The sequence below is a fragment of the Lycorma delicatula genome, chromosome 4 (assembly GCF_047948215.1).
Source record: "Lycorma delicatula isolate Av1 chromosome 4, ASM4794821v1, whole genome shotgun sequence".
Taxonomy (NCBI): Eukaryota; Metazoa; Arthropoda; class Insecta; order Hemiptera; family Fulgoridae; genus Lycorma; species Lycorma delicatula.
In genome coordinates this window covers 85,865,973-85,987,868 of record NC_134458.1, presented here as the reverse complement: position 1 = coordinate 85,987,868, position 121,896 = coordinate 85,865,973, and the positions used below count along the sequence as shown (strand labels likewise).

The 121,896-nt window shown below is 31.9% G+C and overlaps 1 protein-coding gene across 1 annotated transcript; it reads left to right on the top strand.

The window, feature by feature from the left end:
• The first annotated feature begins 16,046 nt into the window (after nt 1-16,046).
• Nucleotides 16,047-109,895, top strand: LOC142323618 (CTD small phosphatase-like protein 2). Its single transcript, XM_075363489.1, has 12 exons — nt 16,047-16,108; nt 51,827-51,932; nt 57,206-57,439; nt 66,113-66,262; nt 74,333-74,483; nt 79,347-79,492; nt 83,908-84,072; nt 86,683-86,912; nt 92,159-92,285; nt 92,847-92,942; nt 94,714-94,867; nt 103,048-109,895. The coding sequence occupies exons 3-11, from the start codon at nt 57,251-57,253 to the stop codon at nt 94,777-94,779; spliced, it is 1,320 nt and encodes a 439-aa protein (XP_075219604.1). The 5' UTR covers nt 16,047-16,108; nt 51,827-51,932; nt 57,206-57,250; the 3' UTR covers nt 94,780-94,867; nt 103,048-109,895.
• Nucleotides 109,896-121,896: the final 12,001 nt, after the last annotated feature.

Below are 121,896 nucleotides of genomic sequence, written 5' to 3'. Positions count from 1 at the left end.
TAGATGAGGTTTTTGGCTAAGTGCAAATAGGACACACCCAATAAAGATTTTAGGTTGAGGTTTTGGACTGAATCCAATTCTTTTAATCAAATGTAATATAAAGCAAGAAAAATAATTATTACACATTGAAGGTAATGTAATACAAACAGGCAGACACTGTGATTTATGATTACATGAACTAAATTTGATAATCAGAAAAACAGTTTTAATATTTATTTACTAGTTTTATTAAATCCTTTTTTGAAATGAATTAATATTATAACATTATAAGTATTTAATGTGTTGCACATTCTTTGTGAGTAAAATAATGTAAGTTAGTGATGGCATGTTATGACATTGTAGATCACCGCGGTCTCATCAGTAAACCCATCAATCGATTTCCTACACTGTGGACCCCCTTCTGATCAGTGCATAAACCCACACCTCACCTGTCTTGGAGGTCTATAATATCAGTTTCTTTCTCTCTAATGCATTCTTTCTTTTTTTTTCATGCACATATAGTGCATGACAAAGTACATGACATAGTGCATGACATAAGTCTAGACTTAGACTGGACATGATTGGATTTGACTGGACGTAATTTACAGTCTGGGTGAATCATGTAAACAGTCTTGATTTTACTTTCTTGCAGTCTGCGTCTTTTATCGAAGTTGTTGGACTGGACAGAGGCTGGATAGAGGCTTGGGAGAGGCTGGACTAATTAGATTTAGACTTCTTAGAGTTATTAGACTTACACTTCTTAAAGTTATTAGACTTCATCTTAGCCATCAAGAAGAGGAGGTCGGGACTCTTCTGTGATCCAGGGGGACTCTGATGGGAGGCCCAGTATGGGACTGAAGACAGGGTGGGCAGTCTACGCCGCGACAACGGGTCCAACTGAGGCAACGTCTTCTAGGTGGTTACCGGCCACCCCTTCTTATGATTAAAAACGTTTAAGCAAAGACTTTTTAGAATTAGATTTCTTACTTAGACTTATTAGACTTAGACTTCTTACTTAGAATTATATTTCTTAATGTAAGGGCCTTGACTAAGCTCCTTGTATTATATAGATCTCGGTCTTGTACCGTGTTTTCCTTTATGTTTAATTTTTTAATGTCTTTATCGACTTCTGAAAACCATGTGAGTTTAGTTTTTGCTACATTAAATCTATCAAACATTTGTTTTCTACGTCTTTGTGAATCCATTCTGTATAACAGGCCGCAAAATTGCAACCTTCTTTTTCTTATTGTGCTGTAGACTTTATTTATGTTTCTGTAAATTTCGTTTTCGCTTTTGAGTTTGTAGTTTCCGTTTTTGAAGTTTCTGCCATACATGTTTCATAGGATTCTTTTTATCACTTTGTAAATTTCTTTATCTGAAAATGTTTGGAGGCATTCGGCTGCATATAGGGCTTCGGGTAAAATGACTGTGCTTTAGTGTTTTAGTTTAGTGTTGTAAGATAGTGATTTTTTATTGTAGATTTTTCTTGATAACTTAAAGGCGAGATTCATTTTCTTGACTCTTTCTCTCCTAGCTTCTTCTTATAAAACTTTAGGGGTTATGATATCACCGAGGTATGAAAAATGTTGCAACTCCGGATTTTTTGATTTTCGTTTCTTTATCGTTTGTGAACCATTGCTTTTTTCGAAGGAGATTTGTAATCCTATTTTATTTGAGCATTAGTTTAATTTTTCTATTTTAGTTTGTACTTCTTGATTCTTTTTATCAAAGATGGCAATATCATCTGCAAATGCTAGCAGTAATGTGTTTATTTTAGGTTCTTTTGTTTCTAATAAATAGGGTATTTGCGACGTTTAGTTTCGCAAGTTCTTTGGTTCATTCTCCGATCACTTTTTCCAGCGCGCAATTGAACAAGATTGGGGATAGTCCATCACCCTGTCTCACTCCTGATTTGATTTCAAAAGGGTCGGAAGGTTCGCCCAAGAACTTAACTTTAGATTTTGTGTTTGTTGGATTATGCTTATTGTTTTCGCGTCTATTTTGATCTCTTCGAGCGTTTTAAAGAGTGATCGCGGTGTATGGAATCGTAGGTTTTTCAAAGTCGACGAAAATAATTATTGTTTTGGGGTTTCTTGTTTTGTGATATTGTGGAATTTGTTTAAGGTTAAAAATTTGCTCTGCGCAGCTTCGGCCTGGTCTGAAACCGCCTTGGTATTCCCCAAGTTCTTTCTCTATTGTGGATTGTATGCGGTCAAGTAGAGTTTTGGATAGTATTTTATAGGGTACTGAAAGCAGTGAGATTCCTCTCTAATTGTTTATATCGGTTTTGCGACTTTTTTATGAACTGGGAGGGTTAAGGAATTTTTCCATTCTTCGGGGATTTTCTTTGTTTCTCAAATTTCTTCGAAGTTTTCTCTAGTTTTTCGCTTAGTTTGTCTTTCGCGAATCTAACATCTCCGCAACTATCGAGTCTTATCCGCTTGCTTTGTTATTTTTGTGTGATTTAATCGCGTTTTGTATTTCTTCTTTGGTTGAAGGTTTAGATTTTGGGGTGTTTTGATTTTGGAGATTAAAGTTAAAGTTAAACGCTGCTTTAATTATTATTTATTCACTTTTTCACTTACGTAACGTTTATTTTTGATCCGATTTACTATCGGCAAATAAACTATCATAAAAATTTATACAAATAAAAATGTTAAATAAAGTATTAATTAAAATTATAACGTATAACTCCTTATCACACTATGGTAATGGAATTTTGTCCCGAATGAAAAATCCTACGCCTGACCGGGACTCGAACTCAGGATCCCCGGATGAAAGGCCAAGACGCTACCACTCCGCTACGGAGATCGACAATTTTTTTCGTAAACAGTAATTATAAAATGACCATAGACTTAAATTACAACAAATCTATATATATATATGTATTGCTATATTAAAGGAGAAGTATAATGTTCATGTCAAAAATGGGATATAAAGTTTTTTCAAATCTTTAAGTTTAAGGGTTCAACAAGTTCATTTAGACCTAAAAAATATATGTATGTATGTGCGTATTTATATATACGTGTGTGTGTGTGTGTGTGTGTGTGTGTGTGCCACACTGCTTTTGACCTTACAACAGCAGTGGCCAAACCAATTTTCTTCAAATTTGGCTCAAATATTTCTATACATGGGGCAGTGATCATGATAATGCTTTCTTTTTCAAAATTCGTAAAGAGGGTGGGGAATATTGCGAAAAAAAAACAATTTTGGTTTTCTTCAGAAGGATTTTAGAGAAAGCTTTATTAAAGCGAATTTTTTACCTACAATGGATACATAAATATTTTTTTTTTTAATTTTACCTCACCACTTAAAATTGAAATAGATTTTTTTTGTTCTTTTTCTCTATCTTCCTTCGGTTTAAATATCTTTCAAAAATTGTTGAAAGTTTCTATTTAATATATAGATATCAAGAAATGTCTATCATTTTTTTAGGTTATAGATCCCGGACCTAAATGCAGAAAAGTTTTATAAAAATTTTCTTTTACATATTTTAGCTTTTATTGAAGGGGTATTTAGATTTAAAGAAAACTTTACTAAGCAAATTTATTAAGCTTAATCTATTTGAATATTTTTATAAAATATTTTCGTAAAATTTATTCACCACTGTAAAAATTTATATATATTCTGTTGTTTTTGTTTTTTTTTGGCTCTAACTTTTAATTTGTATTATTAATAGCCGTGGAAGTCATGCAATACACTTTGTCAGCTTTTTTATATTTATATAAAAATATAAATTATAAATATAAATGTATATTTATAAGAAAAGTTATATATATATATATATATATATATATATACATGCATGTGTACTCATAAATTCATATACCAGAAGTAGTATTACTAGACTTACTAGACTGGTTTTGAAGGAGGAAAATTATATGAAAATTCGTTACATATATGTAATTCTGCCTACTAGAAAGAAACCTTATAGTAAAACTCTATAAAAATTAGAAAGCCGTCATAATTTGACCTTAGCCGTCATAAATATAGCTTCGTTCGATCAGTGCCACAAAAATTTGCTAAGGTCAGTCCATTTATTCAGAAAGTTATTTTAGTAAAAAATTATTTGCTATACAGTAGTGTAAGAAAATCAAGTTTGCCTACGATGGCTAAAGATGTTCTGACATTTATACAGATAGCAGCTACAAAAATATTTAATTTGGACTAAATTGGTTTTCTGTATGGAACCAAATTACTTTTTTTTAATTCTGTATAAATATTATTACGGAACATCTACTTGCCAATTTTAACATGTATTTTGAATTTCAACAAGGTTTTATAGTATTAGAGTTATACGGGGCTGCACAAAATATTACAATGTAATAAAATTCGCATCGCTCGACTTAATTTTTACTTCCATTCCCCATTACCGAACAAGACCTATTGATGAGCATCGTCGATAAATAATTAATCATAATCCAGCAGCACATTAAGGGAAAAAGTTTACCGAATCATTTTCTTGATAAAAGATAATAATAAAGAGAAATTATATATATTTGTTTTTTTTTTTAAATTATTAGTCACAAAATAAATCGAAATACCATAGAAACAAAGAAAACGTTTTCAAGAGAAAATAATAAATCACAAAACTGTTACGAATAATACATCTTATTAGGAACAAACAAAAATTTAAAGTTATAGACATTTTTTATTTTGTTTTACTTTTATATAGATTTATATTTTTCAAATAAAGTATTAGCAATTTTTTAATAACTATTACGAGTTTTCACTTCCTTTACTTTACATACGAACGCACACCTTTTTCCATTGTACAATAAGTTTTCAATATCAAATGGACAGTGGTTAACATGAAAAAGAAAGAACCGAGTATCTTTTAGCAAAAAAAAGAGAAAACGGTTTTTTTTAAGGCAAAATTCTTTTCGCGAGCAAAAAGAAACAAAAACAGAATGTTGTAATTTAAAGTCAAAGGGACGAAGATCATTTACTTAAAAAAATTTCATCTCATTCTAGGAAGTAAGAAACTAAATTCCATGATCCGATTTCTGCAGGTAAAGTGTTTTTGTAACTATTTGTATATAATATTTCATCTCAACTCCCTACCTATGTATTTTATGAAGATGCATTTCACGTTATATAGATTAAAATATACCCTTTTTTAACAAAAGTAAAAAATTGCAATAAAAACACAAATTTTATTACACAAAAAAATATAAATATTCATTCATGTAAAGAGCTTACATCCAGCTACATCAATCACTTCGAATAAGTCATTAAAAGTTTATATAACTGATACATTTGCCTATAAAATCAATAAATTAAATGTAACTTTTTTACTGAAAAAATTATTCAAATTTGTATCCCTTTTTTCATACAGTTCATGAAAATGAACTTACGATGGTAAAGCAATTATTTTCTTACATAGAAAAAACCCATAGTAGTTTTCAGAACATATCAAGTGTGAATTGTGTATAAAATAAAGCTTCTAGGACGTTTGGTTCACACTGTAAGGTCCATCTGAAGTCCAATATCCATTAATTATTTAGTCCATATTCCAGTTTCGTTCATCGCACTTATGTCAGTTCCAGGTAATGTCCAGGTAACTGTCCAGTAGAAGACCTTTAAATAAAGTTCATCGCATATTTGCCGAGATAAATAAAAAAGAGATATATAATTTTTTTATTTATTTATTGTGTATGTATTCCAGAAATAATTATGACATATACCTATAATTAGTTGTTACAGATTTCATTCATAGATCAATTCTGCAGAGTTCACCTTTAGTTTATACGCGACGGCCCTCAGGTTAGTTGTCATGCGTTGTTCGTCCTTATATTGTTGATATCGTTGCACAACTTCAAACCAACTTATCGTTTGGTTTGCTAAATATGTTTTGTTCACAGACGGTCTTATGTTAATGTGGCCTCTTAGCAGCTCGAGTGATATCTTGTTGATTTTGTTGCTGTTCATCTATCATTGTATCTATGAATCTCCATAGGGAGGGATGGTGAACAGTTATCAACTTCTGAAATTTATTATGCCATCCTCGACGGGATTGTGACAGGGAATCCTGCGTTTTTGGCTCTCCGTCGGCCTCGAACTCGTCTTCCTTTTACTTATACCCGCTCGACGTATTCTACCAGACCGTCTAGATCCTCTGACATTATTTCAACAATGTCATCAAGGACACCTTCCACGGGAACAAATGGTAATCCCAGCAGCAATGAAATTTGCTTCCGTACTTCACTCCCTGTGGTGTTATATTCTGCTGCAAATCCCATTGACTAAATTTGACGCCAGATCGATTGAGACCGATGGAATAAGCAACCCTTTATATTTGTATTTGGAAAAATTTGTCGAGCTGCGTTTATATTTGCCAACACGAAATTCATCATGATAGTTCCAGGATGTACATGAATATTTGCTTCTCGACCCACAACACGTTCGTCTAGCAGTCGATACGTGTCCTCCGTTTTCCGCGGAGTCAGAAGATATACAAATGGGAAGACACATGTCATCGGAAAATACCGTGTAATATAAATAACTGCACGAATTGATTTGGCGCCGTCTTAAAAGTACTGTCCACGAACATCATTAGGCTAGCAGAGAGCAGTCTCAGGTTTTCCACGGTGGCAAAAATAAGTATTCTGTTCTCATCTTCTGGTCCGGAATCGTACAAAAGAAACCTCTCTCCAGCACGAATAACACGGTATTCATCGGGAATGTCAGTGTCTTGCAATGAAGCGGGATTGGCCGGTCGGCCTCTATTTTGATTTCGATTAATTTGTCGTCGCAATGTATTCCTTTCAGGTAGCATAAAAGCAGTTCTTCCTCATGTACGTCTCGTAAAGTCAACCTCATGGTCTGTGCTGGGGGTTCATGTGGATTTCTTTCAGCGCGGCGCTTTAAGTTGTCCCTTACCTACCCTTGCACACCTGCTCCATGCTCATGATTTCTCGTACCATCCTTCTGCACTTGTATATCTTCAAGGTCACTCCCAGTAGTACATCTAGCATTGCAAAAGCTTCGTTGTTCACACCTCCAATACCGTTGTAAAGCATCTTTACTAAATGAATAGAAATGGTATGTGTAGTTGTTGAAATGTAGCATTGGTTAATTTTTTAGAATAAATAAACCACCTCTGCCATAATTTTCGATGAATTATGTTCTTCCATACTAAGAAATTAACTGGTCTAGCCATCTTAGATAACAATATTTTATCCCCACCCTTGTTGTAATAGATCGCCTACTCATACATGACTCATCTTTAGATAATTATGTCTATATTATTTGATTGCTATTTCCTGTGTATTGGAACCTTTACGATGCACATATATAAATATATATTTAGAAATCGAAGTATTAGAGAAATTAAATTCTAAGGTCTCATTCAATAAAAGATACGTAGATGACATTCTAAAAGAAAATGGACCAAAACTAATGGTGAACAAAAGTACAATGGACGTTAAATAAATGGACAAACAAAACAGTGGACATCGGACTTTTTGTGAACCTCAGCGTAAGTGAACCTTACCGTGTGGATCAAACGTCCGCTAATCAAAATATATACTAGCTATGAAAACGAATCAGTATTACTATAAACTATATAGCTAGTCAATTTTTATAAGCCTAATTATACAGGCATTAATCGTAAAATAACTCATCATAATATCTTCTAAATTAATGCTTCTAAAAAATTCAACTTAAATTTTAGCTAATAAAGAGGCTATTAAAAAATTTGCAAAAATATAAGTTATCTGACCTAGCTATATTGGATAAATCTTCTACCTTAACCTTCTACCAATAACCTTCTACCTTATAAAATTGATCAGATATTTAATTTTCTTATAATTTTTAATAAAAACAACAAACTCAGAACTTTTAATAATAAACTACAATGGTTAATTAAGAGATTCGACCCCTATACCTATTTAATTTAAACGCGAAATACACTCGGTTAACACAGTGGCTGCAGTACATTCCTCACTGTCTGTGTTTCCACTGGTGCATTACAGGTCACCAGTATTTTGTAAATATTTGCCTCTTCTAACCCTGGTAACACAATTATTGTTAATACTACTTCTGTTACTTAGAAATGTTATGAACTCTACAAATATCTATCGTAGTTTAAGAAGTGAAGAAAAATTATTATCTTTTTTTTTACAAACTACCTAGGACCTGTACCACCTTTAAAAAAATGAATCGTATAAGTTCGATTTCATGTATTCCCTATGAGAAAATAAATAAATAAAAATATGAGTTAATCTTATTTTTATAAAAAGTCGATTTGAAATAAAGAACGAATCATGAATATTGTTTACAAAAATATAATTAAAAAGTTAAAAATGTATGAATGAAAAAATACAAAAATCATTTGAAATACAAAAATTATTAATCTAAAAAATATATAAATTGTGCAAATATAATAAAAATTAAAACTAAAAATCACTGTAAAAATATTTAAAAACAACCCGGTCAGGACTTCGCCCCCTAGACCTCCGATGAGTTCGTTGTCCTCATGATTGTGAGAATAATACTGATAAATAACAATTAATACCTGAAAAATTCTCTTGTCCTCCAACATTTCCCTCGTTCTTAACGCAGAAGCTCTGATACAAAGCTGTATCGACAACGCTACAGCTCGAGTATGGGCGTAACGCTCTGTCAGGAGCTAACCGAAATCACGCACTTCAGCTGTTTCAGAGGACCAATATTCTCTCATTTTTTGGCAGGCTAAATAATAAAAACTTACTTCCCTTTCTTGAAGGCATACTATTTTAACTTCAAAAAAAAAAATTTTAAAAGAATTTTATAATTCGCTAATTGTGCCAATTTAAGCTACTACCAATAACAATAATAAACTAATAAAATATTAAATATTTTACAGATATTCTTTAAAGAAAAAAATTACTCGTTTTATATCATTATATCTTTGTTACCATGGTGACAGAAATTAATTAAGAGGATTAATCTTTTCTCTTCAATGAATATGTTTAATATCTTAATTCCCGTTAGGAATATGGTGATAATTCCAGCTGGAGACGGTGACCAAGCCTCTAAGGTATAAATCTGCTACGTCTTATTAAAATCTGTTTAGCAGTTTTTGCGTGATGCGCGCACAGGGACGAACCTAGTTATTTTCAATGGCGGCTCGTAGCTAAATTTTTTCTGGGCCTTTTCCAGCCCATGGTTAAGGTTTTCTGTAAAATAAAAGAACCGAAAAAATGAAACAAATAGAATAGCTGGAAGCAGGATAATAATCAATTCTACACTTTATCACATTCAAGAATATGGGGCACGGTTTTTAAACACACTGTGCTTAAAAACCACATTCGGTTTAAACGAATACATAATACAATATCAATACAGATAATATTTTTTTTAGTATTATTTGATAATAATTTAATAAAATGTCCGCTTAAAAACACTATGATCCAACGGTGCTTAATTTAAATTTCTATGTACACAGAAACAAATACATAATTAGTTTTTTTTTACTAATTTCCTTCTCTTTCGACCTCCCAGCGTGTTTTTGGACAGATTTGGCAATCAAAGAACACTTTCTTTCGGCCATCTTCTGATCACCACTGAAAAAACAACTAAACCGCTTTCATATTCCTTCCACCGAATAAACTAGAAAAGGGAACGAACAAGGAACGTTCCATACACACGCGGAGTAAAAAAAATACTACCTTCCACCAGCACGCCAGGGTCGACACTGCGGGAGCGACAGTGCTCTCTCTCCCTTAGCCTCTCGTGCATTTTCAAGTATAAAGAAATAGTTAAAGAAAAAAGGACTCATATTAAATATTTTTCAATACTGTAAGGAGTCCTTTTCAATATTGTAATAAAAACGTTTGTAGACTACTTTAACTAAAACGAAAGGAAATTAACTGATGTTAGACATCTCTGATATAATATTTTATCTTTTTTTCCCAAATATATTTGGAAAATATTTTATTAAAAATGATGGGACTATTTTTCATAATAAAAAGTAAAAGTTTCAAAAATATATAATCCTTGAATTATTATAAAATTTGTAACAAAATATTACAATAATATAGAAAATAAACCTGTGAATTGACAATACTTTCTGTACTACGAAATACCTAATGCTTTAAATACAGTCGACCCAATTGTTTTTGACATTTAATACAAAAATAATAATTTCAAAGATTTTAAATTTGCAAAACTCATGTAAATTTATTAATACAAAAATGTTTAAATTGTTAAAATATATTTTAATATTTCAAGATTTTTATAGCAAAATAAATTATTCATTAATTTGCGTTAAAATTTGGTTGTTCAACACAATTATTTGCAGTATGTATTAAATCCAGTATATAATATATATCCAAAACATACAATCAAAAAACTAAATAAATTTATTTCTGACGTGACCTATGTAATGTATAATAATGATATAGTCAGTTAAAGTATAAGTATTTTAACAAGACCGGTATAACGGACCTGAGTAACGGATTCCTGCCAATTAAAGAAGAAAGTAGCAGAAAATAACAAATGAAAGGAATCCAGAAGGGGACTAAAAGGAATCCTTCTTCTAAGGCTAACAGGTCCGTTTAACCATCGTTCTTTGTAATACTACCTGCTGACACACCTTTGCAGTATGAAAAGATGTTGTTCAATGAGAAAAATTACCAGACCAGAGTAGGAATTTATGGGAAAATAGAAAGTCTCTGACGATCATTTTCACGCTTCTACTTGGGTCTGGTTCTGCAGGTCAAGAGGACAGGAGTATAAATACTCCAAGAAAGACGAGTTAAGATCAGTTTTTAAGAAGCGAGTATTAGCATGTGAAGCGAGTATATGCATTATCGCGTGCTAATTAGCATTAGCACGCGATTGTAAGACAGCGTTATCTGTCAACTTGTAGTACTGAAGGGTGTATAGTGTGTTCGACATGACGCCACAGGCATTCCAGTTTGGACATTACATGAATACAGGAATCTGTTCCGTGAGTTACCGATAGGAAATTAGCGAAAGAGATAAAGTACTGAACTCATTCATAAACTATAAGGTAGTTTTATTAATGAACAGAAAAGGCATTTGCAGTAAAAGAACTTTAGTCTAATTTTACCTTCCTAGTAATATAATACGAGTTGTTAAAGGTGTAAATATTAGTGATCATGATAATGTCTTTTAGTGTAAATATTAGTGGTAATTGATAATGTCTTTTGACTAAATCCTGGTTTTTAATATTTAACTACCTGTAAATAAATTCTGACCTTACTTTAAATTCTGTTTTATATGTAATTATTGTTTATTATTATTATTATTGACACTTATTATTATTTTTGTGGTTGTGATTATTATAATTATTTGATTATTATTGGTCATTTATTATTATTACTGTTGTCATTATTATTGATTTGTTTTATTTTATTTATGTTTTTAAACTAATAAATTATAATTACATAAACAATTTCAATTGTCAATCTCTCAATATCCTGATCGAGCCACGAACAAGTAACAGTATTTATTTACACACCGAACATACAAACCCTGTACTGCACATTATGAATTTTATATTCAAATGGTGCAGTACCGGTCACCCAGAACAGATAAGAATTTAATCCTTCTAATGTCAGAACTTAAATTTTAGAATTACTCAGCATGACAAAAAAATAAATGAAGATGAAAAATACACCTGCCGAACAAAGAAAAATTGAGGGAAGAATAAGATGCCTCACCATAAATGCTTGTATAGGATATATGTTGCTGTAGACACAGTTGCTGTTAGTTGGCTAGATAAGTTGAGAATGCTGGTCATGACTTCTTCAATAATATGGATCAAATGGGTGATTCAAAATTGAAAATTATTGTTGTTTTGATAAATCATAATGTATGCATCCATATAAACCATTGATTCCCAAAGTGGTCCAGGTGGACCCCCAGGGGTCCACGCGAGACTTGACAGGGGTCTACGTTGGCGTGACAAAAAAATGGGGTTCACAATTCGTGAGCGAAATTGGAGGAAATATGGTAGAAATGTAGCTGCAGGGGATCCACCAGAACCAGCAAAATTTTGAAAGTGGTCTATGAGAAAAATAAGTTTGGGAACCTCTGATTTAAACAATAAAGAATTTTTTTTAATTCTTAGGAATCTAGGATAAAAGATTAATTTACTCACATTAAAAACTGTGATTAAAGGTACAGATCTACAGATTACCAACATCAATAACTTATTTAAAACCCGTCTTAATTTTTTGTTATTTTATATAAAAATATTAAAAACTGCTTGAACTTTCTTTTTTCTGAGATTTTTAAGGTAAGTTATTTATTCTATAGGAATGTACAAGATCACTGTGAAATTCTGCTTATCTTGTGTTAATTTCGATATTCCTGAGATAACCTATGTTAGTGCATGATATACCCTGGATATTTTGTATATTCTGAGATATGCATTACTCATGTGGGAGAAGTTTGGAATGTCCCAGAAACATCATGGGCTGTATGGGGAATTTTTTCAGTTGATGTTATTCACCAATCGTATCTTTTTTGTTCAGTAATTCACACATTCAAGCATCTCTAATAATTCATTGAAATAGTACATTGACTTCAATACTGATAAGAATGGAATCAGGACTGAAATAATGGTTTTCAATTAACAAATTTTTTCCATCAAAAATTTCTTTTCAATCTAAATACACTCTTAGTCTGGTCTATAAAACTCTAAATCTGATCTTAATTCTAAATCTTATCTCTAATTTCTTTATTCTAAGAATTAAGAAATTAAAATCACTGCAATAAAAAATCTAACATAATCTTTGTGTCTTAAGTCAAGTCCCTGTCAGTTCTAAATATATCTTTTGGATTAAAGGTTTTTCTGAAGTAATCATCATTAAATTGGGTGTCAGCAAATGAAGTGTCAAGGCTAAGATAGTATTCAAAGCTCAATCCAGCCCAGTTGCTGGTACAATAGCACTCAGGCATGGACATTATGAATGCATCACTTTTCATCCATAAACCTCATAGATTTTATGTGAGGATAAAAACCCTTACATTAGTATGCTTGGTCATTATCCATTTTATTTTCACTCTTATACACTCCTCCTCTATTAGAATTACACCTTCAGAGCTTACTTTATTTGAAATTGGTGGAGTATTCAAGTTGTCAGATTGACATAAAAGGCGAGAGCAATGCTTCTCTAATCCAGTTCTCTCCTTGTAGCCATCCAAGACTCTTGAACCATGTGTAAGAACTGGGTTACAAGAGTTATGAGTTACATAGTAAAAAATGAATATGTCAATTATATTTCATTGATACCTCCTTATCCTACACCAAATTTCTAAATTTTAATAAAATCCTCCAGCAATTTGAACTCTGCTATTAATTTCTAATTGATCTTTCTACCCTGAGTTTTTATATCTTCAACAGCTAAAACTTTTAACTATTTATAGTGCTTCTATTTGTATAGGTAGACTGTTACTTTCTTTTGATTACTCCATGTGACTAGAAAAATTTTGCTTTGCCCTATGTAAAAGATTTCTTCTACTTCAGCAGTAACATAATTTTGGAGTGCAATAAGATAATGACTCTTTTACTTAAATTGTATAACTGTATAATCATACTGTTATTGACCACTGATCGTTAGAAAACAAGTGCTCAAATATCTTTATAATTTAATATGAAGAATCTTATCAATTTCACTTTGGATAATTTTCCTCATGGGCAATTTCATATTTTTCAATATTAAATGAGTTTAACAGGTTACAGCTGAAGAAAAAAAGCTGTGGGAATGCAAAACCATTAAAATTTATTCAAAATTCATTTGAAATCAATTAGATGTGTCATTATTCTTGTCCCTCTAACAACAGAAATAATCTATGGTAACGAATTGTTGTGGTAGATAGTATAAAATGTTTTTATAAAATTGTTTGTAATACAGACAATATTTATTAGCACTGAACTGTATATAATATTACTCTTAACATAATACACTTAATACAATAACAAATGTGCACACTAGAGTCCTTTTAAAGTGGTTTTACTGTATTACAGTGTTCTCTGATTCAGTTAGATGATCAGCATTTTTAAATGGTGGTCATTTAACTTTCATTATTATTTTCTTTTAAAAAAATGTCTATAACCCAATAATAGTGTATGATAAAGTTGAATGAAATACAGTTGCATTTAGATGTCAAATACTGTAGCCTTGAGATGCAATAAACCTTTCTTCATTCAGTGACAAATCCAATTTATAGTTCTTAGAATTTAAGATTAATCACATGCAACCCAAATGGTTGTTTGCTACAACTTAAAAGTTTTATGAATTCTGAGACTAGAAACAAGTCAGACAAGTAAATGGCACATCCATTCCAAAGAATAACAAGCATCTGATCTCTGTCTTGCTAGAGTGGGAAAGGGCCAGAGTGAACTGTTCTCTTGCTTTCTTTACTGAACCAAATATGTAATTGCAAATCTGTTATTTAAGCCCACAGAAATGCAGATGAAATTCAGATCACCTTCTTCATGGACTGGCTGTTTAATAAATACCATTATTCTCAAAGAAAGCATCTTGACTAGTATCATTTGTACTTCATATTCTTTACATGTGTCACTCTAATGAAAGAATGATAGATAATGATTGAGATGGATAATGTAAAATTAAAAATTAATATACCCTTTCAGTGGGAAAGTGATACAAATGATCTATATAAAAAAATATTAAAAGGCCAAATATATCCAGTCCCAGTTCTGATATATCCTAGCCCCATGCATGAATGTTCTACTGTCATATCTTTTTATTCTAGCTGTACAATAAAAAAATAAATCCTCAAAAAATTAATAATTAAAAAATATGTTGTAATGAGAAATGAGGGCATTATAATTATAAACTATATAAAATGATACATTTCAAACTGAAGCACATTTAAAATGTCATTGTTGATAACTAACTACAAAAGTAGTTGAAAATACTTTGTTCAAAAAAGGCTGCTAACTGAATTCATTCCAATTTGTCATTAAATATGAATCATTATTAATATTCTTTATTCCCACGTATCATGGACAGCAAGAACATTGTTGAAATATTTATGATTTTATTACAACCGCACACACTCACACACACACATAAAAATTAATTTGTTTTATTTTTTAATTATTTATTTAATTTTTAATTCTGCTAATTTTTTAAAAATATTAAAAAAAAATATTTGTAATGAAATTATAACTAGTAGTGTTAGAAGAGCATATGTTTTTATTTGCTTAAAAAACTGAAAATATCAGTTATGTTACAGAGATTATTATGCATCTCCAGACCCTTTTTATAAAGCAATAACTTTTAATCGGCCTTGAGCAAGATCAGTGTACAAATTAACATTAGGATATCAGAATTAAAACGGTATGTATGGCTTTGAATTTATGTGTTTGAATTTGCATATTCCATAAACTTGTGGTTTTCTTCGTCATGTAACAAATTTATTAAGCTTTTTTTCTCTTTACATTCATTCCGCTTAATTTATTCAAAATTCTGTTTCAACATAAATTATCACATTTGTGTGTCAACTAACCAGGAATCCATCATTTACATAATTATAATGCTTTTATAATATGCAGAAAACGATGTATCATTGATCAGTTTAAAATGCGTCGTTTTGTAACTCTTACAGTATTTCTAGATAACCGGATTCCAACTTTTAAATGACTGCGTATATTTATAAGACTGCATACATAGTTATGTAATTAGTGAGTAGCTTTAGTGAATTCGTTACTTCAATATCAGTCTTAGCTGGAGTTTCAAATATTTCTTGTACGTAAATTATTTCGTTCACTTTAAACCACACCAGCCATTAATTACGAGTGTCAACTTGTCTTTAAGTACACGTTGGTTGATAGATTGATTCATATATACCGGTACATAATTTTACAAATATTTCGTATATCAATAAATCAGTGGTAAAAACTTTAACTCAGACATTTCAGTTATTAACTTTAAGCAGTACATTTAAATTATGTAATTTAATATAATTTAGTTACATATGTTAAGTTAATAAAGTATTTTTGGTAATAACCTACTCACTCCAATTACGTTTAATTTAGAAATTTATATTTTAATGGGTATACCATATTTTTCTGCGTTTTGGTGGCTGTACTGTTTGTTGTGGTAGCGTTTTGCTTTGGTGTGTTGTTGCTGCCGCTGATTTTGTAAGTTTTATTGTTTATTTACTTTATTTTAGAAGTAATTGTTTAAAGAAACACGTTCTATAAGTATTGGTCAATGTTATTTTTATTGGTTCATCGCATGTTTTTTGTTAATTTGTTAAATTCTTAAAAATAATTATTTGGCGGTTCAATGTTTTGGGTTCATCGGTAGCCATGTTGTTTTATTCGATCTGGTGATGATATTTCAATAACGCGTCTGAAATGATAGAACTTTAATTAACTGCTGCAGAAAGTTTGGTGTTACCAGTTTTTAAGCGTTTTTGTTAATTATTCATTTCTTTTGAATGTCAATGCGTAGAAATTCTGTGATGTTAAATAGTGTGTTACCCGCCTGTATTCAAATTGAAGGGTTTTTATTTGTAATAGGCGTACTTGCCTATGCTCTGTAGTTATGTTCCAATGAACTCCAAGTTAAATATAAAATGTAGTGTTTATGTTTTAAGAATTTCTTTGAAGTTCATTCAAAATATGTATTTAAAATCGATTATTTCTATTTATGAATTGTGATAATTTTTTAGAAGTTAAATTTTAGCAACTGATGAGTTTGATATCGTTGGTGGGTATGAGTGGGACGGGAAGTTTGGCGTAAAGTATTTTTCTGTTTAATCTTACTGGTATTTGTTTATTTCGTGTGTAGTAATGAACACTTTCATCTATAGTGAAAATATGTTGATTGTAACCCATGACAGCAATACTGTTTGATATTGTCAAATTAAAAAAAAACCGAAATTATTGGTATAGTGTTGAAGGATTTCATGTTGTTATATTTAGGAAAAAGTATAGAAATGAAAAACTAATAGTTTATTTATGATTGCTGTAGTCGGGAGATCAAGTTGCAGTTAGGATTTCAATTTCAGAACATAAATGTTTTAGTGAATAGCACTGTGTGTTTTATTTTAATTCATAGAAGTGTACATCTGCATATGTAGCTGCATATCTAAGCCATCTGTGACTAATAAAAAAGTAAAAACATTAAGGAAGTACAATGGGGGATAATTCTCTACTATTTGTGTATCAGCCTTAATCCTCTTACTATCAAAGTATGTTGTTTATTATAAGCTTAACATATAAAATATGCAAATGAAGTGTCAGGAAGAATATAATATGTAAGAAATCTAAATTAGAATTCTTCATCAGAATCTGTGTTATCATTGATATAGTGGTTGTTTTTCTATTTGTGGGTTACTGTCATATGCTTTTCTAGTTACCTTAAATAAGTAGTCAATTTTTTCTTTGCAGTTTTATTTTATTTTAGTATAAAATCCACCAGGTGTCCAATGAGGTGGTGCTTGGTGTTGCCATATCTTGATATGCTGCCTCTCATTTCTATCCAGTCTTTTTATGTGCTGAATGTGTGCACCTGAATCGGGATCAAAAAAATGTAGCTATGGTTCTGATATTGACAATAAGATCCTGGTATCCTTCAAACTGAAAGCAATTATGTGTTTTTCAGCAATCTAAAATAATAACAGATCCAGGGCATGTATATGAGCGATTGGTAGTAGTGTTTTGTGACCATAGGTGTAACTAGCACAAGAAAACATTTTTTTGTGCTGTTCATAACCGCAAAAGACCCGACTACTACCTTCATCAACTCGCTTACAATTATATTTTCTAATTCCAATTTTTGCTTTTTTGATTTCAATGATAGGCCCTGACTTTCAACTATCTAAGATTCTTATGTATTGCTACAGTAGATATCTGCAAATAACTACTCCCATCTACAACTGTTGTATTGGTTATATCAAGTTCATTGAGGACCAATTTGTCTCTAGGAGGTCTAAGCAGTGCCCAGTAATCAGCAAATCTATAAGTAGTTAGTTCTTTTTACACAAATTATGGTGTTCAAAGTATATTTAAACGGTGAAATGCACTTAAAGACACTGCACTGTTTTTCCTTATGTTTATCTACTGTTTGTACACGATTAAAACACAAAACCATGTTTTTGTTTATTTAATGTCATACGCATCACAGTTTGCACGCATTTTATTCACTGTAAAACTCCATGATCATACAAAAAGTTCAACAATATACTATTATCACCAGATAATTTTATAAAACTTATTATTGTATTTTTGCAAATATTACACATAAACATGATATGATGTAAATAGCAAGCCATTCTGCTAGGAAATGACTGATATCTAACAACGAGAAACCACTTCACAAAACTTTTACTTTGACTTTTAAAAGACCTAACAGTTGACTTAGAATATATTGTGGCTTTCAATTCTTTTAATTTGCTGCTTCTACGTTCTAAAGAGACATTATATTTCAGTAGTAAGAAGATTTAGGTTGATAGATAATAGTAGAGAATTACCCAATGGGTCTTGTGGATCTAATGGTTGTTGTACTTAAATGATTATTCCAGGCCTAAAATCTTTTAAGTTTTTCACTCAGATTCCATACTGAGTCAAGATTATGTGTGCTTATCACAGAAGGAGATACATTAATTTGTTGCTTTACATTATCTGTTTCACTTTTCTTAAGGCTGTGATGATATATGCATCTGAGATACAAAATACGTAAATTGGATGTATAATAGTGATGTTCATTACATGTACAGGCCTTGTGATGAACAGAGTTAAGTTATCACTTGTAGAACTAAATATTGCCTATATTTTGGTGGACATAGTGTGCCAGTAGGGGTTAACATTTGGTTTTATGAAAAAGGCAATTGAAAACTGAAATTTTGCTGCTGTTTTTATCTTTTAAGTCTGATATGGAATCCCTTGTAGTTCTTGAAACTACAAGGGAAACATACAATTAAACATACCATGTTTAATTGGTTTCTCTTGTCGATCCACAGTTACAGTACTTAACATACATATCTTTAGTAGTTATGAAAAAAATCTTGTTGTCTGCTAGAGTGTTGTGTTATATAGACAGATATTTATTAAAATAAAGAGAGTTTAAATTCAGAAATTTGTTATTTGAAATTAGTTGTGCAGTGTTGCTAGATTATTTTTTCTCCTATATTAATATGTGGGTTAGCCACAATTTAATTTTATAGTAGCATAAAATTTTACTGGTGACAGAAAGAATTGAATTTGCAAAATTTAAAGATTTTTTTATACTTGTGTAAGTGTGCTAAACGATGCAGTGTAAGTTGTTCTGTAACAGTTTTATTAGGAAAATAAGTTTTCCCAGTTGAAAATGCCCCATTCACCTTAAAGGTTTTAGTCTTACAGTTATACTAGAGTCTGACAGTGTTTGTATGTGCATTTTTATTGTTTCAAATAAGCTTTAGAACCACTAGATGAATTTATTTTAATGGATTTTGGAAGGGTTTGGGATAATTTTCTATTCTAGAAAACTAATGATTTTTTTTTTTTAATATAAACAATCTTTCTTAAACTGAAGAATTATAAGTTTGTTCATTTATGTGACATTAAACTGCTGTGGATCATTGTAGTTTTTGGCTAAATTAAATCAGTATCTGGTCTGAAAATTATGAAAACCATGAAGCACTTCTACTTCTGCATATGCCACATGGTTTTGTTTGTGTTGTGTAGCTTAGACAACTTAGTCCCCAGCTATTAACCCACTGGGTTGGTCTAGTGGTGAACGCATCTTCACGAATCAGCTGATATGGAAGTCAAGAGTTCCAGTGTTCAAGTCCTAGTAAAAAGGCAGTTACTTTTATACGGATTCGAATACTGGATCATGGGTACCGGTGTTCTTTGGTGCTTGGGTTTCAATTAACCACACATCTCAGGAATGGTCGAACTGAGACTGTACAAGACTACACTTCATTTACACTCATACATATTCTCATTCATCCTCTAAAGTAATACCTGAATGGTAATTCCCAGAGGCTAAACAGGAAAAAAAAAGAAAAGTCCCCAGCTATTGGTGTGGGTGACTTCAAAGCAGTAAGAAATTTTTCACACTTGTAGGCTGTAAATTTCAGTTTTACAGGATTTTGGTAAAACTATAAATGATGAGTAACTGAGAGTATTAGAAAAAAAATACTAGAATTGTTTCCTTTTACTGATCAACCAACTTCATCCTATTATAATAAAAGTAGACTTTTGGGTGACAGGGGATATTTAGAAAGCCCATCATGTTTTGCATATTTTTAGGAATCCTGTTGGCTTGATTCCCCAGTTATAACATGAGTGTCACTATTCATGTATGTAACTATTAGTTATATATTTAACAGTGTGTAGTGTAGACACATGCTTTTTATAATACAGTAAAGGTTCATAAATCCTCATATTGTCATTGGTCAAAATGTTGACACAACCAGGGCTTGTATTAATAAAATTCTTTCTAGTATGAAAACAATTTGCTTGGTGATTAGTGTAAAGTATGCTTTTTTTGTTAGTCAAGAATTTGAAATGACTGATTTAGATGAGATTCCAAAAGAATAAGGCTGACATTTTGCATATAATAGTGATTTAAATTAACTTTTAGTGATGAGATTAATTAATTAGCATTAAAGAGACCAGCTTAAATTTACCAAATCACTTCTTTCATATGAGTAAATAGTCAATCACCATTGTTGTAAGTAGTAATTTTGTAAAAGAAATTTTTGAGTAAATACATGTTACAATATTTTTCATGTTAAAATATTGACATTTTGTTTAGATGACCCTTACTCTATGTATTGTTGTATCCTTTTGTATTAACTTTATTTTTCGTTATTAATTATTATTTGAAAATGCAGTATTAAAACGAATGTTATTAAATTTATCACATAGTGAAGCATTTATTTGTATTTTTCTTAAAATCGAATAAACAATCGAGAAAAAACACTTCTCTTTACTTTTAATGTAAAAGTGAAGTAAAAATAACTTGTAATACAAAAATTAGAAAATTGTGATAAAATGATTTATTTCTCTCTTAGAAAGTGCGTTACTGCTTTATTAAAATTTTGATCAAGTAAAATGAAAAAACAAATTTTTTTACCTCAGTGTATTTCTTCAGTACCTGATAAGCTGCTGTCTGTTTAACTATTCTCATCAATTCCCAAATTTATCACAATATCCTCAATAATATTTTCACACAAACTGTCCCGTTTCCCATGGTTTTTCTTCCTTAATTACTCATTGAATACAGTTTTTCAAAGCATTTGTATCTACTCCATTAACACATACAAACACAATTTGTGTTGTGTTATGTGGAACTTTGAAGTTTCTGATTTTTGGGTAGAAGCATTAGGTTTTTTCAGTTTTCAGGCAATGGTATGTTGCATTACTGAGGAACAATTTCTACAGTTTTTTAAACCACTGCAAAAATTGTCACCACTCATTTCATCATGATACTCTTGGGAAGATCAGGATTCAAATATCCATAAACCACCATTCAAAAACTCAATTTCACTTCCCGCATGCATTACTATTAATTTTTTTACTTTTCCAGCCAGGGTTTTTTAGCCCGGTTGAAAAATATTCCATAAAAGTATTTTTTGCCGTCTTTATTTCTTTATCCAGCCATACCTTTTCCCATGCATGTTCCACATTGATCCAAATTTCATCTAGATAATAAATTGTTGTCTTACCCTCTTCATTAAATTGCCTAATTTCTCTTTAATATTCCTTATGCGGTGAAATAATATTGTTCAATCATTAAAGAATTATTTTTTCTGGACATGAAACAAAATCATTGGTTTTAAAATTTACTTCTAGAAAAATGCGGCAGTTTAGAATTTGTATTCACGGAATTTAATATTTTGTTTACGTTAGGAAGCTTGTTATTGAAATAAAACAAATTAACTTTTTTTCTGATAGCGGTTTTAGTAAAATCGTCCAACTTTTCAATCGTTTTCACATGCATTCAAGTCTTTTTAGGTCTAACATGTTTACTATCAATTTTGTGTTTATTATATTAAAAATTTTCTTTTGCTAATGCCTGTTGCACTACTTGCTTTTTGGGCAGTGTGTCTGATTGCAGTATCTGGGTAATCTTGTTTTAAGGTTATATATGTGTTGCTGAATACATTTTTCAGAGCTACTTAAGGGTTTTTCAGGTTTATGTTTCACGACAGAATCACTCATTGTTAAAACCGGATTGGTACAAAACACATAAAAACAGAGGGTAAAGTAAAATTAATGAAAATTAACACAGAATAAAACTGCAATAAAAATAAAAACTATAAAACTGTATTGTATGAAGTAACATAACACAGACTGAAATACTTGTTTCATTAAACTGAGTAATGGTGTGAAGCATTACAAGCAATGTTGTTATTGTTAAACATCAATAAGAAAGACTCAACAAAATTTTTAATTGCTTATTATAAGTTTGCCCAGACAAGTGATAGCTTACAGTACATTTTTATACGCATAAAACAATAGTTATACTTGCACATGGGAGTGACAGAGTGATTCATACTGTACTACTGAAATATAACTCGTATTTGCTGAATTCATATTTATATCTGTTGCACTGTTTTGTGATGCAATAATTAGCTATCAACATCCGATTTATTGAATTAAAAGAATTTTAAGAATTTTTGGTGCACATATTTTATTCTTAGTGTTACTTTGTGGTTATTTCCCAAATTTTATTAAGGTTACTTATTACAGAGAAAACTATATTTTTCTATCTTATTCAAAATACTTGAGTTTTTTTTTTGTTTAATATGAACAATGATAATTTGTTTCCCTATGTGTGATAGAAATATTTTACTATTATGTCTTTCAGGTTTGATTAAGGTATTCTTCATTATATGAATTGCAGAGTTCGTTATTATTATTATTATTAATAATAAGATAATTGTGCTGTCACTTGATATGAGATTAATAAGAGTCTTCAAAGCTGGTCTGTATCATTAATAGTTGAACTATTGTATGCGAATAGTAGTATTCACACATAAAAGAATTCACATAATCTATGTGTATTATACTTCTGTTTATAATGTGATCTCTGAGGAATAGATTATATTACTAATATCAGCATTGAAATAGTCAGTTAAGCCAGAAATCCTGGAAAATGGGAGAAAGAAAAGCATAAATAAAATTTTCATTAGATAAAATGAGAACACTTAGGTAGCTACAGTGATAGAATGAGCTTAAGAGTTTTTTTTGTTAATAAAGTAGTTTTACTGGTACAAATTATTCAGAAACTTGTGAATATTGGCCTAGATAAATCCATATTTTTTGATCTGAAACCACAAAAATCAAGTTTTGAGATAACTCTTTTAATCCTTGCAATACCATCTACTATTGTTTAGTTTACAATGAATATTTCAGTTCTGTAACGTTAACAATTGATCTGTGTAACATCAATAAAAAGATGAATATGTGCCATCGTAATCTACAGTAGTACCACTCATAATCATATCATCCACCCATTTTATTACCTTTTGAATTGAAATATTATGTTATCTATATTATGTTAGTTTATTTATATAAAAAAAAAGAAAGTGGCCCGATTGAAGCCACCCTAATTGTTATATTAACTCATAATCATAAACTTCAAGACAGCCTGTTGTGCTTTAAAACCTGGTTCATCTACCTATTCTATCTTTCAGATTGTCTTTAACTCATCCGTTCTTACAAATGCAGACACTCGGAACGAATGAGTCGGCAGAATGAATGAATGACCTTTTCAATTTCCTTAATAATCCACGTTGTCAGAATATAATTTTCTTTACGTATATCATCCAGATATACATTCTAGGCCTCAGTATCTATATTTTTCTTTCCTTTGCTTCTGTGTGTGTTTCCTCAGTGTTGCATTCTAATACACGGTCTACTTGTTTAGTGTTTGGTCTTTGGTTTGTCTTATTACGATTCCATCATAAAATTTATTCGGCGCAAACCGTAAGCAATACTATACTGACTATGATTTTAATACTTATTGAAAAGAAAAAATGCGATTAAAAATTAGCTGAAAATATTGCTAATATATTTGTAATTTTTTATTTTCTTTGGTTGCCTCTACATTCGAGTTTAGCCGGGGCGTGCAGATTTTGCTAAACCCTTTATTTCGGTTTGATGTATACTGTATAATGTATAATGAATATATAATGTTGATGTATAATGAAAATGTCTGCTAACGTAGTGGTTCAGCGTAGCTGGAATATTCATTGTCATATTTTAAATACTTTAAACTTTTTATTTCTTAGTAGTAAGCAGTTGTTAGTTTACATTTAAGTTTTCAAAAGAGTTCTCATACTGTTGCAGTACTGAGTAATTGTATCAAATCTAGCTTCTTTTTATTCTGTTTACTGTGATCGCCTATTTATTAATGGCTCGTCAAAATTAAAAAAAAAATTAATCTTAACAGATCTTGAATATACTTTTTATATGCTTGAAATGTAGTTGGGTATGATTCAAAATGATCAAGTGTTTTTTTTATGAAAAACTTTTTTTTAATCTTAAAAAACATATGTAACAGACACATTACGTAGACTTTTTTCATTGAATAATATTTTATCATTCGTCACTTTTTTTTGTCTCCGGGACCACTGTTAGGTATTGCTTCAGAGGATGGGGTGAATGATTTGTAGCGCGTGTGAAAATGCTATGCCTGACCGGGATTCGAACTCGGGACCTCAGGATGAAAAGCTGAGGGGCTACCACTCGCGCCACGGAGGCCGGCATCATTCGTCACTTAAAAAAATGTTATCTATGGAACTTTATTATAAAGCGATAATTCATAATTTTAAATTGAAATGAAATCTGTGTAGAGTTATTACTGTAGATTTATTAACTGGCATAAAGTATTATAAAATCATTAAACATTGCTAGACGGTTTGAATAAAATTTTTGCATTCCGATAACATTAGTTTAATATGCCGTTTTACAGAAAAACATTTCTTGTCTTTAGTTTGCCAGTCCTTATGATGTTTATTTATTCCTGTGAGTATATTTGTTTTACTTTTATTGATGATTTACTTCAAAACTTGCGTTAACAATTTTTTTTGCTCTGTTTATAAAAAGGGTAAAGTGATCGTACTCGAAGACTAATTTCACGGAGGGTAATTTCAGGCATTATTTGATTTGGCATGAAGTAGCTGCATTGTTTTTGAGATAATTGTTACAAAAAATAATATCGTTTTTGTTTAAGATTATTGTTAGATTAGTAGTCATTGTTTAGCTTACGTCTGTTTTTAACAGCTGTGTGCTATATTTGGGTTCCAATATACAGTGTCTTGCAGCATTGCATATGTAATGTTCTTGTGACTTCCGTTTACTGAGTAAAAAGAAGTTATAGAGTTAAAATTTCTTGTTCTTTTTTGTTTTTTAACTATCATAAATTTTCTTGTCTTTAATTCTTAAAATTTACTTAATTTTCGCTGGAACTTAATGTTATATTTTTGTGGTACCTTTTATATTTTGTATTAATTTAAAAATAAATTTTCTAAAGATATATTATTTAATTTTATTTTTATGTTTGAAATTTATACGATAGTAGTTAATAAATTTAAGGATTTATATGAAGAAACTCAGGGTTTTATTGCAATAAATGTCTAGTGCTCTTTTTATTCTGAGACTAGCAAAATATGATTTTATTTAAATAAGATTTATTATTTCACTTCCAAACGTGCACCTTACCGATTGCACTCGTATTGTTAATTCAGTTAATTTGATCTTTCTCATTTTATTTACGATTAAAATTATATAATTAATTCAGAATGTACGATTCAAGTGATTTACCTTTTTTCTGTTATAGCTTTTTTCTTTTTTGAGGGTTTTTAATTTTTAGTGCTTGAAAACATAATTGATCTAATGAATGTGCGGTTGTTATTAATCTCGGTATTTAAAATTATCTTTAACGTATTATTATTAATTCTGTTTTAATTTCAGTTCTCCCATAATTAATGAAGTTGAGCGCAGTCAGTTCCTTCTGGGCTGTTTTCATTCGAGTACCGAAATTTTTTTTTTTTTTGACAAATTTTGTATTTGTCAAAATTCACCCAGAAATTAGTAATAGATTACACGATTTAATTTATGTTTCTTAAAATCTTTTGCTAAAATGTAACTCATTTTTTTTGTGTTTTCCTAAAGGAAATTTTGCTCAAAATGTTTCTTATAAATGCTATTGCCGCTTTTAAGGTCGTATTTGTTTTTTAGGATAGCGTATGTTTCTCTAAATAATGTATATTTCCTGAGTAAATTAATAGAAAAGATCATTTTTTCTAAGAGGCTTATACGCTCGTAAATATTCGACATCCGCTTTATAAATAAGTCGACGACAGTGAAGATTTCAGTTTAGGTTATTACCACTCATAGTGGTAATTTTATTAAAATTGGTGTGGTCATTCCTGTGACCACACAGTGGTCAATCCTAAGACAGACAACACAAATCAAAATTATTCACCGTTTGACTTCGGTTTTATGTAAAACCTGAAGATTTAATTAGAAATGGATATTTTTTTGTAATCGGTGAAGTGACTGAACTTTATAATATTACAGATAGAACTTTAATATATGTTTATGGCATTATTCGGAATATAGATCTTGATTCGGAAGTAGCTACTCATGATTATTTTGATTTTAATGGGTCTCTTTATTACTTCTTTTACTTCCTTGCACTTTAATTCTTCCGTCTTCTGGTATTATTGGGTATAACCTCAATTTTTCTTTTTCATTTCTTCTATACGAATTAAATTGTTGCAATGAATTTCCCTGACTGGTTATTTTAAAACCGTTGTTAGAGATCGTAGGTTCTAAGGTAGTTTATTCTTTTATATAACTGTTTTAGAGTTTTTTGTTTTGGGGAACTGAGAAGTACTCTATGTATAAAATATTTGATTGAAGTGTTTTTGTAAATGTATTCGAGATAATTTTTATACATGAACGTATGAAGCGATTGAATTTTAATTGTTCCAATAAATTCTATTACCGGTTTGGATCCTAATAGTTTGTCTTTTTTATTTAAGTGTAGGGGTTTCTGCGATTATAAACTTGATTGGAGTTACGTCTAGAAGGTCAAATATTTGTGAACTTCGCATTTGTATTATATAATTATTTGCGCGTTTTCTGTTCTGTGATCACTGACCATGATTTTAGACATTTGTGATCTAATAATTTGAATTACTTACGTAAATGGAATATGAATGGTGATAATTATTTTGCGTTTTTTCTGTACGTTTAAATGTATTCGTTATTGCGTTCAACTTTGTTGAAGACGTAGTAAACCTTATTAATTTACATAATAATCTCATTACGTAGATATTTTAAGACGGCAGGTTTTGTCATTTTAGTTCTATGACTTATCTTAACATAAGATAACTAATAGTAAGGTGGTAATAAGAAGGCGTTATCGTGAATTTTATTACCGATTCGTTCACAAGGACATTTAATATCTGCGTGATGAAATAAAATCCTTTTACTATAGTAATTTTTTTATTAGACGTAATAACTAAAGGTATGAATTTAACCCGAGGCTGATTTATCGACGGTTATGTCTAAGGTGATACGATGATATACGTGATGATGGGACCTTTCTTGTTAAATAATATGTAAATTAAGTGCATTGATCTGTACTTCGTAGAAGTTCGGTTTTTTCTTTCTTCTTTTTTTACATTACATACTTTACTTAAAATATTTAAATAATTTTAACGTACGGGATATCAAGTAAATTGATTGTTTTCCTACTACTGTAAAGTGTATATTCGTAAAATTGAAGTAAAAATTCAATTTTCATATGCATTTAATCCTACTAATTTTTAAATAATTTAAACTTGTAATGATGGAAAAATGTTTGACGAATGTTACTTTATTTCACATCGCTTGATTTTCTGCCGTTTATTTGTTAATGTTTATCAAGGACAGAAAATTATTTCTTGCGTCCTTTACACAAGAAATAGAATGTGTTAGCTACATTGTTATATATATTCCCAGATATTTATAAACGTTTACAAATTTGCATGACGGTTAATGGTTTTATTTAACTGTAATAAAATCGTACTAATTTTTTGTTGTTGTATTAATTGAGGCTTCGTGTGAAAATAGTAGTTTATTTTAGCGGTGATAGAGTAGTAATTCGATCGATTTAAAAGAATAAATATCAGTGAAACTGTTACATTGCATTGTTCAGTAGTGGATATAGGTTTTTGTTTTGTTTTGCCGCGTGTCATTTTTTGTACGTATTGTGATATTTTTTGTTGTACAGCGCGCGTAGTGCAACGGACGTGAGTCGGGTCGAGATTGACCTTGGGATGTAGACTAGCGTTGTTGCCAACCTGACCGACCATCTTCTACCGTGTTGTATACGCTAAGGCGGCGTGATGTCTGGTTAACTTTCGCTATTTTCAACAACCCCCGTACACATTTCGTTAATAATAATAATCATCATAAACTGCACTTATTTATTATATTTTTTATTTTGGTCGTTTACACAGTGTTTATTGAATATGAGAGTTGATTTAAATATTTCGAAAATACTTTTTGTAAAATCTGTGTATTTAGAACAACATATTTCTTGCTCGCTTTAATTCCACATTATATTGTTCTGCGATTTGTTTTAATTATACGAATATATGCGCTAATCTACCCTACGAATTGAAAGCGTAAGCAAATATTAATTATACGAAGAAAAAGGAACATATATAAAATGTTCCTAGTGTGCCAGAATATGCATCAAGATTTGCAACTAGCTCCCGAAAAATGTACGCAAGCTGTATAGTAACTAATTGCGTTAACTATATCCATCTTATGCCGACCACAATGGAAATCGTTAAAGAAAAAGAAAATTTGTTTTCTATCTAGGCAAACCAGTTAAAACCGGGTCTTACTTGTATTACGATAACGTGTAGCGGTACGTAGGGGCCTTTTCACTTGTATCTGCATCACGTATCTGTATCTTCTCTTTTATAAAATAAAACCGACATATCTCACCTTAACAGTATTATGACGTTTTATTTGCGAGTGTATTTATGTTGTGGGAATTCAGCGGCTTTAGCTTCGGTATTACACTATTACCCATGTGAAGATAGAGGTGAAATAACTTCCGGACATGATCAGTAAATGAACATGGTTCATTACGCATGTGTACCTGTAATAGATTGGAATCTGTATTGACATCCGACCGTAAAAATTTGGCTTTGGCCCAATCAACTGGAAATGGCTGAAGACAAAAATTTAATAAATTTTATAAAAGTTTCCTTCCGCCCTTCCAGTCAGTCAAAATTAATGCCATCTGCGTTGACATTATAATCGGAAATCATTCAGTCATGTTAACTAGGAATAATAATTTTTATATAAAAAAAAAAAAATATTAAGACACCAAACGATATTGCGATCTCGATCAATTTTATTTCGTTCGAAGGCATACTCTTAGAAAACGTTTAGAAAATTTGAATATCTTTCCGTATGTTTTCAAATGTTGTTCATGTAAGGGATTTCATAAATGCTGAGATATTATTGCAATTAGGTTTTTCTATTTCACTTTATATAGGAGTATTTTAATTCTTTGTTGTGGCATTTGCTATTTCATTATTGTTTTAACGTTATGTTTAGCCTGATTCTGTTAGCCGGAGTTTCTACTTGTGATAGAATATTAATCGAAAAGCTGTTCATTAACCCGGCTCGGTCTCTTTAATTTCTAAATAGAACGTGTGTATTTTATTATTAGATTACTTCGGGAAAGCTTTTCTTGTGGTACTCAGCTCTTGACGTTTTTCCCCCACTTCTTTTTTCCTTTATATTGTGCTTAAATAACTTTATATGATGCCTCAAATACAAAGAAAAAGCCACGCTGAACGTATATTGAAATTAATTGGGAAATAAGGAAACGCTCTGAAACCGCTTAAAAACAGCTATTTATTTAAGATCTAACACCATATACCTATGTTACCATCGTTAAAGAATTATAATCAGTTGATATTAAAAAAAAAATTATATATATATTATTTTTTTTTATATATGTGTTATACAGTAATATTTAGCTTTTAAATTCAATTAATTTATTATATTTCTTTAATCGTAAAACCCGTTTCAGGTCTACCGCAGTTATGAGTTGCAGTACCTGGAAAGCTTCTTTTTCATTTAGTATTAGCAGTCATTTGTTTAAAGTTTTCTAGCATATTCGCAAGTAATAAATTAGTACACGAATAAAATTTTGTGTTGAAAATATTTTTATTTCGTTTATCCGTTCCATATCTTACTTAACCTCATGATATCGTTTCGTAACGGATCTTTGTCGTAAGTTTAACGATGGACGTATTTTAATGGTTTAATCGGTAGTAAATTGAGGTCGTTCGGGAAACCTTTGACTGAGACACCGAATACCACGGTTATCGATTTTAAGTTTCTAGAACTCGTTGGTAAAGTGTTCTTATGGCGATGAGTTATCGAAGAATGCACCCGAGTTAGTTTTTCGTTACTGATAACTACGCCTCTTCGAAGTCGACAATGAATGACCTTCAGTTTCTTACCTAAACCGCAAAGAGAATGTAAACGGGGAAAAATCAAGATTTATTTATTATTCATAGAGCCATTAGAAGGACAGCGCGCGGAAGTGCACTATAATACCGCATACGGTATTATAGTTAGTGAATTCTCAACAAAAAATCCACTAATGTTACTGCAATATTAAATTTTAGTTTAATATATTAATAAGTAAATATAACCCGGTAGCAGTGATTTTGAATTTCATTTGTGTACAATTAATATTTAACCCTTTTTCCTTTTTTTTCCTGTGGGGCGGCTTTGCAATCAAGTAATATTCGTTCCAGGGGAGGATCCTTGCGATTCTAATTGGACCTCCCCACCTACCGGCTGTATGTCCGGCATGGCATGTCGGTCCACCGGTTCCGGATCTTTTATATCACTTCGTGCCTGCTTCAAACCGTTGGGGCAGGGGGATCCAGGCCCAGCTATGCTAATCCACCGGCTTGGTCTAGTGGTGAACGCGTCTTCCCAAATCAGCTGATTTGAAAGTCGAAAGTTCCAGCGTTCAAGACCTAGTCAAGTCAGTTATTTTTTCACGGATTTGAATACTAGATCGTGGATACCGGTGTTCTTTGGTGGTTGGGTTTCAATTAACGACACATCTCAGGTATGGTCGAACTGAGACTGTAGAAGACTACACTACATTTACATTCATACATATCATCCTCTGAAGTATTTATCTGAAAGGTAATTACCGGAAGCTAAACAGAAAAAAGAAAGAAGGCCCAGCTATGCTATTCCCGGGCCCCCACTCCACGGCCGGGACTAGGTCTTTCCTTTTTTTCTGACTCGGGGAATTGAGAGTCCCCGTCCCTCTCACTGCCGCCCATCCATACAAGCACGGACGAACGGTTGCTCAGCAGGAAGCTGTCCCTCCTTCCCACGTCTTTTGAGTCGCATAGTGTCCCCCATTGTAGGAACTTCTTTTCTGTTTTTTTTTTAGGATTGTAATAGCTAGACTCTCAATCTTCTTCCAATTCTCTATGTTCGCCAACATGAACTTCACGGTGTTCTCTGGGGATAAGACATTAACATGCAATATCTCTTTCTCATCCTTTCATCGTGGGCAATCGTAGAAGATGTGTTGCGGGAAATCTATCTCTCCGCAGTAAACACAATTTGGGAATTCCCTTCTGCCAAAACGAAACGGGTATTCCCTGAATCCCCCATGATTGGAGAGAAGCTGGGAGACATAATAATTTACATCTCCATGACCCCTCCCCAGCCACAGCTCCAATCTCGGTATAAGTTTACGACTCCATGCCCCCTTCTGTGTTCTCTCTCAGGCCTCTTGCCATTCTTAGGTCAACATCTTCGCCGCATTTTCTCTTGGCATCCACTCGTAGATTATTTTCCTTTGAAGGACCTGGAAATAAATTTGGGGGACCCCCGCCAATACACCCGCTGCCTCGGTGGATATTATTCTGTACGTCGAGGTTATCCTCAATGCTGCTCGACGTTGTAGTGTTACCAATCTTTACATTCTTCTGTCTATTTAATGCTACAAACCATGCTGGAATGGCGTACAAAGTTATTGCTGTTGCCGCAGACATCAGAAGCTGTCGTTCAGCCGCATGCGATCCCCAACTCGCTTCCATTTATCTTTCCAGGAAGTTAATCTTTCATTCCGCTTTGTTAGACACTGCTAGCAAATGTTTATTGTATAGTCCTGATTGATCAAATCATACATTTGATCATGGGGTATCGTACGTATTTGTAATGGGGCATCGTACTAATCGGCGTGTCATCAACCATCACGTTTATTTACCGAATTTTGCGGCAACCAACTATTGCAACCACTCTAGTCCACAACCAAGTGCCCACTTTCTTTATTGTAGCATTTGCCGCCCTCTACACATTTTCCTCCGTTTGACCGGCTACTAACATTGCTAAATCGTCGACATAGACAATCAATGAGACATCTTCCCGGAAGCACAACCTCAACACCCCGTTAAAAGTTATATTCCAGAGAAGGGGGCTCAATGCAGACCCCGTGGGACGCCGCTCTGCATATAAAATCTACTTCTTCTTCCGTAGTAGCTAACAGTTCTCTTTCGTATAAGAAGTCACATATAGTAGCTTGCAAATAGGAGATAATGCCTCTTCTCCTTAATTCGTCCGTTACCACCGCCCATAGTATGCTTACAAATGCATTTCTTACATCCAGGAGGACCAGAAGGGAATCTTCCTGGTCCTGTAGTTGCCATCTCTACATGTGTCGATCCAGCCAGTTACTTTGCGTAGTGCATCAACAGTGGATTTCTCCTTTAAAGCCAAGTTGTGGCTGTTAGAGACCCCTCGTCGCATTTAGTTCTCATATCCTACCGGCTAATAATCTTTCATACAGCTTGCCTAACACAGGCAGTAAACAGATGGGCGGTAAGTTGGTTTCCGCCGATCTGGGGCCGGCTTGGGAATGAGTAAAATCCTTCCTTGCTTCTATGTTGCAGGGAATCTGCATTCTTCCAGAGCCTTATTTAGGGTTTACAAAATAATCCAGGGATGTGTCTCCCAGGCTTTTTAAGACCACATGCGGAACCCCATCTGGACCACGGCTCTTATTGCTGATCCTGACTAAAGCCCGACGTATTTCGTCGATACCAAATCTTTTTCTTTCATTACTAGTTATCTGCAGTCTTTCCGTCACCTCGGTCTGGAATAGGTTCTGTATCGCACGCAGCGTCTGTCCCTTAGATAATAGTGGGAGGGGCGTACCGAATTTCTTTATCAGCACGCGGTACGCCCTCTCCCATGGGTCGTAATTGAGTTCCATCACGTTCTTCTTCCATGCCTCTCTTTTCAAGATTTTAATTTTGATACACAGTTCTTTCCTGATGTTTTATGTAGTATCTTCCCTCTTTCCACGTCGTCCGGTCTGTTTCTTCGTTCCGGTTGTAGTCGTCTTCTGACTGCCTGGGTGGCGGCTCGCGGAGTCGCTGTCTCGTGTCCACCAGTACACCTGTTTTCTGTCACCGTTGAGTCGCGGTCTTAAACTATCACATTCTTAAAGTCTGTAGTAGGTCTTCAGGGCTCTCGTTGCTTAAGTCTTCCGCTTTAGCCCCCACCGCCGCCGTAAGAGAAGATTTGTGACGGCTTCCACCTGGGGTAGTTCTTCCGCCCAACCTGGTAACCCAACTGTATATCAAATATAATGGCGCTGTGGTCGCTTGAAAATTCTTCATCCAACACTGCTCACGAAGATACTCTATGTATAAGTCTATCCGGTATTGCTATGTCAATAACTGAGCCATCACCGCGCCCTACAAACGTTTGTACATTAGCCGTGTTTAATACTGTAAGGTCAAAGGCTCCTAGTAATGTCGCCAGCCGATAGTCCTTCTGGTCGATCTCATCCCACTCAGCTCCATGCTTTCCGCATTGAAGTTGCCCGTAACAATTACCGATAGCCTCGACGTCCGCATTACGTCTAAATCACGTATGAACTCCTCAAACTGTTCATCCCCACTATTGGGTGAGGTGAAACAGCTAGTAATAAATAAGTACGCATGTACTTATTATTATTATTGTCATTGCAACAAAACCTCTGCGTACTGTCACATCTAAGATTGCGAAACAGTTAGATATATTTCTCATGGCCGTGTCTTCCTCTTCATCTACCTTCCAGTTCTCCGAGGAGACCGTCCACTTGTTTGGTTTCGTGATTAGTAGAAAGTCAACGTCTTTCTGCACAGCCGCCCACCAAACTAAATCATGGGCTGCTTGTCGTCTGTTTACATTGAGTTGTAAACATTTCATATTCTGCGCTGTCTACATTCCCGGCCTCCGGTCCGGTGCTCATATTTGTCACAATCCAGGCATTTCATGTGGTCTTTACAGTCTCTGATCCAAGGCCTGCGCCGCCGCAGTTAAAACATAAATCAGTGCGGTTGGGCCCACCGCAGTTCGCCGCTACATGTTTAAAACTCCAACAATGATAGCACCATTACATCAACTACTCATTATTTCTATTCGACACGAATGCCAGCCTATCTTAACTCTATTCTTCTGCTAGTATCCTCGGTCCTCGAGGGGGTAGAAAGATCGTATCCTTCTGGGTCTCACCATATTCGGGTCTCATCGAAACCACGCAAACCGGAGTGTCGGCTCCCGTTAGAAGTTTAACCGCTGTTTCCACCTCGTCTGCTGTGGCATGTAAATCTAAATCCTTGACCGCGATAAGCCACCTTAGCGTCGTGTGCTCTTTCTTCTACCACCACGTTCTCCAACTGTGAACCTAACATTTTACTACATCCTCTCGTTTGTTGGTTGAATCTCTTATCCTTATCTCCATAGTATCTGCTCTGCCTTTTTTTGCTGAAAGTATGTCCTCCGGCAAATCTAATCGCACGAGTGCCCTTAACCTGCTTTAGTAGCTCGGCGAATGTTACTCCCGTCCTCTTAATCGTCACTGCTGAAGAGTGTGGACCTTGTATTACTTTCTTCTTAGCTTCTCTCTCCATCAGGTATAGTGGTACTTTCTCCTCTGACAGGTCTTCTCTTCTATACCAGTATTCTAACACCTTGCAGAATTTATCACCCGTTGAATCATTCGGCGCGCAAAACATCAACTTACCCGTTTCTGATTTTTTCAATCGGAACAACACATTCAACACCTGTCTCACAAAGTCTTCATTATTCTCTTCCATCACTACCGCGTTTATTTTGAACTTGTTCGCATCTTCATCTTCCGGGTAAAAAACTTCTGAACTTCTACAGTCTCTGAAGATCGTCCACTCGGAACCGCCTTTTCCACATCAAGGCTCTTCCCAATTCCAGGTGACAGATTTCTGATAATATAAGTATATACACTCTTTTTCCATTGCTCCTTAGGTACTAGGAACACTCTAGCTCTCTTCATTACTCGTAGGGCTCGCCTCGTAATCTCAACTTTCTGGAACAGCTCCCCATAATTTCTTCCAATTATTCTCTATCGCCTGCGCCGAGCACCTTCTCTATTTTCAGTCTGTTCATCTCCTTCGTTTGCGTTTTTTTTATCTTCACCATCCTTTTTTACTTCCGTCTGGGTTTCTTTATTTTGCATCATCTTTGGTAACGTCAGTTCATATATAGATCTCGTCACCGTTTCTACATCACGTGCCTTATCTAGAATTTGATATGCACATTCTTTGATTTAGTTTTTTGTGTTCGTATTTCTTTGATTAAGTATAATCATTCTGTGAATTTCTTCCATTAGATGGCCCATGTCAGACCCCTCCTTAAGATCTCCATCGCTACGGTCTTCTATTACGTCTATTTTCCGTTTGGTTACCCGGTCCGTAGATTCCTTCATTCTCTCCACTTGCTCCATATTTTCTCCCTCCAGCAACTGAGAGGGGCCAGCCTCCGGCAGACTCGTACGTCGGGTTTGTCTTCGTTCTTCTCTTCCCGCTGGCGACCGCGTCGAGGTCCTTGTTGCTGGAAATGGTGTTTCTTCCCGTTATTTCTCCTGTACGGTTAACTCAATTGAGCTAACAACACTTGATTCTTGTCTATTGAACTAAGCTACAGTAGTCCATCATCAGACGATAACAATAACAATAGAGATTATTGAAATTAATTTCCAACATACTTATATATATATATATATATTTATAATTATTATGTGCTTATCAGTGTAAGCTATGATAGTCTACTATCCACAATTGATAACAGTTGTTAACAATATTATCTACTAAAGATAAAAACAACTCCCCGAGCAGTAAACAAGTCAACCTACTACTAACACTCTACCACCCCCATTAACTTGCTACTGTAACCATCAGACGACTATATACCTTATTGTCAGAGGCAATAAGGTCGATCAACTAAAAAACTAAATAAAAAGGTCAGTTTTTACCAAAAAATCATAAAATTTAAAAGACGCTTCCAGTAAATTTCCACCGACAATTGATAATCCTCTTAAACAGAAACAAAGACCGTTGAATCGATAACACCAGAATACTAATAGAGCGCACTGAAATACGTCTGAACTCGACAGAATCTCTAACTCGACTAACCCTTCCTTTTTCCTTTAATAATGTTGGAAATAACGCTTACCCTTTCGACCTTCGTATTTTCTTACCTAATGAAAAAATAATGCTCTAGATTGATGTGTTAATGTGATAAAAGATATAAAGTTCGCCCGAGTTCAACGCCTTACTAATATATTTTTTGTCGTAAGATATAAGATATGAAAGAAAAAGGTTAAAAATAAAAGTTATTATTTTTGGCCGTTTAAACAAAAGATTGTTTATAAGAAAAATGTACAAATGTAACCTCTATATAAAGATTGACAGCGATATAAAATATAAACACTCTCTATGGTGTGGATCGTATAAGAAAAACTTTTCTTAGGTTATATATGCGTCCTGCTTGATTGAAAATATTTGGTTTTACTCCATATTAAGAATTTTCCTTTTCTCCCTTATTGTTGTGAGCTGGAATTATTTGAAGAAAACTTGTAGCGAATAAGGAAAATTACGCAAAAAGTACGTACACCATCTCATGTTTTTTTTTTAATTTCGGAATTTAATAATCCCCGTTCTTCTTTAAAAGGTAATATTTAAAAAAATAATATCTAAGTGTATTAAAATGTTTTTTCTTCTTTACCGTTTAATTTTTAAGACTTGTCTATGCTTGATTTCAGCTTGGCAGCGAATTTTAAAAATTCTCTTCTACTCTAAGTAGATAGAATATTTTTTAAAACTGTGTTTCAGAAAAACTATGTTTCAGATTTTCTTTTGGATAAGTACAACGTCTACTGTTATCTAATCTTTCCTAATAATTTTAAATTATTCTTTCCGTCACAGTTCTAGTTTTATTAATTTAGTTTAGTTTAACTCACGGTTCAGTAGAGAAAAAAAATCATATCTCCGCTCACTGAAGAAGACGTCTCTTCACCTCACTTTACCAGTATGCTGCTCGGCATCCTCTTTTCTTCTTGAGTACGGATGTAATTATTTTAAGAGCGGTTTGTGTTTCATGTCAGTTGTTGATTTCATTTAGTTTTGTAGCACCTAACAAAGAAATATCTTACCGTAGCGGTTAATTTTATGTTGGTAAATTATTTGAAATACGGCTTTGATGACTTGTTCGATATACCCTATCTAGATTCTGATAATCTGTATTCTGTTAGTTTCTCTGTGTACTTGTAAAACAATACAGTTTTTATAGTTTTTTTGCGTTGTTATTTGATGGGTCAGACTGCATTAATGCAATAACAAGGTTGCATAGCGTTTTAATAGTCTGATAGCGCCCTCGCTTCATGCATATGAATGAAAGTAGTATAAGCGTGGAAGCTTGTGTATTTAATTACACCCCGTCTGGCACTCCAATGAAGAATACCTCGGTTGTGCTGCTGGCCAATCCTTACCGCATAATCCATTTTTTTCGTGTTTATTCAGAAGATAACTAAATACCGTCATATAGTATACGTAAAGAATAATAGGTAGAATAAAGCTGTTTATTTGTACATTTATTTAAATGTAAACTTTACAGCGAAATTAACGTTTAAATTTAATAAGGTCAACTCGTTAAATTTTTCCAGCTTACTTGTCAGTTATGTATTATGTATTCGTATGTTGCTTGTTATTATCGTGTAATTATTCATCTAAGATTAATTTTTAGTACTGAAAATTATACGGAAATACTTAGTACCGCAAAAGATCTAGGTGAAAATAGTTTGGTGAATTCAGCACACTTCACTTGATTTTTGTTTTGCAATGGTATGTTTATGTTTCTGAAATAAATACTTTACTCAATTCATCTTAAAATTACTCTATTGAATTCGGAGCGGCTGACATATTTCAACCAGTGGATAGCATTAGGTAGAGTCCACTTCTCTACCAAGTGATGGGCTCACTATACTGCCTGTCCCAGTGGTGAGAAAGTGAAGGTGCTTACCAAGAGTTACACTGGTACTTCCCAGTAGTTCAGGACGGGAAACGCTTTTTCGTTGGGCGTGTCACCGATAAGGTAGGCTAAACCCAGACAACGAAACTGGTGTCCAAGTTGGGGGTTGATCATAGGGCTATCACCACTATATCGGAAAAACGAACTTGCTCAGAAACACACGCAAGCCTCAGAAGCGGTCAGTGAATTAATTTCCGTTGTCTAAAGATGGCTTTAGACAACGGAAATCAACGTTGTCTAAGCCATCTTTAGACAACGGAAATTAAAAAAAAGATATGAAATTTGGAAGCCTGAATATAAAAACACTATACCCCCCCGGCTGCGGCAGCGATCTTAGATGGTGAATCAGAAGCTTGTAACATGGATGTGGTGGCGTTGCAAGAAGTCGGCGGGCAGAGGAAGGAAGGCTAATAGGAAAGAACTATATACCATACTATACAGTGGACAAAAGAATGATAGACACCAGTATGGCACTGGAGTTGATGTAATGAAATATTATACGGATAAAATAATGAAATTTCTACCTATAAATGAAAGAATCTGTTATGTCCGACTGAAAGGAGAATTTAGATACATTTCTTTATACGTTACCATGTATCTACTGAAGGAGCAATTTGTAGCCTGTTAGTACATACTTATGATGAGATTCCAAAATGTGATATTAAACTGTTGATAGGAGATGCGAATGCGAAGGTTGACAAAGAAACCATATATGGAAACCTTTTATAGGAAATCATAGTCTACGTGAAAAATCGAACGAAAATGGGCAAGACTCTTTTGTCACCTAAAAGGAAAGCGAATTATGAGCACGTAAGTCCCTCATAAGAATATTCACAAGCAAACGGTTGTCCTGAAGGAGGAACAAGATATCAAATCCACCATATATTAGCGGGTCACAGACACAAAACAGAAGTCATAGATGTCAGATCTCTGAGAAAAGTTGCAGTGGAATCTGACCACTACCTTATTCTAGTCAAACTAAGGCAAAAAATGGCAAAGTACAATACTGAAAAAAAAACTAATCAAAGTGCAATAGATATAAATCTTTTGAAAAGTGGCCTAAAAAGACAGCAGTACCAAATAGAACTGCAAAATCGGTTCAATGTCTTAGACATGGGAGAGGAAAACGAGGAGAATGTGAAAGACAAGGGTGTGGTGAAGGAAATATGGGAGGAGTCAAGAAATGTTCAGATGCAGGTGTAGAGAAAGGAAAAACTACTGAAGAAAATGAAGAAAAAATTAAAAGTGGTCTAATTAAGAATGTGAGGAAGCAGTTAAAAGGGTAAAACATAAAATGCCAAAAGAATGCCATAGAATGGGACACATGGTTCAGAATGTGTATAAAAGAATAAGTTTGAAGCAAAATATAAGATTCGGAAACAGAAACGGATCTGCATACAAGGAGAAATAACGAGAGCAGAGATAATTGGAACAATAACGCTCAGGATTTTTACAAGATGATACGATTTTTTTAGGAGGGGAGCTCCCCCCTGGGCTGGACTACTGAAAAATGTAGATGGTGAGATAATTGTGAATGATGGTCTGAATGTATGTAAGGAGTATTTTAAAAGATTATTAAATGTATCTCGGAGAGAGAATGATGATACAGATAATAAAATTGAAGACTCAGTACAATTCCAGCCGGAAGAGCCGTAAATAGAAGTGGAAGATACTCAGGTATAGATGAAATTCGGCAGAGTTATTGAAACTTGGAGAAAAGGTTATAACCAAAAGATTGGGAGACAGAGGAAAGGTTGTAACCAAAAATTGGGAGACAGCCATTATATGCCCGATGCATAAAAAAGGTGACAAGTTGGTGGGTGACAATTGCCGTGGAGTACCGTTACTGACCAGTGCGTATAAGATCCTGTGAGATTACTGCTTGGTAGAATCAACCCGTACATAGATGATTTAGGAAAGAATGCTCGACAGTGTACCAGATATTTATACATAGATCATTAATAAATGCTGGGAATTTAATATCAAAGCCCACTACTTATTTGTTGACTTTAGCACGGCATATGATAGTATATTAAAAAAAGAAATATGGGCTGCAATGAAGAGTAGGCAAAACTGAGAAACCGATAAGTCTTACCATGTATTGGAGAGGCCAAGTGTATTGTGAGAGTGCGGGGGAAAGATACCTTCAAGGTAGTAACAGCAGTCCGACAGGGTGATGTTATTTCACCAGCTGTATTTAACCTTGTTCTAAATGGAGTCATGAAGAGTGCAGTTAAGCAAAATACTGGAATTAAGGCTTGACGGAAAGTCAGTGATCTTGGTTTTGCTGATGATGTTATGGTACTGGGGGAGCAAATGAAAAGGAAGTGGTTAATGAGAGAGGTGGTTAAGATTTTGGTGGAAAAGGCAAGTAAGGTAAGATTAAAAATAAACAGAAAAGGCGCAGTACATGGTGATTGTAAGAGAAGATGGTGGTGAAGAGTTTGCAAGAATAAATGACACTAGCTCCAAAAAAGTAGACTACTTCAGGTAACTTGGGCCAGTAGAAAACCACAGAAATGAGATGGAAATAGAAATAAAGACCAGAATACTATCAGCAGCAAGATGCCTCTTTGGATTAAACGACTTGCTTAAAAGTAGGCTATTATACAAATTACGAAAATTAGGTAGGATATATAAAACTATAAGAAGACAGTAGTTACGTATGGATCGGAAACGTGGACGTTGACAAGGAAAGTCGAATCCAAATTAAAGTATTTCGAAAACATTTTTACGAAAGATGTATGACCTAGTTAACGATGATGATGGTTGGAGAAGTAAAAGAAACGCTTAGAACTTAATGAGCTTTTTCACGAATCAGACGTAATAGCAGTAATCAAAAGTGGACGGCTGGGTTGGTTTGGACATTACAGAAGGAGGAGTGAAGATATGATCAAGACTGTGGTGGATGGAAAAATACTCCTGGTTATTACTTCTGTTATTAATACTCCTGGATAATTTTTATTAACTCATATATGGGAGATGGGTCTACGTACGAAAGTATGTTTTACGATTAGGGATTGCACCTTCTAGAAAAGTTCTGTTCCTCTTAATCACACAGATTTCACCGAGGGAGACTAATTACACCAGTATTTAATACCTTTGTTTTGGGCTCTACAACTGACCCGAATCGACGGATAAGAGCAGTTTGCACTGATTATATTATTTTGTAGCCTTTTCGGTTTACTTGTTAATCGGCAGGTAGTGGCATTATGCTCTGTTCCCTACCGTACGCAGTAATACAAGGGAAACTTATATTAATATTCATATGCATGCATTGAATACTTACCGACTGTTTGTGAACTTATGGACAGTTTATATAAAACCGGCTTTATGCTTCATTAATTTTCAGTTTTATGCTTTATGCTTTACTACAATGATAATTTAGATTATAATAGAGAATTGTCTCGTGCTCGAAAAATGTTATGGACATTATTTTTTGATTCAGAATTTTACTACTAATTCTTAAAATTATTGAAGTACAGGTATTGTACTTCGATCTCGGTTCTTAATTTAAAAGTGAATTGATGTATCTTATTGTCATCGATTTTTCTATCCATTTACTCGAAGAAATCCGTGTTTGTCTTAGAATGTTGAACTGACTTTCGCTTCTTTATTTTACTATCTCTTAAGAGCTGTGTATCTGGAAGACTACCTTCGAGAATATGTATATAATGAAGATTATTGGATCTACGGTCATCTTCGACTTTGGGCCCTAGAGAAGACGGTTAGCTACCCCGATCTAACTTGGTAGGTTGATTTTTTCACCACCCTTTTGAACTCACTGGAAATGTTCTTAACCTTGATCCTTTATCCCCGGTAAGTGCATCCTTGATATCCATCTGGTATGAGGGGGCAGCCTGTTCGATCAATTCACTAATGGGCTAATTCTTCCTTCCGCAATAACCAGTACTCTCGAATTTTTGAAGCTGATGATTGCGTTCATATTTTGAAAATCTGACACGTATGTTTGAAGGAAAATATTTTTTTTCCTTTCAACGAATCTCTTAGGCTACGGACATACAGAAGAACAGCGAAATGTAAGCGGCATTTCCGTTCAGTTGCCATCATTTCGTTGTCGAGGTCGGTTATACGAGAGATTCTATTTGAAAATCATTTGAAATATTTTATGTTAATACACCCTGAAGATAAAAGAAGACATGGATTTTATCCCATAAATAAAAGTCGCTCTATTTATGGAGTATACCACCATCTTCATCATAATCTTTGTTATTTTCCGGAGGAATTTTTCCCGTGCTTACGTCGGTGTAAAGCTTCGATTCACTACTAGAAAAAGTGAAAAGAAAAATTAAGAAACGGCACACAAACTGGAAAAGACCGATCAGCCCTGAAGAACGGACAAGTTATAACGTTAATATAGATAAAACAATTTCTTCCCAAATCAGCTGATTTGGAAGTCAAGAGTTCCAGCGTTCAAGTCCTAGTAAAGTCAGTTATTTTTACGCAGATTTGAATACTAGATCGTGGATATCGGTGTTCTATGGCGGTTGGGCTTTAATTAACCACACATCTCAGGAATGGTCGAACTGAGACTGTACAAGACTACACTTCATTTACACTCATACATATCATCCTCATTTATCCTTTGAAGTATTATCTGAACGGTAATTACCGGAGGCTAAACAGAAAAAAGAAAGGTAGAACAATTTATTTATAAACACATTTGAAATATTTTTAAAGAATGTATTTTTGTTGTTGCTTTGAAAGAACTGAAAAATCGCTTTATTCAAAACAGTAAACAGCTTTTCTTTCGGTATCATACTTTAATAACAGTAATCGCTTTTCTAGTTCTAAAAATCTTTTCATATGTTTCCCTGGTATTTGACTTTTTAATTCTCTTTTGTCCACGTCGAGTAGAAATGGACATGCTAGAAGCAGAGCTAGGAGGAAACATTGAGGCTGAACTATTTCCTTCCGTAGTTTCATCCGTTATTTATGCAAAATCGGAAACTTCACGATCAGATAATGAAACGTCACGATCATCGGATAATTCCGGTTCTTATAAATTTTCTTCTCCGCGGACAGGAACGACATAGTCCCGAACAAATGACATCAATATAACATAAGGCCATTCTATTGTAATTTGCTCAGCTACAAACCGACTTTTGGTTACTGGTATTTTCTGTAATTTTTTCCTGTAGGCAACTTTCAAATTTTTTAGTTTTTCTTGTACTTCTTTCCCTGGAACAAGTATAGTTATAACCCCGTTCAATGTGTAGTACCCCGAACGATGTATAGTAAATATAATAACATAGATAAACTCAACCGTATAACCCATATTGGTTTCTTTTTCCATTTCATCCCATAAATTGTCGGCCACATTTTTGTTTTTGTACTCTTTTGTATTACTTTGCATTAAAAGTACACAGACAGACACACACACGAAACTACAGTCACAAAATTGGTCGTGACTGAACAGTACAAGTCAGACCTATAAAATAACTTTGTTACGCATGTTCAGTGAATTCGACACTAGATTTAAAACTAAACTAATTCGAAACAACTAGACTAAATTTTTTATAACTAAATATTTTATTATTCTCTAACTGCAGGATTCAAACTTTCGTCGCATATTTTCAGTGTTTGCCGCACACGAATGAATTAAAATATCAAACTGCTCAAGCTCTGCCGCTTATCGCTCGCCTGTATGACCATAGCCTTAAGCAATTTCTTAACCTGTATGTGAAAAAGACCATTGTTTTTAGGGGAGGAGCGTGTTACCTAACAAGGGTCCCCCTCTAAGAAAAAAATATTTACGATATCCTAGATTCGGAAGATTTTTTGCAGTAAACGAATGTAATAAAATAAATTTAAGATATTTTACCAAATATTCACCTTCAACTTCACCGTATTTGAGTTTGTGTAGAGACAAGTTCGCAGAACTTTGTCGAAAGAATGACGCGAAAATGAAACAGTCATTTTCGCGTTATTCTTTGCCATAACTTTTCAACATGTTGAAAAAAAGGCGCCAAAGTTTCTTCTTTTCGGATATACTGAGAAATTATTGGACCGAAAATTAGATTTTTATGCGGTTGAATCATAAAGGAATAAATTATGTATATGCATTAAAAAAGTTAAATTAATGAGTACTTTAAAATAATAAACCGCGTTCGATTTGTCTGCACTTATATTACCTGAGTTTGAAGAATACTTGTTCAACTACAATTTACGTCGGTGTCGTATTCATAAGAAAAAAGTAAAATAGAAATATTGGATTCACTTAAATTTTACCACTTTTAGAGATTTCTACGAAAATAAATCATCTTTGTAAACTTCCTACGAAAAAATCTTTATATTTTAAAAATTCAACTAAAATATCCATATTCGTATAAGAAATCCATCAAAACCGCAGTGACCAAAATAAACACAACGAACCGAATGGTGCCCAGCAAAGCAGAATTGTTATAGCTGGCTGTTACATTTTGAGATAGTTAAAATTACAGTCGTTCTGGTCGGATCAGTTATAGAAAGCAGAAGAAACATTTAAAAATATAGCATTATCAGCTTCTCTACGTTGTCCCCAAGCCATCATTCTGCTGAGTTTTCATTAGCAACACATTTTGAATTGGCAATCCAGAGATTTTATTTAGCGACCTATAGATATACACTCGTTGCACAAACAAGGGAGACTGTCTACGGGTCCCGAACCAAGAAAGCTGTATTTAATATTTGGATAACTACTTACTAATCATAGTATTTTGTTGAAATTATCATTTTATTTCATAACTAAGTACCTAACGCTGTTTTTTATGTTGCAAATGAGACGTAACAAAACAATTTTCCGAATAATATATTCTTTAACTGAAAGCTAACAGAGGAACTCTCATCATTCCTTGAAATAATTTGTGTGTGTGCGCGTGTGAATATACTGTTCCGCATATATGTAAGAGTTGTCAGTTTGGTGGATTCTTTTTTATTTTAGAAAATTTTGCCCACTGTCATTTGTAAAACTAAATGTTTTATAATAGTCTTTTCGTGATAAAAAATTAATTTTTTTTCCTATTAGGTGAAAATGGCGGGAGCAATTGTTTTTATACTGTTATTATTCATAGTATCTTTCTAGGAGTGAAAAACGCATTCTTATTGCCTGACTTTTTCTTGATGAGAAAATTTTTATTTTTTGAAAAGTGGGTTGTGATTTGAAGTAATAGATTTCACTTTAATTTTTATTAAGGAGCTGCATTAAAGTTTTTCGTTATATAGTCCCAAAGTTATTAATAGAAATTTAAAAAAAGGAATAAATATATTCTTTTGACGAGAATTGAGATATACTCTTTTTATTACTCTATTATACTCTTTTTGAATTAGTGTTAAACGATCGTTTTCTTTTTAAAATATTCTGTCGAGTTAGGTTTATCATTGCAGGAAAAAAGGTCATGTATGAAAAAATCTTTTATTTTTATAAAAGTCAGCTGTTATGCGAACTTAACTGGTTTTATTTTGTTTTTGTTTTATCGTAAACAGTTTTTTTAATGCACGTTCGAGTTTTCATTTAATTCCTCATCATTTCATTTTTTTTTTTATTGTGCCGTAGAATATTATGAATTTTCAACTCTCATATTTCAGAATACGGAGTAAGAAAAAATGTTAGGTCCAAATTTCATGTATTATGAACACGTTTAGCTTTTTTGTTGTAGTGACTTCCATCGATTAATTGGGTTACGCTGTAGTAGAAAATTGTGCTTTTATGAAAAAAATCATGCATTTTATGATTTTTTTAAATTTTTTCTGTAATTTTATTACCTTTCAACTATTTTGTTTCATTGTTTTATTATTTTATTTATGTATATCTTTTTTTAAAGAAAGTTAACTCTGACAAACATTCATCCCCTGTTTTCTGTTAAAATGGGTTCCTTAGCTCTCTACACGTCATGTGTGTATTGATTAATTTGGTGTATTTTCTCGGCTATTTTCGGTTACCTTCGGCCGGCTGGCGAACTAAGCATCGAGCAATATCATGTATCATCTATCAAAGAGGTAACCAAAGTTTTATATTGTTAAACATGTCACATTAAATAATAATATTGTTATTTTAATATCTTAATTTTAAAACGGTTATGAATTTTAATTCTACCTTCGGTTGTTATGAGTGCACAGATAGACAGTGGTTCGTATTTTATTTTTAAATTGTTTGTAAACCAGTTGCGTTTTTAGTTTCTGTTTTAAACATCTACAGTGTATGTTTATGTATATGTGTATTTATTTATTTTTGCAAAATATCCTTTGATATATTTGATACGTTGTTCGCAGAAACCACAAACACGTTAAAAAAATTTTCCATCATGAAATATCGAACTGTTAATAATCGTTTAATGGGTATTAGGAATACAGAAATAATGTCCTATGTGTAACTACTCATTGGATAAATAGTTCAATAAAATCGATTAATAAAAAAACAATTGATGTGAAATTATATATTAATGAACTGGTAATTATCAGAAATAATAATTAATATTTGTGCTCTCACTGTGTATATGTTGTGTGCGGGTGCGCGAGCGAGCGGTATTTGCATTCATGGTTTTGCGGTTTTTTTACAAGATTTTTTAAAAATTAGATTTTTGGATAAGCATTTTAGAATCGCAGCTTGATGAAACTATTCGTAATTTTCTAAAAATTGTTTCCCTTCCTTAAAAAAGAAAAAAATTCCTACAGTATTACTGGTTTAATTCTGATATTTAGTCATGTTGAAAATAATAATTTGATATTTTTTAGAGCGATAGTGAAAATAAAAATTTTTGTTGAAAGCTAATGATGAGTTTTCATTATAAATGTTACTTATGAAAAAAACAGTATGCTCCGTGAGTTATATTCGTGAATTCTTTAAAAAATAAAAAATACCTTTTATTATATGGTTAATTTTAATGCAGCCGCATTTAATGTGCGAGTGTAAGAGCAAAAATATTCGCGCCAATGTCAGCCCGAATTTTTTTTGGAGAAAAAGTTTTCTTGGAAGATTAATACCAAAATAAATTTTTATATGGTGGTAGTTTTATTGCACTAAAACATCCTCATAAATTGAAATTAAAGATTATGGATCCAATTTTGAGTTAGGAAATAATTTTTTGAGTTATATTTTATTACTATTGATCCTTTAGCAACATTTTCTACCAATCAAAACGTAATGCACTGTTTAGTTGGAAATGATAAAATTGTGCATAATTGAAAAAATTTCAACAGGATAATTCACAGATCGAGTTATTCAAATTATTATTTTAAAAAAATGTATTTTAGTTTGCTTTATTTTACTCTAGTTATTTTTTTCAGGACTTTTCTGATATATGACTCCAAATATTAGATTTTATGTTTACTGCATTCAGTGAATGATATCGACAATTCATTTAATTATTTTGTATAAACTGTCTCTTGTTCTGGAAATTGTAATGAATCTCTTATATACTATCTAAATTATTTACATATTATTATAGAAACCATGGTTTATCATACTTAAACATTGTGGATAATAAGCCTATAGACAGAATTCATCATCGGTCCCCAAATATATATCAATTTAATTCCACTAACTTTTAAACCCGTCTTTGTAACCTTAATTTCATTTTACAGATTTAGGTAATTTCTTACACTAAATATTAGTTTGGATAATTGAAATAACTCTAATCTTTGTAAATTGACTGTGCGAAATAAGATCATCTTTTATTTTACCTTTTGGAATTTCATTTATTTTTTTTTATGACAGAAGGAAAATGTATTTGACCTACGTGTTCATTACATTCTAGCCAAATGCATTTTTTATTTTTATGAAATATTTTTGTAAGATTCCTTGCTATTAAGTGGAATGGTGCATGTGTAACAATTTTTCATTAATTTTTTTTTCAAAATGATAGCCGCTACAGCTGTTAGGCCTCATCCATGTTCATATGGGCACTCTTCTCTAGTGAGTGCTTATTGTGCATACTGCTTCTGTAGGTTGTAATTTTGTTGTATATTTGTTTTAATACTATAATTAAAAAATTATTTGAAAAACGTTTTAACAGAAAAAAATCTTTCTTTTTTTGCTTTCTTTTAGTTATATGGACGCAGGTCTAACCCTGTTAAGTTCTCAGTGCTGAGGATGCCATAACTGAAGAACCAGCACATCCTTGGTATCTGATAGGGGGATTGTCTGTGGTTTGATTTGTGGGCTCTTTTCTTGTCTGGTGACTGAAGTAATTATCATGTAAATCTGGAACTTCTTCTGGCATCCAAAAAAACACTTTATAATTATATTTAATTGATACATTTTTTTTTTTTTATAAACGTAGAACATATTAGCATTAGAACTATGAGGTTTCTCAGCTACTTGAGCTGGTAGTTGTACTGTTAATAAGGTGTATTGCACTAAAAATGTTAAGCAGCTAATTGTACTGAATTTTAAATGAAATTACATATTAAGTAATAAGAAAAAATAATTTTTGGGCCGTTTTAAAGACCTTTACTTTTGCCATTGTGTCTGTTGAATTTAAATACAGCTTGTTTATGTTGCTTATGATTTGTTAATGATTATTACCTTTTAATCATATTACCTTGAATCGTTACATTTTATATGAGTTTTGCATTAAATATGTTACTGTGAAAGACCAAAATATTTGCTTGTTCGGATCTTCGCCGGTATATGTAGACAAACAAAGATAAGCTCTGGTGTGGGTTGAAACGATAACCAGAAATGAAAAAAAATCCAGTACCAATCTCTAAGGTAAATAGATTACGAGAAACCTTCGTAAAAAAAGGAAGTTTAAATTTAAGCTAAACATAACCTTTGCTTGCTAACCTCATCTAATTAACGTTAAATATACAAATTATATATGTTATTCTCCAACATTGGAGGCGATTAATCAAATTTACCACATATATAAAAAAATATTAATCAGATTTTCTGCATTTTATAAATTGAAAGGGCCAATCAGGATGTACAGAATATGTTAACTGCATGGATGAACAATAATGATATAAATAAATGGTCAGATGATTTGCCCTTTAATTAAAAAAAATATATATTTTTATTCAACTTTCACCATCATTACACACTGAATGCGTTGAATTTGATTAATCGCCTACAGTGCTAGAGATAACATATATAATTTGTATATTTAATGTTAATTTAATGAGGTTAATGAGTGAAGGGAGCATAAGTTATGTTTGGCTTAAATTTAAACTTTTTTTTTTTTACGAGGGTTTCTCGTAATCTGTCTACCTAAAAGATTGGTATCGGGTGATTTTTTTTTTTTTTTTTTTAATTTCTAGTTATTGTTTCAATCTCCACCAGAGTTTATCTGTGTTTGTTGGCATATACTCGTGAAGGTCTGAATGTATAATAATACAAGCAAATATTTCGGTCTTTCACCAATGTGTTTGGTATATGTTGACATTCACCGGAAAACATTGACATTCTCTAATTTTGGTCTTTCACACTGCAAATGACTGTCATTTAACATTTTACAATGTTTGAACAATATAGCAGTGATATTATAATTTTATAATAAAAATGGTTAGTTAATATTTGATGGTTGCATCATGCTAATACTTTAACAATAGAACTACATAAACCAAATTCATAAATAATTTTTTAAATAAGTGACGCTTGTTGATAGATAAGATTGAAATTAATGTGAATTGAATGGGAAGTGGGTAATATGTAATTGAATTACCTATTAAGGTTTTTTGTTTCTGATGTATAAGTGATTTTACACGCATATATAGTGTAATACCTTCTGCAGAAACACTAGTAATATGCATTTTTTCATCTATTACTTTGTTGTTTGATGCAAATTTCTTTCCAGTATTTCATTTTTCTTGTTTGGAAATGGTGAAGTCACTTAGTGCTAAATATGGTGTATTTAGAAACAACGTAGTTAATTTATGCAATTTCACTTTTGCAATTGCTGCTGTGTGAGCTGGTGCGCTGTCGTGTAGAAAACCCCCTTTACTAAGTACGATCATTTTTTGTTGATCTCATTGTTCAATTGATTTAATAACACTGCATAGTACTCTATTGTAATGGATGTTCCTTTTTCAGGATAATCAATTTACTTGTCTTGTGTATCCCACAAAACATTTTCTGTATTCTTCCCAGCTGATGTAGTGGGTTTTATGTTGTTAAGAGCAGTTCCACAAGCTTCTATCCATTATTTTTATTGTTCTCTCATTTCTGTTGTGCAACAATGAATCCATGAATCAATGACATTTACAGTCAAGAATGGTAATTCATTCAGTTTACATCTAAACATTGCTTAAAAGTGGCCACATGATAGAATTTTTGGTCAACTGTGAGCAAACACAGCATCCACTGGTAATTTTTTCATTTGTAAAATATTAATGTAAGATGTTGTATACATTTCATTTGAAATGTTCACAGTGTCAGCAGTTTTTCACACTATTGTTCAATGATCTTCCAAACAATATTGTGTGGTTGTTACAGTAATTTCTGATATGTCATTTGGGCAGCCAATGTGTGGTTAATTTTCTGGGCTTGCATGATGTGCTTGAATTCAGATATAAAAATAAATGATCGATTTTAAACATGGTTGATAACAAACTACCATGGCTGATTTTAATTATTCTGATGCAGACTCGCCAGAAAGGTCTAATATCGTGAGTCATTAAGCCTTTCAAAAACAAACAATTAATTACTGCATGATACTAGTCTTTTCCATTAAAAAAAATTAGAAATTGTAACAGCTATAACAGATAAAGTAACTGATGGAATATCATTAAATTTTTATTGGAGTTATTTTAAGATTGGTATTCGCCAACTGTCATCTGTAGCAGTTCTGCGTAATTATAGAATAACCCCTCATACATCTAAATGAAATCTGCTTACTGCAGGTTGTTAATTTAAAATGTGAATTTATTGTGTATCAAGGTATGTATTGCATTCTATTTTTTAATGCATAGATAATTTTTTTTTACAGTGCAATTATTAGGTTTTGCTATAATTAAAGTGTATGATTTAAAAGTCAAACATTTAAATAAGTTTTTCATCTGTACTATAGTGTGAAAGATATACCTCTCTTAACACACTCATATTCTGTTCTGTGTGATACAAAAAAACTTTCATTTTTGGGCTTTGAGTATTGTGTAATATTTGATAAAATGAAATAAATTTATGTATGAGAAAAAAATTACACTGAAGTAATAAAGATAGCAGAAGAAAAAGTACATTCATTAGGGATAGCCATTATACATTATAAATCTATCCTTTAGGCTTTATTAGGAGAATCTGTTTTTATTCAAACAGTCCTGGGGTGTCTATGTTTCTAAAACATGCGTTAATGTAAGAAAATTTAGTATGCGAGTTTTATTGATCAAAATGTTCTTTAAACCTTATGTGAGATTCTTTTAATTCTGGTATACTGGACATAATTCTATCTAGTCTTATTGAAAAAAGAACAATTATGATCTTATTTATTATTATATCATTTTATTATTTTTTATTTTTTTTAGTTGCAGATGGTGGCAGTTGGATGTTTTTGACAAACATGGCAGTTCATTGTAGGGGTGATTAATAGCAATAACTTGCTATAGATGATAACAGATTTATTTTTTTTTGGTAAGTGCATTACTTAAAATATTAAAATTTGCCTTTTGTGCATCAGTGATGCGTAGATATATATTTTTTCTACTTTTTTATTTTTTGTGCTTAAAACATTATTATCATGAATTGTGATTATATTAAATTTTACCTTAATGCTGTAACTTCTCAAATTTTTTTGTCTAAGGATATTCAGGACATGAAATCTATATTATCTTAATTCCTATAATACATAAATTATCTTAGATTTACATCATGGTTGAACAGTTTTATACCCTACCCAAATGCTCATTCGCTCATTTCCTCCTAGAACATAACTTTATATCTTCTTGATCCCTGTTGGGATCATTGTCGTTTAGATTAATGCCACATCCTAAATTGAGAATTTTTTTACTACAGGTAGTTGACATTCCCTAATAAAGATTTATATTTGTTTATTAAAAATTTATATTTTAATGAAGATGCAAAAGTAATATGTTTGTTGGAGATTCAGTGTAGTATTACAGAACATTATATTTGGTCATTTGACATTAATTTATGGTTACTTTTATAGAAAGAAATATGTAAAATTTAACCATTAATCTGGAGAGTCGTGATTTTACTCTTAATTGTAAAAATTATCTTCCTTGCCTGAAATGATGTATATTGCAAATATCTGACTATGAAAAAATTGTAACTAAAGATAACATATGGAATTACATATTGACAAATTCATGAATTCTTTCAGAACCTTTTTTACCTATTTAAAGGATTTAGTTCAGTGATTTCCTTTAGGCAGAATGGTAAAATCTTCACCAATCTTCTTAAACATTCTAAATTAAAATAACAAGTAGGTTGGGCATTTTTATATGTTATAATAATTTTTTAACATATTACCTCTCAAACACTTCAAATATGTGTTGAAGGATAACATTCAGCGTGCTGAATAACATGACTCAATAAAATGTTATCATTGTTTAAAACACATGACCCACAATGCTAGGAGATTGACTGAAGATTAAACTTTGCCTCAGAGATCAAAGTCTTACTAAAAACTACAGATATGACTTACTTTTTGCTATTGCATTGAGACAAAAATAATTTATTGTGAGCTATCATGTCATGATAATTGCTTTGAAAGGTATAGTGATATTATGTTGAGATATACCGTTACACTATTGCACAATAAACTAGCATATTAATCTGTAGATTCATTTAATTTAAGTTCTTTTTCATTCTAGTTCTCTTGGGATCTGTGCATGACACTGCAAGCTGAGAAATTTAGCATTTTACATAAATGTTTTTTCTTAAATTTAAATTATATAAAATTTCTATTTATTAACTAAATTTTTTAAAGTATGGGAATATATTGCATAAAAAGATATTTTAATTATCTTAAACTCTTAATAAATAATCATTACTGTAGGTAATTGACTGATAGCCTTTAATTAACTGAGCTGTTTATTAGCTTTTCAATTCTACATTTATAACATAACCTTGCAAACAGAAACCTGTGGCACCTTCATGCAATTGCTAATTTGCATATAATAAAGTTGTAGTAATTTTTTTTCGTTCTTAGGTGGTGTAATTATGACCACCAAACTGTGAGTTTTGCATTATTCCCATTATTTCATTATTATTAGGTAATTGTTGAATTAAAGTAACTGTGTGTAAGACTTTGCTTGCTTCAATCATTGTGGCAAGTGAAGACACAAATGTCTTACCTAGTTCAAATGTACAACAAACCAAGGCCGTGTAAATATAAAACACAAAAACTTGGGGTTCATGTCTGCTGAATAAAAAAAAGAAAAATTGAAATTGGTGCTTGTACAATGAACAAGTACTTATATTCTAAAATAAATTTAATAATTATTATACTTTTACATAACCATTGCAATTTTAAATGCTGACTCATAATCCTAACCCAATCAGACTTGGGGATGTTTAATTTTGAAATAGCATATGAATTTAAATTATTTATAATTTATTCATAAAATAGAAATTAATTTTCAGTTATTGTTATGATCATCATTAGTATTTCTTCTCATTGCGTTAAATTTTCTTTAAGTACAATATCAAGTGTTAGCAATTTTCTCTTTTAGCGGACAGTGACATTGACTATTAATTTTAAGTAATAGGTTGATATTTATTTCAGTGTAACAGTGGCCAAAGTTTCTTTCTGTTAATGAATCACCAGTGATTTGAAATTTCATGAAAGTAAAGATAATAATCAGTATTTTACATGTTGGAAGCTTGGAAATTTCATGTGCTCAAATAAAAGAGTGCAAAAACTTTACTTGTTTCCTTCTATGTAAAAGGTTTTTAATAAAATAACATGAAATAGCAAAGCCTTTAATTTGTGAATTTTCCCCCACCTGTTATTTACAAAATGATAATACTTTAGCCATTTTTTTCATTAGCCAGGTTGTAGATATCATAATGTGAAATTAGCATACTAAGGATTTCAGACGTAAATATGAAATTAAATTAAATTTTATCTTCAAAAAACAATTTTACATAGATTGTTTACATAGGATTGTACGAGTTGAATGCATTACTTCTCTACAGGTTAGAAAAAGTTCTACTTGAATTAATAAATTCCACTATTTACATGGCAAACAGTGATGCAAACTTACTAAAATTTATTACTGTTTATTGTAATAAAACTAATAATTTGTCTTCTAAGAGATAGTGAATGTTATTTTAGGTATAAGAGATATATAATGTTATTTAGGTATATTTATTCTTATCTAAGCTATTTATCAAGTTGTAACTTGATGACCTAAATGTAAAACTGTGATAGCCATTAAATATGTGTTCTTGAAGTTATAATGGAGTATGAACTAATTTACTTAATTGTAGTAATACTACATTATATTTCTGAACTTTTATTTTTAAATAAATAATTTCATTTTACTGAAATTGTGAATTAGAATTACAGTTGTGTGTAGGTTGAATTTGATTTAACTTACACAATCTGGTTTTGAAACTAATATATACAGTTGTTTTGCTTAGTGCGCAAAGGGTAAGTTTTTTCCTACTTGAAATGATATTGAATCCTATGGTCAGCAGCTAGTGCTGCCTATCACACTCATGGTGCCTTGAATGTGCAATTATATTTTCAAAGGAACTTTGCATGTGGTATTTTTACTTTGTGCTTTTTTTAATTTGGTTTATTAAACACACCACTTAGGAGCTAAAATTTTATTCTCATTATTTTTATTTTCAGGATGCTACTCCCTGAAAGAAAATGGGGGTTTGTGAAAACTTCAAATTGTAAGGTGGATGAAATTTTATCATACTTCTTTTACAGTCACTTTATGTGATGTTGAAAAGTTACTTTAACTTTAATATGAGACTTGTCTGAAAAGTTTTGAGCATAACATAGAAAGACATATTTTCTCGGTCAATTATAGTTTTATTTTTCAACAAAGTTTCCTTTCAAGTCGATACACTTTTTCCAGCAATGCTCTAACTTCTTTAACCCTTCCAAATAGTAGCTGGTGTTTCTCTGCAAAATGGGTGTTTATGTATGTGATAACCTCCTCATCCGATGAAAATCTCTTTCCTGCAAGTGAAACTTTAAGGTTGGGAAACATGAAAAAGTCACTTGGGGCCAGATCTGGTGAATACGATGGCTGGTCAACCAATTCAAAGTGCAAATCATGACTTTTAACCATGGTGACTGTCGAAGTGTGAGTCGGTGCTTTGTTCTGATGGAAAAGCACTTTCTTCTTCAAATGTGGTTGTTCTTTTGCAGTTTCTGCCTTCAGCTTGTCAAGTAATGATGTATAAAACTGTCCCATTATTGTTTTACGTTTTTGAAGATAATTGGTAAACAAAATTATGTTACTATCCATAAAACAGTCGCATCACCTTCCTGGCCTATGGAACTCTCTTCACTTTTTTCGGAGCAGGTTCACCCTTTGCAGTCTACTGTTTTGACTGTTGTTTCATCTCAGGTGTGTAGTGGTGGATCCATGTTTCATCTGTCGTTACGAATCAACGCAAAAAATTTCACCTATTTTGCTTAAACTGCTCCAGCAGGGCCTTGGAAATATTCATTCAAATGCGTTTTTGGTCCAAAGTTAGCAAACGAGGCACCCAACGCACAGATAGCTTCTGCATATGCAATTCTTCAGTTAATATATGACAAATACGAGCACATATGATATGCATATATACATATATGATATGCCCAGAGAAACTCTCTAACCGTAATTTGTCGGTCGTCCAGTATCATCTGGTGAACTTTTTCAGTGATATCAGAGGTGATTGCAGTTTTTGGCTGTCCTGAACACTCAACATCAACCACGCTGGTGTGACCATGTTTAAATTCAGTTGCCCATCTTTTTATACTGGCAAATGATGGGACAAAGCCCTTGTAAACATAGTCCAACTCGGTTGAAAAGCTGTACAGCTCGGTTGTATAGTTGTATTGCCTTTCAAATACAAGTATTTAATCACAGCATGAAATTCAATTTTTTCCATTTTCACAAAAATAATCACAATAACTTATTCAAATGATTATCAAGCAACAACTGAGCGTCCAAAATAGCTGAAATTTTAGTGAGTACCTTTCAATGCATGTGTGAATACATTCCCTAACTTTTGTTGATGAGTGCTGCCATATTCATGTTGAGGTTCAAAACCTTTCAGACAACCCTTGTACACTATTATAATTATACAGTTATTGCTTGTAATGAGAGTCCTGAGCAGAAAGGTTTTAACTATATCATCTTTATAACATCATGCTTCCACAATATGAGGAACATCTCAGAATAGCAGCCTAAAAAGTAAAAGAACTGGTATTAAGGATCAATCGTCAATACTATGTTTAATAAAATGATTCCTACAAATCATCAATATTAAACAATATTAGGTGTACAGTAGTTTCTCTCTCTCTCTCTGGATGTATTACTGTATGCTGTGTGCTGTTGTTGCCAGTGGTTCTTTAGGCTAGGATAATGTGCAACATTGATATTAACCACTATTCCCTATAAATCTTAATCTAGCCAATTAAATGGTTTTATTTTTAATTTACTTTACTTTTCCGACATTATGCCTCTCATTGAGTGTAAGTTATATTTTCTTAGCCAAGTAACATGTAGACAACATTCATTGAGTTAAAATCTGTGTAGCACTAATAAAAAGGGTGAATATATAATTAGTTTATATATTTATTAATTATAAATAACATGATATAATCATGTTAACATATAACACAACATATATATAACGTATAATAATAACATATATAATTATTAATGAAGTGACTTAAGTCTTTTAATGTATGAATGTGTGTGTTTCAGACATGTGTTAATCTGCAACATAGTTTTCCAAACAAATAAGGAAGAATGATGTGGCTAAGAAGTGAACAGAGGGAAAGACGATGTCGCTTGCGGTTGTCACGACCAAATGGTGTTACAAAGGTTGCTGCTGTAGATCATACTTCATCCAGATTATCTGCTAGTGGTAATACTCCTCGCAGTCGTTGTGGTCGAATTAGTAAATGGAGAAGAAGAAGTGGAAATTTATTGAAAGAAGTAAATTTTATTGATTGAGTATATGTAGAATTACATTTTTTCCTATGTCGTTAATTTTACAAATTTTTAATTTGTAAAGCTAATTTTAATTGCCAAATTTTTATGCTGGATCAAGATATATATATATATATAATTTAAAACCATTAAATATAAAATAGAAATGGTTCAGTTACTTTTCTCCTTGTTTTTTTTTTCTTTATGTCAATATGTATTACATTAGTGGCATCAAAGATGTCAGTATTTTCTTGTCCCCTCAGTCATATGCGATTATCCTGGTGATAATTGATAAGACCCTTTCCTTTATTTTAGGTGATTTACATCACATGCTTTACGCTAATAACGTGAAAAATCATTTATGTAAAAAAAAAAAAAAAAAAAAAAAATGCAAAAGATTCTTCAATTTTCTTGAGATTTAATACAAATTATTACATGTTAAGCGAATTATGGTTTGTCAACTTACCAGTGACATTAGTGGCAGATGAGTGACTACAGAAACATTCACAACTTGATCAAGAAAGAAATGACAGTGTGAAAGTTGAATTCTGTTACACATATTTCCTCTGAAGTTCAGCACACTTGATACATAGGAATATGTTATTTCACTGTTATCATCAGCAGGTAGTAAAAAACACATAATTCATTTAAAAAATGATTGTTATTTGACTTTTTAAGGTTTAAGAGGATGGACTTGCCAGGTGAGTAAAGTTTTTATTCTATCCAGTCAAACAATTGTTTAACCATCCCGTTGCCAACCTTTTTGACACCTTTATTCTACCAAGGAGGATATTTTGACTATCCCAATACAGTATTATGATTTACTGTAATATTTGTTTTTAGATTCTGTTATTTTCAATGAATAGCTTTATTTGGATTAAGATACAGTTTTTTAAATTAAAATACAGTTTTGTGCTGGTTGTCCCAGTTTTCCAGGTTAAAAAATGACTATTTTATTATAATCAACATTGGAATAATATTGTATTGTTCTAGAAACTTGAGAATCATAATATAGATGGATTAGTATTGGATCATGATCTGTAAGATTGTAATTCAATTTGTATGATTGATATTCTATAGTTTTTGTTTTTATAAATATATTGTCTATACAAAATCAGGAACCCATATCATTTAATCTTGTGATCGAATTAATGGTTGAAAGATATTCTCTTGCTAGGTAATTGTGCATATAATTTTCTTTATCAATGTCTGTTTATGAAATAGCTATGTTGAAATCTCTAGTCACGACATGATTACAATAATTTTTGTTTTAATCAAGAAAAGAATCTCAATCTCAATCTCAAAGATTGTTGCTTTTTGATATTGTGGTGTTAACATTGCTATAACTCATAACAAAAATACGCAAATTAAAATTAATTCTAGCATTTTAAATTAGAAATTAATTTTTTAAACTAATCATGGAGTCGCTAGTCAAAATAATCTCTAATCACTAGTCTAAAGTTAATTTTTTGCACTTCTAGTAGCTAGTTTTATATTTGTTTTCGGTAATTGTTTGCCAACTTGCTGAGTAGTTAATTAATGGTTTTCTGTTAGGTGTTGTATTACAAACTGTGAAACTTCCCGTATTGCGTTCCTGTATTCGATTCATTCTGTGCAGTATTTCCATCACCATCTTTATCATCATTCATTTCTTTCAATTTTACCATGCCTAGGTAATGTGATATAGAAGGTTTCACCGGGTAGTCAATGTTTACAATAACATTATTAATTTTGAATTTGAAAATTTCATATTGCTGAGTATCACATGCTCTGTATGTGTTATGACTTTTTGCAAATTACGTAAATACCGTTTCCACAGTTAGAGTGATCACAATCTCTAGGTTGATGATTTTCTGCACAGTATAAACACTTTGGTGGATTTCTACATTTTTTGAGCTGTCATTAAAACAGGAACAATTTTTACAGGGCATAAGGTTGATATCATTGAATGCTCGATAACTTTGGTGACCTATATATAATCTATATTTATCATTTCTCACATGATCACATAGATCAACTGAGGCTTCTAATAGTGCATGTAATGTATTGTTTGGACAATCAAAAGTGTGTAAGATGGGGGACTTATTTTGATAATATGAAAGTTAATCAAATATAAACAGTATTTTTTTAAAAATAAATTTATTGGTTAATAATATACATGATTCATACCTTCATCATTTCTCTATATAGGCTCTTGCACGATCTACACACTTTTGCCAATGATTTGAAGCTTGAGTATTTTTTGTTCATAAAAAATTTGAGGACAAGTCGTCAACCAATTGTGCATGTGCTCCTCAATGTCTTCATTGTATTCAAATTGTTCTCCAAGCGATTCTTTCAATGGCACAAACAAAAAAATAATCATGAGGGGACAAATCTGGACTGTAGGGAGGTTGGTCGAGGGCATTTTTTCCCAATTTATGCCCTGTCAAAATCGCAGTGTGCAGCCTGGCATTGTCATGGAGAAGGATGACATCTCTGATGAGCATACTCAGACTTTTGTTTCGGTAGGTGGCTTTATTTGATTGTAGCAGCTGGCAGTAGTAAGCTGCATTTACCGTTGTTGATTGTGGTGAAAATCAACGAGTGAACCCCTTGAGTCAAAAAAAGAAAGTTTCAAGAATTTTTCTGCCTGACCTGTGGGTTTTGGCCTTCACTGGGCAGCCCTCATCCTTCCTTTGCCACCCCTTACTTGCCATTTTTGACTCTGGACTTTAATGATGACCCCATGCTTCATCACATATGACGATGCGTCTCAAAAATCGTCCCCTTTTTTCAATTCAGAAGTCTCTTACAGATCTCCAATCTGACCTGTGTTTGATTTTTGGTCAACAATCTTGTAACTCATTGAGCACTAATTTTTCTAAAACTAAAATGATGAGTGATAACACATTGAGCACTCCCATAGCTGATACCCACTTTTGACTCAATTTCTTCAACAGCGAACCTTCGATAAGCTCTCAAATGGCATGGATATTGTCAGCTGTGAAACTTGACCTTGGGTGTTGATCATGACTAGATTTCTATACTTTTCTCACCCGCACACTTTTAATTTATCTGGCCCACATATAGACTTGGTCTGGGACAGTGTAGCGTCCCCGAACTGTACCGTTAAGTGAGTTAAAATTTCCACTTGTTTAACGCCTTCATTAGTTAAAAACTGTGATTATACATTGTGCAACAGATGACAGAACCTCTTGCTCACTCATGGCTGTACTAACTCGAGAACAGAGTGGAGGAGCTAACCAAGTCTGTTCTACCTCTCTAAGATACTGAACATTAACCATCCAGATCGGAACTGCTTGCTGCATAGAATAGCAAAATTACCATTTAAATTTGATTCACCCTCGTAATAGAAATTCCTCTTGTTGATGTCAAACTCAAGTAATTCTTAAGTCATGTTACTTTCAATAACAATAATTTGTAATTTTGTTTTTTTCTTGTAACGTAAATCCAACATTTTCCCTAATTTTCTTGTAGAAGATTTTGAGTTCTTAGTATGTATTTTTTTTTTAATATTTTACAATCATAGATCCGTTTTTCAATTGCACTCCCTTTTTTGTAAATAGTGTAATCTCACTTCGAATAATATGAATAACATTTGTGCTGTTGAGTGGATTTTTTGCCCTGGAATGATTAGTCTGTTCTTTAAGCTTCTCCGTCACTTTTTCTTTCGTACTTTTTTTAATCTCGGCTATCAGCAGTCTCGTACGTTTGTGTAATGAATCTTCTCTTATTTTTGAGGTTATATCTCCATGATCATTGTACACAAGGTATTACATTATTAGGTAATTAGGTATTAGATTATTAGGTACAAGGTATTATTTAGATACTTGGTTTTTTTTTAAATTGGTTGTAGTCATTTACGTGATAGATACACTTGATCAGAAATAAAGAAAATCGTGAAATGCAGTGCATCTTTTGGATGGTATTGAAGCGATTTAACTGTGATTTTCAGGCGGCTGTTTGTCAGCGGCCATCACTTGAAATTGCTAAATATTTTACATTACAAAAAGGGAAAACAGTAACTTTTATACTGCTACGTTTAGACTCAAACATATGCTTCTTTCCATGGAAACCTTTAATAAAAAAAAAAAGATTTATGAGATTGAAAAGAGACCAGAGTTTTATAATAAAACTCGAAAAGTTTTAAAAACTGAAATAAATTGTCATATATTTTAAAACAGATGTAACTTCATTATCAATCAGCCTTTGTTGAATTTAATTGAATTTATCTCTTGCAATTTTTGTTCAGAGATTACAAATTACATAATCATTACATCTAAGCTCCCCCCCGCAATACTATTAAGATAATAGTATTATCTTTCCAAAATCTGTGATAGAAAAATAAACTTTTTGATGAATTTCAGCATGCTGTAAAGTTGTGATGTAGTAAATTATTGAGTTAATAAATAAAACAAAGATAGATTATGTTAAATTAGGATTAGGATAAAAAATTTTATCATTTTCAATTAGAGGTTATATTATATAATTTCTTTGACAATAAGTCATATTCTTGAAATAACCATCAATAGGTAACTATTACATTATTGATGTAATGAGTAGAAAGTTTTTATCTGATAGCTTACTTTTTAAATTTCTTAGAAACAATTTAATACCTTGTATATTTTCTCAGTGGTCTGGCAGCTTATGAATACAAATTGTGAAGTAATAAGGTCCATCCTGTAACCAAAATAGATGATGGCATATTCTAAAATACAGTCACCTTCTGATTGTCTGTGAGCAGTTTAACCGTTTCCTCTAAAAAAAAAAAAGTTTTAAAAACTTATAAAGAAGCTAAAAATTTAAAGTTTTATCATTGTTGTGTGATAGGTTTTACTTCTTCATTTATTTATTACTTAAATGTGTACTTGTTTTGAAATTGGTAATGTTGTATTATAATTCATTGTGGATATGGTAGGACAATAGTTCACTGTGCGATATTATGCTATGCAATCTACAAAGTTCAATTGAAAGAAAGTGTTTTCAGTCACTAAAACTATTAGTCATGTCTTATTTAAAAAACATCTGAAAGAGTTATATGCACAATTTATTAATTTTTCTTCTTTAATATCTGTATTTTTTTCCTCTTAGTTTCTGTAGTTTTAATAAGTGTTTGTTATTGCATTACATAGTGCATACATTATTGTATGGACAATCTGTTTACTTATAATATTAGTGATAGTTAAAATTTGTTATACTTTTACCAGATACGTAATAGCGTAGTATAGTGTATTGTATTTTATTTTATCTTTATTACTTACCATTAAACCTTAATATAATAGTGTATGTAAATACTGAACTGCACTATAGTATTAGGTCATTTTAACACATATTACTTTTGAACCATCTGCAATTTTGCTATGATTTTGGATTATCCACAATCCTCTTTCCGGTTGATATTGTGGATAGTTGGGAGTTGAGTGTAATATTATTCCTGGCATTATAATTATACGGTTGTTTGATAGATTGTGAAGGTGTGAAATATTTTTTCTCAATAATGTATTAATGTATTTCAGTTTTGGTAATGCCAAATGTTATGTTTTTTAAATAAGAGAGTAGAAGATTCATTTTTACATAAGATGCCAACCATGATACTAATTATTCTTTTTTGAACTTTAAAAACTCATATTAATAGTTAATACTGATAGTCGCATAGGAAAGGTGACTAAGGTTATGGAAGTAAAATATTTTCTGTACTCAAAATGACCTCAAGGTTTTAATTAAACAAGCTGTGGCAAGTTTCTTACAATAATGATCACCTGAGTATTGTTTAATTACACAAGCCTGCGATGGTTGTGTTATTTAGTTTTTGATAATTGATTCTTATGTGTTTTTTAGCGCTGAATCTGAAAATAACCTTCATTTTTTCCATCACATCAGGATTTTTTACAAATTGTAAATTTCAACATGTGTAAAAAGTTAAAAAATTGTGAAAATGTGATATTGTAAAATAGATATAAAACATCTTTTTTTGTAATAAATTAATATAACATTCATTTTTTTTTTGTCTTATACTCCACATTCATGTAGCTAAACATTTGCTAAGTGGTTTGAAGAGGCTGATGGGGGGGGAGGGTCATTGACCCTTTAATTTCTAATGAAAATTGACACAAAATAAGCCTTAATTTCTATTATAGTGCATTTTAAATTAATTTTTATGAGGTATGTCATGCCTTTGGAAACCATCCCTCTCTTCACCCACCCTTAATGACAAAGTATGTAAAATACTTTCAATTTTATACCATGTATTGAAGCTTCTTTGGATGGCTTATATTCTGATTTGTGCTTTTCCTTCTATGTTCTCTATAGGGTTCATCTTGGTGTAACATCCAGCAGTAGTCTGCCATCATCGTAGCAGTCCATTTTTCTTGATACCTCCTATCCATTTCTTTCATATCCTGATGAAATCTCTCTCCCATCTCTTTGCTAACGGCATCCATATTTTTAGGAAAATAGTCCACATATGAATTTAGGAAGTGAACCTTCAAGATTATGGAACACCCTAAATTTTTGTACTTCTGCAGCATGTTCTCAATGATTCATTTGATGTTCGGATCTTCTAATTGCCCAGAAACTTGGTTACTACGTCTTTAAAGGCTCCCCAGGCTTCTTTTTCTGCAACTTCCATTTGTTTCTCAAATTACCATCTTTGAGAAGTGTTCTAATGTTAGGACCAGTAAAGACACCCTCTTTTGGTTTGGCATTTGATAAGACTGGAAGTTTGTCATAGATAGATTTAAAACATTTACCTTCTTTTGGTAAGGTTTTGACAAATTGCTTCATCAAGCCTAACTTGATATGCAGAGGTGGAAGGAAAACTTTTTCAAATCTATGAGAGGTTTTCGGAGCACATTTTTGGTTCCAGGTTCTAATGAATCTCTTTTTGGCCAATCTTTCCCTATCCATGATTTTTATCTGTCTCTGCTATTCCATTTACACAAAAAACAAGGAAACTTTATGTATTCTCCTTGCTGTCCTAGGAGCATCAATATTATTTTGAGATCACCACACATAATCCACTTACGATTGTCGTATTTAATCTTATTGAGAACGAATTCCAAATTATCATAACCCTCTTTTAAATGGACAGAATATCCGACGGGTATTGACGGATATGTATTCCCATTGTGTAGAAGGACAACTTTGAGGCTTCTTTTGGATGAATATATGAATAGTCTCCAATCGGTACTTTTGTACAGAATATTAAATCGAGTTAAAAGTTCACGTACATCAGTACAGAAGATTAATTCTCCTTCTTCTGAAAAATATGGAAGAAAATCCTTTTCTCTGTACCTGAAGCAGGAAAATGAGGTGCCAGTTGCAGCAGATTCTTCTCTTTAAGCTTCGAACCAAGCAATTCTGAATTTACTTTGGTCAGATCTAAGTCTTGAACCAAATCATTTAGTTCAGACTGAATAAAGCTCTGGTGCACAGCTATCTCCGGGTTCGTACTCCTCTATGTTATTTTCATATAAATCACTTGTGGAACTGGCTGTTTCAGGTAAGTTTTCTGATGGAATTGGCACTGTTACGTCTGGACCATGAGGAACCAGGCGTAAAGTGGATTTCATATTTGAATTCATGATTCTTCTTTTATTCTTCAAATTGAAACTGTAAACACCAGTCGAACAAAAGTAACAATAATTGGTGTGATTTTGTGGCTCTTGCCACACCATTGGTACTCCAAATCTGAACGCTTCTTGTTCACCCTTCGACCACTGTCTAAGTTCTTCAACACATGTGTAGCAAACGTAGTGGGGTGCACAAGTTTTGTCTTGATCTCCTATTTTCACCTCAAAATACGTGAGGTACACTTTTCGAACAAAACTTATATTTCTTTTTTGCCTTTCCACCATTAACTCACCACAGCTGTAACAAAAAGAATTTGCAGAATTTTTTTAGCCTCTTGAAGCAATTTTGAAAACAGAAAGTTTGCTTTATGGCCTGAAAATATGTTTTCCATGACAAAAATGCATTTGATCAAGGAGGATTGAAAAAAACTCGATTTACACATGCTGATGGTTGAAACAGTACTGATAGTAGTAGCACGGTGCATGAGTGGTGTGGATAGCTGTCAATAAACATGTTACATCTTGTTATGTCTTGTCATAACCTGTCAGCCAAGCTCTCCCACAGTCTTGTCATCTTCAACCCCCCCCCCCACAATCCTTTTCAGACCCCCCTCAACGGTTTATTTATAAGAATGTGTAGTATAAGCCAAAAAGTGTATATATTATATTAATTTATTTTATATTTAAACTAAATAAAAAAAAAAAACAAAAAAAAAATTATGTCTAGTATCAAATTTTTGCAATTTTTCAACTTTTTACAAATTTTGAAATTTTGATTTGTGAAAATTCCTGACATGATGAAAATAAATGAAGGCTATTTTCAGATTCAGTGCTAAAAAATACATTGGAATCAATTGTTAAAAAACATTCCACAACCCAAATTTTGCAGCCTTGTGTTATTTCTCCTATTTAAAACTGATCAGTTTAGCAGTGGCTTGAGTAAAAGCAATTTCAGTTTTTTTTTACTCTGTTGTTTTAGTATAAAATTCAGTGAAAGTATTTTAGTTTGTTTCTATTGATATATTTTACAATTAAATATTCTGTATATAAACAACTTTTTACTTACACATATCAGTTAATGTTTTATGTAATTATTTGTTTTCAGACTTGTAGAGAAAATGTTTTACCATACGGAAGCTCTCAGCTGAAAAGAGTTGGAAAAAATAAAAAAGATCATATTATATTATCTAGAGAAGAAAAATTGGTTCCAACACCACTTACAAACCACAAAGTACTTGCTGAAGATCTTGTTGATGTAAGGATGTGTTTTTATTTTACTTTTGTTTATCTATTTAGTTTAGTGTAAATTATTAAACCATTGCTCTAATTTTTTTTCAGTATGATTTTACTCAGAACTGAAATATTCAAACCTAACTGAATTTTGTTGTAAATTTTTTTCAAAAGTACAGAATTGTTTTCTATATCACTATGGGACCTTTTTGATGTAGATTTTTATTTTTAAGCAATTGTTTTATGAAACTTGCCTTCCAGTAAGTTTATAATCTCAGAATTAGAAGCCAGATGTTATTAGTACAGCGTAGTATGTGCTTTTGTCTGCTCGCGTATTACCATACAGTGTTACAATGATTTATTTCTGCATAAAAATAATGAAGTGTACAGCTAGGGGCGGCATCTTGGAGCAAAAGCCTCATTTTTAAGAAATCCTAAGGAGGCTTTATAAAAACCATTTCTCTAGTAGATATATATTTTCTTTGGAATCTACAGTGAGATTTGAGTTAAAAAATTTGACATCAGTTCATTATTAAGATATTTATAGCCCTGATGTCACACAGCAGCATTTGCCTGCAAAATTGAACTTTGTAATGTTACAGAGAAATGAATGTAAGTAGAAGAAAATTAATCTTTTCTATTAATCTCTAAACTCAGAATATATGAAATGAGTTATCTCTTATAATCTTGTGATTTACTAAAATGGAAACAGTTATCAACTGATAGGGCTGACTTGTTTCTTTGAATAGCTGATGTGCTGTTTATACAGATCCAGAACTCTGGACATTTCTTTCTTTTGAGACATGTGTATTTTTAGTTCATAATGCAGTTCAAATTAGTATTGATTTATTTTACCATGTCTGTAAAATCATTCCTTCCAAAAATTAAGAGTTATGTTTTTAGTAAATAATTGTATTTTCATGAGTTAGAATATTGCTAGCAAGAAGTATGAGCCATTTCTCCAATTCAGAGTTGGTATCCCTTGTAGGGAGAAACTTAATATTATAACAGAATAGATAAAAAGGGATGAAAGCTGAAATTTCTGATGGTTAATAACTGGATATCATCCTTGCACATTTATGAATTGTACAGCACCTTCTAGTTTTTTAAATTATTGATATTTTGGCAGGAAGCTCCATGTTTGATTAATTAAAAACTGAAATTAATTTAGATTCATGCACAAAAAACATTTTGGATGTATTTACAACCACATTTTGGATGTGATTTTGTCATCAGTTCATGCAATGAAATTGATATCAGGTTTGATTATAATTTCAGAAAATCTAAAACTGGTAAATAAATATCACAGTAGTTCTTAATGAATAGTTTGTGATAGGCATTAACTATGTGATTGAAAACAACTTAAGTATTTACAGACTTTTAGTGATATGTGCAGTTATTTATAAGCCCTGTGATATTTTTTAATTGATCAAAGTACTGTACACGTTTATATTACTAACATTTTTTAAAATAGTACTCTTTCGTTAGAATTTCAACCAGTTGTTATATATTTTAAATTATAGAATTTTTGTTCCAAGAGTGAGGCTACATTTGTGATTACAAGAGATTTTAAAACTGATAAGATGAACACTGGACTGCCTCAGACTATTTGCTAGTTCATACTCTCATGAAGTCTTTTAACAAAGTATATGCACCGTATGATTAAAGATCAATCAGTGAATTTAAAAATCCAGCAAAGTTACTGAATTATGATTTCTTAAGACCCCAGTATTTTTTTGTTTGTAGACTTTTAACATTTTCTACAAGTGATTAGTGCACAAGTAGCAGCTGTTTGACATCAACAGGTTCATTTTTATTTACCTTACTGTAAATATGTTAAGTAAGAAAAACCAGTTAATCATTTACTTTGAAGTTATTTCTGAATGATGTAGTGGAGCAGTGTAAAGATTTTTGCTTGTAGAAAGAAAAAAAAACTATTAAAGAAAACTAAATTAATTACAGGCATTTCATTTCATAATCAAAAATGCAATTATTTATAAAAAAAAGTGTCATAACAAAGTGCCAACAGCTCACCAGCCAAGATTAATCCCTGAAATGTTTTTCCATTCTTCAGTGATGTATACATTAACCTATAAGTAAAATGTTTTTGTCCACTTTACCTTTTTTTATATTTAAAAAGATTCTTTGCTGGTTGTTAAACTTTTTTTTTTTTTTTTTTTTTTTTGTCTTCAGTCACTTGACTGGTTTGATGCAGCTCTCCAAGATTCCCTATCTAGTGCTAGTCGTTTCATTTCAGTATACCCTCTACATCCTACATCCCCAACAATTTGTTTTACATATTCCAAACGTGGCCTGCCTACACAATTTTTCCCTTCTACCTGTCCTTCCAAAATTAAAGCGACTATTCCAGGATGCCTTAGTATGTGGCCTATAAGTCTGTCTCTTCTTTTAACTATATTTTTCCAAATGCTTCTTTCTTCATCTATTTGCCGCAATACCTCCTCATTTGTCACTTTATCCACCCATCTGATTTTTAACATTCTCCTATAGCACCACATTTCAAAAGCTTCTAACCTTTTCTTCTCAGATACTCCGATTGTCCAAGTTTCACTTCCATATAAAGCGACACTCCAAACATACACTTTCAAAAATCTTTTCCTGACATTTAAATTAATTTTTGATGTAAACAACTTATATTTCTTACTGAAGGCTCGTTTAGCTTGTGCTATTCGGCATTTTATATCGCTCCTGCTTCGTCCATCTTTAGTAATTCTACTTCCCAAATAACAAAATTCTTCTACCTCCATAATCTTTTCTCCTCCTATTTTCACATTCAGTGGTCCATCTTTGTTATTTCTACTACATTTCATTACTTTTGTTTTGTTCTTGTTTATTTTCATGCGATAGTTCTTGCGTAGGACTTCATCTATGCCGTTCATTGTTTCTTCTAAATCCTTTTTATTCTCGGCTAGAATTACTATATCATCAGCAAATCGTAGCATCTTTATCTTTTCACCTTGTACTGTTACTCCGAATCTAAATTGTTCTTTAACATCATTAACTGCTAGTTCCATGTAAAGATTAAAAAGTAACGGAGATAGAGAACATCCTTGTCGGACTCCCTTTCTTATTATGGCTTCTTTCTTATGTTCTTCAATTGCTACTGTTGCTGTTTGGTTCCTGTACATGTTAGCAATTGTTCTTCTATCTCTGTATTTGAACCCTAATTTTTTTAAAATGCTGAACATTTTATTCCAGTCTACGTTATCGAATGCCTTTTCTAGGTCTATAAACGCCAAGTATGTTGGTTTGTTTTTCTTTAATCTTCCTTCTACTATTAATCTGAGGCCTAAAATTGCTTCCCGTGTCCCTATACTTTTCCTGAAACCAAATTGGTCTTCTCCTAACACTTCCTCCACTCTCCTCTCAATTCTTCTGTATAGAATTCTAGTTAAGATTTTTGATGCATGACTAGTTAAACTAATTGTTCTGTATTCTTCACATTTATCTGCCCCTGATTTCTTTGGTATCATTACTATAACACTTTTTTTGAAGTCTGACGGAAATTCCCCTTTTTCATAAATATTACACACCAGTTTGTATAATCTATCAATCGCCTCCTCCCCTGCACTGCGCAGTAATTCTACAGGTATTCCGTCTATTCCAGGAGCCTTTCTGCCATTTAAATCTTTTAATGCTCTCTTAAATTCAGATCTCAGTATTGTTTCTCCCATTTCATCCTCCTCAACTTCCTCTTCTTCCTCTATAAAACCATTTTCTAATTCATTTCCTCCGTATAACTCTTCAATATATTCCACCCATCTATCGACTTTACCTTTCGTATTATATATAGGTGTACCATCTTTGTTTAACACATTATTAGATTTTAATTTATGTACCCCAAAATTTTCTTTAACTTTCCTGTATGCTCCGTCTATTTTACCAATGTTCATTTCTCTTTCCACTTCTGAACACTTTTCTTTAATCCACTCTTCTTTCGCCAGTTTGCACTTCCTGTTTATAGCATTTCTTAATTGCCGATAGTTCCTTTTACTTTCTTCATCACTAGCATTCTTATATTTTCTACGTTCATCCATCAGCTGCAATATATCGTCTGAAACCCAAGGTTTTCTACCAGTTCTCTTTATTCCGCCTAAGTTCGCTTCTGCTGATTTAAGAATTTCCTTTTTAACATTCTCCCATTCTTCTTCTACATTTTCTATCTTATCTTTTTTACTCAGACCTCTAGCGATGTCCTCCTCAAAAATCTTCTTTACCTCCTCTTCCTCAAGCTTCTCTAAATTCCACCGATTCATCTGACACCTTTTCTTCAGGTTTTTAAACCCCAATCTACATTTCATTATCACCAAATTATGGTCGCTATCAATGTCTGCTCCAGGGTAAGTTTTGCAGTCAACGAGTTGATTTCTAAATCTTTGCTTAACCATGATATAATCTATCTGATACCTTGCAGTATCGCCTGGCTTTTTCCAAGTGTATATTCTTCTATTATGATTTTTAAATTGGGTGTTTGCAATTACTAAATTATACTTCGTGCAAAACTCTATAAGTCGGTCCCCTCTTTCATTCCTTTTGCCCAGCCCGTATTCACCCACTATATTTCCTTCCTTGCCTTTTCCAATGCTTGCATTCCAATCTCCAACTATTATTAAATTTTCATCTCCTTTTACGTGTTTAATTGCTTCATCAATCTCTTCGTATACACATTCTACCTCATCATCATCATGGGCGCTTGTAGGCATATGGACGTTAACAATCGTTGTCGGTTTAGGTTTTGAATTTATCCTTATTACAATGACTCTATCGCTACGCGTCTTGAAATACTCCACTCTCCTCCCTATTTTCTTGTTCATCACGAAACCTACTCCTGCCTGCCCATTATTTGACGCTGAGTTAATTACTCTAAAGTCACCCGACCAAAAGTCGCCTTCCTCTTCCCACCGAACCTCACTAATTCCTACTATATCAACGTTTACCCTATCCATTTCCCTTTTTAAATTCTCTAGCCTACCAACCTTTTTTAAGCTTCTAACATTCCACGCTCCGACTCGTAGAATGTTATTTTTTAATTTTCTGGTGACCCCTTCCTTAGTAGTCCCCACCCGGAGATCCGAACGGGGGACTATTTTACCTCCGGAATATTTTACCAAGGAAGGCGCCTCCATTATTGTATATGTGAAAATGCAGAGCCACATTTTCTTGGAAAAAAAGCAGCTGTAGTTTTCCATTGCTTTCAGCTGCGCAGTACTCAGAGGACTGAGTGATGTTGATACGGCCGTTTAAGTCGTCCTGACTCACGCCCCTAACAACTACTGAAAGAGCTGCTGCCCTCTTTCAGGAATCATTCCTTAGTCTGGCTCTCAACAGATACCTCTCCGATATGGTTGCACCTTCGGTCCAGCTACTCTGTATCCCTGAGCACTCAAGCCCCCTCACCAACGGCAAGGTCTCATGATTCATAGAGGAGGGTTGTTGTTAAACTAGTTGTTAAACTAGTAAAATTTTATGTTAATACTGTAAATTCTTAATGGAATATCATTTATTCAAATTAAGGACCCTTTTTGATATTCATGTTCATGAAACAAGTTGCTATATTTAACATCAATAATATATCAAACTCTCATGTATTAAGAACTGTCCTTACTAAATGTTAAATTTTTATCTTAATAAGTTCAGATGACAAAATGAATTTATAATGATGACTTAATTTATCATTATTGTTTGGCTTTGTTCATTATTATTGTCACATTACAGCTATGATGGCTATTATCTGTAGGCACATCATCAAACTGAATTTTTGTTCTTTATTACTAATACCAGTTATAATTGTGATTATGATACAGGTTTGGTTACAATCTCAAAAATTATGAAACAATATTGTGAAAAAGTTGCTTTTCTATGCAGAGTGTATCACAAAGTTCTTCCAGTACTTTCATAACCTATGCTACTTGTGAAAATAATGGAAAAGTGCATATAAATATAAGCCCTAAAATTAAAATACTTTGTGAGATACAGCTGGTGAAAGATTTCGCTCAGATGTCAGCTACCTTGGTGAAATGAAGTCTTACTGAATTTTTTAGGAAGTTAATTAAGGGTCAGATTTAGTGATTTCTTATTGTTTTTCACCTGAAAAATCAAATAAAATAGATTCCAGAACCATATCTGGGGTGAAACCAAGAAATTGAGGTTTGACGTATAATAACTTTGTCAACTGGGTAAAAAACAAATAATATTTTAAACTAAACTTATAAATTTAATTCTGAACGAAATCTTGTAAGATAAGTTAAATAAAACAAAGAAAGTTGAGAAAAATTTGAATTTTATTACATTTGTCAGAAGAGTACTTAGGTAATTTAAACAAAAACCAAATTATTTTTTGGTGATGTGAAAAACTGTTAAAAACAAAATTTACTGTAAAAAAATTTAAAATAAACTAGAAATTACACGAAAATTGTAAAGTAAAAATAAATAAATGAAATTACTTGGATAATCATTTTTTTTATTAATGACAGAAATACAATAAATTATTTAAAAAATTGTGTTGGGTATGAAGTAACAACAGCTGATCAACAATGCCCAATACTGTATTAATGTTTAAATCATTCTATAAGGTACAAAAGTATATCAGGTACTGTGAACTGTGCTGTCATTAGCGAAGGTTTTTTATAAATTTTAGTTTGAACATGATCGGCTTGTCGTTGAAATAATGCTGTACTTATTTACAACAGAGGAGTACGCTGTACGATATTGATTATTTAATTTTTGGTCACCAAGATCGCCTGATCTAACACCTTAGATTTTTGCATCTGGAGATGGATGAAAAAAATATTGTATACAAAACAAAAATACATTCTCGTGAGCAGTAGATTTTCCGCATTTTGGATGTGGTTGAGCAACTTAAGGACAGCCCTGAAGTACTAAAAAGAGCAACAAAAACAGTACAGAAGATGGCAAGAAATATGTTGAAAATGGTGGCCCATTTTCAACACATTTCTTGACATGCGTTATTACCCATTTAACAAAGTTACTGTAAATCATAAAAAATCATAAAAATCAGTTAATCATAAAAAATACGGCCTTTTACCTCAGTTTATTGGTTTTCACTTCAGATTTCTCAAAAAACTACTGCACATATAATTCTGGGTCCCATTTTATTTTATTTTTCAGGTCAAAAACCATAAATAAATCATTTTAACTTCCTAATTAATTTCCTAAAAGTTTCAGTATCACTTCATTTTACTGGAGTAGCTGAAATCTTTCACTAGTTGCAACTTGCAAACAAAGCATTTTAGGATACATATTTATATGATCTTTTTCCATTATCTTCATGAGCAGAATAAGTTATGAAAGTCCCAAGAGAACTTCATAATTCAACCTGTATATTTTCCTTATCCCAAGGTGGTCACTGAGGCTATTTATATTAAACCCCTTGTGCATGATCTGTTCATATATGCTGCATACAATCTATGTGGCATCTGGGTGTACATTTGCTATAAATAATAATCTTTATACTGTATGCCAATCCTAAATATAAATCTGTCTGTCCCAACTACACATGCTTGTTTGGCCAGTTGATGTTAAATAGTAATAATCTTCAATCATAGACAGCAAAACCATTATCATTATTTTACAAAGCAGTGTCTGTAAACATTGTATTACATGATATACACTATGCTGCCATTACTGAATGGTTAAATGATTCATATTTGTACAATTATTTTTTACAACAGCTCTACATTTTTAGTTCTCACCTTTCTTCTTTAAAATTAAAAGCAGCATATGACTTTACAGCTGTTTCGCAAGAGGTTTAAAAGTGATGTTATTTGTGAAAAATGATACAACTATAAAATTTTAACATTGTTCATATGGGCTTTAGGCATTGTAAGCAGAAAAATGTTAAAGCCAGGAAAATTATTAAAAACAGTGATTTTAGAATAATTTTTTAATTATTTACAAGAGATAAAATTCAAAAGGACTACTTTATTATAAGCACAACATTATGCGATGTGGCATACAAATATATCAGTTTTTCTGTCTTGTAATTCTGCAAACTGTGTAATTTTCATCAAGTTTTCTTACATTAATATTGTTATATATCTTTTTTGTATTAAAGGTGAGTGAATTGAATGAGGAATCAAAAGAGAATTGGCAGGGGGATGTACTCAGTTACCATCATGTAGGAAATGGAAGAGATGTGGATCATCTTAGTTTGGCTTTACCTTTAACACCTGAATTAACACAGTTGCTTCATGAGAAAAGAAATGGTTTGTATTGAAGTGAGATAATTTACTATTAAATTTAGTGTTCTTTTATATAGACTAAACACAAAAGAAAATTTACCAAGATCTGTAAACTGCTTATACAGGGTGTCCCATATAAAACGCAAACCATCAGTCACTCATCCATGAAATTTCAAAAGTCAAGCTTACTCCCCTACTCGTTACTGAAATGAACTCGTACAACATCTGAACATTGCGGCGACGCAGTAGAACACTACCGATAGTAACAACAATGCAATCATAATGTTCAGTGTATTGCTAGAGACAAGATGGTGTTTTCGCTAGATGAACGTGTTTTCATTGTTGAGTCGTACTTCTGTACGAAATCAGTGGTTGCAGTGCAAGATTTGTTTCGCCATAAGTACCCAGATAAACCAGCTCCTAACAAAACATTAGTACTAAGGTTAGTTGCAAAATTTAGACAGATTGGTTCTGTTAATAACAAGGAACACAAAAGATCTGTGTCAGTGTTGAATACAGATACAATCACTGAAATCAAAGAACGATTACTCGCCTCGCCAAATAAATTGATCAGACGTTTGTCTGCTGAAATTAATTTGTCTAAATCAACTGTTCATTGGGCGACCAAACAATTATAATTACGACCTTATCGCATTCAAACGGTTCATCAACTTCTTGAGCCTGACAAAGAAAAACGGCTACAATATTGTCAATGGTTCCGTCGATTTCTGCGTGAGGGAATTAATGTTATGAATTCGTTATTTTTCACAGATGAAGCACGGTTTCATTTGGATGGCTACGTAAACAGCCAAAACAGTAGAATTTGGAGTGCTGAAAATCCCCACGTTTATCACAAAAAACAATTACACCCGCAGAAGTTGGGCGTGTGGTGCGCGATATCGCGGAAGAAAATAATCGGTCCTATTTTTTTAGAGTACACCATTAATGCAGAACGATATCAGGATATTTTATTTCAGTTCATTGCACTCTTGGAAGAGGAAGACAGACACTACTGGCTACAACATGACGGTGCGACATCGCACTGTGCAGGTTCAACTTCTGATTTCGTTGAGGAATTCTTTGGTAATTGTGTTATCGGTCGAGGCTTGTGGGGACCAAGATCTCCAGATTTGACTGCGGCGGATTTTTTTCTATGGGGTTACCTCAAAGATAAAGCCTACAGCAACAAACCACGAACACTTGAACAATTGAAAGTCAATATTGAACAAGTTGTATTAAATATCCAGCCACAAACTTTGAAAAACGTTGCAAGAAATGCTGTAAAAAGAATTGAAGCTTGTATTTAAGAAGATGGCGGCCACTTCCAACATTTACTCTAAATGTAAGGTAATTTACTCTAAATGATGGTAATAATAAAAATTACATTTACATTACACATGCCTTTTTATTATTTCAATACCTACCAATATAAAGTTGGGTTGTGTTTTATATGGGACACCCTGTACTTTGTCAAAATTTAAAAAAAATTGATTACCTTTTGTTAGGTATGGTTAAAAAATAAGGGCCAATGAGTTACAAATAGTGATTGGCAATGCTGCTCAGTAGCTGTAAATAGTCTGTTGGGCATGTAACCGCCACTTTGCTGTCAGTTCATAGTTGTTTGTCTTTGTGGGACAATGTGTTAAAATGAATGTGGTAATAGCAAATCACCAGTTGTGAAGTTCGATCAGTGATTATATTTTTAAACGCAGGAGGACATAATTCTGCTGAAATTCACCATCAGTTGTGTGAAACATGTGAATGAGTGAACTCATGCAATGGGTGAACAAAAAGTGAGGCAATGGTGTTGTAAGTTTGAGGAAGTCCATTCAAATGTTCATGACAAGCAGAGAAGTGACAGGCCTAGTGTCCAGACTGACAATTTCGTTAAATGTGTGAATGTAAAAGCGAGATAAAATTGCCACTTTACAATTAGCAATCTTTCTGTAAAATTTCCAGAAATTTCAAAGACAAGAATCATGGCTGTTTGTCTCTAGGCTGTCATAAATTGTGTGCATGGTGGTTGCCAAAAGTGTTCAGAAGTACTCACAAAGATCACAGAATGACATCTGCATGTGCTTTTCTCAACTGCTTTAACCATGAGGGAGGCAAATGTTTTTCTTATATTGTCACTGTGACAACATAGGATTTTGTAATTAATGCTGAGACGTAACAATTCATGCAGTGGCATCATTCCGGTTTACCTAGACTGAAAAATTCAAACGAGCCCTGTCTTTGAAGGAAAATCAGGGTAACTGTATTCTGGGACCAAAATGATAGAGTAGTAGTATAATGATAAAGTACATTTAATGTTAGAGGAGGCTTATCAGATAAGCACAGAAACACTTTTCCATTTGACAAATAGAAGAAGGATTTGGATTGTGTTGTCAGTAACTTGCTTGGAATAGCTGCTGTTAAGTTTTTGATGTCAATAACTTGAATAGAGAAGGAAGAAGAGACGAATGTTTTAATTCATTAAGGACATTGTATAAGTAAATCTGTTTGTTACTTTCAAGAATTTGCATCTGAATATTAGATGATATTGTAATAATATTTATTATGTTAGGAATATCAGAATGGAGTTTGTAAATTTTATGTAATCATATGGCTGACGTTTGTTGTCTGAACATGCACAGATGCTATGTGCATAAGCCAGTGTTTCTCAACCTTTCAGTATGTGTGACCCAATTTTCATTGCACGCCCCTCTTACAATAATAATGTATTTTGATGCTAAAGCTACACTACGACCTTAATTATAAACCTTACAATTACCAAGAATAAGTAAATTTATTGATACTTGGCAATACTGACTGCTGCATTGACAAAACCAGAATCAATGCCTCTCTATTTCCCTGTCTTAATGTCCACCATATCTGACATTCTTGTGGCTTCGCCAGAAGTTCTGATTTGCCTCAAACATTCTGGAACGTTTGTGCAAACGTGTATAAATGCTGCATCGTTCAATTCCATTCAGTTAGTTGAGTCGATCCTTCTATCGCTATCGAATCTATTGTGTGAGTATGTATGTATGTATGTTGTAATTCACGGTAATGAATATTCATGGCAGTAGATTATACAGAATCATGGATAAATTTTAAAGTGGGCATAACTGAGCATTAGATGATAATGAAGCATCAACAAGTCAAACAACTCAACAATTTAAAGTAACAGCACTCGCATTATTTACTGTCTTAAATGATTTTATAAATGAGGCAAACATGGAATTGGAAAATTGCGTCGGAATATGCACCGATGGTGCTTGTTCAATGTCTGGAAGATTCTAAAGTATACAGATGCTTGTGAAACAAAAATCTCCTCAGTGTTTCTGGACACATTGCATGATCCATAGATAAACTCTGGCTACCAAAGAAATGAGTCCTGGTCTGAATATTGTGCTAACAACAGTTATAACTGTAGTAAATTATATAAAAATGAGACCCCTAAAATCAAGAATCCTTTCTGCACTTTGTAAGGACATGGGTACAGTATAGTACATTTAGTGTTACTATTTTATTGTGAGGCAAGATGGTTATCACTTGTGAAATTTTTGTAACATGTTATGAATTAAGAGTGGTAATCACCATTTTTCTAGAAGAGGAAAACTGGCCAGAAGCCGAGAAGTTTCAAGATGGTTTATTTGTGATGGAATTGAGCTACTCAGTCGACATATTTGAGAATTTAAATACCTTGAATTTTCAACTACTAGGAGCAAATACACATATGTTGGGTACGAGTGATAATGTAAATGCTTTTTGTAGAAAACTGGAATTGTGGAGCAGAAATTTAAAGCAAAACACCTAGAAATGTTTTCAAATGTGGATGAATGAGTTAAAACTTACAAAGCTGAAAAACAACATGTAAAAATTGTTTTTGTAACCATTGGAAATCATTTAGCTGTGCCAGCAAAGAATTTTAAAAAGTATTTTCTTGCTAACAACAACTTAGTAGCAAATTATGAGTGGGTTAGCATTCCGTTTCAAAATACTTCCAAAGGACTCTCAACTGCCAAAGAAAAGAAATCTTCATAGACTTCACAGCAAGTAACAAAATCAAAAGACAATTTAGTAATAAATCATTCTTTGAATTTTGTGCAAGGATAGATAATGAGCTTTCTGCGCTGAAAACAAGAGCTTTTCGTATACTATTACTGTTTTCAACAGCCTAACTTTGCGAAACCAGATGTTCTGCGATGGCTGCTTTGAAGACAAAATATAGATCTCAGCTAAATGTAGAAAAAGAACTAGTGTCTATTTCTAATATTAAACTTCCTTTGAAATTCTTTGCTCTGCAAGACAGGCACAAGGGAGTCACTAATAATAATTAAACTTGTTTTTAATTTAGTATTTATAAGTTAATTTAACATTGTGCAGTACTGATACAATCCTATTTATAAGTGGATTATATCAGTGTAAATGTGTATTTTATTATTTATTATATCAGAGTGTATTTTGTTTTGCTTTCCTTTCAGTAAATTAATACATTTTTTTTACAATATTTTCTTTTCGTTATGTTCGCATCCCCAATTTAGTATTATCACAACCCCCTAGCAGGGTGCGCCCCACAGGTTGAGAAACACTGGCATAAGCTATAAATATCACATTGAGTTTAAAATTATTTAGTACTTATTACTACATCTTTAAAATTCTCCAAGGTTATGTTCTAAATAGGTTAAACTTGTAAATTTGATTAACCATTTTCCACTCTTGATATTAGGCTTCCATCATTATAAACTATTTTTTTTTAACATGCCAACTTCAATTCTTGAATGGAAATTCTTCACAGCTTATCAGTGGATTTTATTATACTAATTTTTTTAATGTAAAATCTATATGTGCACACAACATTATTTCAGCTTATCACTGTATTTCTTTTGTTTATGAAAATAGATGTGTCAACACTTGATTGCGATTATGAAACAGAAGTAGATTTAGACCATGGCTTGTCTTCTGATGTTGAAGTTGATGTTTCAGCTTCTGACGACAACTGCTTTTCATACTACGACCATAATTCTCATCTTGAAATACAACAGTCGGTTAGTATCAATTCACGTTCATTTGTTACATGCATTGTTCTGTTGTTTTTTTTTTTTCTAGTGCATTATGTTGATTGTCAGGTTATACCTCTTATTGTATATTGTTTAGTGATTAATGTCTTGATACTATGTTTACATATAAATGCATTTTGTGGAGCTAGATATTTCAGACTAGGTTTTTTATTTGCATCGTACAATTTTCTTCTTGATATGTCTTGCCTATGTTTTGTAATATTATATCTTATGTGAAAAACAATTTGTAATTAGATAATAGTTTTGTGGTACGGTTCTCTTGACTTTATAATAATAATAATAATTTTTTTTAATGTTGGGATATTCTATAACATACTATCAAAAAAGTTATTTTCAAGTAACTGGTGTGGAAAGGAAGATTTATTGTAACTCACGTAAAAACATTCACTATAAGCAGCTATTGTGTTGCTCTTTAAACAATGTTCCAAGTAACTATTTTCTTGTAAGAGTTACTATTTAACACTTGAATTGGTGTGAAGTACTTTACATTTTTGTTTGTATATTAAAATTTATCCATAACATAATGATGATTGCTATTAATATATACATTTTCTTTTTTAATGTATCCAGATAGTTATACCAGGTTTTTAATCTTTAAAAATAACTGTTACTTCTTGTAAACTTTTCAGTAACTGGAAAACTGTTACTCAAAAAATTTCCAAACCTAGGAAGAAGAACTAGAAAAAATTACTTTTTAATATTATATTAATTAAGATATAATCTTAGAATTTTTTGTGTATTTTATGTGAGTACAAAGTCTTGTAAAATTAAAGTGTAGACAGAATTCATACTTAATTTTGATTTTTCTAAAGAAAAAATTTAATAATAAAATGAAATTGTTAGGGTTAAGAGAAAACTGAGATTGATGAGCAGAATAAGACCATCCACAATCTTTTACTTTTACTATTCATTGGTAATGATACAGTTCTCACTTTTGAGTGCTGGTGGCCTGAAATAAGAGAGAAGAAAGTCTGACAAGAAGTTGTGGGCAAGACTTCTGTCTGAAATCCTCAGTTCCTCATTCAATTTCTGATATACTAATTTTTCACTTTCACTTTCTAATACCAGGGACATTCTTGCAAAGTTTAGAACAATTGAGTAGTTTGTGAATGAAGTTAAAGTAGTTCACATACTACACTTATAAGGAAATATTTTGTTTTACACATTCGCCACAAGAAAAACATAAATAAAATCATTCTCCTTGAAATATGTCCTATTGAAGAAAAATCTGTTACACTGGATTTTTTTTAATCACATTGTAGAGAGATTTATTGCTACATAGAATAACATTGTGTCTGAGAAGGGGGAGGATTTACATTAAATTGACAAAATATTTGACAGGAACTGAAAAAGATACACTTTAAAGGAGTTTTTAAAGTTTTTCTTTGTAGTGATGGTTGTTTACTGTATAACATTTAAAAAAAAAATTTGTTCTAATTTTTAATTTTTACTATATTTCAAATGAATGCAGTTTTTCAATGAATATACTGTTTTCAGTTCTATAACATTACTACCACCTTTCTAAGCTGTCTTATTTTTAAAACGAACTTAATAGGAGTTGTGTTTAGCGATATGCCTTTTTGCAATGTATAAAACTTATCTTTCAAAGAAAAAATGTAAATTTTATAAGAATAACGTAATTAATAAATTGAGAATTGTTAAAATATGTAGATACCATTGTCCAGTATATGGGTAATGTAAAGAATATGTACTTTATAAAGATGACTGTATTCCTTACAGATATATCTGTCTTAATTAGATTGGTGTACACTGAAGTTGTATCACTATTACTGCAAAATTGATTTAATATTAGCTTGAATACACTTATGTCTCCTTAGTTTCCTCAGAGCCTGCTGATTCTACACCACCTGTAATTTCTCTGATAGTAGCAGCTTGAAACCTGAACGAAGTGTAGATAAAAGCCAATAATCAAAACCATAGTTAATAAAATAGTTTTTTAGTTTAGAGAATTTAATTAATACCAGTTGCACTTTCTCCATCTGGCTTGGTAAATGCTTGCTTTTTGCATTATTTTTTTATTTTCTTAGAGATGACTTTACAGCTAATGTCTTTGAAAGAAAGATAAAAAAGTTTACTTTCTGCACTTGATCTCTCATTCTGAGAATCATTTCCAAATTCGCTTTTCTTGGCTCGTGGGGGCCTTTAAAAAAAAAACCAAGAAAGATCATTACTTTCACTGGACATAATTAACTTCTGTTATTTGAAGTACTGCAAATTGCTATATCTGTCAAGCTCTTTGAACATAAAATATTAAAAAAATCAGGGGTCAACCTTTATGTCAGAACTTAAATATTGTAATGTTATTACAGTAAAATATATTTTACTTATTAAAATAGAAATTAGCGATTTGAATACTATAGTAATCTAGTTAAAAATTTTTTAAAAATGTGCAAATTTAGTTATATATATTAAATTTTTTATACTCCATATTTCCTCTGGATGTAAAATCTAGGTAATTATATAATATAAAACTTATTCAGCCACTCCACAAAGTGAATTAAAGAACATTATTACGTTACTTTTTTTCCATTAAAGCACTTTTGGGCATAGGACATTGTAATAGCTAAGAATGTTCTTTAATTCTATAGTTTGTGGAGTGGCTGAATATGTTTTATATTATATAGTTAGCTATGTGAATATATATATTCATATAATTGTTATTACTAAATTTGCATTAGTTTTAGTCATTAAGAAACTAATTTTTCCGTTAATGTTAATATTATCAGTTTTCTGAGTGGTAAGGTTACCTTGATCAATTTTAATGCATTGTCATGTGTTTAACAAGTTTATTTATTTTTGGCACTGATATTAAGAACATATTTTTTCGCCTTGATATTAACTAAAATGCATATATGTGGAATGCATTATCATGGCTGTAGGCCTGTTCAGCGTATGAATAATGCAAACAAAACTACCAAAACAAAAAGAAAATAATCTTGATATAATAAAGAAGATGCTCAGTTGTTTTTTTTTTATGTATCTGTTCACCTGTATGGTTCTGTAATTCAGGTCATTGCACTTTACTTGGTCACAGTATATATATAAAAAGGTATTCTTTAAAATTATACCTTCATTTTTGTGACAGTATAAATTCTTCACTAACATCTTGCTTATCTGTTAGGTCACTATTGTTTATTTATTTTTTAAATCTACAACTTTTAATAATTGTATTTTTCACAAATGTAGTATTGAAAAATTATACTACAGACTGTATAAACTAAATTAAAATTTAAAAGCAATATCTACAGACTATGTAAACAGATGCTAACAGTGACTTTTATATTTGTTTTATATTTGCGGTAGTGGGTTAAACTTGTTGCTGATATTGGTGGACCCAAAAGTAAACGTTAAGCAAACTTATCAGTATAATTGTTACATTAATTTAATTCAGTTCAGTGCACTTTGGTTGATCACAGTGACAATATTTAACTAGGTATTCTTTAAAAGTACATTTTCATTTTACTGACTCATAGTACAAGTTTTTCACTATCTCACTTATACCTTATGTCACTATTTATCTATTTTTGAAATCATCTGTTACTGCTGATAAAAAAACTTTTAGCAGCTATGGCATCAAGAGAAGCTGCGTATATTTAGTTAGTCATACTTTACCAATTGTAAACAAGTAATTGAAATTTCATCTTTTAATAACAGTAATACTTATGTAAAATTTAGGTCTTCACTTGAAGATGTGGAACAGAGAGTACTTCAGGGAAGTGTTTTCGATTGCTTGCTTTGCTATTGTTCACTAATTGTATGCCTCAAAATCTTGATCCATTTATTGTAATTCTAATCAATCATCCATTTCCCTGTCACTGTTAAGTTTGGCTTATGTTCTCTAACATTTAATGTACTAAATATATACAAAGTTTATTTTCTGATCCTTTGATTTTAAAGGCACGCTGGAATAATTTAATGAGTTTCTCTTTGTTTTATACAGAAATGCAAGTATTTTAATGGGATTGAAAATTAAATCTGCTTTTATTTCCAATTAGATTATATACCTCAGTGCTACATTGTGTGCAGGCCTTGCCCAAAATACCTCACTGTTTTTATAAATATTATGTTATATTATTTTTATAAATGTAACATATTTTGTCTATAACCTTAGCCTTAAATATTAAATTAAAAAGTAAATGATTATTTCACAAATCTAGATCTTCCTTTTTAATTCAAAATAATATATGTTGTCTTAATAATATATATATATTGTCAAAATAATATATATAAAATTTGTCTTTTTAAAAATTTTTATAATGAAAAAACAACCTTGACAGTTAACTAATTATTTCCAGCTGTAATATATTGTAATTTTTTTTATAAGTACATTGTAGATATTAAAGTAAACTATTGTTATTCAGGACAACATGGTAACACAGTGTGCTGTTGATGAAGACTGGGAGGCTTTTGATCCATACCTTTTCATCAAACATCTGCCACCATTAACATCTGAAATGAGAGCCCGTTGTCCAGCTCTTCCTCTAAAAACTAGGAGCAGTCCAGAATTTTCACTAGTTTTGGATCTTGTAAGTAAAGTTGTTGAATTTTGTTTTATAATTTTTTATTTCCTAGTTAGGTAGTATTTCTTAAATTGTGCTTCTAGTTTTTACAATTATGTCAATGTGCCAGCCCCCATGACAGAGTATATCTTTCTTTAACCTGAAGGTTTTAGGTTCAGATCCTGTCAGGCTTTGGTATTTTTCACGCACTTCAAAATTCATCACCTCTCATCTGGCAACAATAATTGGAAGTAAAGCTGTATGTCGTTAAATGTAAATAAATAAATAAACAAAAGTAATCATTTTTGGTACTTGCAGAACACTTATAAGGTTGATAAGAAAAATTTGGTAATACGGAATCAATATCATTATCAGCTGCTTAAAAAGATTCCTATTTTAATTTGTAGTTAGCACCATTACTCTTTTAAGTTAACAGCTAGTAGCTGAAGTTTAACCGTTATAGAGGTAAATCATCTCATAAGTATTCATTATGCTGACTGCAATAATTGCTTTCTGGATATTGATGGTGGAGATGTAGGGAGGGTGGACATTCCAGCTGCTTTGTCATTCGAATTTCTCTGGTCAGTAGTGTCATGTCAGAGCATCAGGTCCCATTCTTGGTTGTGTAACTTATTGTGAAATTTGTGATAAATGGGGATACCAAACCTTCCAAAATTTTGACTAGACTGTGCACAGTTTGGGGATATGATGTCATATATCCAAATCTATATTTGGACCAGCAAATTAAACGAGGGTATGAAGCTGCAGAAAGTAAGTCACAATAGTTAAAACTTCAAGGACAAGGATGACTGATGACAACATTTAATCAATCCATAATCTCACTGAAGATGATTGGCACCTTAAGGTTGATAAAATTGCTTCAAAAGTCGTTATTCTATTATCACTAACATCTTGGGTTCCATAAAGTGTGTGTTAGATGGGTTCCAAAACTTTTGACCCAAATTAAAAACATGCTTGGCAGGAAACTTACCAAAAGGCTCCTGAATCAATTTTGATTAGAGGGAATAATGTCTTGCATCAAATTGTTACATGTGACATGGTTTCATCACTACATGTGTCCAAACCTTGATGGCCCTTTGGTACAGACAGTTGTGAGCTGAAATGTAACATGGATTGATTGATAAAAACCGATCTCGTGTCATGGTTGTAGAAAAAAATGGAATTTGCTGTAATATGGAAGTTTTCCAGTAATGTGAAATATTCTTTTTCCTTATTAGGTAGGCTCATATTTATAACTAAAGTTATACATTTTTTAATTTCTTGGGCAGAACAGTCAATCCAATTCTGATGAGAACATTTTTCAAATTACCAGATGCTCTTTTATTTTGTGGGTATAAAAATTAGTTTCTTTTACCAATAAATTCCATGTTATGCTAGTAAAAAATAAATAAAAGCAATTAAGTGGCTGACTGTTTCTGGTTGGACGATTCTGTATCCCTGGGTTCCTCGCAATATATTTTTGATATATTTCAAGAGTAGGCTCTGGTGGATACACACGAATCCATTTAGGTTGGACATGTGCTGATTATTTTCTTATCACTTTCAAAATCACTGAAGTTTTCCACTGAAAGTTCATCTAATAAAATGTTGTCAGGAAAATCTAAGGCTGAACTTTCAGTATCAGAAATTTCATGTTCACTGTCACTGCTTAATTGTAAAATTTCGTGAATGTTTCTTGAACCCCTATGTTTTTACATTATAAATATTTAAATTAGAATTATAAAAAATTATTTTGAAAAAAATGACACAAAATGTAAACAACGTACTCACAACAAAGAAGCTACAACAGGATTATGTAGTGGTTATGTTACATAGAAAATCGATAAGTATATTTGATGAAATCAGTATAAATTGTATATCAACATTTAGCTCAAAATCTATACTAATGTTTGGTATTGATACAATTACTAGAGCTTAAGTATTATTAGGGTAATATATTGATAAATGAACTGTTAATGAGGTGTGAATTACAACTCTAGCATTGAATATGGGAGAAATGCATCGTATATTACGACTTTCAGGAGTACTAAGGTTAAATTACTTCTTTTTCAAAACAATTTTCATTAGTATTTCTAATTATACACTTGTTGGTAAGCTACAAAACTCTTATGAATAATGGTTTTATAAAATCATATGTGATTAAATCAAATATAGAGGGTGAAGTTTCCTTTGGATGTAGCCCTGTCATTCAGCTTTGAAAAAAAAATTATTAAAATTAGTTCACTTGTAATAATACGCAAGTGACCACATCATATTTAATGATTGTAAGTTGCTGAGATTCAAAACAAAAAAGAAATCTGTCCACAGTATCCACTTAAAAATTTTAAAACAAAATTTATGTAGTCTTTGACTGATATTGAAGCATCAAGAACTACAAAAAACCTTGCAGTTATTTTTTCACAAACAGTTTTTTTTGTTTTAAACACTAGCAGAAGAGATTTTTTAAGAAAAATGAAAGAGTAAGAGAGTAAATTTGAAAGAATCGCTTTTTATTTAAGTAGCTTACTCAGTTTTTTATTGTTAAAAATTGAAATAGTTAATTTCTCCTTTGATTTTTCAATGTAATGTTTCTTCATAAAAGAAACAACATTTTCATATGAAAATATTCTATTTCAGGATGAAACATTAGTTCACTGTAGTCTTCAAGAATTAAAGGATGCATCATTTTCATTCCCTGTTTTATTCCAAGAATGTAATTACACTGTATTTGTACGAACTCGTCCTTTTTTCCGAGAGTTTTTGGAGAGAGTATCTGCACTGTTTGAAGTTATTTTGTTCACTGCATCAAAGAGAGTATATGCTGACAAACTTCTCAACCTGTTAGATCCGACTCGAAGATGGATCAAGTGAGTAAAGATGGATCATTTAGTGATTTATTCATTTCTTTCAAAGGTATCTAAGTTATAAGTGGTTGACTGTAAAAGAATTAGTAAGTTGCTATGTGGTGAGAGTTTGTTGTTACTTGTTGAAATTCTTTATTTCTGTTCAGACTTCTCTGAACTTTAAAAGGAGGAATAGGTATCTATCAATGGAATGACAGTTTGTGATTTTGGAAGTGAAGGGATTCATATTATATGTTAGGGTTTATTTTTTAAAAAAATATCCATTGATAACCACCCAAATAAGTAAAAAAAAAGTTTAAATACTTAAAAAGAGATCATAATACCATAAAAAGTAGCTACATTTAGGACTTTAAAAAAAAGTAGTGCTGCAAAAGAGTGATTGAGAATATCATTGAATTTTTATGTATGATTATGATTATATACATATATATAATGAAAGTTTTCTATTAACTAGTATATTAAGTAAATAAATGTTTTAGAATATATTACAGCATTTGATCAGTGTTTAAAGTAAAAAAAATTTAAACAAAATTTTTGAACAAATTCTAATTCATACTTTTTTTTTATTATTAGAAACAAGTAAGTGTTGGGTGACAATAATTTTTGAAATGTGTTGACTACAGTAAGCAGTTTCTCATCAAACTGTATTTAGTATGAGGCATGTTTTTAAAATCTGTTTTGAAATAAAAACAAAACAAAACTGAAAAATATGAACAAACTATTACACATAAAAACTACATTTATTTAGTTCATTTCTACATAGCTGCCTTCACCTTCAACATATTTTTCCTTGCATTTCATTCCCTCTTCAAGAAATTCCGCCAGTAGTGATTTAAACCACGCAGTAACACCATTTTTCAGTTTGTTGTCATTGTCAAATTTTTGTGATGTAACCCACTGTTTAAGGTGAAGAAAGAGAAAATAATTGCAGGAAACTAAATCAGAGCTATAGGGTGGATGACTGAAGATTTTCCAACGAAATTTTTTCATTTACTTAACTATCTGATTTACCATGTGTAGCTGAACATTGTCTTGCAAAAACAGAAACCAGTGTAGCATCCTACATCGTTTGTTTTTTTATAGCTCTTTGAAGGCTTTTTAATGTTTTGCAGTATATATCAGCATTCATAGTAGTTTCACAATCACTAAATTCAACAAGCAAAACATTCTTTTTTGTCCTAACAGATAATGGTAGCCATAAGCTTCTTTACCAAACATTTTTATATGAACTTCGGTCTATGAGTTAATGAAGTTGCTATTGCATTGACTGCTGCTTTGTCTTGTCACTTGAATAATAAATCCAGGTTTCATCTCCAGTAACAATGTGATCAAACAGTTCATCACCTTCATCTTTGTAATGCCATAAAAATTTGTGCGCTGAAGCAAGATCTTTTCCTTATGTGTGTCAGTTAACATTTTTGACAGTGACATGGCACACAGTTTTTTATAGCCCAGTTTTTCAGTCAAAAGTTCATATATCAAGGATTGAGAAACATCAGAGACAATTGTGACAAAATTTTCTCAAATTTTTTTGTCAATTTTTCCAATCAAGTCATTCATTATCACCAGTGGCTGGTGGTTGCTGCTACATTCTTCATCATGAATGTTTGTTCACTCTTCTCAAAATGAACAGCATTACTGTCTTACTTTAGCATCACTCATAATATTTGACCTGCAAACATCACAAATCTGCCTGTGAATTTCAGCCACAGAATTGTTTTTTGCCATCAACAATCTGATTACTCCTTGTACTTCACACTGGCGGGATTTTGAATTGTAGCACTCATTGTAGAGTGATTACAATGAAATTACAATGTAGCACTCATAGATTTATATAAACAAATAACGACATAATGACTAAGCTATTGTTGCTAACAGCTGACTGTTGATTCAAACAGCTACACAAGTGCCATCAGTTTATATTACATATTTAGGCAGCAAATTCAAAACAGACTTTACTTTAAAAACATGACTTTATAATTCTGTAACCAGTTAAAATGAATTTAAGAATTAATTAACTCTAACATCTCAGTTGGATCTTAGTTAAGAAATTATTTTTTTTTGGTTATCCATTTCCAAACTAATTTTGACATAAATGTGTACTTGAGAGCAGAGTTATATTTTTCCTAATCAAAAGTGGCTATAAAAATCTTGAAAATTAAACAAATAAGAGTTTTTTTTCCCCTTCTCCACCAGACCGGTTATCCAATTAAGTATACTCGGTCTGGGAGAATGTCCTTATACTCTAAGAGGGCCTTCCCGCCCACCGGCTATAATTCCGGCACGGCAGGTCGGCCCCCCCGGCCTGATCTTTTGTTACTTTAATTATTTGCCTGCCTCAAATCCCCAGGTATGAAGCCAGGTCCAGCAAAGCTGTCCCCAGCCCCACCCCAGGACCGGGTCTCTGTCTTTTTTATGCCTGCCTCAAACCTCGCAGCCGGGGAGCCTGCCCTGGCTATGCCGTTACAGACCCCAACTACGTGGCCGGGTCTCGGTCTTAACTTTATTATTCCCCATAATTCCGATGTCTTATGCTGTTGAAGTGACAAATTGCTAGTATCCTCTTCTTCTACCTTCCTCTTCTTTTTCCTTCATGACAGTGTGGTTGAATTTTTCAAATTTCCTCCAATTTTCATCAGAAGATAGGAGGAATCTGGCAAGTTGCTCCGGCTCCACGTCCGATATTCCAGCTTGTAATCTCACATCATACCAGTTAACACATCTGAAGATGGTGTGTTCAGGCATATCCTCATATTCACAATACATGCATTTGGGGCTATTTCTCAAGCCAAATCGGAAGAAATACGCCTGGAAATTTCTGTGGCCCGAGAACAATTGTGTGATATAGTATCCAGTTTCTCCGTGATTCCGATTCACCCATTCTCTTAAACTTGGAAAAAGGCGTTTGGTCCACAGGGCGCCCTGATGTTGGTCCCATCTTTCCTGCCATTTATCCATTATCTGGTCCTTTGCTTGCAATTTCTCCATACCTTGGGAACGCAACCATCTTTCTAGCACCCTAAGTTCAATGGGTGGATCAGAGGCAAGAACACATGCCGCTTCGTACGATATGGTATGGTATCCACTTGTATCTCTGATCAAGGCATGTCTATGAATTCCCTGAAGTCGCCTGACATTTCTAGCAATATGTATAGCCTTATACCATATCGGTGCTGCATACAATAATATAGACGTGCAAGCAGAAGCTATGACTCTTCTTCTGGAGGCTCTAGGAACAGTCTTACCAGATAATATTCTAGATAAAGCCTTTTAACGACTTTTCTGCCGCACCACATCTATCAGCTATATGCGGACTGAAGCTCAGGGATTTATCAAGGATGACTCCAAGGTACTTCGTTTGTGCAACTTGACGTATAGGATGATTGCCCACTTTCAAGTCTAAGTTTCTGATGTGCCTTTTGCCTTTTAGAGAAATGTATTCACATTTGTCTACAGCTAGTTTCAGGCCTTGTTCCCCAACCAGGCGTGAATCAACTCCAGGACTCTTTTGTCACTAGTCTCAATTTCGATCTCAGTTTTTGCTGCAATTAGTATAGCCAAGTCGTCAGCATATGCTATCATGTCAACTCCATCTGGTAAATTCAGCCTCAGAACATCGTCAAAGGCTATTAACCACAGCAAGGGGCCCAGGACAGACCCCTGCGGTACACTACCAAAAATTTGATGTCTCAAGCTTCCCTCCAAGGTATTAACAGTGCACCATCTGTTGTTCAACTAATCGCTAACTTGTCTGTAACCAATTACTAATGCCTCTTCTAGCCAGGGCATTCCTTATAGTATCCCATTTGACAGTACCAAAGGCATTTTGGATATCGAGCGTAATTAATAGTGGTATTCTTCGCGTTCTCCATGTTCCGCTACGCGTGGAGAGGGCCCATTTATATATCCTGTCTAAAGCCTGTAAAGTAGATCTGCCCTTTCTAAAACCGTACTGATTCCTGTGTAATCCATCATTACCTTCGAGCTCTTCCATAATTGAATTTGTTATCAATCTTTCTGCCACTTTTCCGATATTATTTATAAGGCTAAGTGGCCTGTATGTAATAGTCTGTGCGTCGACTGCCTTTTTTGGTAAGAAAACTACCTTGGATTCCTTCCATATGTCAGGAAACAGTATACCAGCTGCAATCCTTAAAGGACTCATGAATAGAGTTCCGTGGGAAATCACAGATATTGTGAACTATGGAGTACAAAACAAATAAGAATTATGGTTGAATTTAATAACGTCTCTTAAAAAATTATCATGATTCTTGTGAAAGAACACACCAGAATGTGTATAATGTAATGATAGATTATCCAATATGGTTTCAAGAAGGGATATAAATGAGTTAAAAATAACGTGATATAATTTTTTAATGGTCATACAATTGATGCGAGTTATATTTGGTATAAAATGTAAAGTAAATATTATGATGGCAAAAGTAGCTTAGGAAAGGTAAGTTTTTATTTACCTAATTTTTGAAATTATAGTTAATTACTATTTCACATAATTACTTGAATTATATTAATTAATTTTTTGTAAAATTAAATTATATATAATTTCACAGATAGGAGCTAATTCATCACTTTTATTTTCAGTAACGGTAAATTTAATTTTATAAAATAAATACAACAGTAAATATAATTTTTTTTTTTAGTCAGGAAAATTGCCTTTAATTTATAAACATAAGGATAGTTTGTTAATGGACCATTCATTACACTATAGATTGATTCAGACTTTATTAACTGCCAATAGATCAGAGAAAAATTTAAATGGATACTTATAATTCACTTCTAAAATAATTACAAATTATAATGATTAGAATTAATTTCAGGAGTTACTAACATATTTAATTGTTTTTTTTTTAATTATAACATTACAAGTTCAATACAGTTAAAAATTTGCTGTCATTTCATATTGTTAGCATCTTCACCTTGAAGTAATATTTTTATTTTGTCTCATCATTAAAGTATTATATCATTTCAGATTATAAAGTTTCAGTGGAAACTTTGTACAACGGAACTAAGGTAATTTCTTCACTGTAGTTATGAAAAATTATAAGAAATTATTTTGTCATTGATTACTTCCAATTTAAATCACAATTTTATATCAACTGATTGAGTCAAGGTTATCTTTCTTTAATATGCTGTTACAATTTTTTTCACTTGATCAAAGATTATTGTGCATAATGCTTATTATAAGTCCATTTCACAGATAGTGTCTAATACATCACTTATCTTCACTTTAGGTACCGTCTGTTTCGAGAACATTGTGTTTGTGTAAATGGCAATTACATCAAGGACCTTTCAATACTTGGTCGTGACCTGTCGAAGACAATCATTGTTGATAATTCTCCGCAAGCTTTTGGATACCAGGTTGGTTCTTTATTTATAATTTGAAATTAAATATATTTAATCGGTTTTAGTTTATTTACATTGTGATATTTTACTGCTAGATTAATCTTTAACAGTGAGTGGCTTTGAAAATCGCAAGCTGTAAATGATCATTTTATGTTTCATTAGCTTGGATGTTAACTTACACATGGCTTTTAATATTTCTCCTTGTTACTGTTAGAACTAAACTATTCATCTTGAAAATAGGTTTTAGCAGGCAATGATTTAACTGTATCAATCTCTGGAAGTGATTGGTAATTAAAGAAGTATCTGAAATGTCTACACAAGAGTGGTATTTAACAATTATTCATTCTACTTATGTTTACTGTAATTTAAACAGAACCTGTTAAGAAGAAACAGAGCCACTTGTTTTTCTCTACTTCTTAATAATTTGTTTTATATTTTCTTATTTTAAATTTAATATAACATTGTTAATAAATAAAAGCTAAATTATATTGAACTTTTAGCTACATATTTTTACTCTACTTTTCTCCCAACTCTTGAATTTTGAATTTACATTAATGAAAAATGTATTTGTTACAGTTGGAAAATGGAATACCGATTGAAAGTTGGTTTGTGGATCAAACTGATTCTGAGCTTATGAAGCTGTTGCCTTTCCTTGAAAACCTTGTTTATTTGGTACGTTCATTTTCATCTACAGTTTTATCAAGAATATTTTTCAAAATATGTGTTTATTTACCTGTTATGAGATACTAACAATTAAAATGAAATACTGATAAATAAAAGATTGTTCAGTTTTTAATATATATGAATTTTGGGTATTTCTGTAAATATATTTTTTTTATTTCTTAAGGTTTTAACAAAAGAAGTACAAATATGTTTTACCTGTAATTTATATAGTTATGGTAAGGGATGGCAGATTGTCAAAACAAGCAGTCTGTGTATCTTGTATGCTTGTTGACTTGCAATATAACACTGGTTGTAAAATATAATTTACAATCCAGTAAATCTTCCCTCTACAAGATTTTAAAAGGATTTCTCCTTATCATAGCCAAGATGAGTTACTGAGCTTTGTCTTAAAAGAATCACAGCTGCTACAAGGTCTAAAACCCAGAAAATAAATCTAGAAATTAGATTAAACACTGTACAATAAGGCTTTGGCATCCTTAGGTCAGGGGCAATTTTTATACCTTTAATATGATCAAGATAATAGATTTAATGGGTAACACTGTTTGGGAGACCAAATGCTCAAAAAAATGAATATCTTCAAAGATGAAGGACTTCTCTTAAGATAGTTTAAATGTCTGATCGAAGTTCTAGAATTGATAATATGATTTTGTATGTATTAAATTAACATCAGAAAAAAATGTTGTTCAGCTAGTTTGAAAAGGACCTCTACAGCAGTAGTTTAGGCCTAAAATTACATGGCGGACTGATGTAACCAAAACCACACTGGACAAGAGCGTGCCTCTTTGTTTGTTCTGGATCGCCGGTGGAGGCGACATAAAGATTCACAATAAACTTCTTTGTTGTTGTTGCCCTCTGCTCCATAAAGTCCATCAAGACACCTTTATGGTCCAAAAAAACTGTAGCCATTGTTTTCCTGTTGTTCAGTGTCTATTAAAACCTTTTTGGCTTGTTTGGGGAAGACGTTTGCATCCACTGTTTAGACTGTTCTTCGGTTTCTGGATTTTCATACTGGATCCAAGTCTCATCACCAGTAATAATAGACTATAAACTCTTTCTCCTCATTTTTGTAATGAGTGAGAAACATTAAGGCTGATGTCATTCGCTGCGTTTTGTGATCATCATTCAATATTTTTGGAACCCAACGTGCATACAGTTTCTAGTATCCTAGTTCTTTAGTCACAATTGTGTGCAGAGAAGACCTTGAAATTTCTGGGATTTCTGCAGAAAGTTTACTTATTGTAAACCTTCATTTGTTGCGGACAAAATCATCAACATGCTTAAGCAGGTGTACAGTAGTGACAGATTTGCGTCCTTGCCCATGTTTGTCATGGACATCCATTCACCTTTATTTAAATTTGCTACACCATTTGCTGTACATTACCATCACTCATAAAGTTATCACCATACATTAGGCTCATTCTGCGATGGATTTCAGCAGCACTACATCCTTCTGCTTACAGAAAATGTATTACACTTAGCAACTTACACTTGGTAGGAGCATAGATCGTAGCGACCCTGTTCAATTGCTTGTAGTTTGGCTCAGACTGATGCAATAGAGGCGACAATGGCAGAGGTTGTGCAATCACATGATGACATGCAGACCTGGCTCCCGCCTACCTCTTGTTTACTTAGATGCATGATTGGAGGTTGAAAAAAAAATAGCCCTTGTTTATGTGTTTTATATTTATATATATATATATACATAAACAACTTATGAAATATTTAGAATTTATATACTTTTTTGTTTGCGTATTTATAGAATGAGGATGTAAGACCACACATTCGGGATAAGTTTCGCCTCTTCAGTTTTCTGCCTCCAGATTAAAAAGTAGTTTTTGTATCACAACACTTATAGAGTTATTGCTGCTACTGAACGCTGTATACACGGTTACTTTAGAAAGTTAATTGTTCAGGTAATAGTTTAAATATGTATTATTTTTTATTGTTTAGAGATTTATCAATAGACTCTGTAAGATGTATTAACATAATTTTCAGATAAATTTAGTGAAATTTTATTGAATTTTTTAAATTCTAACTTTAATGTGCTAATAACGCATGTATTTTTTTATATATTATTGAACTTTGCTTAACCATTTATATCATATTTACCCAAATTTAAGATAAATAAATAAATTGAAATAATTAGGGTTTTATATTACATTGTAATATTATTAAGTAAAATGAATCTTTTATTAACTACTAATGATTTAACTTGTAAGTTACATTTTCATTTCACTTTTTCTCTTTTTATCTATTAATATTATTTTTTTTTTATTGAGGTGCAGTAGTTAAAACATTAAGAGACATAATGTAACCATTTTGTGAAGTAAAACAAGCCAGAAGTCTAAAACAGACCTATATCTAGTTAAACATATTTTTCATAAAATGGACATTGTTTTGAAAACAACCCAAGAACAAGACTTAATTAAGAAAAAGGAAATATTGAGGGAAGACAAGCAAATATTTTATGGAGATAAATGATTTCCAATGGGTTATATCATACTCCTATAGGATTCAGAACATTTATTCATTATGATATTGGAGAAGTTTAGAAAGCAAAATCATAAAGTTGGCATAGTAACTACAAGTACAGCAGTTTTTTTAAAAAGCTAGATTCAAAATTGACTTAATTTCTACAGTAAGGCTCTAGTAATTACATTCTTGAATGTACAGAAGGGATTATGATAGTATACCAAGAAAATTGGTATGAAGAACTTTAAAAAGAAATGGTGTGAGAAAAGAGGTAATGAAAATTGCTATGACAATGTACTGAAACTATAACAGCTTCATGTAGTATGAAAGTTTAGAAAATATAAACGTTGTGCAGTAGTTTTATCTGGGGTGTCTTAATTAGTGTTGGCACTGCTATTACTACAAAGGAGGGAATAGTGTACTGCGACAGGACATTGTAGATAGCTAGAAACCTGTTGTCGATCCAGCAATCCATTCCACCTGCATGTCAGCTGACCTTTTTAAAATTTATTGAGTAATAAATAAACAAAAGAGCAAGACATTGCTGGTAACCAGAAAAGAAAGTGAACAAAGGATAATTAAAACTACAAATTGGAAGAACACAGTTGGTAAAAGGTTTTGGATAGTAAGCAAGCAAAAAAGTTAAGGTCGATCAAGAGATAGAAAGAAGAGTGCAAAGTCCAAGAAAGTTTTATTAAAATGTAAAATAACCTGCACAGAGTTAGGAATTGCTGAGAAAATAATTTACACTAATTTTGACATGGTTCTTAGATAGGCTTGGGTTATAAAAGAGTATGGAAAAATGTACTACAAACAACGGAAGTGAAATTTGTCAGAGAAATAATGGGCATGATAAATTGGGGGAATGTAGAAAGAAGTGTATCAAGAAACAGAAAGCTTATTCAATGAGACTAACAAGAATAAGATGGTTTAGGAATGAGGGAAGAAAGAACACCATTTTGAAAATGTTATACATACATTTTACTACCTTAATGTTACACATACGAATGTAACACATACTTAATGTTAAACACAACTTATATCATAATCCATGAGCATGTTCATGGCATACTGCTCATCAGTTAATTATTACATTGTTGTTGTTGTTGTTGCATTAAACTATAAAATTAAACAGAAATACCACTTATAAATCATAAACAATACTTTCTGTTTCTGTAGCAAAAGGCCAGTACTACATGAATTCATATATATATGATAGTAGACCACGATATGATATATGATAGTAGACCACGTTATTTCACCATTTAGTGTACTCTTCAACCTCTCAGTTTGTGTGCGTACATGCATGCATGCATGCATATAATGGTTTCATTGCTATTAAGTAATTGAATCCTCCTTGTTCCAGTTCCTTTTCACATTTATGCTCATCACAAATCAGAAAACAATATATTTCCTTCATAGGTAAGCTCCTTACAGAATTCATTACATAAGAAATGAACTATCAAAACCATTCATTTTTGATACATAATCTTTTTGTGATTTCTATTGCAAAAAGATTCATTTTTATTCTATTATAAAAGATTAAAATTTGTATGAATTGTGAAAATATTATAAATATTGTTATTTGTTTTTGTCATAACTTTCTTTCCAGTAGATTTCTTACCAATTTTGAAACTTATGTTAGTATTTTAGTTTTCTGTATGGTAAATACGGTTCGATACAGTATAATCTCAGAAATTCAACATGTGGCGGAGGGAAAGATATGAACATTTAGGAGTTTTATTTGAAGGATGGTAATTGAATTCTGAAATAGAAATGAAAATATGTAACAAATTTAGTCCTTCTACTGTTTATTAACTACAGAAGTAAATAAGGTAATACTTATTTATTAAATAAAGGAACACAGTAGTAAAAATTATGAACCCCGAAAGTGTTGTAATTGAAAGAGGATATATTACAAACTGACAAGTTATTTACCTTCAAAGAGTGCGTACTACTTTCAAGTCACCTTTAATCCTGTTCTGAGATTTTACACAAACTGAATTGTTGATAAATTTGAGAGACTAGTCTAATAATATTAATTTCATATTAGTCCCATTATAATTAAGTTTGGGTAAATGTGATGTATGCTTTTTAATAAATTTATATTCCAAAAAATTAAGCAAGTTTTTTTTTTAGAGAACTACCACTCTAAACTGCTACTACTGAGTATAAGTATATAACTTTTTTTTTAATTATCTGTAAGTTGAAGAAGTAAAGGAAAATATTTTAGATTTTGAATAATTATGAAATTTTATAATGCGAAGATTGTTTGTATAATTAATGTTGTATAGATTAGAAGTTTTTTCTTTTCATATTGTGCTGTATATATAAATGAATTAACTCGAAGAACACAAAAAAAGAATTATTTTAAAATTATATTGATGTTTTATAATAAAAATCAAAGAATTTTACCACCCTTTATCAATATTATTTATAAATTTATTTCTTCTCTTCCTATTTAAAGAATTGCCTGAAATAAGACCTTCAGTCGGTGAAGTTAGCATATGGCCACTTTGTTATATATTATAATTCCTATTTTATTTCTAGAATTATTAAAAATTACTTCATATGTAAACTGTTACACAGCTATAAAACATCTTTATATAGAATCAGTTACATCCAAAACAGTTAATGCCATTGATGGTTCAGAACAGTGATGTATGGCCTCTTCTGAACAACTTCCAAGACATTGCAATAGCTGATTAAGTGTATGAAGTGGCAATATGATTAAAATGGTAAAAGTAGTGGAGTTTTATCAAATATAAATGAAACTCAGAATTATGATACATAAACTTAACATATAGACACTTGCAATATTATCAGTGGAACTACACAGAAATTGGTGCAGTTTGCATTGATTATTAGAATCAAAACACATGTCAATTTTTAATTTTTTTTTAGAAGAAATTTTTTTGAAGTTTCATGTTGTAAATGTTTAATTATCATTAAATAAAAAAATATTCCATTCCCTTTTCTCTTAGTAGAACAATTATCACTGAAATGTATAATCAATTTTTAATATTTCAAATAAATCAGCTAAAAATATAGTTAGCCTTTTTCTTTAAGTATTTTTTTTTGTGTTCTTCATTATTAAAAAAATTGCAATTGTGGCAGTTTCTGTAAAACAACCCTTGATTTTTTATTATAAAAATGTATGGTATATTTGTTATAATGTGTTGTAAATTGAATGGAAGTTAAATTATATATTTATTATCATTATTATTATTTTGTGTCAATACGTAGATGTTATATTGTACAAAGTGTGAAAAATTTTATTCACTGATTTATCATTTGTTGAAAGTTTAATTAAGTGTATTGTTACAAGAATGAAATATTTCTATGGAAATGTTGTATTATGTGATATGAATCTTTTCACGTGAGTGTGTGAGTGAGTGGTTTTTGAGTGGCACATACTTAGGATGTGATATATATATATATATATATATAATATTGTTTGCCTTTGTTTTTTTATTTGTTAGCTGTTTTTATTGAACTTGTACATATTTGTATGTATATACTCATAACTGGTAATTTCATTACTTATTGCACAAATTTTTTTCTGAAATTATGTACATTGAATCAATGTAATTTGGTGAGTAAAGAACATAGAAATAATATTACAGATCTAGTAGGAAAGATAAAGTTGCTTTAAAAATTTTAATTAGATATATTTGATATGCAATTTCCCATTCACATGCTCATTAGAGTAAATAGTTTTTTATATTTTCGTAGAAAATTGCTGTCAGTCATCTGATGCTCTTGGTATAGTAGAGTAGTTTTTCTGTTAGCCTCAGAAGAGTAACCCTACTGGGTTAGGTTATTTCAGGATTTTAAGGTCCACAATCTGTTTATACTGCTAGGCTATAATGGTCTAGATGCTTGAGAAGACAACTTGTCATTCTACATTCAAGGGCAAAAAGTAATCTCCCCCACACTGAAATATTCTTGTGTAATATAAACCAAAGCACCTACTCCCTTCTTAACTTCGTTCCCATATTTGCTGGTGTACAATATATTATGGGCCATGTATGTGTAGTCCCCCAACAAATTTGTCTCAAACACTCCCTCACTCACTGCAGGCAGTTATTGTTCCCCCATCCTCTCCACTTGTTTGAACAAGGCTAGTTATCCACTTTCCCTGGTGAGTTGACTTTTGTTAACAAAGTCCTGACTTGTTGGATATGCTGCTCACTGGTTATTCACTGGTTATACAGTGAAGACGTTATACAGTCTTCACTGTATAACGTAATGCACTATACATATATTATTTGGTTACCCATTGAGCGATGATGTTCAAATTTTATATGAAAATTACTTATTTGTAAGTGCCTCATATTTCTCTTCCTTAATATTATTTTTCTTGCGATTTTTGTTCTTTATTACATCAGTTTTAATGAACACAATATTTTTAATTGATCTCAAGTCTTTTAACCAGTTTTTACATTTTTTTTCTCTTGTTAGTTAATTTATAATGTACTTGTGTTACGGTGCCTTAATCAATTAAACAGAGGTCATTTCTAACTGAAATAGAAACTTTTCTGAAAAATCTTTTTTATTACGCATGTACAAAAACAGAATTGATGCTTGAAAAATCAATAAGGTTTTTATTGTAAAAAATAAACCTAAATAACATTGACATACTAAATAGCTTTTACATATTATTTAAATTGTTGATTGACTACTTAGATTCAATTATTAGCTTATAATGTTAATTTTATTACACTATTTTTCTGATAGAACATTGTTTTTTAATTACAGTTCTGTTAAGGAAAGTTAATCATTTGTTAAGTGTGGTTTGTTATAGGTGTCATATAACACCATTTATTTAAAAATAAAATAAAATTAATTCATTTCCTTGTATCAGGATATGATGTAAAAATAAAAACAAAGTTCATAATTGTTGCGTCTTTGTAATATGTAGATGGCAACTTCTTTAGGAAGTAAACATTCCAGCTTGTTCCACTAATCACTAATCTATCAACTAATTTACAAAGCTATATCGAGCTACAACCTAATTTAAAATGAGATCTTTTCATTGAAGTTTCTCAGAATTCTTTTAACTGTATTAAGTCAGAACATTATAACCGAAAATATTCAGCAGCCTTGCTTTAAGTAACTTAATATTTCATACTGAATTGTAAAAGTTAACATTTCTACTTTTATAATCATTGCCATATTTTCTAATCGGTTTGAATTTGGATGCAGCTACAAAATTTTATCACAGTTTTTTTTTTTTTTAAATTAAAAAGTGGTATAAACGCACGAATGGCCTGTAGGTAAGGTACGTTTTGCTGTAATGATTGTGTAGGGGTCAAGTGACGTGCATAGTCACTAAGAAGTTTATAAATCGTCATGGTATTCTTTGAAAAGTAGCATAAATTTTAGTCTTGTTGAAACTTAGTAATTTTCATGGGCTGACAGCTATAAAAGATTTTTATAACAAAGCTGATGTTTCTTTTTACATTTAAAAATTACATTGTATTTGATTGGTAAATTATTTTTACTTGTGGTATGAACAACAGTCTTCACTTAAAGAGTTATTTTGTATAATGTGTTTTACCAAATGTTTGTTATGTCAGTTTTTTTTATAATGTTATTGTTAGGATATGTTAGTATATTGGTTTGTTCTACCTATTTTTGATAGTCCATTAACATTTATTCATTTTATGATGAACCAGTGTGTAATTTATAATTAATATTATTGTATATGATAAGATGTATACTGCATATTAGAAACTAATATAGAAAAATATTCCTTTTTTAATTAAGTAAGAAGTATCATTTATTGTTTTATTTGCATTAATCTTTGATGTGTTTTAATGAAAATGTTTAATTTTGTCCTATTTTGAGAATATTTTAGATGATTTTATTATTAGTTATTATACCATTCTTGTAAGATAAGTTTGTTCCTTCATGTATTTTTTTTTATTTCTTTTCATTTAAAAATATATCATATCATTAGGTGTACAGTATTTTAAAAAAGAAAGAAGTTATTTCTGTAGAATAACATTTACTGTATAATTATACACATGTGGAAAGTCTGTTTTATTATGTGTAGTCAATCATTGTTTGAAGATAGGTTATTCGTTTTTCTATGGGGTAAGCTTTGAATGATTTATTAGAAAACAGCTAGAGTTTTTCTAATTAATTTTATTTTTTAGGCTGTAAATGAGTTTTATGTTAAGATTAACGTAGAAATGACAGGGTATCATAGTAGAAATTTTAATGACATCAGTGCATCAGTGCACGGGGACCAGTATAACCACTATCACCCCTTTCACAATTCTAGTCAAATCTTTTTTTTCTTTTATCAAATGCTTGTTCCAACTAGCAAAGGATCAATTGGTCGGTTTACTATGCATAGAATTTTAAAATTAATCTCCCTAATCTATAAGATGAAAGAGGAAACTGTATTCAGTGTTATAACTGTCAGCATTAATTAGTCATGCACCTACAATCTTACCAATCATTCTAAATTATGATCGGTTACAGTTTATTAATAGAAAATTATGAAAACATCTTAGAAGTAAAACATGAATTGGGTTTATTGCATAACATAAACCAGGATCTAATGTTATATTGTAGTATAGTGGACTAATTTATTTATTATGCAAAATTAATTATATACAGACTAAGGTAGGTTTCTGTCATCAATCTTGGAGCCTTATTCAGGAACAATCTAGTTCTAGAGGCTCTAGAGATTAAAAAGTTCAGTGATTTAAAATTATACAAGTAGTATGTTTTTGATCAGTAAAACTGTCTTAAAAGAATCTATAAAATTGCCATTCCTTTTTTATTACCACAGTCAGACCATCAAACACATTGAAATATATGTTTATCAGGCCATTATTATTAACAAAAAATATTTCAACCATTATTACTGAGATTTATTTACTCATTTTATTACAATTTTTTCCCCCATAGACAATAAGAAACCTAACTTTGTAAACAAAAATTGAGAGGTATGTTCAGACTTGTCAGTGTGAAATTCATCCATAAAACTATCATAGTTTGCTAAATATCCTCTGAAATTTTGTTATGTATTAATAGACAATTATGAATAATGTAATGGATCGTGTGAAGCAGTAATTGCAGTTATAGAAAATATTTCTGGGTTTCTGAAAAAATATTCAACAAATAAGTTAATTAATTGCTCTACGTGTTTTACAAAATAATCCATCATCAGGATGCCTGAATGGTGTTCTTAAAAATTGTACTGTTTATGGTATAGGGAGGGGTGGAAATAAGTATTTAACATATTAGGTTTACTGAGAAGTTTGAGAAAGGAAGCAAATGAATTTTGTACAAAATTAATAAACTCATGTTTTTACCTTTCAGCAGTTGTTATTAATCAGTAAGTATATATATATATATAAAATTTTATATAAAATATTTATGTAGTTTCTTTTTTTAATATTTCAAAGTAATTCCTAATGTTTGACTACACAATCGTAAACTTTTCAGTTTTTCTTCCACCTGTGTGGCTTTTTTTTTATATCAGTTAATCCAAATTTATTTCTTTAAAAAAAGTACTAAATATGTTTTATTTCATTTGTTGAATATCTATCAAATCATGAATTTATGTAATTATTTACATAACAGTTACATTGCATTTCAGCTCGTATTTTTTCTGCGTATGTGTTTTCATTAAGTGAGAAAAATTGTCGGTAAATACTCCGTGATTGTTGTTGATTACCAGATAAATCTAAATAAATTAAAATTGAGAGTAAAGTATTTTAACTGAGCTGATGGGAAACACTATATAAAAAAAAAGAAGAAAAATTCATTTACATACTCAAAAGGACATAAGCGATACAGTATTTTACTAGAAATATCTTTAATGAGTTTTCTATTTTAAAAGCTGATCCAGGATTAATTTTTGAAAATCAATGTGATAATATTTGTAGTTGCTGATAATTTATTTTGTTCATTATGGATTGCATCATGATGGTGGTCAGTATAGTCCATGTATACTATGTACATTTTAAACATAATCATGTTTGCATGTGAAGAGTGATAGATATTAATAATAAAGTTATTTTTTTCTTTTGTTAGATGCTATTTGTAAGTACTGTAAAATTCTGTTTAAAATTTTTTAAATTACATTGAATGGTATCAGTTTTTAAGAATGGTAACAGTACATAAGAATTCTCAACTCAAGTATGTATTTTATGTATTTTCTTTAAAAAGCTTTAATTATTTGTGTTAATAATATTGTTATTTTAGTTTTCATTAATATCTGAAATTTATAAAAGAAACTGCAATCCAGGACAAAAAAATTATCAAATTTATATGACAAAAATTCAATAAAATTTTGAAATTGGCTAATTTTTGTAGAGAATGCTCTAAATAAAAATTTGATTTATTTACACGAGATCTTTTATCACGTTAAGAACAACATAGTTCTATTTTGTGTAGAATTTATTAACCATAACCGTAGCAGAGAAATTACCTTTTAAAATATCATGCCATACCCGATGTGCACTGAATTTAGCGTCTGCAATCACTGTTACCATGTCATCATTCATTATGAACGTGTTGAATTTAACTAAACCATACAATAGCTCAGTTAGCTGTAATTTAGGTTGTATTAATGTTTAATAACTTAAATATTATATTTGGTAATTTATATTTTTATAGTACATAAATAAATTCATTTGTGTCATATCATTTATTATATATAACACATCAGAATTAACTCGGCTTTTATTTAATTTTTGTTAATCTGTTTATGAATAAATTTAATTCATTTTCTTATTAGTATAAGATTTGTAGAAACATTATATTAAAATAGTAATTATGTAAGTTAAGACATTTTATTGAATTTTTGAACATTTAGTTCGGTTAAATGTTATTGTTGTTTATTTATAAGTTTTTTCTAATTATTATTGTCTTCCAAAGTAAAAATCATTGTTTTATTATTTAAAGCTCCTATTATTTGATTGTGGTGATTTATTAATATATATTTTATTTATTCACTATAAGAAATATTAATCATAATAATAGTTAATTGATAATGATGAATTGATTGTTGTAGTTAAGCAAATTTTTATTTATTTTGCACCACATATTTAAAAGGCCATAATGTCATGCTATTATTTACAATTGGATCAGTTTTATTTATGATTGATAGTTAATATGTCATTTGCATAAAATACAGTATGGCAGTTTTTTGAATTCTACGTTTTATGTATTTTTTTGTCCGTAAGTTGTTAAAGTCAATTAAATGAAACCACATCGAATTAATTTATATCATTCTATAAGGACATACAATAGAATCAACAGACTACACACCCTTATGTTTTAAAAATTGTTTAAAAGTAATTTATAGATACATAATATATAATCACATAACTGATAAGTCTATCCGTTAAAGTATTCAGTTTGCAGTTTTTTTAAATGATTAAACTTTTATAATCAATTTTACTATATGGTTAATTACATAAAAATATGTTTGTAAGCACTTTATATTGTTATTTGAATATTAACACAAAACATATGTACTCATCAGCCAATTTAAGATATTTTGATAATATTACTGATAAGAATCATCACATTGCTTTAGCAGTTTAAAAACATGTGCTTTGTTATTCTTATGAAGAGATTTACAGAATATTTTTTTTATAATTATAAGAATTATTTTGCTTAAATTTGTTTGAGCATTTTAACCTTTATATACTACTTGGATACCCATTTTCAACTTTGAGATAAGACCATTTTCTTTACAAATGCCTGATTCTACTGTCGGCACGGAACCCCATTATTTGAGTTATTTCAAAGAGATTTATTTCATATTTGATGTAATTTACTTTAAAAAATATATATTTATTTGATGTTGATTATCTAGTTACTACCTGATGTACCAGGTACCTACATGGTATTCTAAAATCATACCAGACTTAAAAATTATTTGTTAGATGGCAACGCACAGTTTTCACAAATTCCTGATGTAAATGAATGTTCATAGCATATAGGTGTTCAACATTGAAAACATGATTTGTGAGTTTTTGTTCTCCGCTTGTGAGGGGTCCCATAACGAATATTACAACAACCAATTATGATTTTCCATCCAGTTTCATCATGTTTGGATGATTCAGAAGTAGAGGTTGTTGCTGTGGAAGTAGAAGTAATAAGAGATCTATTTAGAACACTTTCAATTGCTAATTTTGTAGATAAATTTCTAATTTTTTTCTGACTTAATCAATCTTTGATAATAGGAAGACAGTTCTTCACCTAGTTCTTTCAAAAATATTCAGTGGCAATCTGTTTTGCTTTTGATCATATTATTTTCAAAATAATTTACTGCAAGTGCAGTAATGACGACTATGTTGTAAAAAAATTCAAGTGGCCACCTGTCTGTCTGGTTTTACTCTATATTTTTCTACTAATTTATCCTTTATATCTACAACAGATTTAGTTTTGTTATAGGATTGAATCGTTCCCGGTTTATTTTTCATCCTGAACCATATATGATGGTACATAGATGACAAAGTATAACTGACTTTTTTTTTTGTACATATGAGCATATTGAATTATCGTGAAATTCAAATAATGACAAATGAACATCTCAAGTTATGGTTTCCTTCATTTCCACTGCAATATGTTTATTTATTTCATTTCTATGCTCCGACAATAGTCAGATTCCAAGATAAAAGATGTTGTGTAAAGGAAGAATTGAGAAAAAATTATCTGTTATAATATTACTTCCTGAGCCTTTGAATGGAGCAGCCAATTCATTGACAATGCTTTCTCAAATCAATCACTTCTCATCTAGTTTTTTCTAGTGTACATATGGCTAGTAAGAGGATAATAATTTTTTGTATCGCATATCCACCGTACCTTTATCCTGTATTTGGCAAGCTTAGATTTAACGTATTGCCTAAATTGTGTCCTTCCACTTATACAAATAGTTGCTCATTGACTAAGATTTTATGCGAGTCTATAGTATATGTTTAGAAGTTTAGAGTTTAGCATCATCCATATCTCATTTATCGGCACAGCTCTGTCTTCCTTCAAATGCTGTTTCCTTTTGTTAGCATCAAGCGAAAAAATCTTGCGATATTACAAAATTTATTTTACCCTATTGACGCTAATGCAATGGATATGAAATCCATTTGAATAAACCTAAACACGGTCTGTGTTTGAATGGTTGGCCCCTCATACTGTTGGTACTCAAAATGCGTAAAAGTCTAAAGAAGTCAATCTTTCCATTAAAGTGGTTTCTTAGTAGTTTATATACTTTTTGGTCTTCTTATCGCTTTGTGGACAATATTAACAATTTCTGGTTTAAAAAAGTGTTTGAATGCATTACCAATAGATAATGTTTCTGTTCATCTGTGTGGACCACTTCTTTGTCTTAACAATTTTGTATGAAGCAGTTTGATAATGAAGAGGTGGATTTTTATCCCACACTATTTTTATCACTAGCCTGGAAATGATTTTGATCAGATGTTGACAATTCAACATTGCTTCAGTACTTCAGTCTTCATTTTCAAATGGTTCAACATCTATATCATGAGCGGGATCTTCATCACCACCTTCATTGTCTGAACGTTCATTTTGATAAAATATTTTGACATTTTTGTCATCACTGTCAGAGAAATTCTCTGAATCTGAGACGATTTCATCATCCAGTAGCTGTCGTGTATAATCGTCCCTTTCAGAAGCGCTCATTGTAAAAGAATATTCAAAATGTAACAATATTCAGTTTATATCAATGAAAATTCAAAGAGTAATAGCACAGAAGCTACATATTTTCCTTGCATATTCCTTTGATGATAATTCTTACATTTTTATATGAGGTTTTTTTAATTAACACAGTATAAGCTTCCCTGATATAAACAAACTGCATATAAGATTTGTCCACCCTGTACTCAGTCTTAGCTAGAACTGGATATAAAAGTGAAAGAATTCAGTGCATGGACTATTCAAGGACACTCGGTTTGTTCAAAGCATTTATGAAGGTACAATGATTATTACAAGTATAAATAGGGGTTGTAAGTCAAGTATGTGTCAGGCTGGGCACCCTGGGTAGTAACTAATGTAAAAAATTCCAGGTAGAAACATATAAGTACTATTAAGTTATAAGTACTATTTAAGTAACAATACTATATAAGTAACAGTATAAGTACTATTTAAGTTGGATAATGTACAGAAAACTTTATTAGATATCTTTAAATTTCAAATTTAATTATTTAATTAAAAAAAATTCTAGTTTTAATATTCCACTCTTATTCAAGAAAAATTGCAATATATTAACACACATGAACTAACTGCCAGACTTATCTGTCAGTGACTAACAATCATACATGGGAAACCTGTCTATGTGTTTCCTTGTAACAATTTCCATTTTTTGATGTCTCATTAACACCCACGTTTTACTATATTCAATTTATATTCTTGAAGCTAATAAAATACTTTTTCAAAAATATTTATTTCATGTACTGCATTTGGATTGATCGTTTACTATTTAGATATAGGGCAAATTTTTTTTCCCTTACCCTAACAAATGACAGTTATGAATGAATTTTTTTCATGATTTAATATTTTAAAAAGCGTACGGAAATATTGAAATAAAAATTGTTTTAATATGGAATTATGCACAAAAAGGATTGTGTTACCTCACAAGGAACTATGTATACATCTATTGCTTCTTATTTTCTGAAAATTATTGTACTCTTTATTATAAATTAAGTACAGTAAAAACATAAATGTATGTTTTACGTTTATGATTTTACTTTACACAGCTTTCTGTAAATCTAAATACACTGTAATAATATACAAATATAGATCTTTGAATCTCTGGAAATGAGTTTAATTCAAATATTCTGCCATTACCAGTCATGCTGTGGTGAAACTAATTCTTGTTATTGTTTAACTGCATTCTCATGTATTCATTTTCTTTATTTTACTATACAGAAACTTTTTTCAACTTTGTAAAACTATAGTGACTCAGAAGAGGGATTTAAAGGCAACAAAATTGACATGCACTAGATACTTTTTAAGACAAGATGTAACTTTGATTATGTTACATAACATTGTTTTTAGTCCTAAACGGCTTCATCCAGTAATCAACCTGTCAGTTTTGATATATGTGTAACAGTTTCATTTATAAAACTGGCACTGGTAAACTGAACTTACTGGCTGAAATGAGATAGATGTACAAATGTGGTTTGTCTCTAAGGAGAACCTATTCTCCGTTTTGACAGGTCTTTTAACAGGTCCTCTGTAAGATATTTGTTTGGGCCAAAATGGAAAAGTTAAAGTACAGGAATTTTCCTCTGAACATATGGTGTACCAGTAAACAGGATTCATCAACTTTCAGTTCAGTGGCGGCTTGCGTGTAGGCACTGTGTAACTGCAGCACTTCCTATTTCCACTTTATATTATTGATAATATGTAATATAATGGGTCCTTTTTTCTTTAATTCTTTCTTTATACTTGTACGATATACATTCCTTAAGCTTAATGTCATTAGCCATTCCCCAGTTTATGAAAAAGATACAAAAATCTTTGTAAGAAACTGTGTGCTTCACAGTTCTAGTGGCGTGATGTTTGGCTGTTGTGCGAATCCACACTTAGGAAGCTGCATGCGAGGGAGGGAGAGCAGTGTCGCTCCCACAGTGCTGACCCTGGCGTGCTGGTGGAAGGTAGTTTTTTTATTCCGCATATGTGTGGAATGTTCCTTGTTGATTCCTTTTTCTAGTTTAGTCGGTGAAAGGAATATGAAAGTGGTTTAGTTGTTTTTACAGTAATGATCAGAAGATGGTGGAAAGCAAGGGCTCTTTGATTGCCAAATCTGTCCAAAAATATGTTGGAAGAATGAAAGAGAAGGTAATTAGTAAAAACTAATTATGTATTTGTTTCTCTGTGTACATAGAAATTTAGATTAAGCATCATTGGACTATATTATTTTTAAGCGACATTTTATTAAGTTTTATAATATTATAAAATATCTGTATTGACTTTTTATTATTTATTTGGTTAAACCGAATATGGTTTTTAATACTCTTGAATGTAATAAAGTGTAGAAGTAGATTATTATCTTGCTTCCAGCTATTCTATTTGAGTCATTTTTTTTCAATTCTTTTATTTTAAAAAAACTTAACCATGGCCTGGAAAAGGCCCAGAAAAAATTTTCTGGAGCAGCACCCCCCTCTAATTTTAGCTACAAGCCGCCATTGCCGCAATTGTACAATGTAAAACTCTTTGTTAGCCAACTGTCATGGTAATATATTTGTTAAATGACCTCACCCCTAATTTTTTCTTATGAGAAGCTGCATACATTTGCTTGTGGTATCAAATTATTAATTGGGGATCAGTCCTCATGTCAGTATGCTAACAAACAAAGGATGTTTACAAAAGTAACGATCACATTTGTTAAAATCATAAATTGTCTAATTACATGACAATTTATTAATAATTACTTTTCTACAGGTGATTACATTGAAGTAAGTGTCCATTTAATTGTATTCTCTGTTCACAAAAAAAATCTTTATTTGTAAATTTAACTTCTTAATTTACAAGTGTATTAAAATAAAGATATATTATATATATATATATATATATATATATATATATATATATATGTGAGCAAAGTAGCTCATCTTGATATATTTTCTAATGCACTTTTTAAAAAAACATGCTTCGTATTGTTATTACAATAATGCAAATTGATGCACTAAAGTGGATCTTAGTAATTATATAGTGCACAAATATATGTTTTAATTGAAAATATTTTATATCTTAATGTTGCAAGTTCTTTGAAGTTGAGTAAAGTCGTAAAATATAAATACACGCAGCATTATTTATATGTATCAAAATAAATACAGTGTACTTCACTTACAGCAAGCGAACTGAACTGTCCCTGGAAAAACTTAGTAAAATTTAGTCAGTATTACTTCGACAGTAAATGACTTACTGCATTTGTACATTATCACAGTAATAATATTTTTTCATCTGGAATTTTATATTTATCAAACAAGATTTGCGGTGTTCCAGAAGTTTACAGGATTGCAATATATGAGTTCATTCTGTTATAATATTTTATTATTAGTTTACATTTTTTTTCCATCCCAGTTTCATTTAAATTAATATTTTTTGTGTTTAGCTATTCAGTTGATTGATTTTTTTTTGGAAGTGTAGCTTTTTTAATTGTTTAGTATTAAAGTAGTTATTTATTACAGGAAATATGTGAATATATAGTTATTTGATTACATGAAATATATATGTATGATATATGTTTACAGCTTGCAATTAAATGATATACATATTTACCATTTACAAACGGTAACACTAGTAACAAAAAACCTTTGATAATAGTAAGTAGCTCAATTACCACAGTCTGAAAAAATCAGTATATTTTTTAAAAATCTGAAACAATCCAAGTGCAAAACATGTACAGCTAGTAGAATATAAGAATCTAGGGAATGGTTTGTAAATCGGTTCAAACAATAACATTTCAAAAGATTCTCATTAGTTAACCAGTTTTACAGTTCAAAATAATCAGTATGAATAATAGAAAAGTTGCAGTTGTGTTACTGCAAGAAGTTATCTCTAAAGTAAAGATTATTTCATTGTAAAAATTTTTATTTTGTAAACTTTATAAATATTTTTTATTTTACTTAAACTACATACCTTATACTACTTCTCTATATAATCGCCACATAACTTAAGACATTTATTGTAGCGATACACCAGGTTCAATATATCCTCGTCGTATTCTGCCACCGGTCTATTTAGCCACTGATTAACAGCATTTCTAAGTTCATCGTCTCCCATGAATTGCTTCCCACCCAAAAATTCTACAGTTTCCGTAATTGTAATCAGAAGGAGCTAAGTCCTGACTATATTCTAGGTGATCGTAAATTTCCTATCCAAAGGTCCTCAGTAACTAATGTGTCAGACCTGCAACATGTGGATGTGCATTATCATGCACAGGACGATGCCATCGGTCAGCCGCCCACATCACTGATTTTGAATGGTGCGCCGTAACTTACGTAAAGTTTTGCAGTAGGCTTCTGCATTTATAGGTGTTTGACGCAGCATGAAATCGATCAGCAGTTTGCCAAAACCGATCCCAAGAGACTGTGGCCATCAGTTTGCATCCAATTGGCTGTGGCTTGACTTTCGTCGGTCCAGTTGGTGATTTAGGATGACGCCATTCACTTTTCTTTCTGGTGTGTAATATGAAATCCACATTTCATTGCCGGTAACAATCGAATTAAGGAACTCGTCACCTTTTTCTGTGTAGCGCATCAAAAATTCCAAAGCAGATCCCATTCAGATTTTTTGTGACGTTCTGTTAAGACGTGCAGCATCCAACTTGCACTAACCTTTCTGAAGCCTAAATGGTCATGAACAATGCGACTGATAACAGCTCTTGAAACATCAGAAAAAGAAGGGCAACGTCGGAAATCGTTGAGTGATGATCTTTTCTGATTTCATCATCGACACGTTTCAACAAGTCCTCGGTGATTATTAAGAGCCTCCCGAACGTTCTTCATCGTGCACATTAATTCTGTTATTTCTAAACCTTTCACACCATTTTTGGATGTATTTTTCATTCATTACATTATCATCATACACAGCAACTGACTGCCTATGAATTTCAACCAGCTTAAAATTTTTGACGGTTCAAAAACGTTTGACACCATGTACTTTACAGTCAGTGGCAACATCAATTTTCCTATTCATTTTATTATGTAATAACTAATACGTAATCAAAAATACTACAACACGACAACTTACAGGCAACAATGCAGTGTGTACATTACCAGCATGGCCATGAATGACACAAGTTCGCCAAAATAAGGAGAGAAATTTCCCAGTGGTCTTTATTTTAGAGATATCCCTTGTAGAAGGTAGACTTTTTAAACAGCTTATTGCATTAGAGATTAACTAAGAAATATTTTTTTATTAAAAAAAAAGTAAAAAAATAGAATATTTTAATTATTGATAAAGCAGTAAAAAAAATTTCAGTACTTGCCCGCATTTATTTTTTAGCCTGTAGTACCTTGCAGGGAATACAAATGTTTACGCAATAATTTTTCATATACAATTATAAGTAGTATTTTCTATTGTGAATTAGTTTATTATAATTGTTTTTTAAGTTCTACATTATTATTAATCTGTTTGTGTTTTAATTGAAGGATCCAGAGGTGAGGTAGGTACATATTTTTTATTAAATTTTATTTTAAGTATTCATCCAGTAAATTAACCTACACCTAAAAATTAATTACTTCAAGTTAAAGTACAACCTCAAAACCTTAGAGTACAAAGGAACTATTAAGTTAGAAAGTAAGTCGGTTAAAGTACATAAAATTACATCGAGTAAAAACTGGGGAAACTAATTACTGTATTTATCATGTAAGTATACCAAATATATTTATCATTCATAAATATTCAGTAGTATAGTCTGAAATTATAATCAGTTTTGAATTACTCACCAGTACTAAAAATTGGAATGAGGTGTCTTAATAGCAGATTCTCATTCCCTTCAACCTTGTTACGAGCAATATTGACCGATTTTCTACACACACATATATATATGTAAATATATTGCAAGTCATTAATAAAAATAATAATAATATATATATATATATATATAAAGAAAATGTACAGATTCTTTTTTTTTTTTAATTTTAAGAATCTTCAGTAGAGCAATTATGCCTTTTATTCAAAAATTTTTTTTTTTGTTTTAAGAATCTGAACTGATATTTAAATGGATACATAATCAATTTGTTTGATGCAGCTGTTGCATAATTAAACAATTTTTTTTAATAACACTGTATTTACCAAAATGAATACAGAAATTTTGAAATAATTTCTAATTACAAACACTCTGTGCCATTCTTATAATGCACCAATTTCTTTAATATGTACATTATGTAAATGTAAATCATTATTATTGTTGCTTAGATTAATTTTATTATGAAATGTGTAATTATTTTTATACAGAATAATGTTGCGTGCTTGTGCACTATACAAAATGAATTATATCATTAGTGAAGTATATATATATTGTTTATTACATTAAGAAATAAATGTTATATATAATTTGTTGAATTATGATTTGTAGTTTAATTAATATTGTATGTATTACGAATATTATGTTGCGGAAGACAAGAGATTATATGGAACAAATTAGTATTGTAATAATCCTCAACAGTGTGTCCAGTTATTAATTAAATTTATCACAATATATGATAGATTGTGGAAATATTATGATGTAGTATTTTTTTTTATGCACATTGTTACCCGATCCTTTATCCTGGTTCATATTTGTAGAACCTCAAATTAAGATACATTAGCGCAGTAAAGTGCGCTGTATGGTGAAATTTACTGATCGTTTGTCATGATTTGTAATCATTATTACTACGGATAAGATATAAATTAATAGAAAACAACCGTCACAATATTTCTAAAATCTTAATTTCTAAAATTTTTGTACTGAACATGTAAGTATTATGTACACTACATAATTGTAAGTGTAGCATGTTAGTATGTTTATTTTTAAAAGGTTATTTTTTCAAGTTAACAATGAAGGAACTATAACAGCTTACAATTTGATGGAATGAACCCACAGTTATCGAATTAATCAGGTAAGTTATTTTATATTGTCATTTTTAACAACATAGGTAATTTTCTGAAAATAACTAATGAGAAAAAAGCCGAGAGACAAAACAGCATGTTAACAATGAAGGTTTAAAAATGCTGATCAAAAAGTACACTATGTTGTATTTTTAGGAGGAATCTGGAAATTCCCGTACCCAATTAAAACTATTGGTCATGACTGTGGCTTGTAGTCAGCTGTACAGGTCCCCCGTCATTTAATCAACAAAGATAATGAAAACGTTGGGTAGTTGAAAGGAACAACTTACAGGACCATGACTTGAAAGAAAAGTGAATTTAATTTCAAAGCATTAGGGTCAAAACTCATCGGTAGATGAGTTCATTATTTTTTTTATTATTTCACAAGTAGAACATGATCGTCGGGTACGCTAGTATATTATGGTAATCCTATTCGCGTCGGCCGAATGATATTTATCGGTTAATACCGATTCATGTTAATTATTTAACTGTGATTGTAATCTTTTAGAGTGATATTATAATTTTACGTTTCTGTGGCTTCTTATCAAATTTTATTTATTAAAAGAGATTCGTGTTTGCAAATCGGTTATGATACATCGATCTACGTATGTTGTCGAAATTTTGTATTTATGAGATTATTTTTTCTTATTTCACTGAAATTACTCAGAGGAAAACTTCCAAAAAACGTTCATAATATTTTGAATTCTATTAATTTTGGTGCTAAGATAAATTTACTTGTGTATATTCCACAACAAAATAAAAAAATGAAATCTCAAAAAGGGTGTTGTATTTTCGTGTTATGAACGGGGGATAACGTTACTACGTACATATGTGTGATTGAATAAATCTTTTATCCTGTTAATATATGTTAATAATAAATGATATTAATCGTGTCGATAACTTATAAATATAAATTGTTTAAAGTCTAATTTAATTATTTAAATACTAACGCATGACTACAAAATAATTCAGAAGCCGCTGCGGAAAATTATCTTATGGTTCCGCAATTTAATAAAAATAGCAACGCGTACGTAATAAGGCCCTTTCTCGTAAGTCGATGTATTTTGTTGAGTTATACGAAAACAGTTCCGTTGTCTGGTTTGGTAAGTGAATTTTTTAAGAATAAGTGTCCATTCTATTTAGAAAAGATTCATAAATATAAATAAAGGATATTTAATTTTCTAATTATAGGTCTATACGATTCGTACTTATGGGCGCAATCTGACAGCCCATTTTTGTATCTTAAAAACTCGTTTAGACTTTTGAGGGAGTCCCAAGAGATGACGTTACTAAATTTTTTCTATCAACCAAGGTTCTCAATTTTCTAAATTATCTTTATTGATCACCCTTTTAAAATAAAAAATGTAATGGTTGTCACGTTTTCATTAATAAATGATACTCTGTTGCAATTTGTCAATTATGATCTCAAAGACCGTAATCTTTATAAAAGGGTCGAAAAATATATTTTGCTAAATTTTTAATAATATTGTCTATGCAGGTGACAGAAGTCCTTGTAATTCTGGTTAGCGGGGAGATATAAATATTTTGTCCTGGTATTAGAATTTTAATGGTTTCCGCCAGTTTATGTAAAAAAGTTTCAAAAGAACCAGAAGGAAATCTATAAATTACCATCAATATTAACTTTAGATTAGGGCATTGTACTGTACAGCATTCGAGATTAATTTCTGCCGCTAATATTCAGTAACTTTCAACTTTATTAAAGACTACTAATATAAATTGAGATTCCCTCACTTTTCTATAAAATCCTTCGAGAAGTTTGAAATTACCGAGCTCAGAAATGGCTCAGTGTTCTAAAGAAACGTTCAAAATTTCGTGACTTGATGGAAAGAAATATTTCAACCTCTTTTGTCTTATTTCTTAGGTACTGGGTATTATATGGGAAATATTAAAGTTTTTCAAGGGGGAGGATTCAGAGTTTGATATTTAAAAAAAAAATTAGTATCAGTTTGACTGTCGACTTTATATGTATTAATATTATTAGAATTTATGTATTTTTAGAGACTCATTAATTCTAATATATATCCGGTGAGGATAGACGAAATTCTGTCACGGGAGGTACACGAAGAGTTAAAAAGGAGAGTTATTCAGAGGACCCCCTTGTCGTTTATAAAAAAATCCTTCTTCAGACTTTCCGTTTTCACTCAAAACTCGGTGGACACCCGAATTTAAGTGGAATTTGATGGCATTCGTGTCGTCGATAATGACATCATGTTCTCCCGGAGATAAATCCTTTACCTCATGAAGAGGACCTCCTGGCGTAACCACTGAAGTCTCATTCTCTGATGCCGAGAGACCGAGGCAAAAACCTCTCCCTTAGGTGAGAAACCTTCAATTTCTAGTACTCTATTTTAAAATGTACTCGAATATAAAAACAAATAAATAACAAAAATTTTCTTAATATTAGCTGCAAAAAGACATATACACTAAAACAAAAAGAAACCAAATACTTAATTGAATAAAACATACGCTAGTACTGAAAACAAAAGAAACACGCGAATATTAAATTATAAATAATAATAACAGAAAAAATAAAATAAAGCGAAGAACTTGAAATATTAATAAAATTATTCTTAAAAATTTTAACTTGTGGATCCAATCTTTAACAGGAAAAATAGATACGAGCTCAGTGCAGGCTGGTCCTAGGTAAACACGAGTGCTTCGCATGACTCCAAACCTCAACTGAGAACGCTCGAGAAGTTTTGTTCCGAACCTCAAATCAGATCGATCAATAAAGTTACTCATCTACGCGACATAATCGTTTCAAAACGTTACTGACGTTTATTTTTAATTCGAAGTCTGTCTACTAAACACAATTCATTTTAGTTGGTGTTTTTATGTCGCATCGTTGTTTTTAAATCTTATGTCCGTTTGTTTAGTAAAATGTAGTCAGAAAATTATTTTGATATATTTATTAAGATAAAGGTTACTAATCAAGGTTATTTGCTAAGATTTTTAAGTCGGGGAAATTATTATTATTCAAACCACCTGAAATTAGGTGAGAGAAAAAACAAAACTCCATATTTTAACTACATACTCGTATTTCATAGAACTGTTTCGTCAAAATTAAGAATTCAGAAGCTGCATGTAAAAAAAAGTGGACTGTAGTACCACGTGCACAACTTTCTACGAACTTAGTATAGTTCAATTGTAAATTACGATGACTCAAAAATCATTTTATTTTCGGAAGAGGGAACAAACATGTCCTGACATTTTAGAAAATTTCATTAATATATATGTACTACAAGTATATACACCAGTTAAGTTAGTTTTATTATGTTGGGCTAATACATCATACTTATTTTACAGAACGGAATGAAATATTAAAAGTGATATCGAACAAAGTCTGTCATTAACTAGAACTCCAATAAAATGTGTTTGTGAGGCTAACTTTAAAATAGATTCCTCGTAACAGCGAGCGTAGTTTTAGCTACAATAATTTATGACGTTAGAAGGTTTTAGTCCGGTTCTGCTTTTTAGAATTTTATTAAAAAGAGTGGTTTTTAAGTACGTGTAATTCGTAGATAAAAATTAAAAATATACTGAAAAACAGCAGAGTAACACTCGCTGCATAAGTGTGTATAAGCATACACACTCCCGACGAGGAGTCTTACTTTTTAATAGGCTTTGGAGATTTGCGTCTCCACGGCGCTAGCTTATGCAGGTTTTCTTCCCCATACACACAGCTGCTGAACCTTTTACACCATTCACATACACCACACCACAAACACTGCACAAATTACAACATATACACTTACACAGCAACATAATACCTTACACAGTTCCTTGTTTCACAAACTACTCTGGGTGGTGTTGAGACACCTTACGAACCGCAATCGTAACCCAAGGTGGAAACTATCGTGTCAGTGTGTGGATGGCTCTATGTAATGAGTCTTAAACGATGTCCTCTGGGAACTTTCTTCTTTTTTTTTATTTTTCGTAGGAAGTGGGAAAATTTGGTTGAACCAAACGCCTAGTAGGCCGCACATACTGGATGTGTGGGGTTTACCGCCTATGCGGTGGGACCCACTAAAAACCCATTCCCTCACGCAGGGTGGTGCTGGAATTGACGTAAAGACATAACATCAGCGTCACAGGCACACTTCTCATTCACACCAATATTTACATAATACATTCAGACACTATTTACAATTAACAATATTTACGATATTTACAGCTCCGAATTTACACTATAACTATGCCGATATCAGACAGCAGGAAAACGTCCGGCGGGAGCCACCGGCGACGACAATGCCTAGACACCCCCGCCACCCGCCCCCGAAGCTGGTGCCCATCGCTGTCCTCAAACGTTATCTCCGTCGTCCGCCTCACGATTCTCCTGTATTAGTTTCTGCTGTAGCACCCTTTTAAACTACCGGGCAGTTCATTCCTCACCGGAAGAGCATCAACCGCATGACTCTCTCCGGCGAGTTCAAATCGCCACGTGGTATCTCCTGCCTCCATCTGGGGCAGTCAAAGAAGGTGTGCTCCACCGCATCCACGTCATCACAATACTGGCGCAGTTCTTTGCGCCTCTTTCCGATCCTACAGAGGTAGATGTCGAATGAACCATGACCCGACACTCACTGAGCCGTCCAGAAGGCCACCTGCATGCAGTATATTGACCCAGCCAGCCACCTCCGTGATCAAGGTGTAGGTTCAGTGTCCCTCCTTCGCACTCCCGTCACCTTTCCTGCCAGTCAGCGAGTATGTGGCTCCTCGCCTCCTGTCTACCGTCTGTGGGTCTATCTCTTCTCACTTTGGCCAGCAGTTCCAACGGCGGGGCATGCCAGCTACCACGAGTAAGGCATCCAATGATACCGTCTGGTAGAGTGGCGCCAGCCTCCTATATATTCCATTCAATCTCCGGGCATTTCTCCCCACTCCAAAGGCCTCCCACCATACCGGTGCCGCATACAATATCATCGATACCACGGTAGACGCCAGCATTCAGCGCTTGAATGTTATAGGACCCCCGGCATTGGTCATAAGCCTCAGCAATGCCTAGGACATCCTTTCCGCCTTCATGGCCACTTGCTGCACGTGAAGTGAGAAACCCCTTGTCCTATGGAGCCATACTCCCAAGTATTTTGCCTATTCCTTCGGGGCGATCATGTCTCTATCGACTTGGATAGCAAAAGGGGGTATTCTCCGCCACCCCGTCATTGCTACAATTTCAGTTTTCTTAGCTGACAGTTGCAGCCCGTGCGTCTGAAGTCATGACATGATCTTCTCAATGGTCCTCGTAGCTATCCCCACTACCTTCTCCTGCTCCTTTGCCGCCACTACTACCGCCAAATAATTGGCGTATGCCACTAATTGTTCTTCCGGCGGCCACTCCTGCCGAAGGAGGTCGTCGCACACTACATCCCAGAAGATGGGCCCCATAATTGACCCCTGCGGCGCCCCACGCTGCATGGAAACGAAGACCTCCTCCCCCTCCTTAGACGTGATACTCAAGTTCCTTCTACTGAGGTACAACTGCATCATCCTCAACAAGTAAGGTGAAATGCCTCGCTCCTTCAACTGCCGCATTATGGCCTCCCACCTCACCGAATTGAATGCATTAGCGACATCCAGGAAAACGACCAGGGGAATGTCCCTCACGTTCCTAGACCCCCTGGGCGCCGCCTCCACCATCTGTCACTTTTTTAACAGCATCCAATTTGCGCTTCTTCCTTTCTGAAAGCCATATTGCTTGTCCGTGAATCCCCCAGTTCTCTCTTCGCTACCTCCTTTAGGGAGGAGAACCACTCTCGCCATCTTCCATGGTGTTGGGAATCTCTACTTAAACAGGCATTCATTAAATACTTCAAAAAAAGTGATCGGGGAAGCCTCTACCAACGCCCTCATTGCCTCCACAGACACTCCATCCACCCCTGGGCTCTTTCTGTATTGAACCCCGACCGCACTTCTCTTCTCTTCAAGGCCGAAGTGCAAGCATCCTGGATGATTTCATCGATATCAACCTCAGCAGTGCTAAAAATTAGGCTCCTGCGCTAGTACCCTCCTCCACTAGTACCTCCGCTAGGAGCGCTAGTGTCGCAGCCGCCATTTTGGAATTTTCCTTTTTTCTTGTGGAAGATTCTATTTTCCCTCGTTCTGTTGGACCGGGAGATTGAAATAACACAGGGTTGCCAACCTAATTATTTTTTTCGCAATGAATATTAATAATTTTTTTAATATTTGGAATGTTTGTAGCACTGACGTACAGCTGTTGCAGTCGTCTGCTATGACGTGTGACGTCACATGTGAGCGGGAGAATGAAATAAATAAATAAATAATATTTAAAGCGAAAAAGGTAACTAGTCTGGCTAGGTTTCGAACTGGTTGGCTGCGGGGCGCAGCTGACTGACGCCTTAAACCGATCGGCTTCAGCACTTTCCGACATGTTGAATGAAATTTGTTCTACATAAGTCGCAAAATTACTTTAAGTACCTAACGCCATCTTGTAACGTCAATCCCCCCCCCCCATCTAATTATCTCTTAATGTTAAAGAAAGATCTTCCAGCAGTCCGACATTTACTTAAAATAAATTTTCATCCGTCTTTCTATCTAACAATTAATCAGTTTCTCTAATATTCAACATACTATACCAATTTCTCTATTAGGAAAAAATAATAAAATAAAAATTAAATACGTTAAAACAAAATGATTCATTCTCTATGAATTTTGGAATCAAAGAATATCAATTTATGTTTAAAAAAAATTATTGGAACAGTACATATAATTTATAGAACTGCCATATTACGTTTTTAAAAATATTAATAAACAAAAAAAAAATGGTTCTATTTAATCTTAAAACGTTAATTAAAAACCTTTAAAATATTAATTACTGTTTTTAAAAAAATATTCGAATAGTACATATAATTTATAGAACATTCAGTATAACGTTATTAAATAAATAAAAACGTTTAATATGAAATTTAGCTTTGTACTTGCATCTACAATTCGTCATCCTCCTCATTGCTGTCGTTCCATCATATCCAACGTTGGTTGGAGTTTCTTTGGGAGTGACACTCGTGGTACATCTCCCGCCTCCCACGGTTTGTCGGCTAAGGTGCAGATCTTGATAATTTATGGTGGATGACAGCCACCCATTGTCCTCATCCACCGGGCACTTCTCTGACACATGAACTATTCTAACACCCCGAAATAGTTTCTTTAGTGCCTCGCATAATGACATCCAGACACTGTATAACCCTTACTCCCGTTCAGTATTTACCTAGAGTTCGGGTACAAATAATTCACTAACTTGGGACGTCGCATATATATGATTTAAAAATACCCTCTGTTCTCGGGACGGAAAGTTTAGCGTTGCGATCTTTAGAATAGCAACCCAAGATAGGGCTGCTAAACTAAAAGCATTAATACCACAAGGAGGAACGGCTTCTTGACAAGCCATTTCTACTACCTAACGTTATTCGTTCGTCTTGATCCTTATCAGAGCACCAATTGAATAAAAGTATTTGTATTGTAGTACGAAGGAGGGATAATTTGGTAAAACAGAATTATCATTAAGCACGTAGAAATAGTTAAAATTTTAAGTATAAAACTAATCTCTAGTAATCAATTTTTTTGCTTTTCGAAATATGAAAAATCTTTTTATTTATTTTATAAATAGAAAAAGATTTATCATTAAGCACGTAATAGTAGTCAAACTTTTAACACAGAGTCGGAAAATAAATCTCTAGTCAATTATTTTTTAATTGTTTTAGAAATATAAAACTAATGTCCAGTAATCAATTTCTATTACTTTTCGAAACATGAAAATAATTTTTTTTCTTTTACTAATATAAAAACGAGTACGGAGGGGCAATTTAGTAAAACATACTTAAGCACATATTAATAGTTAAAA

Bases quoted from the DNA above. Each gene is read 5' to 3' on its own strand.
- LOC142323618 (XM_075363489.1), top strand. From the start codon at position 57,251: ATGATGTGGCTAAGAAGTGAACAGAGGGAAAGACGATGTCGCTTGCGG. The intron at 66,263-74,332 runs GTAAGGATGTGT...TTTGTATTAAAG, and splicing joins TTGCTGAAGATCTTGTTGAT to GTGAGTGAATTGAATGAGGA. The intron at 86,913-92,158 runs GTGAGTAAAGAT...TCTTCACTTTAG, and splicing joins CCGACTCGAAGATGGATCAA to GTACCGTCTGTTTCGAGAAC.